Here is a 135,351-nt window from a genome sequence, read left to right as displayed (position 1 = left end):
TGTGCCTGGGTGCAAATCAGTGTGTTAGCCCTGGGACAAACAGATTTACACCGTTAAGGGAGCAAATAACGTATATTTGAAAAAATCGTAGACAACGGGCGAAGAAAGGTACAAACACAAAACGTCTCAAACTCAGCTACTAAACTTTATTGACACAACCGTTTATATACCGTCTCTCACAAACACATCTTCCGGAATTCGCACACGTCTTTGTGATTTCCTCCACGGTACAACACGTCGTGACCTCAATTCAAGGAGCGACCTCAAGCCCCACGCAACACAACACACAAATCTCCCGGAGCAAGTCAGTTTGCGTGGTGCTTATATACACTTGTTGCTTAGTAATCGATATATCTAGGAGGCTGCTACAATCGCCAGAACCCTATTTTAGGGTGTTAAAAATGTTTGGCCATGGGGCAAAACTGATTTGCACCCTTAACGGTGTAAGTCAATCTGGCGATTGTAGCAGCATTTTAGAGGGATTGTTTTACGAGCCACAAATGTATAGCATGCCTTTCATGCACTTGCACACGCATAGAAATCATAAATACAGATGTAAAGAAGAACGCACGCGGAACAGAAAGAGATCAGAATAGCGACTCGCTATTCCGATACCGTTCCGTTCTGCTAAACCCGTTAACAGGTTCTGTTAAAAGAGTAGTGATTCCCGACTCTGTACCACCGTATATACTCGACAACTGAAAATACTCATTCGCAGATGACACCGCCTTCACAATTAAGAAGATCACAAGTATGCTGATTTGTCAACGTCGACATTTCACAGAAAGCGTAATATATTGAAGTTCAAGAAAGGAATCTTCAAGTTAAAAGTATAGGGAATATTGTTTTCGATATAACCTTTAAAACAACATTCCCTAAAGATGTTTAAACCAGGTACGTAAGCTCGCTCAGCGGCGTAGACTTTCCATTTCCCGGGGGGGGGGGGGGGGGGGGGGGGGTGCTGCTGAGCGTTACCTTTTCGCCAGAACTGGACATTGAAGCTAACGAAAGCATGCTGGGATTCTATTTCTCATGTATTTTGTCGATAAAGGCAACGTGGGCGTTATTTTGTTTACATGCCACTACTAGAAGCTCGTTACATGGCACGTAAACAGCGTCTCGGTAAGGATCATGGCCCAAATCCGGAGGGGGGGGGGGTAGGAAAGCAGAGCCCCCCCCCCCCCCCCCCGGATCTTATTAGGGGGGGGGGGCACTAACCCCGATGCCCCCCCCCCCGAAGTCTACGCCTATGAGCTGCCTTACACCCTTTTTTGTAGCAGCATCTTTTTTCACTCCCTTTTTATACTGGTGTGTTCAATGCAACAGCTTCCTATTTTGAAATATAAAAGGGTGTACTATTGCTCAAAATAAGGGTGCTGAAAGGGTGCAGTCATAGGTGTAAGCCTATGGAATATAAGGGAGTAAAATTGTTAGTGTGCATTACACAGAATATTACAATTCATTTATAAGTCACTCGTTCAAATGTTGGTTTTGAATGTCAATAGGCACAATCTCGTATGAGTGTGCCTATGAACTTGTATACTTTTTTTTTATTCCTCACACCTGTCAAAGCCTGATACGTAAGGATGAGCAACTGTATTCAATTGCATACCTGTCACCGCAACGTTCTTGTCGAAGAAGCTGTCCTCGCTCCGCTGTGACACATCTGCTTTCTTCCCTGCATCGAAATAAAGCGGAAATCAAAGCGGTAGATTTAGCATGCCGTGACCAACTGACAAAAATGCACCATCGCCTTACCGCCCTCCTTCTTTCCAGGGCTTTCTTTGTCGGAAGACGACGAGGAAGAGCTTGAGCTGGAAGAGCTTGAACTACTCGAGCTACGGTCCTGCGGGACGGCACTTGCTTTTTCCGCGGCACCCTTTACCGACTGCGGATTCTCTTCAGCGTTTTCTTGTCTCTCTTCACTCCTCTGCGGAACGACCCACTCTTTGGCCTTGAGACTGTCACGCCTCTCCCGCTGCTCTTTCCTCTTTTCGGAGGCACGCCTGTCAAGCGTCCTTGGTTCGTCATCTTCACCCCACAGCACGGTGCGTTTTTCGACGGCGTGTCGGTCGGCCAACGGCACGCTGTGTCTGGGTCGTTGCAGCGGTGCTTTGGGCTCAGGAACCTCGATGGCACTCCTCACCTGTCGCTCCTGGGTTCGGACGTCTTGGAAAGTCTGACCGTGCTGCGGTCCGCCTGGTACGTCCAACGTCTGCTGCTGCCTCCGCTCCGAGCGATCCTGTGGACTGTGCGCTCCCTCCTCTTCGGACGATGCATTTTTATCGCCCTTAAACGGGCCTCCGTGCGACGTGCTTCTCTGGTCGTCGCCTGCTGCCTTGTCCGAGCTCTCTGTGGATTCCTGCTTGTCATCATCGCTTCTATCTCTTGTAGCGGGATGCCGGCTGTCTTCCACGCCCTTCTGCGTCAAGTCACGCTCGTCGTCGACCCTATCTTTGTCTCTCTTCCGGAGGATGCCAGGTTTGGTGTCTCCGGTGATGGTGGGGCGGCGAGCGGCATTTCTAGGAGGACGGACTGGAGGCTCTTGTTGCTTCACTGCTTGCTTGGGGGCACCTTGCCGTCGCGGCGGCTGCCGCTGAACGTCCTCCCGCGTTCGTCCTCCTTTTCCCGCTCTCTTGGGACGTGCCGGAGGGCCCTCCTGGTTACCTGGAGGCCTCATCTTCTTATAGTGCGTGACGTCCCTCTCGTCGGTTACCCTGAACGCGTCGTCGTCATATCTTCCGTGACCCCCGGCGCCCGACATGAGGACCTCGGTCGTGTGGTTGATGAAGACGTTGTCGAAGTCCGGCAACCTCGTAGACTGTCCGTCTTTCCTCCGCACTGCCGGTGGTGACAAGTTACTAGGGATGTAGTCGGAGAAGTGACTCATCACCGCAGACGGGCGCTGCGGTCTTGGATCGTTTTCAGACGCGGCGGGTCTTGAAGCTGGTTGCCGGTCTAGCGCACTCGTTGTGCGGAAGAACTCGCCGCCGTCTGCCAGCCACGAGACAGAGGGTTCCAGGAGCGAAACGCTGCCTCGCTTGGCGAAGTGGTTCGACCAAGGAGCTCTGTCGTCTGCTGCGCCTTCATCGGCGTGGTGCTTGTCGGGGCTGGGCGGCTCATCGTAATGGTCTTCGTCGGAAGGTGGTCCGTTGGAGGGTTCGTCGTCGGATCCGTTGCCTTCGTGCCGGTAGGGCCGTGGTGCGGCCAAGTTCGGTTTCGTGATGGGAGGAGGGGCCCAGGATTCTGGAGTCTGTCCCCTCGATAACAGTAGCATCCTGCTGTCGCCTCGGGCGACCCAAGGGGGTGTGGAGAGTCCGAAGAGAATCGGGTCGGGGATGTACTCCGGTGGACTGTATTCTGTTGCCTACAAGAGGAAAAATAATTGCCTGTCTCTTTTGCATTTTTCAAAAGCGTTCTGAATGTGCATGGCATTTATACAGGCTCTTCTTACCGCTCCTTTTGTGGACACAGTAAAAAAGCTACTACGTAGTACATTGCGAGCGTTTTGTGAATTTATAAAAGCGTCAATGTCACGTGAAACTCCGAAGCCAAGGTGTCAAGGCACGTCACAGTACCACGTGACACGGTGACGTCACCAAGGCTATATCAGGATACGCGGAAACCCGAAGAGCTGGCCCTGTAAGTACTATGCACTTAATAAGCGTTCTTGGATGGTACTGGCAAGGCGAATCGTCTATGTAGTAAGGATGGTATACTTTAATGAGCCGGATCTCAGCTAGGTCCGTTGAAAAGGTCCGCGATTTTGTTATAACAATCTGTGATGCATAATATATACAAAACATATTCAATTAATAATGTTTTATTTACCTTGGGAGGATGGCCGTGCGGGTCGTTAGAATTCATCTCGTCCGGTGTGAGGTAGCGTTGCCTGATCAGTTCTGAAAAGTTCTCCTGCAGTATCATAAAACGTTGAACGTGTTAAAACAGTATATTAATAAAAATAGCAGGGTATTTAATAAGTATTTATAATTTCTATAGTTTAGTCTCGCATGGAATTTGTTGTTGTTTGTTTCTTTATGAAGAAAAGAAAAAAATAAACTAGAATATAGTAAAAAAAAAAAAAGATCGCAAAGGAATTTTTTAAGACTGAAACGAGCCAGGTAGAAAGTTAAACTGTTAAAAGGTTTCGATGAGCCTAGTCTTCGGATTGCGGGTTCCTGTGGGCGCATGCTCAGTCCATGCTCAAACCGACGGCACACGCTCCTGGCAGCAACAACGGTCCACCCACTCCAACTTAGACAAATTAGCTTGAACAAGCAATGCACAACTGCACATTGAATGCGACCGCCGACACCCAGTTTTGCATTAAAATATCTATAAAAAACGTAATCATAAAAAAGTTAACGCGCTCGTCACGGTTCTGGCCCTGCGGCAATTTATACCGCAATGGCACTTCTCCGCAATGCACCAGCGCGTTAGGAGAAGCACCCTTGGCAGGGGGCGTTGACGCGCAAGCTTTTCTGTTCTACCGCTACAATTTCCCCTCTTGAAAGTCCGCACACGTACATTTAATAAAATTAAAAAAATGGTTATCATCGCCTGATGATGATGTGGAAATCATTTTCATCGCGCATTCGGAATTTTAAACGGGAGTAATAAAACGGTGCTGCATTATGGATTAAGATTTCGCAACAGCTCGGCGATCCATCGCCTTCGTCATAGGCGACCTTTTAATAGTGGTGACGTCACGTTTTTCCGAGCAACTGCTCTCTTTCGTTACCAAGAAGAGAGAGAGAGAGAGATGGAGAGTGCGCGCATTGTCCGCCTTCCCACAGACGATGTTAAAGGGCGCCACGAGGATAGGTGATGCACAAAACGTCAAAACGTTTTAAAAAAAGCGAAAAAAAAACAAAAAACGGTGACATTTTAAGAAACAATTTTATTGGCACTGTTACTGAAACACAAAAAGAAAATATTTATTGTTTTAGTTTTTCTTTTCTTTTTTTTCTCGACATGAGCGGGGCTTAAAGAACGAAGCGCTCTTCTTCTTAACGTATTAGACAATTGAACGAGTTGGTATGTATTCATGTGCGGGCAGAAACTGAGGCAAAGGAGGAAACGAGAACACCCCAGAGCGGCGGGCGAACTCTGAATGGAACGATGAAAGGGTAGAGGCAAAGCTAGCTGACTTTGTCTCCACTGCACTCGCATAGTGGTTCATACACCTATTAAACTACTATTAAAGGCGTTTGCACAGTTGTGTTCCGTTCCCTGTAACTCTCAGATCCTCAGTTTTTTATTATTATTTTTTGTTGCAAACAATCATTAGCGCGGCGGGAAAAGTCGTTAACTCGAAAATAAGCGAAATGTGTACACAAAAGGCAAGCAAAATTTCTACGGCGACAGAAATGAAAAAAAAAGAAAAAAAGAAAAAGAAAACCGTTTCGAAAGGACTGTTTTGTTTGAAGGGACATGCGCCGCGCTTGCCGTACGTGCGAATTACGAAGCGATTCTGCGGTTCCGGTGGAGGGTGGCGACAACGTTACGCTACGACGTAAGTGCAAAAAAAAAAAAAAAAAAAAAAAGAGGATAGGGGAAAAAGAAAAGGGGGGGAGGGGAGGGGTGAGCGTGTACTGCACGGTTAAATTCCACACGAAGAGGCTGGGTGGCGTTTCGTGTGGCCGTTAAATGCACCGATGTGATTTGGTCCGCCGTGCTGATGGCGTATCGTCTGCGAACGTTCCCTCCAAAGTGTTCTTTTTCTACAGTAGCAACGACATTATAAAACAACGCACGAGTAGAAGTGAGCACCAGCACTGCGAAATGACGCCACACGTGCATACCGTGACGCCATTTTGCTGCGTATTTCACGGTAAAGCCAGAAAACCCTAGAGTAATGGAAATTACGTTTCGTAGTTAAATTAGTAGCGCGTTTAATATTTTACGAATAAGCTAATATTATAATGAAAATAAATTAAAATACTGACTGTAATTTATTGTTTCATGGCAAACAGTTCATTCGTGTTGCTGTGCGTTACACTTTACCCTATTACTTTTAACGATAAATTTTTCTAACGCACTGAACTAATGAACTAGTGATTCGATCGCAGCTCAATAAGTTATTTAAAAAGAAACTGAAGAACTTTCTAAGAAGTTACCCCGTGAATTGGATTGTCGCTTTTAAATTGAACAATACGAAACGTAAACAACCGCTTTTACTTAAAAAAAAAAAAAAAAAACTGAAAAAAAATAAAAAAGTGCAGCGATTGACGCAGGGCACGTTACGAGCCTCTCTGCCGCCTGTTATCTGTCCAAAGCGTCTCGTCGTCATCGGATGAAGGAAGGATGAATCCGGCTGAGCCCTTTGGATCGGGCGATAGCTTACGCCACCTAGCCATTTTGTTTTACCATTTAAGCCTATTGTCATATTTGAGCGCCAGCTTAGTGGCGAGCAACGTTGCTATAAAACTATCTCAGTTCTGGAGCCACACGAAAGGAGGTACAGCCCCCCTCTTTTCAGTCCGCCTCCCGTCGTTTAAAACTCCATCTAGATTTACGTTTCGAAACTGTTTGTTCCATAGAGTTCTGTGAAACGCCACCCAGACGCTGTGCTTTGAAACATACATATTCCGTGGAACATGCTGCAGTTGCCATAGCAGCCGTCCCCCAAAACGATGGCGCTTCAAACGACGGGAGGCGAGCCGTGGGGAAAGGGGGGGGGGGGGGGGGGGGGGGGGGGGGTTACTGCTCGTGCAAGCAGCGTTGATTGGCAGTTCCGTTGAGCTAATCGAGTTACGTTGGTGGCCAATGACGTCAATGTCGCTAGTTTTCCCATCCGCTCTAATGCTCTGTTTGTACTCGGCTCACGGTAGCGGGCAAACTTACGTTAATTCTTTTTTTTTTTTTCACTTTCTTTCCTTTTTTTTTTTTTTTTTTTTTTACGACGCTTCTATGAAAGAATTTATGAGGAAACTTTACTTACATAGTATTTAAGTTGACAACATTCAAACTTTCAGAGCTTTTTCAAAAACCGCTTCAGTTTGCCTTTAAAGAGACCGTGAAACGTTTTAGTAACATTCTTTGTAATGTGTAACTTACACATTTTTAGGCAATACCGTCTCGAAATTTTGTTATCTCTCTAATAAAATTTTTAGTAAAAAAAGAAAGAAAAAAAAAGAAGTTGCTATCAGTCAGTTGGTTTAATCGGTATCTGTATTTGTCTTTTAGCGCGTGTAGTGCCACAAATATCTATCCCTTTTTTCGGCAGCGGTTGTAGTGATTCTAATGTAACTAAATGATTTAAAGTCCGAGGCACTGGAGCAATTACTTAAGTTTAAACAAGAAGGCGGAAGAGTGATATCTCGGCGAGCTCACCCTGAGTTGCTTGAGTCTCTCCGAGCGCTCGTTGAGGAGACTGGTGCGCTGCTCGATCTCGTCCAGTTTCCGAAGGAGTCGGTTGTTGCGTTCCTCGTTGTGCTGCTCTTCCATGAGCAGGCTACGCCAGTAGTCGTACAGCGAGGCATGCTCGTTCATCCTAAGCGTTAAATAGCGCCAATCAACCTTTCTACTAGTAAAGAAATGTCGTTACAATTGGAATCACGTTTGGTTGTCATCGAAAACCGCGAAAGGAGCCCATTTTAGAAACACTTTCTGGCGTTTTACCGCGTCTCAGAAAGAACATTAATTTAAACGGTCTGCCGAGGTTTCGAATTCCTGCTGATGCTTCACCGAATTGCCAGCAACGCAAGAAGAGTAGCGAAATCTCCAAAACATCTTCTAATGGTTTCATCGGGCCATATATGCCTACATATATATTTGAAATGCGTTAAAACGAACGAGCAGTGCCTTGAATCTCTGACAGCTTACTGAATGGTTCTCAATTATGCAAATCAAGTTTGATTAACGCAATAAGACCTTTACATTTTCGAATTAATCTATTAAAATAAATCACCCGTTATTGACATTTTGGTTGTGACCCGTAAACTACACTCAAAGAATTCTGGAGCGCGTGCTTTCCCTCAAAGTAATTGGGTGAGCCAATCGCTGCAATCTGCGGAGGGGGCGCGGCGAGCTACGAGATTATGAATTTCGGAGATGATTGTTCCAGTCCTTTCACGATATCTGTCTATCTAATTCGCTCGTATTTTTAAAGAGGAGTCTACGAGTAGACTCCACCGTTCATCGCACGAGATCACGATACTCTAATAAAATAACAGTAATATAACTTTCTCGGTACACCGCGAGACCATAATCTACAACGTAGAAAACGGGTCAGGGGTGAGCGGGGCTGACAGACAAAGCAAGCTCGTCTACTATTCAGTTCACTGTAATACAAATGCCCCCTTTTTTAAGTTCTTCGTTTTGATGAGTATACAAGCACCTTTCTTTTTCGTTTTTAAACTAAACCGAAGCATGCCAAATATATAGTAATATAGAAAAGTGCCCCGAAAAAAGTCTGTACGAACCGAATGTATTGACGGATGGAACCGCGGAGAGAGCTCTAAATTTACTCTAAGGGATGTAGCATTTTTCATAATATGTTCGTTTTTTTATAAAATATATAATGCGTTCTTTTAGATTTCTTCCACTCGCTTAGAACCCGTTTCGCAACTATGGAAGCACGTCACCACGAAAATGGGACGTCAGGTTTCATCGAGGAAAAAAATAACGGGACAGCAGAAATGCACCTCTAAAACGAAACATCTTGTTACCCTATCTATGAGCCATATGTCATCTGTTATCTGGACGGTCAGCAGATGTTAAATACAATCACAGAGTAACGCGTGCTGAGAGACGCAGACTTTCGGAAGAGATGGCATCACAAAAATGCCAGCATCAACCGATTTGTTGTGGTCCTGGTTGAAACATGTTCAGAAGTGTACATATAACATCTCTTACCTGACTCTCCGATGGCTGCAGTACTCTCCAGACCGGGCAGTCCAAAGAAAAAACCCGGACTCAAAGAGTCCGACTTCCCTTTACACTTTACCGTGCCCCCAAACACGCGAGCCGCGGGTCGCGGCGCCGGGTGCTATGCCCTAAAAACCGCCGTCCAATACGCTCGGACTGACCCACATATGCATCGAACGGGAGCGCAGCATCGGTATTCATCGCACGAGATCACGATACTCGAATAAAATAACAGTAATATAACTTTCTCGGTACACCGCGAGCGAACCTTAAAAAAGAAAAAAGAAACTCGACACCGTTGGACGCGTGCTCGTATTTACAACCCCGAGCGCGTCGTCTAAAATCATTGCCTGGATCGTAAAGCTCACACATGTAAACAAACTTTTTTTTTTTTTTTGAAGATATCAAACGTACGGCGCGTAGGGTGGGAAGATCACGTGATAGAGAACAAAGAGCGCTGGGAACGTAGACATTAAAAACGGCGAGTATTAGAATGGAGTACAGTTCGTACCGTTTCCGAAGGTATCCGTTTCATTTTGTGGACGCGCGTCCAGCCAGCCGCGGGAGCTTGCGCGGGGTGAACTGTGTAAAAACGAATCTTGGTCCGTTGTGGCGCCAAGCTCTCACCTTTTTTTGTTGTTGGCGGTAACAAATAATAAAGCGAAGAAGCGTAGGCAGTCCAGCGTAGGTCGAGCGTAGCACTCAACGCTTGCATGCGGGCGCGGGAATCGATACAAAAAATCGCGGTAAAAAAAAAAGGATTTCAGCTAAACTTTGCGGTTATGGCTTCGTTCTTTTTGGCGGGAACCTTACTACGTGCTTGCCTCGGGCCATAGCGCGCCGCGTTGTGTTGTGGTAATTACGGCGCGATTCATCAGGGTACTCAACCATTTCAGTTTACCGCTGTTGCCCGGGGCAACGTAGAGATCATAAGATTTAGGAGAGCGAGCAACTCAAACGATGTAGAGCGTTTGCAATTTCATGACGGACACCTCTTGCGCTAGTAGGTTGATTCTGCGCATGCGTAGATTACCGAGTTTCGAGGAGGATAACGGGGGAGATGCCGAGCAAAGCTCATAGACGCTCGCCTTCTCCTTACAGCTTGAGGCCCCAAAACCACGTGACCTAGACGGAACAGTTGGAAACACTCTCAAAACTGGGCATACCGGGGCAACGGCTGGGTCATCCCCCCTGGACCAGAAACCAGCGGCGAAATAAGTTTTTATTGCCATTTGACGTGCGCTTTATTTCAGTTTATGTTTGCATTTTGATGTAACGGTGTACCCGCCGTTTGTTCAATGTCTTGTCGTACAAAGGTCGCCCTTTAATTCTCTCTCTCTCTTTTTTTTTTTTTTTCGCGCGCGTGCGACCTTTGATTTTCGTCCTTGCAATAAAAAAGTGAACATATAACCTGGGAGTAGGGCTACAACGCACTTATGCGACGGTACGTCGGCTCCAGTTTCAATTTTTTGAGGTTCCCGATTTTTTAATTTCTTTTTTTTTTTAGATATGGGATTTAAAGTCTGATGATTGACATGTAACATGACAGCAGGTGTGGAACCCTAATACTTTAACGAAGGTATGTTCATAACTTATAAGGGAGGCACGGTTTAGGGTGATATGGTAAGTGCTTTGAGCGCGTAAAAGCTAAAGCTTTTTTTTAGTTTTAAAGTTTGATTTATTTACGCCTGGTTATCGACATTTAGTTAATGAGCACGTCTACTAAAACGGTGTCTCATTGTAGACAGTATACCCGCACGACGCGAACGTTCATTTAATGGAAGGAAAATTAATTTCGCTAATGGGATTTTCTTTTCTTTGGCTATAATCCGATATGGTTCGGAGCCGAAGTAATTGATTGACTTCAGAAAAGAAGACCTCGCTAATGAATTGCTTGTCAAAGCGCTCTATGAATTCACAATTTGTGACCCGATTGCAAGTGGTGACAACTGGTAAAGGGTATATGGGTCCACCAAGCCCACTGCACGTCGTAAAGTTATTTTTTGATGCAATGTTGTTGTGGAAATTTTTTTCCCGTTACATTTGATTCTATTTTATGTATTGATTGGAACGATTAGTGGGTAGATCTAGACCTAGCTGCCTTTGTATTCCACTGCACTTGTCGGACGCGTTCGAATGCCACAGCCGGACGCCAGACGCCGGCGTTCCGAGTTCTAACTCGTTCGTGGAGTGCAGAGGATACAAAGGCCAGCTAGGTTTAGATCTACCCACTAATCACTCCAACCAGAGTTTGACGTTCTTATGTCACCGTGCGCTATCGTTTCCTGCCTCTTCATCAGTTTCCCGGCGTACATCTTCAAGTTTTTAGAGCGCAGCTCTTAGGGGCCCGTTCCCGGCTTGAGCAGCGTCGCCGTCGGCGTCGGCGTAACCAAGGTCATCCCAAGGTCACGTGACCCCAAGGTCACGTGACACCCAAGGTCACGTGACCCCTCCCCAGGGTCACGTGACACCCAAAGTCACGTGGCTCCCCAAGTCACGTGACCCCCGGGGTCACGTGACCGCCGATGACGTCATCAGTGACGTCACTGATGACGTCATCGGCATCCGCATCGTCAGCGTCATCATCACTGATGACGTCATCAGTGACGTCACTGATGACGTCACCGGCATCGTCATCGTCATCATCACTGATGACGTCACCGGCATCCGCATCGTCATCATCACTGATGACCTCACCGGCATCCGCATCGTCATTGTAATCATCACTGTTGACGTCATCAGTGACGTCAGTGATGACGTCGCCGGCATCCGCATCGTCATCATCACTGATGATGTCACCGGCATCCGCATCGTCATCGTCATCATCGCTGATGACGTCATCAGTGACGTCACTGATGATGTCACCGGCATCCGCATCGTCATCATCGCTGATGACGTCATCAGTGACGTCACTGATGACGTCATCGGTATCCGCATCGTCATCGTTACTGATGACGTCATCGGCATCGGCATCGTCACGTGACCCCCCTGGTCACGTGACCCCCACCCAAGGTCACTTGACCCCCCCCGTACCCTTCCCTCCTCCTCCTCCTCAAGAGCTGCGCTCTAATTCGGCGTTGCAGGGAGTTGTAAACGGCTTTCACTTTTTTGCAATCCCCTCCCCTTTTTTCTTTGTTTTGTTGTTGTGGGAGGGGGGGGGATATTGAATTTAAAAGTCGGGAGTTTAGGCACGTTAGGCGGGTCTAGACTCCCGACTGGCCTAGCCTAGAGACTCTAGCCTGCATCCAGTGACGTCAGAAGTGTTCGGGAAATGCGGGCGTAGCGATTGGAGGAGGATTTGCATTCCTTTCTTTCGCACTCCTTTTTTTTTATTTTTTTTATTTTTGCTGAAATTTGGAAGGTAATGAGAACATCAATGTGCAGAGTAGTAACAGGGTGGAGAATAAAAATCAAGTTGATTTTAATCGTGAGTTAACTCAACTTGATTCAATCATGGCGATTTGAATAAAAGCTTTTCCGAAAGAAATAATCCCAAAAATACCTTTTTATTTACTCTTTGTTTATCACTTGATGCTTTCTATCTGCCCTCGTCTTGTATAAAAAAATAATCAAGCAAAAAAAAAAAGAAAAGCAGGTTGAGCGCGAACAATGTTTCTGAACAAATCAGAGCGTTGTGCTTTCTTTCTTCTTTTATTTTCTAAGTGTTAGTTACGTAATGGAGCTACAGCAAGCGAGTCAAAACGCTCAAGAAAGAAACCAAAACAAGGAATGTAATTTCCTATGCAAACCAATCAGAACGAAAAAGAGAGTAATTACAAGTTTTTCTCAAACTTTAAAAAAAAAAAAAAAAAAAGTGTCTTTTGTTTTAGTATGGCGGGTTTACATCAATAAAAAGTTGTAAATTAAACTGTGCTTAAAAAGTTTAAATGTACAGTAAATCTACCCTCTGTTTTGTTTTTAGTGATCGAACGAATTGATCAATCAATTTATAGTGTTTAAAAATACTTATAGTGATAAACAAACGCTATTTTTCTATCACTGTGATTTAAATCAAAATAATCTGATTTAAGTCAAATAAACCTGGTTTACTTAATTTTTTCAAGAAAATTCTGATTTTTTTTTCACCCTGGTATTTAGCAGTGTTGGGTAAAGTACATCTAAAAGGTATTTCAAGTAAAACACAAAGTAAATGAGACCGGATGTACTTCAAATAAAGTAGTAAGTACACTGGGTGCAATGTACTCGTACTATAAATACAATGTACTTTCGAAGTGTAAAGTGCCCTTTCATTCTCCTATACAGTAATTTTTTAACTGGTATGCATTGTCCAGGTGTACTAGGGTGCATGACTTATTTTTAAAAACAGCGGCGAATATTTGAAAACGTCAAGTGGCCACAGAGCAGTTATTTTCAGGAATGGAGCCAAATCTTCGGAATTTGGCGCCGATTGCACTGGATATTGTTGCACCCAAAGGGGTTAAATGACGCATGACGTCAGCCCCGTAGCTTCCGCAAGCTGGTGATAATTAATCATTATGTGACTCCTGTGATTGGGGTGCAAAAAAATTAGGGAACTTTGAAGTCGAAGGAGAAGACAAAAGAGGATGTCTCAAAACCACGAGACGTTCTCCTTTGTTGTCTTCTTCGTCGACTTAAAAGTTTCTTACATTTTCTGCACTACAGTCTCGGGTGCTACATTATAATTATTTTGCGCTTCTACTAGTTTAAACATGTTTGCTTGCGCTGACCGACCGAGAAGTAGCGGGAGTTCAAAAAGCCACTGGAAAGCCGCCCCCAGAACACATGGAGCCAGGGCCGTAACCAGGGGGGGGGGTTCTGACCCCCCCCCCCCCCCCCGAAATTTTTTTCTGGGTATGGCCCTGGTCGGTGCACTTGCAGCCAGCCGATTTTAATCTCCACCTCTGCGCACGCGCAATGGCACCGGTCGGCTACCGGGTACCAAACCGGGACCGGTTCTTCAGTTTGCTATAACTCGCCATTATATGCCACTGATGCACATGATTCATAGGCAAAAATAAGACAATAGACATTTTCAAAATGGCCGCCGTTGCCCCTGAAACCCCCCCCCCCCCCCCCCCCCCCCACCGAAATTTTTTTCTGGGTACGGCCCTGCATGGAGCGATGCGTCGTCTGCTTGCGTTTCTGGTGAGAGTAGAATATCCGTCCCAGTATTTCTTTGGAGTTGACAAAGCATTATTTCGTGATACAAATTTAACAAAATCAAATGTGGGGAATGTACTTTGAAGTCAGGAATTGTACTTTCCTCGGAAAGTACCAGAAAAAAAAAAAAAAAAGATACATTAAGTAAAGTGCAAGGACATGCTCAGAGAATTTGTACTTCAAATAAAGTACAAATTTCCTAAACCTACTTGAAGTAGTTCATTAAGTACAATGTACTTAAAGTACTTCCCAACATTGATATTTAGTAGCACCAATGTGCACAACAAAGCGCTTGCTCATTTGTGGTCTGATAAGGGTCTGTGCAGAGAAGCTGTCAGCTGAGAAAAGAAGCAGATTAAGGATTGAGGTGAAGCCAACTTTTGGGATAAAACTTTATGAGCACCACTATACATACAACACTTATACATGCACAGCTGATTTGTGTTAATGCGTGTGCATTGGAAACACTGAAAATAAATTAAAATCCCGGGAAAGGGGTAGTTTTTAATGCGGGTGAAGGCAGCTTTAGGGAGATCTCAAACCATCCGCATTATGGCAACTTTTTGGAGATTCGGTGTTGAATATCATTTTCATAATCCACAAAATCACCGAGAAATTTGATTTAAATCGTTAAAAAAAACACAGATTAAAAATATTGGTAACTTAGTGGCGCCCACGATATATATTTTTCTTTCCAAGATGAAGGCAATTACTTTTTTTTTTTTTGATTTGCATAGCTATTCATATTGCCTGGGCCGTCAGATATCAAGCAGAAAACATCGTATACATATAAGGCGTTTAGAAGAGACGTTTTCTGCCAAGCGAATTACTATACTGCCATTTTGTTCTGCCCATTTGTACTCATTGCATGTTTCTCAAAAGGAACACACCTAAATAACACCTTTTCTTTTTTACTTTCTCAATTTGTTTAGCGAATTTTTGGTAACTTTTCTTATTAAAGTTTAATTGAATTACAAACTTTTGCACATTATACATCATTTTGCACATTAAAAACCAATTTACAAGTTCTCAGCCCAGCCTGCAATAGCCCAGCACGCGCGTGTTCGTCGCTTCGGAAAGCGAGCAAATCACGCGCCATACACACGAACACTGAAAATGGTACCGGCCAGGAGCCCCTTTTTAGAAAGGTCTATGTATGCGAAGCGCAAGTTCGTCTGCTTCTTGCACAGAAGTGCAGAAAGTGCAAGAAGTGAAAAAAAATAAAAAATAAAAAATGGTGGGTAAACTGAGACATTTATCGATGAGACCCACACACCATCCTTTCAATCAAATTCAGTCACAGCTCGGCGTCGTTCTGACGTCAAACCAACAGCTGCGCAAGAGACAGACGACTTGCTCTAGCTAGCTGCGCATAGTCCCTAACAGAATGAGAATAACAGGGCATTTCGTTCGAACGCCCGGCCTCTAACACGCGCTCCATGTTACGCCTTTCCGCCTTGCTTTGGCTGGATACACGTGCAACAGGGGCAAAACGCAAGGGACACCGAAGAGTTGTCGAAGGTAGGAAACTGGTGCTGGAGGCTCTTCCCTGCCGTTCTCACCTTGCCAGTGACTATAATTTATATATCACAATGAATTAGAGTTTTGCTATTTTCTTCCCTGTTTTGACGCCATCGCCTACAACGTCTCTAGCCTAGGTGCAACTTTTTTAATGCGAATTCATTAACTGTCAAATGAAGCTAACCGGCGTTATCAGCTTTTGAAGCCGCGCCGAACGGCACCTAAACTCCCATGTCCCAATGGAGCGAACCTGACGTCTGTAGCAGCGATCTGATGGATAGGCTCCCATTGGCTGGCGCGCGTCAGTTTCAAGGAATGAAACTCCCATTAATTCTCGCGCAGCGTAGTTACAATAAACGCCACCAAAGAAGCCCTCTCCATGGCGGCGAAGCGGCCCAGCAAACGGTAAGAGCTGGCCGCCGAGCCAGCAGGGCAAGCAGGGCGGCAGGGCCCGCACGGGCAGACTCCGGAGTGGCTGCACGGCCGAGCTCTGCGCAGCGCGGCCACTTCACGAGAGCGCGCGTTCGGCCGCTACCTCAGCAGTAGCGAAACGTGGCCGTCCACGCCAGGACGCCGCAGACAAACTGAGGAGCGGAAGAACGACATTCATGCTTTCGCATTCACAACTCATAAAAAGTGCTTAAATGTCTTTTTTTTTTTCTTCTTTTTTTTTTTTTTTTTTAATGTAAACATCTTGCATGGAACAAAACGAAAACCTGAGCCGTCTGCAGCGCCGTGCTGGTTTCGTTTTTGTATCCTATTGGATCGCGTTGGCTTGTAGCCGCTCAGCCATAGCCATAGCCGTTATGACAGATCCCAATGTTTGCCACGTGTAGCGTCGTGTGGCCAAGATTTCACCGGCTTTGAAGTGGGCGATAACTGCAAACGCCGGCGGCCGGCGAGCATGCAACGAGCGCTTCACACATTTTCAACTGTGCCTCGCTTTCTGTAGATGAAGTGCATCCTAGACATCGCTCGTTCCGTAGGTGCTTCCATTCCACTGACAGAACCGGTCATTTCGGCTTGATCGGTCGCAGTTTCCCGGCGCTCGCGCTGCCAACTTAATATCTTAGGCCTAGGTGAGCATCTCATTCGCCTTTTAAACTTGTTCGTTGAGTGTTGACGCTTGTTTTGGGGGTATTTCTTGGTTTTATTGACTTCCTGAAAAGGGCTGTGCACAAGAACGACCTTGCACGAGGGCTATTTGTCGTGTAATGATGACGCCAAAAAATGAGTAAGTGAGTCCGCTCGCCCCGGCGAAGTGACTCGCTGAGTGTTATCGTGTAGTCTGCATCAAATATCGTTACACGTAAGCGTCTATGTTGCGCTGGCGGGAGCTTTGCTAGCTTGGTGCGTAGCTTTGACCTAGCAGTGCCTTAAAGGAAATGATCATTTTGTGCTATGGGCACGCGTGATGTATGATCAATAAGCTGTATATGACATATGACACGCAAATAAACCCCATCTATCCATGAAAAAAAAGAAAAAAAAAAAGTCCGTATGATATCTTTATTTTTGTTTCCGAATATATGGGGCACGTGCCACGCGACGAATGAAAAAAAAAAATGTTTTTAAGGATATACGAACATGGACATGTGTTTAAGGTTGTGGGCGCAGTCAAGCAGGAAAAAAAAAAACGAGAAATCGACTCACCTATGACTGCTAGATCTTGTTTGGTGTGAGAAACTAGAAGTTGGAATGCTTTATTGCCCGGGGTGGCCAGAGTGGCATAGCGCAGGAGTGGCACATAAAAATGATTCCCCGGAGAAATAGTAACTATAATTTTTTATATTCACATTTCGTCCAATATCCCGGTGACAGGTGCCTACGGTAACTTTTTTCTTTTCTTTTTTGTTGCAATGCAGGTCAGGCAGTAATTGCTCAAGATGAGTTCAACAGGCTCCGTGCTCTACAAGCGCTCGTCATGGTGGGTACGGATGAACCCCGACAAGCAGGAGACGCTGCTCAAGATGTCCATCCTCTCCATGGCTGCCGTCCTGTGTAAGTGTCCCTCTTCCGCTTGCACCGGTCTGCTGTGACTCTAGAACAGCATTGAAAGGAAACCCAGCCATAGATCTCGCAGACTCCTAAATCAAGTGATAGAGAAATATTTGCTCTAATCTAGAATTGACAAGTTGAATTTCCTAGGTTGCAGGTTTAGAGTAACAGAATAAGCCCCTCCCACAAAGCTGTCTGCTTGCCGTGATTGGTGGCTTCCTCCTGTCCACCCGTCCCCCTCTGCACCTTTCGCCCTGCTAAAGTGGAAAGGGCAGAGGGCTCTAAGGAGGAGTTTGTCCCGCTATTCTAAACCTGCAACAGGCTATGGCGGAAGTACGAAAGGTGCCACAAAACTTTGACTTCAGTGGTTGCACAGGCCTCGCACGAGATGTTTGTTTCACCTTTTGTTGCTGCATGCTCATCAATGAAGTGACTCATCACCTGAGGTGTAAACAAGCGTCACATGGTGCAGTCGAACCAATGGCATATGGTGGTCACTCTCGGGATGAGAACGACAGGGAGCTCCCTCGATCGTCCTGGCTCTAGCACGAGCCGTAGCCAGAATTCTACAAAATACAAGGAACGCGTTCTAGAGGCCGAGAGTCTAAAAGAGATGCCCGCCGTTCTCGTCCTGTTGGTAACCGTAGTAACCCTTCAGCCGACTCTAGACGAAAGCCCGCTTTGAGAAAAATGTCCTCCGGCCTTGCAGCATTCGTGTGCCGGCTGTTCTCGGTGCTGCGCTTCGAGAGCGTCATCCACGAGTTCGACCCCTACTTCAACTACCGGACGACGCGGTACCTGGCCGAGGAGGGCTTTTACAGCTTCCACAACTGGTTCGACGACCGGGCCTGGTACCCGCTGGGCAGGATCATTGGCGGCACCATCTACCCTGGTGAGACCGCCGCCGGGATTTGATACGTCCCTGCACTCGTTGCGGTCAGACTTCATTTCATCAGAAGTGCAAGCACAACTGAAGCTTTGGAGGCCGGTTCGCCAATTTGCGTTTGAGTGCAACTGAGTGTGTACTCGACCACGTCGTAAGCACTTGAAATGGCTCACGACAGAGCGTGTTTGCGATTTAATGGTAGACGCCTCCTGCGCAGGTTGGGTGCACGTCTGCATGCAGATAGAGCAAGGCATCCTCGCTACGTCGGCACTTGCTGCAGTGTTTCCCAAACTCTGCTACCCTGCAACCCACCAGAAAAAATATATTGTGTAGTGTCCCCCCCCCTATAAAGATTATTGTGACGCCACCCGACTTCTCTAGTTCAGCGCATAAACAGTAATACAAAAAATTAATACTGAAATTTTATTTGACAGTTAAATATAGGCTGAGTGACCAGCTAAGCTAAAAACCGTCGCAGAAAAGGACACTTGCTATCAGGAGTGACTGTTTCTAATGACTAAAGCGAGCTTGCTTGTTAAAGCACATTAATTGGAAATGAAGGTAGTGTATGATCACTGCGACTCTCAGTTTGGGCTCGATGTCGAGCTGCGACCTGTACTTTGTTTTCGCGGATACCACCCCAGTGAAGCCAAGTTTGCATTTGTTTTTCCGAGCCGCTTCGTAACCCCCCACTGAATCCGTCGCAACCCACGGTTTGGGAAACACTGCATTACCAGTATTACAAGCATACTTCGACTTTGCTTCACCCTATTCTTATTTTTGACATATCAGTCTTTAGTATTGGGCCTTGGTAGGTCCTACAGTGGATAGTAGCTAAACCTTCATTGCCGGACAATCAAAGAGAAAACCAATGTGCTTCTTTAAATTATGCGTCCTCACGTTTCCACGTCTCTCTGCAATGCCTTCACTGTTGCCCAGGTTTCTTATTACCATTGTTTCCTGTTTTTCCCACCTCATATCACGGAAGCTGTGATTGGGTCCAATGGGAATTGTCCGTTTTTTTTCTGCTCAGGTTTGATGGTCACGTCAGCAGCACTGTACCACGCACTCCAGTTCCTCCACATTACGGTGGACATCCGTAATGTGTGTGTTTTCCTGGCACCTTTCTTCTCCAGCCTGACCACCCTGGTCACTTTCCTGCTTACCAAAGAGCTCAGGGTGAGTGGTGAGGGTCAGCGCCGAAGGCCTGTCACCCCCGAGAAAAAAATTGCCCATTCAGGTCACTCTTGTGCGTTCATAATCTTAAAAATGCGACTAAACAAGGAGCTCGACTAAATGAAGCTATGTTTGATTAATTCTACGTGTGCATTGTGCAATGCTACACAGGTGTGTCAACATCAATTTGCATTTGGAAGCCTCTTTTCCGTTGGGTACTCTTTGAAGTAAATGATAATTAAGGTCTTTCTATCTCAAAGTGCCTTTAGATTCCTGTGGCAGTTTGTTTAGACCAGATTATAATTTCTCGTGCCAACTAATCCGCAAGTGTGGTGACAACAAAAAAAAAAAACAGAAAATGCAAAATAATGTATTCTGGCGAGCCAGTTCCTTTAAAATCAAACGAGCCAGCTGCACTCATGTTTGAATTCAATTTTGTCAACCAGTATAGCTACAGTTTTTGTGTCAAAAGCATGAAGGTAGGAAGAAGAGGAGGGCCGTGTACTGGCTCAAGCCAGCCAAACAAGAATATCCCAAGTGAAGCCGGAAGTAGAGGACGCGGTCGGTGGGAATGCCCCCAAGGGTGACCAAAAGCCTAGCCAAAACTGCTGTCCTTTCCATCCAATAACGTCTTTTGGTTTTGGTCATCGTTGGGGGCGTGTCCCGCCAAACTGAAAGTCTCCCCCGGCTTCACCTCTGATGGCGTCATGTCGCCTCCAGAAGCTTCCCACCTCCATGGTCAGAAGCCTCGTGCAAGCTTTCTGTTACTGTCTAAATAAATAGATAAAAAAAAAAAGGCATCTGGAAATCAGATTGTAATGTTGCCTGTTTTCTATACAGTGTATATCCCAAGTTCCATAGCATTGTTTTGCATCCCTTCAGCTTTGCTTAGTCTTGTTTTTATTGTAAAACTTCTGAATTTACTATCTTCTTTCTTTTTTTGTGCAGGACACATCCTCCGGCCTGGTGGCAGCCGCCATGATCTCCATTGTTCCTGGCTACATTTCTCGGTCGGTGGCCGGCTCGTATGACAATGAGGGCATTGCCATCTTCTGCATGCTGCTCACCTACTACATGTGGATCAAGGCAGTAAAGACTGGAGCCATCTCGTGGGCCGCCCTTTGTGGACTGGCTTATTTCTACATGGTGAGAATGTCTGTACTATGTGGAGATGTAACATGGGCAACATTGGTGCGGTGGTAGCACAATGTCAGTGATAGGTTGGCAACATTGGCACGATGTTGGCATAATTTGTCATCCCGGTGATATCCCACACCACCTGGTGATAGTTACGAGATTGCAGAGGGTAAACAAATTGGCAAAGGAAAGAAATCATACTTTTGGTTCTTAATTTCTTGGCTAGGTGGTGCAAGCTACCGTCCGATATAAAGGGCACAGCCGTTAGCATCTATCCATGCATCCATAATCTTGGTGATAAATTGTCAGCATTTGCCGGGTGACTGCCTTCTGTCGGTAATAGGTCGTGAGCATTAACCTGATGGTGGCAACAGGATGGCAGCATTGACCAAATATTGGCATAGTGGTGGCAATATGTTGGCAAGAGCTTGGCAAGAGGTGAAGCTCCAGGCAAAGAGCAGGAGAGGCCGTGGAATCGCTACGGTCAAGGCCCTCTGGGGGATACAACCGGTACAAAATGACCCGTGCAGCGTAGAAGATGGTCGCGGTGCCGGGGCTTGCGTTTGGAAATGGCATGCTGCATCATTCGTCATGAATCCGGGAATGCCTTGAGGCGCGACAGATAGAAGTTAGGCGGGCAACTCTGGGGGCCGGCAGAGGAGCACGAAACGAGGCCGTACAAGGTGACATGGGGTGGGCCAGTTTCGATGCCAGGGAGGCCCGAGCAAGTCTATGTATTGAGCGGTGCCCTAGTAGTATGAGGAAGTGCGCTGGGTGGGACAAGTGTACAAATATGTACACCTGAAGAGCATCTCGACCTAATGGGTGCATCGAGCGCGCCAGCTGTCCCCAAGGTATGGCGTGAGCGACCCCCTCCTCTACCCGGCCGAAGAACAGCAAGAAGGACAACAGGAAGACGTACGGGCCAGGGTGAACAAAAGAGAGACTCAGCGGTGGGCTGAGACACCGGCACAAAAGTCGGTGATTACCCTGTACGCTAGAGAGAAGCATCCAGGAAAGTGGACTCGCACTCCCGCTATTGTCTGAGACGCGCCCCCTCCACTTTCTTTCTCCTCCTTTTCTCAGTTTGCGCGCCTATGAAACGGTCGTCTTCTCCTTCTTGTCAACTGCCGGCTCGTCTGCTTTGTTCCTTAAGTAGAGCGCACGTTTTTAGTTCCCATTTTGCTCACTTAAATTGAACATAGATTGTTGCCTTGTTTTCTTACAAAGCTGTGGGTGTTTCATTTTGAGTCCTGGAGATGTGTGGGTTGATGCTCAGTTGAAAGTGAGTATGTGGCGAGCTTTCGGAGGAAGAAACATGCCTTGAAAGAGACGCCAAAGGTTTCTCTCGCAATTGCGCCACTGCCATCGGCACCGCCGGAATCGTCGGATATGCCGGGAAGATCGGCCGGGTCGCCTGCCGAAGACATCCCGGGTTCAAGCCTACCACAGGCCGTTTCTTGAGCTCAGGAGGTATGGTGCGAGTCGACTCCACTACCACTCTGTGGCCGAGCAGGCACAATCTGTCCAACGAGAGGAGGAATACAAGCGTGCCTTATTGGAAAAGTCGGCGACTCGGCACAAGTTTAATCTTCTCGGCGTCGATGCAGGAGGCCGGACAAGCAGTGCGGGGGGCAGTTAATTGCCGTGAACACAAAGGTCTGGAACGACCTCTTCGTGCAGACGAAGTGTGGAAGCTGCAGTGCGGGAACACCGACGATGACCGAGGCTACAAACAAGGAGTGTAGCTTAGCAGTCAGACTTTCACTCGTCTGCACCACATGCGAGTTCGAGAAAACAAAGTTCTTTTCTCAAAGAGTATCCATAACAGCAAAGATCGCTCCTTTCGAAGTGAACGTGCGGGCCACGAATTGGGATTCGGTCCCGTGCACAAACTCGTCCTACCGTGCGTGGCCTACACCACAAGACCTTCAACGGACACTCAAAACTTTTGTGCCTGCCTGCAAAAACTGCAAGTGCAAGTAAAGCTGCCAGTGTAACGGTTGTGAAGAAGCTGCATGCTTCTTTACAACTGCCTCAGTGTATGCAGACTTCTCGAACCCTGTTGCCAACATCGACGTTGTCTTTGATGGATCCTAGATTACCAGGGTACGCAGCTCCTACCTTGACATGCGCTGCATCGTCGAACTGTATTCGGGCCTGGCCCTCGGTAACATGTGGTCTACACAAACTTTTGCCTCGGTTGTGCCCTGGGACCAAACCCGGAGGAAGAGGGGTACGGGGACTGGTACACAGCCTCCGAATGTCGAAGGAACATCGACTGTAAAGCTGGTCGCACGGAGGTTGAAGCTGCATTGACCATGTTTCAAAGGTCCCTGGCGAAGCAGGGAATGTGCTACACCGCCGTTCTCTCGGATGGCGGCAGTCAAACCTTTCGTGCGTTGACAGAGGCAGAAGTGTATGGCTTTGTCGAAGTTGAGAAGAAGTTCTGTATCAATCATCTCTACAAGCAGATGGAGGCTGGCTTGCGCAACCTCGTGGACAAGAATAAAGCTCTAGGCAAAGCACTTGGTGGAAGGGGCAAGCTGGCTCGGGAGAAGCTAGAGATCCAGGACTACTATGGCTATGCTCTCAGGAACAACAGCAACCACGCATGTTCCGGGGATGCAGAAGGCAGTTGAGACGGCCCTCCTGCACATGGTGTCCACGGACAGCACCCCAGACCACAGCAAGTATCCCAATGGAGCCGAGTCCCGGTGCAGGTTCAACAGGGCCTTGGCAAACAGTGAGTCTCCTCCACCGCACAAGAATCCGCTTCCGGATTGTGTTCGGGCTGCACTTGAGCCCGTGTCGGCAACGAAGATCCACTGGCATGGTGCAGTGAGGGCAAGACCCAGAATGCCGGCGAGAGCCTACATTCGGTCATCGAGATGCAGACGTCCAAAAATGCGAAGGCCTCCCTGGACAGCGTGAAGAGGGCTACAGCTGAGGCTGTTGCCGCCTACAACCGGAGAAGGAGGTTGACCAGTGAGTTCATTGCCGTGAGCCTGGGCTATGCAACCGGTAACTGCCTCGAATGCCAAAGTGTGGAAGAGGACAGTCTCCGTTTGCATAAGGCAAATGCTGCACACCAGAGCAGCAGCAGCGCAAAGGAGAGTACGCCAAGTGACACGAGGCAGGAGCAGCTCAGGATTTTAGCCCCGGACAGTTGTAAAGGCACTACACAGACCAAAGGCCCTTTTTAGGGCCCAACAAAATTGTGTTTGGGGTCTCTAACCTTTTGCTGACCCCTTCCGTTGTCTCTCGTAAAATCAACTCATTGATTCGGCAAATTTTTTTTTATTGTATTTTTTTTATTAGTTAATTCAAGCACGTTATAATAAATACTTAAAATCGAAATAATAAAAACGTAAAAGACATGAACAAAAACAAGATCATCAAGGCTTTCCTCACTGAGAATGCAAGAAACAATGTGTCATCGGCTTCTCTAACATTATCAAGACAGGAAATAGGATTTCTTAAATCAGAGCTGTAAAAATCATGGAACTCAACTTAGAAGGAACAGACATTACTACGACACATTGCTTTGCTTGCTTCCCCCACCCCTTTCCTTTGGTTTCCCAATCCCATTCCCCCTCTCCTCTCCTCCCCCCCTTATCTGCATAAAAGTTTAGAGTAAAACATGAAGTTTTGTCACCAGAATTAAACATTGTTGCTATTTGAAAGAAAGTGGTCATCCATGTGCGTCTTTTGTGTTTTTATTCTTTCATATTTAAGTTTCTTTTTAAGTCTCTTAGAGGTTCCCATGTATAGATACAGTCGATTTTATCTCAATTTTTTTCAGAAAGAACTACTCCAGATATTGAGAAAACTTATTGCATAGGATCCGTCATACAATTTTCTGCAATCACTTTCAAAACTTCAGCTACGATTTACTCAGCTTCTCATTTTATGTCTTTATTCTTAGCCTTATGGAGGTTTTGAAAGGTTTTTTTTTGAAGGATTTCTATAAACATTATGGCATTTAATTCAGAAAGAGTGAACTGTGAAGCTATGCTATATTTGTATGGCTGGATGCACTTGAACAAGTTTTGTTAGGGATAATGTGACCTCGTTATATTTTATAAATAGGGTACTTGACATAGTTAGACTAGGTAATCTTTTTGACAAAAAGTATAGATAGCATAGGTCTGCTTGGCGTGTCTTTAGCTTCCAATCCACATTACTTATAAACACAAATTTCTTATTAAAAAGGACCTTAAGGGGATGCTGAACCGAAATCTGGATTCCCCAAAACGTGCGGCAAAAGCATGCAACGGGATGCTACAAGCACCAAAACATCACTCATACAGCGATATCTCGAACGGATGACCGTATTTTTTTAAAGAAAGAGGCGCATTTGGAAGGAATATTGACGTCATGTTTTTCCGAGAAGGAGAGGGAACGGCCTCGCGTCTTCTCCGCCTCGCGGCCTTGAGGGAGCGAAGCGAAGAGAGGAGGAAACTAAGTGTCTTGACGTCATGCGCCTCGTCGGCCTGGTTCAACCTCGAGCTCTTTTTCCAAAAATACGGCCGTCCATTTGAGATATTGCCTTACTAGTAGTGTTGTAGGGTTGGTAGCATCCCGCCTACATCTCCAGCATTGTTTTTTTTAAATCCAAATTTCGGTTCACCATCCCTTTAAAGCCCCATAACAAATTAACTAATTAGGCTTCATAATTCTTTATGTAACTCGAAAAGTAATTCAGACGTCAAATCCAATTGCACACTTGAAAAGAGGGTGACAAAACACATAGACAGTAATTTTCATTACAAGATGTGCCTAAATAGAAAAGTTAATTTTACAACTTTTTTTTTTTACCCGTTCGTCATTGCAATTGTTCAGTGCTGCCCCGGCCCCCAGTGGATGGGTTCCCCCATCACTTCCGCCGATTCAAAAGGGGTCTTCTAAATATCTGTGGTTGAGAACCACTGATCTATTGAACTAAGCTGCCGTTGTTCGTAGTCGGAGAATTCCAGCTCCGGGCCGATTGCCTGACCGACCTCCCTCTGCAGGTGTCGTCGTGGGGAGGCTACGTCTTCCTCATCAACTTGATCCCTCTGCACGTGCTGGCCCTGATGGCTACCGGACGTTTCTCCCACCGCATCTACACTGCGTACAGCACGGTGAGAATTTCGTCTTGTGCAGGCTCTGCGCTTGTGTGACCTGTGTGTGTGTGTGTTGTTCCCCTTTCTGTTCCTTGGTCTCGTGTTTACTTGACTGTGAAAGTTCACCAATTCGTGTGCATGTTCTCTGTTACTGTTACCGTTCATACAGTGTTGGATAAAGTACATCTAGAAAGTACTTGAAGTAAAGTACAGAGTCAACCTATAAAGCACTTATTTGTTGAAAAATCATAATTTGGTGATACAAATTTAAGAAGACCGAATTTGGGGAATGCAGTTTGAAGTTGATGTGCTTTCCTCGGAAAGTACCAGAAAAAATAAAAAAGTAAAGTACAAGTACATACTCAGAGAATGTACTTCAAGTAAAGTACAAGTTTTCTAATCCTACTCGAAGTAGTACTTTAAGTACAATGTATTTGAAGTACTTCCCAACTCTGCTTTTATAACACTAATTCACAGTTATGCTTTATGACTTGTTTGTGCGGTGGAGTTGTTGCTGTTGGCTTTTTTCTATCAAAGTTTGCAATTTCTGCCGTCTGGTGAAGTGAAACTGCAGAAACTTTTGTGAAAGTGTAGGACAAGTAAGAAATCTGTGACATCACTGACCACTCCTCTGGGTTGTAGAAGAGCACATATTTTTGAAAACTATCATTTCTTCATGCTTTATTTTTTTAAGACTAAGGTGAAATATTTTCTTAACATGTTAGTGACATCCTTTAGGAGTATAATGCAGTGATGTCTCGTTAATATGGACACCTGTGTTCCCCCCATAACGTGCCCGTAATGTGTGTTGTCCGTAATAAAGACGAAAATGTATGCATTTACCTTTACCCAATCCGTCCCTGAAAATGGTGCCTACAAAGCGGGGCATCTATAATAATGAGGCTTGCATTACCGAGATACGAGCGTATGCACACTTCTGACTGGGTTTGCATCGAAGGTACATGTTGTAATCTAGTGTTCTGATTTCTCTCTGTTTTGTTTCTGTTGCAGTTGTATGTGCTGGGGACACTGCTGTCAATGCAGATCTCTTTTGTGGGCTTCCAGCCCGTCCAGTCCTCTGAGCACATGGCTGTGAGTGCAAGCTTTGCTCTTTTCTTTTAGAACTTAAGAGTTCCCAGCGGTTTACGCTTTCATTTGTTATTTGAGTATGCTTCGTTGCCAGACCAATGATTGCTCAGTTGGTCGAAATTGCGTAGCAAGCCGTCACGTACCAAGCCACTTAGGAATTTTACGGGATATGAAACGTGCGCCACCTGAGACGGGTGCTTAGTATTTTATAGTGTGTGCTCGATGCTACCTTCTAAAAATTTTCAGCAGAAAAATGGTGCAGGGCATTTTCTACCATTTGTTTTCTCTGCAAAAGTTGTGCTTGTTAAGGTTGCCAGACACCGTTCTGTTGTTGGGAAGGGAGTTCACCGTAACGAGCCTTGTATGTGCTAACCAGTGCAATGCATTCTTTTACAAAGCGACATTATTACATGTAGTGATTTTTTTAACGCAGAATGTGTTTTATGGGTCGTTTTTTACGAGAAAATTGCCATGAACGGGCGTCATAGCGAGTGCCGTGAACGAGTGACACACTGGGAACATTGCAGATGTTAAAATTATGTATGAATAGAATCTTTCGTTTTTGAGCTTATATTTTAAAAAAAACGGGGGTAACAATCGGGTGCTCTGTTCCAAAATGGTACTAATCGGGTTTTTCAATAAATTATTTTGAAATCCGGGCTTTACAGGTAATCTTTAATAATACATGTGTACTGAACAATAAAAGGCATTCATATTCAATATATAGATTTTTTTTTTAGAGCGCAGCTCTTAGGGGCCCGTTTCCGGCTTGAGCGGCGTCGCCGTCGCCGTCAACGTAACCGCGCGGTGCATTATGGGAAGTGTCCCATAATGCACCGCGCGAGCCCCCCCACCGGGGTCACGTGACCTCGTGGGGGGCACGTGACCCCCCCCCCCCCCCCGAGGTCACGTGACCTCGAGGGGGGTCACGTGACCCCCGCCGATGTCGGGTCACCGATGACGTCATCGTCACTGATGACGTCACCGGCATCCACATCGTCATCGTCATCATCACTGATGACGTCACCGGCATCCACATTGTCATCGTCATCATCACTGATGACGTTACTGACATCCGCATCGTCATCGTCATCAGTGACGTCACTGATGTCGTCACCGGCATCCGCATCGTCATCGTCATCATCACTGATGCCGTCATCAGTGACGTCACTGATGACGTCACCGACTTTCGCATCGTCATCATCACTGGTGAAGTCATCAGTGACGTCACTAATGACGTCATCGGTATCCGCATCGTCATCGTCACTGATGACGTCATCAGTGACGTCAGTGTTGACATCTTCGTCATTGGGGGGGGTCACGTGACCCCCCAAGGTCACGTGACCCCCCTGGTTAGTTGAACCCCCCTTCCCCCAGTACCCTTCCCTCCTCCTCCTCAAGAGCTGCGCTCTAATTCGGCGTTACATGGAGTTGTAAGCGGCTTTCACTTTTTAGAGCGCAGCTCTTAGGGGCCCGTTTCCAGCCTGAGCGGCGTCGCCGTTGGCGTCGGCGTCGCCGTCGCCGTCGGCGTCGGCGTCGGCGTAACCGCGCCCCTCCCTCTCCTCCTCCTCCCTCTCTTTCTCCCCCTCCTCCTCCCCCTCCTCCTCCTCCCCCTTCTCCTCCTCCCCTCCTCCGCCCTTCCTCCTCCTCCTCCCCCTCCTCCTCCTCCTCCCCTCATTGTCCGGCTTGAGCGGCAAGGAGGAAAGCAGTACGAAGGTGGAGGAGGGGGGGAGGAGAGACGAGGAGGCGGAGGCGAGGGGAGGGGAGGAGCTTGAAGGACGAGGAGGTGGTAAAGGAGAGGGAGGGGGAGCAGGAGGGGAGGAGGACTAGCAGGCATGATCACGAGGGAGGAGGAGGAATATACCCTCCACTCCTCCTCCTCAAGAGCTGCGCTCCAATTCGGCGTTACAGGAAGTTGTAAACGGCTTTCACTTTTTTATTGCCCAGTTATTGAAGTATTTAAGATAGCATTGAAACATGGTACAAGAGCTCACTTGGGCTTTTCAGTTTTTAATAATCCGTGTCGCTCACATACTCTTCTGCACGCACAGCACCTCTGTGTCTGTCCTTGGCCTGTCTGGCCTTTGGACAAATATGAATTGAGAGAACATTCTCTCAACATCATAGCTTACGCGTAGAATTGCAATGCACAACAATATCACTTCAGTTAGACAGGAACAAAATATCTGCTGTTCGGGGCAGGGTTTTCGTAGCAGAGTAATTTAGAAAATGGTGAAATTCAATTTCTGAGTTGGGGGAAAAATCTAGTTGAACCCGATTTTCAAGAAACATGTTCGGGGTGCAAATAATCGGGAAATATAGGGTTTAAGCCGAAAATGAAGGACCCTATATATAAATTCCAAGCCCTGGTAGAGCTTGGACCTGGGTCGATGTGGCGGCAATCGGATGCTGTAGCCACCGACCTTTTGGCGCAGCTGGTCTGGATGGGGATTTAATTTAAATGCAAACACACTGGCTAGAGTGGCAGGTTCTGGAGCAAAACAGTGGAATAGATAAAAAGGAATGAAATATGAAAATAAAATAATAAAAATATATAAAACGTAAAGAAAAATAATGAAATGAAAAAGGGATAATAAAAAGAATGAAAAAGGTAGCACCGAGGGCACACGGAGCATGATTTGTGCGGGACACATCCTGTGCTCCTGGTCTTTGTCAGCACGATTGAGCCTGTACAGTTGAACCTCGATGTAACGAAGTCGGTAAAATTCGCAATTTACTTCGTTACATCGAAATTTCGCTAAATCGAAATTTGGCTTTAGCATGCGAAAAAAAAAAAAATTCCGAAACATTTTACGGGTATGAAAACTCACCGAAAATGACATTTATTTAGGGGCAAAGTAGTCCGCGAGTTTTGCTTGCGCCTTGTCCGACAGTAGCAGCGGCGTCGGCGGCGTCATACGGCGTTCGAGCGCCCAGAGCGCTTGCACGGCATCTTGCTGCCCATGCGACGCCGTGTATCTCCTCAGTACGTCCATTGCGTCGAGCACTTCCCGAGTGCTCGTGATCTCGGCAGTTTCTTCAGGATGGCGTCCAAAACGTTTGCTTTCTCATCCAAAGAAAGAACTTTACGTTTCCTTATGGCAGCAAGCACGTAAGTGAACCACCCGGTTAAAAAATAAAGCTGTTTAGTTTAGGCGTTTAGGCGGTGCCAATGTTTCCAACCTACACAGCACTCTTGACCGCACAGTTTACTTGCCCCCTTGCGCCCACAGTGTGCTTGCGCCTTTGCTTTTAATCGGTCTTTTCGGTCTTCTCCTAGATGGCACTGCCCGTGCCGTCGCGCGGATCGCGCGGTCGCGCCATCACGTCGCTCCCCCGCTGAAGTTGGCTCCCGCGCTACCCGCGGTACAGTGGACTATGATGATCAGTGAATGTCAGTGGTGATGCTGTTATGCCGTGTTAACTTTTTGCTCGGCATTTTCTGGCCAGCCTCGCGGAATCCGCTTTGCCGCATGCCTCGCCGGCGCTACCGGCGCCGCATCCTCGGGCAGCCTAGGAACGTTGGAAGGCCTGTCCCCGTGAAGTAACCTATCAAGCGCTCGCGTTTGCGCATAATTTTTTTTTTTAACCACAATTTTTTTGCGAAGTTGTTTTTTAGAGTTGATTTATTTATTGCCTTCTATGGCAATGGCGCTTCGTTATATTGAAATAGCAGCAAAATAGAGTTCGTTATATAGGGGCTAAAAATACATGGGGTCTACGGGCAAGAAATTATGAAAAATAAAATACTTCGTTAAATCGAGGATTTCGTTACATTGAAGTTCGTTATATCGAGGTTCGACTGTATGACTTTTTTCTGACTTGGCTGCTAGTGGGGCTTTTGGCACCTTTTCGTTCAACCCTCGGGTACTGTCACCGACCGTATCGTTTTTTGCCGGGAGATGAATCCCCATTGTTTGTTTTGTCAGGAGGTAAGACCGTCCGGGAACCTCGTGAATGCATTTTTCGAGGGAACCAGCGCGTGTAAACGAAAACCGGTATTTCTGTCCCATTCATTGTGAATGTGAAGTGTTTATTCCGAGTAGTATAGTTTGGTTTCATGGTCCCGTTAATAGTAATAATGAAAACGACCTTTACTGGCTCGGGAGAGCCGCGGCATCGCAGAAAGGCAGCAAGCCCTCATTACAAAGGCCTGCGGTGCCGCTTGTTTGGTCGGCGACAGGATGACAGCCCTTTAGATGCTCCGCCCCAAGCGTGAGCTTTCTGCCTTCGGTAGCGTCGCACGTGCAGCCAAAGCTTGGCGGAAAGGCAACGGGCATGCGCTGAAGACGGAGCGTCTACCGGCTTCTTAGTGTGTCACCGATCACAGTGAAGAGGTGATTACGATACGTAACCTCGTGGCCTATGTCGCGTCGCTGTTGTTGCAGGCCCTGGGCGTGTTCGGGCTGTGCCAGCTGCACGCCTTTGTGGACTATGTGCGCTCGAAGCTGCCCCGGGAGCAGTTTGAGCTGCTCTTCCGCACCGTGGTGCTGGCCACGGCGGGGGTCACCCTGGCCGTGGGTGGAGTCCTCACCGTCCTCGGCAGTATCCTTTCGCTCGTCCTCGGAGCCGGGTTGCAAGGCGTTAGGAGCTTGACACTATTTTTCCCTGGGTTAAAGAGAATGAAACTTGCGAGGGAATTTCGAGACATCCAAGGTGCGATACGAAATCCCTCCGTAATAATGAATAGAGAAATGCGTCGGTGCCCATGGAGAATTCTTCGGTGATGTGAAAAACCTTTGAGGTAAGTGGAGGTTTAAGGTAATTAGACTCATAGCTAACAAGCTGCTATTACCAGTAGGTCACCACCTTGTTCTGAACTATTTGCACAAACCTGACAGTTGCGTCGGCAGACTCCCTTCCCATTACTTTTCTCACGTCTTTCCCAGATTGATTTTTCTTGTTTCTAATCCACAGCACGTACACTCGCGTTACAAGCCCACTCTTGACGGACCGCAAAAATCAATTTCTTGACGTGTCGTGCTGCGATTCACTACGGAGGAGCAGCTAGGTGGTGGAAATATAGAGCGAAAGTGTCGAGGAATGAACTTGCCTCATTCAAAAAAGGAAAACCAAACTGTTTTGGGCAGTGTACTGCGGGCACCCGCCTGACTAAGGTTAGGCGGGTGCTCGCAGTCGCGACTTCGTCCCGTTGCGCCCCGTCTTCCTGAGCTCGCGACGTCCGGCAGAGATCTCGCCATGGACGGGGCGCTTCTACTCGCTGCTGGACCCGTCGTACGCCAAGAACAACATCCCCATCATCGCCTCGGTGTCGGAGCACCAGCCCACCTCGTGGTCCTCCTTCTACTTCGACCTGCAACTGCTCGTCTTCATGTTCCCCGTGGGGCTGTACTTCTGCTTCAGCAAGTTGACCGACGCCAACATCTTCATCATACTCTACGGCATCACCAGCATCTACTTTGCCGTGAGTTTCAGCGCCTCTCGTCGCTACGTAGAGTAACTGTTTAGGCTCTGCTTGCGGAGCCAGAGTATTGCGTTCCTTTTCCTCTCGCCGCCAACTCCGTAGTGGTGGACAAGTGGTCACATGCGCTGAGCTGGATCCAACCTTCACGCGGGAAAGCGACCTTGCAAGCACTGAGTTTCGGATTGAGCACGTTTCTCGCTTTGCGTTTGCGAAATATACATCCTACACTACAATTTAATGAACTGCAAGGTTCCTCGACCATTGAATATTTTGTGTAGCCACTGGGTACGGTATAATCACATTTTTTTATAACCTGAGTGACGTTTTAAAATACGCTTCCAAAGTCTGGGAAGCAGAAAACAAGTATGACGATCTCGTTGCCCACGTCTGCGCAGCTGCGGTTCGCGAAGGAATGACGTTTTCGTCGGCTGCTACATTCTACCAAGGGCACAGAGAGAAACAGGAAAGAAACGACAGCGCACGCACGGCACGTCGCCGTGCTATAATTTTTTTTTGCTCCGCACGCCGCAGTACGCCGCCTCACAGCCATGCCATCTGCGCCTTTTTAAAGCTGGAGTTACGACAAGTCAAATCTAATTTTCTTACTGGTTCGTTGACCTGATATATAGGTAGGTGCAAACAAGGTTTTCTTTAGGCAAGACAAAAAAGAAGTGCCTGTGTCCGTGGCATGTGCGCAGACTGGGAGATCGAAGGCTTACCAAGTGGTTTTATATAAATTTTTCGTTTTTTTTCGAGGTCTGAGTAATTGCCAAGTGCAGTGTGATCAAACACTTTCTTCGAGTGAGTACAGTGAAACGGATTAGGTAGGCTTTGCAGTATTAATTGTAATCATAATAAATTTTTTTTCGAAAGGGTAGAAAGCAGGGTTAGTTGGTACGGCATCAAATGCATGCAAACAGTGTGCAAAACACGAGACAAGAAAAGAAATGCGGGAGACAAACAAATGCTCGTTTGTCTCGCATGCTTCTTCTCTAGTCCCAATTTGTTGCGCACACTTTTTCCAACATATTCAATTTCGTTTTCTTCGCTTAAAGTGGGGCGAACGAGTGTCCTCATTGACGAGTCTGGGCCTGGGGCTTTGCCAATGCGCTTTCAGGGCGTCATGGTGCGTCTAATGCTGGTCCTTGCCCCCGTCATGTGCATCCTGGCCGGCATCGGTGTGTCCGCGATGCTCACCACCTACTCGAAGCAGATGGATGCGGTGCCCGTGGACAAGAAGGGGCGCAAGCACGAGGGGAACTACTTCATGCGCAGCGAGGTGCGTGTCCCCCCTGGTGGAGCTTGAAAACGCCTCGTCTATTTCTAGTCAAGCGTTCTTTACGTTGCTCTTTATAAACCTTCGAAGCGGGAGGGGATCGGCCAATGTTCGGTGCAACGCTGCATGGCTCTCCGCTCTCGTTGCAGCGGCAAAGCCATTTTACACAGTGCAGTTTATTTTGCGAAACCATGTGTGCATCATTATTGTGATATCACCGTCATCATTACCACTGCCATTATTCTCTATCATCAGCACCACCACTGCCATCATCATTATCGCCATCACTGCACTTGCACAGTTTTGTGCAAAAAACACTATATGAAATGGCCCTTGCGAATTTGTATGACGCAAACAAAAGCTTTAGTCTCGCGAACGTTCCTCGAGTACCGAATGTTTTTAGAGTGTAGATGAAAGTGCTGTGTCATTCTTGGGAGTTCATCTTTGACACATGAAAGGTATCCATGCGACTGTAGAAAAAGAGGAAGTCCTTCGCTGGAGTTACTATCTTATTTTCCGGACTATCGTTTGTACCCGGCGCATAGTCTGCAAGGGCAAATTAAGGTCGATAAAACAATTTTCCTTGAGTAGTCTGCACCTTGTGCATGTTCCACACGTAACAGAGTTGCGTGCCGCACATCTTGAAAAATTCACGTTTTATTAGCGCACGGAGGAGCTTGTACCGTACAGAAGTCATCAATAATGCAATCTGTCGCTCATAAAATCCACCACATTTTGTCACAGTGACCAATCTCGTAAAATGAATCCTTGCATAGTCTGCAGCTGTAGATAAAGTGGGCTCGTGATAATTATAACTCTGATATTTCATACTTCTGGGCGCTTGAAACAAATTTCAAAATTTTTTGTTGTTTCGCTATGTATTTAATGTATTCATAAGCCGCTTAATTCGAAAGGCGTTTTCATACAATTCATACTTTACATACATTCATGCATAAGAGGTTCTTTTTGTGTGTGTGTGTGTTCATGAATTTTGAATATGTTCATTATGTGTGTGCACGAATTTTCAATATATTCATTGTGTGTATGCAATCCATGTACCCCCCCGCATAATGCCAGTAGGTAATTTGTGTCAATAAATAAATAAATACTTTGTGTCTTTCTGGCCTCTTTGAGTGCGCTTCTTTCCATGCACCGGTGCACTGCAGAGAGGCAACACCCGCGGAGCTTGCTTCCGCGGGTGTTGCTTTTTCGCAGTGCACCGGGTCTGGGTGAGAAGTGCATTCAACGGGGCTGAGAAGACACAATCAGAGGAAAAATTAATTTTTTTAAACAGCCTAGCTGGAAAAAGAGTGTCATAAAACAAAATTTACATTGAAAAATTTTTTTTTGTGGAGCTATATTTACGGTGCAAAACAAATTTATAGTTGGCGCCTACGGGAGCCCCTGGAAAAGTGGCCGCTATGGTGACGTGATGCTTGCACCCTTTTGGGAGATTCATATGGGCTCTAAAAGTTACTCATTAATCTTCGTTTGAAGTGCAACAAAAAAACGAAGATTATTAAGTAACTTTTGGAGCCCCAAGGGAGCTCCTGAAAGAGTGCAAGCACCATGTGATAGGCCTGTGCCAATCAGAAATTTCTGACCGGCACAGGTCTACCACGTGACCAGTGACAGCTCTCGTGGGTGTCAACTAAAACTTCAATTCGCACCGTAAATATAGTTCTAAATATTTTGTTCGCTTGTCGTAAATTCATTTTATGGCATCCTTTTCTTGTCCAAATTGTTTTAAAAAAATGTTTTTCCCTTTGCATGTGTCTTTTAAACAAAGCACACGGGCACCACGCGGAAATTTCCGCAGCAACTTGCACGGTCGCTGTGACGTGGTTGCATGGCATAGGTCCACGTCACAGGGTCCACGCAAGTTGCTACGAAAACTGCTGCGCGGTGCCTGTTATCATCACTCGTGTTTCCCCCGCTTAATAGTCCATGTTAGACAAGTTTTTGATATTTCAAGCTTCTGACAATTCAAACAATTTCTGGCTTCCTGGAGTTTTCATTAATGAGAGCCTACTGTACTCCGCACCAGATAAAACATGTATAGTCAATGGACCATAGTCCAAAAGTATGGTATAACAAGTTGTAGATTTTGCCCTTTCAAATGCGCGAAGTTGTGCCAGAAGTTGCATGACCGCTGTGTGGGACCTTGTCCTTTCCAGGTTGCGCAGGGCTTTGTGGCCATGATGTCCATCCTGCTGGTGTCGTACACGATGCACTGCACGTGGGTGACCTCGGAGGCCTACTCCTCTCCCTCCATCGTGCTCTCGGCCAGGGGCCACGACGGCTCGCGCATCATCTTCGACGACTTCAGGGAGGCCTACTACTGGCTGCGCCACAACACGCCAGAGGTGCAGGGGGAAGGGAAGGGGCTTTCGTAACGCTCTGTTTCACCCGACGACGGACTGCGGTGGACGCTACGAGCCATCCTGGCAAGTTTAGCGTTTCGGACGGATCACGTCCCACGCGTCACGTAACCCCTGCCGAAGGTTACGTGACTCTTGTACAGCCTAGTATTGGCTTCGCTGATTTACAGCGTCTGCTGCGGTTCGTCATCAGGTTGCAGTTTGGCCTTGCTGGCTGTGCTATGAGGCTTTTCTTTAGGACTGTCTGGTCTCTAGAAATTTTCTAAAGGTCCTCGTAGCCTCTTGGAAAAGGGTGCGACAATCGTTGCAGCAACTTTCATTATGACGAATACTGTTCGGAGTTTGGTAGTCCGGCTTGTTTAGTGGTTTCGTGAGTGCTTGGCAAATTGCATGCCATCAGTGCCCATGAAAAGAGCACTAAAGTTCTTTTAGGGGCGAAGCTCCTTAGGGGCTAGCCATGTCCGTATGTCCGTCCGCCGTCGGGTGCACGTGCTCCTGCTCGTGAGCTCACGTGCTCACGAGCACATGACCACGTGCTCCCGTGCTCGTGTAGGGCAAAAAAAAACCGCATCTCCACGTGGCGAATGATGTTGATTGGGGCGAAGCTCTGGTGGTGCTTGTCTGCGTTGATGGTGAGCCACAGCATGCCGAACCTTTCGTTCGTTTCCATCCATGTCAGAAAGAGAATGTGTGGTGTGGAACGTGGTTATATACGCATTTGAGCATTTGACCGCAGCGTGACATGGATGAAAACGAACGAAAGGCTCAGCATGCTGCGGCTCACCGTCTACGCAGACAAGCACCACCAGAGCTTCGCCCCAATCAACATCATTCACCACGTGGAGATGCGGTTGTTTTTTTGAGGTCCTTGTTTTCTGGTCATAGCTCAAATTACGAGCTCTAAGCATCTTAGAAAGCCCGAAATTACATTCACGCGTGGCCGATTTTGTTTATTAAAAAAGTGATCAAAGCTTCCGACACTTACTGTTGGCGCAGAACGAAAGATAGTGCCACCAAGCTTTGGTGAATATGGTCAAACGACAGACAGTGCTTTCTAGCCACTCACGAGCGATGGGTTCCCGCGTGGACGAGCGGCCGACCAGCCCCTCTCGCCCACGCACGAACCTATCGCTCGCGAGTGGCCGACAAGCGCTGTCTGTCGTTCGACCGTATTCAGCAAGGTTCGGTGGCGCCATCTGTCGTTCTGTGCCAACAGTAAGTGTCGAGATTTTTTATCACTCTTTTAATGTGCAAATTGGCCGCGCATGAATGTAATTTTGGGTTTTTAGGATGCTTAGAGCTCATAGATCGAATTATGGCAATAAAACGAGAATCTCGAAAAGCACTTTAGTGCCCCTTTAAGGAACACTGGCGCATTTCGTCTAGTGGTTTTGCGAGTGCTTGGTAAGCTGCACGCTACTAGCGCAACTGGTGCAACGTTCTCGGCGATGCGTGACTGCAGGACGCCAAGGTGATGTCGTGGTGGGACTATGGCTACCAGATCACGGCCATGGCGAACCGCACGATTTTGGTGGACAACAACACGTGGAACAACACGCACATCTCGAGGGTCGGACAGGCCATGGCCTCGTCGGAGGACCGCGCCTACCAGATCATGCGCGAGCTGGACGTCAACTACGTGCTCGTCATCTTTGGCGGCCTCTCGGGATACTCCTCTGACGGTAGCCATTTATTTTTTCAGCCTCTTTACATTCTTTCACGTACCGTAACATTTCGAGAGATTGCCCACCTAGAATCGTAAGTGAATCGGGTGAAAATAAGAAGTAAGCCGACTTTCGGCATGCCATAAAAAAATGAAGGAAATGCTAGTTTTCGATGTTGTGACCTGCTATAACCAAAGACGACTGTCGTTCCCAGTCGGCGACGTTTGCTTATCCCCTGCCGTGGCGAAGTAACACTATTTCTGCCGAGGTCACCCATGGACAGGGCCTTGCATTTACTAGAAGTGGGCTATCTTTTTGTATTCTTGAAAAAAAAGATAGCAATCATGCCAACCATTGGGGTGGGTTATCTTTTGGGGGTTTGGCGTCTCTGGGAATGTTAAGGTAGTATTTTTTCTTCACGGCTATTGAGCTGCAGATAGTCAAACCCATTTATATCGAACTTGCAATCGACCGTCTACCAGTTCGATGTAGCAAGTAATTCAATATAAAAGTTTTAATGAATTTGACAACAAACAAGCACGACACATTTAGAAAAGTTGTTTACTCTCAAAAGAGCGTCTGTATGTCATGAGGGAGGTGCCATGCGGCTGTTCAGTGGCCTCTTCTTTGTTTTTCAAGGTGTCACCAGCTCACCCTCTCCCCGCTTCCACAAAAAAAAAAAAAAAAAAAATGTTTTTTTTTTTTTTTTGGCAGTTGACGTGGTTAGAGTCCCTCAATCTGTTTCCGCTTGTCTTGCAAGTGGCGTCAAATGAGTCAGTGCACGAGGTCCATGTCTCGAGCGGCCCTTGGAAGCGAATGGCGGCGGAGCACCCGCTCGTGGCACGTGTCTTGCGCGTTCCTACAACAATGGTTGGCGGTACTTGAAAGCGTGAATTTTATAAAAAAAACAAAAACTTAAGACGTGGCTGTCAAAAAGAAAAAAAAAAGCCAGCTTGTTCTGCAAGCTGGTTTTTTCCCAACGCAACCGCTCGCATTGGGGAAAAGCCAGCTTGCAGAGCAAAACGGCGTTCTTGGCAGTTCAATCTATACACCAACTCATGTTTGCAAACAAACCGGAGCGCCCCGAGCGCCCCTAGCGGACGCCACCGGCGCCGCGCATGCGCAAAGGGGGTGTGGGCAAAAAGCTCGCCGTCGCCCATAAACAAACCATTGAAATGCGATGTTGTCGGCGCCGGTGTGAGTCCCCGCACTCTTTTTCGCGTTGGAATTGTTGATTCTACGTCCTCCTAACGATGTCTGACTACTTGAGCAGCGTCAGCGAAATTAACGAGGCTCGTTACACCGCAAAACTTCGCGTGAATATTCTGATATGCGGCGATTCATTCCGCGTGGACGCCGCAGAACGTACGCTAAAGCCTGATTCACATGATGAGATTTCGCTCGCAATTTTCAGTAGCGACGTCGCTCGGACTGCAAAAGCGTGAACCGTAGCTGAGATGGTCGACGTCGATACTGAAAATCGCAAGCAGAATCTAACCAAGTGAATCAGGCATAACAAGTCGGTGATGGCCAGTGGTAGCAAGGATCAACATCTTCTTGTATCTACTGTTTACGTCGAGCCTGCTTACCAACCTTCAAACTTAAGTCTTTTGAGGCCTGCACTTAATTCTTATCGCAAGTACCGGGCCCACGTTTGGTCTACGGGCCGGTGTCCTCTAAAAGAGCAGACGACAAGCAGAAACGTTTGAAAGAGCAGACGACAGTTCGAACGACTAGGCGACCGTTTGAACTTGAAGACGCACTGAACGTAGTTCGCAGGTGGTCCGTACAACTTGACGGTTTTCCGGCGTTCATTTTGGAACAAAACAAATAAGTTTGATGGCCAGTAGTATCCGTGAATTTAACCCAAAATGCTTCACGCCCAAGCAATCGTGGTCCGACGGCTTCTGGTTTTCCCTTTTCACTGGACATATCCGCGTTCTCGGACGAACCGAGCGCATGAAACCTGACCTACAAACCTTTCTCGATACTCTTAGTACAGCCCCAGTCGCAGCATTTTGACGAGAAGGCAAATTTTTGTCTAGTTCCTTTCAAAACAACGCAGGAATACACGTCTCAAATGGGCACTTCCGCCCACAGCCCCGGACCGGAAGTGCGTCCGACGCGCCACCACCACGCCGTGACGTAACAGAGATGAGTTCGTGTATAGGGAGATGCTGCAATTTTCGTTCAATGTAACCGCATTTTACACCAAAGCTGTTTATGGCTAGGGCTACGTGGATTTTTCGTGTGCGTCAACAAAAACTCGGGTCCCGAATTTGATGCAAAATCGCTTCATTCTGTGCAAAAGCTTATACGTCTCATCACTTGGATATGCATTTTCAGTAGATTAGTTATCGATAGACACCATTTTCAAGATCAGTAGACTCTCAGGTAGATAGTAAAGGTTTCTCATAGATTTTTCGCTGTGCGACTCGTGTCGGCCATGTCTACGCTCGCACTGCCCTCTCTTTGTCATCAATCCAAGCGCTTGCGTGCCTAGTTTCCTTTCCTTTCGCCGGGTAACGGTCCCGTCGCACGTGTCTAGTTTCCGCCTGCTTCTCGGGGCGGCAATAGTCCTCGACGTGTGTGCATACCTTTCATCACAATGACCACCGATTAAGACAACAAATGTGTTTGTACCTTTGTTCAAAATTCTGTGTCACATCTGTGTCATGTGATAAACAGCTTCGCTGGTCATCCTCCTTCTCAGAGTGGAATGGCTCATGATTTTTCTATATGCATTTTCATTTCAGCTACTGTTCTGTTCAGAAATAGTTTGATAGAAAGGGTAGTTAGAATTAACTGGGTTCGATATAATTGGGTTTGACTGTAGGGGAACAAAATTAGCCACTGTGCATTGACACTACCAGTCAAAGTGCATGCAAGAAAAAAAATGTGAGTCTTTGGAACAAATTCGGATGAAAATGTGTTTTGGAAGATTTCATAGATGCTCATTACTTGTTTGGTTTTGATAGAAGTGCTTTTGGCGAAATAAGGCATTCAAAACTAGAAGAAATGCAGAACTCTACTGACTTTCTCAGAAACATCTTTTTGTTTTATTACCATTGAAACGCTTGATTGTGGTTTAAAGGCAACACTAAAATCTATGGTGCTCTCAGGAGTAACATTTTGTTACCTTGTTGTTGTCTTTGTCACCTCTAAAATTTTTAGGATCACCTCTAGACTAAAACTTCTTGGTCATAGTACTGTGTTTATGGTGAGAGCTTAAAGGGGCACTAAAATAGATTTTGAAATCATCTTTTTACGGTGCATTTTTGACCTACCTGCCCTAAGCATCCCAGAAAATTTAAAATTGGAGTCATGCGGTGCATTTTCTCTCATTAAAAATGCAACTGAGCATTGCCCCTTTGCCCTAAGCATCCAGAAAAAAACCCAAAATTACAATCATGCATGGCCGTTTTTCCTATTAAAACTGCGACGAAATATCAGTGTGCCCCCTTGTTCCGAGATGCATCTAAAAAAAGGGCGTGTTGCAATGTTCGGCTACGTTTTTTATGTAGAAGGGCCATGCACGACTGTAATTTCGGTTTTCTGGGATGCTTACAGCATGGAGGTCGAATTTGTGTCATAAAAATATGATTTCTGAATCCATTTTAGTGCCCCTTTAATAATTACTGCGGAAGAGGCACTATAAAAACCACTTTTGCTACGACCGATTTTGCTGCTCACAATCGACCATTCTTCCGTTGCGACATGACCTTGCACGTGAGCAGACATCAACAAGTTCCTGTGGATGGTGCGCATTGGAGGCAGCACGGAGCGGGGCCAGCACATCAAGGAGCAGGACTACTACACCTCGTCGGGAGAGTTTAGTGTGGACCGCGAGGGCTCCCCCGTGCTCCTCAACTGCCTCATGTACAAGATGTGCTACTACCGCTTCGGCTCCGTCTACACAGAGGCCGGTGAGTGGGAACACGCCGTGCCAACCATGTGCGCTTGATTTTGGAGCATGCTGGTTACAAGTGAAGCATGTGCATTCACTTCACCAATGTTGATGTGTGAGGGTGATTGGCTCTCTGCAATGACTTGCGTGTCGGCCATTGTGATAGGCACTCCACAGCAACCGGAAAGGCAGTCGTTGTAATTGGCACTCCACATTGATTGGAAAGATGATAGTTGTGACTGGTGCAGAAATGATCAAGCCAATCATTCTGATTGGCTTTCTGAAATAGCACATGGGCATATCATTGTGATTGGCTCTCTGCAATGGCATGTGGGCATATAATTATAACTGGCACTTCATATTGATTGAAGCCCATAATTGTGATTGGCTTTTTGAAGTGATTGGTTAGTAAATCATTGGGATTGGTACTCCACAATGATTGGTGAGTAAATCATTGGGATTGGTTTTGAAATTATTTGAGAGCCGACCACTGCATTTGGTTCCCTGCAGTGATAGAAGAGCCAATCATTCTGGGGAGCTAATTGCAATGGCCTGCTCATCCCCAATGACCTGCTGATTATTGCAATCTATTGAAGGAAGCAGACATAACATACTAACTCGAAAATGGTATCTGCAGTGCGATGAATTAGCATGATGTTTTGCATGTGCAGAGTCCAGCAGATTTTGCCTTTTGAAACAAGCACTTTGTGGATCTTGTCTTTCTCTAAGCACACTCTGTAGATAGTAATCATTGGTTATGTTCTGTTGGAAGATATGTGCAAGGAGCTTTATTCATAAACAGTGCACAGACTCTTTGAATAAATACACTACTTTGCTCCTGAATGGTGGCTAGGTTGAGCAGTGCCTCATATTTGATTGTTGAAATAAGTTGTTTACGTTAATGCCACCTTGTGTCGCAGGTAAGCCACCTGGCTACGACCGGGTGCGCAATGCCGAGATCGGCAACAAGGACTTCGAGCTGGACGTCTTGGAAGAAGCGTACACGACGGAGCACTGGCTGGTTCGAATCTACAAGGTCAAGGATCTACCAAACAGGGGAGTCTGAAGCGCTCAAATCCCGAACCTTTCATCGACGACACGTCACCCCCGTCGCGTCGCATTGACTTCACGTCGTCACGTCATGTTGGACGACGCCTCTTCTCTCGGCCATGTTTCATTCTCCCCCTCGATCGACTCCCTGGTAAAAGTGCTGCCGCTGGGGGGCTGCTCTGGCGGCATTTGTTTGAGCGTCGTCTGAAAGTCTGCCAAGTGTGCGTGTGGGTTTTTCTCTTTTTTTTTTCCACAGTTTTTTTTTTTTACATAATGTACGTTTTCTGGGTGCTATCGTTGGATGTGAGAAAGGGTGGCTGCACATGGAATAAATTTTTTTATGGAAACCAAATACACAATTTGAGTCATGGTGGTTTTGCCGACATCTTGGCCGTTGTTGAATTGTTGCATATTTTTAACCCAAGATACCATTTTACTACATCTTTTTTTTAAATTCAGGTGTTCTAGATTAATCTAAGCTGGATTTGTATTTTTACTATAATGTATAATATGCTGTCGTGTAGAAAATAGAACAAATGTCATATTTGGTGTAGCCTGCAGAGATGATGAGAATTTGCTGGATCATAAAGCTACAAAAGATGTGTGGTTCAGGCCTTCATACGCCTGTACTTCCAGTCCTTGGAAAAGGTTGATGCCATATATTGTGGTTTACCATTAACTCAACACCCATGAAATCAGTAAGTGTGGATGTTCATTTAATGACCATACTTTACCCTTAGGCACTCTCTTCACTGCATGCAAAACAAGTTTGTAAGTATCATGGCAATTTATTTATCAAACTATGAAAGACTGGAGGAGATGATTGTGGAAAAAGTCTAATTTCTAAGTACGTGCAAACAGCAATTTTTATAGAATCGAGTAGTCCTGCCGGTCAAATAATATCAAATCTAATTGCAGAATTCCAGATAATGTGTTACAGTTGCAATGCATTGTAGCGGTCGTGCTAGAAAAAAATGCCAGTCTTAATTTCATTAATATCTAAATATTGTTCACTTTATGGTGTAATGTAATATGGGAAACTTTCATAATTGCCGACATAGTTTACTCTTTGGGGCAAATTTGCAGAAGCAAAACAGGCTTTACCAAAATGCACACACACAAACCCACCTGAAAGAGCTTATTGTTTTTGTGTGCTACTTCACTGCAGGAAAGTGGCACCCACACCTCCACTGCGAAAGTTGTTCGGTCGCATTACCTCTGCCATGGGATAAGTGCATTAGTATTCAAAAGCTGTTCTATTCAAACAATGTTAGGATTACAATTTCTTTTTTATCACTGATCACTACATGGTGAAGATAGAACCAGCTCCATTTATACCTACAAAAGCTATACTTAGTTTCACCATAGGTCAAGGCTAGAACATGCACACACACACAGACTTACAAGCACACCATGGTGCATTCACTGTGCTTGATTGGCATGGAAATATGTCGAATGTTGCGACTTAGCACATTCACACTGCTTGATTTGTCCCATTGGCTCACAACTTCGACTGCGCTGTGGTGAGCATGACATGGATGAAAACGAAAGAAAGGCTCGGCATGGCATATACATAATTTGCATGCCTTCTATGACATAGATCTTACTAAAAAAATTACAGGAAGCTCCATTAGTTGATCCTTAAGGAATGTGTTAGCATAACCCTTGAAAACGCCACACGTCCTCTGGGACCCCTTTCACTTCTCTTTCTTTTGCTTCATTTCGGCCTCATTACGGGGTCAGCATTAGAGTTTCCCAAGGGTCATGCTAACAGGTTCCCTAAGAATCCACCAATGGATGTTCCTGTAATTTTTAGGGGCAAAGCTCGTTGGGGCTAGCCATGTCCGTATGTCCATCCGCTGTAAGGTGCACGTGCTCCTGCTCGTGAGCTCACAAGTACGTGAGCACGTGCTCCCGTGCTCGGGTAAGGCAAAAAAAAAAAAAAACCAACCTCCATGTGGTGAATGATGTTGATTGGGGCGAAGCTCTGGTGGTGCTTGTCTGCGCAGACGCTGAGCCGCAGCATGCCGAGCCTTTAGTTCGTTTTTATCCATGTCAGAAAGAGAATGTGAGGTATGGAACATGGTTATATACGCATTTGAGCATTTGACCGCAGCGCGACATGGGTGAAAATGAACGAAAGACTCGGCATGCTGCGGCTCAGCGTCTACGCAGACAAGCACCGCCAGAGCTTCGCTCCAATCAACATCATTCACCACGTGGAGATGTGTTTTTTTTTTTTTCACCCCTTTTCAGTACGCTGCCAGTCACAGTACGTCAACGCCCTTGGATAGGGGCATTGACGTACTGTGACGGGCAGAGCAACAACTGAGCACACCGGCATTCCACCGTGCTGTGGCACAACAACTAGATCACAAAGCCATAGTGCTCAACGAGATGGCATCATCAGAGAAGGCCTACGCTGGGCACATTGGACACGCGTCAACATTTGGCTCAAGCTCGACTCAAAACCTAGCGCCAATGCAGCACTCTTTCCAATCTGTGCCCAGCGTTGGCCTTCTCCGACGACGCCTTCAGCACTACGGCTTTATCTAGGTGTTGCACGGCGCCTTTCTCTGGCTCCGCTCAAGCTGTGCGTGGGACTTAAATGAAAACGAAAGGGCTTGTTTTGACAAAAACCCGGCGCACCGGCTGACTAAGCCGGTGCTGGCTTCGTCAGCACAGAAGGGGAGATTGACACATGCCGACGTCAGTGCTTCGGACCGAAGGGAGCATCACCCTCTCTTCCCGGCGCTGACAAACGAAAGACGCCATCAGGTTTTTGTAAAAACGGGCATTCTAACGCTAATGCATCAGAATCTATTCCAGCTGAAGGAATGGATCAGGAATGGCAGGATGACCTTTCAGAGCAACTTTTAATGTGCGGGTGCAACCACAGACGACAGCCTTGGGCTGCCAAATGTGGGCGGCCAGCCACTTGGAAGCGCCTAGTCAAAGAGGCCGAATCCCATGTCGTCGTCTTCCTCCTCGGATTCTTCTTTCTTAGCCTCCTCCTTCTTGGCGTCCGGCTTGGCCGCTGCACCACCTCCTGCGGCCGGAGCCGCAGCCGCAGCTGCAGCCACAAACTTCGACGGGTCCTTGAGGTACTCCTTGGCCTGTGGGAAAGTCAGGCAATGCTGGTTAGTCACAGTCCATGCTGACCTACACTCGGTTTCAGATGAAGATGGACCACAACATGTGTCTCGCATGCGGCTGCTCCCGTCCCAAATGCCATGTAACACTTGCACGGCGTTGGATTGGCTTCGATTGCTCTTGGTGTCATCTGCGGTCCGTTGTAGAGTGAAACGAAGTACAACTGCCTGGCGATAGGATACAGCTGTACACTATTTCTGTGTGAGTAAAAATGGCCTCGGGCTTTTCATGCAATATTCACAATGGCAGTCATAAACCTTCAATAGAATTCTCAAAAAGAGCAACCACCTGCTGACACCCACTGCTTCTCATGTCTGCCCAGAAAGCTGAACTAAGAAAACAAGCGTGAAACATAAGTGTAAGGGAAATGGCATGCAGCTGTTGACACAACGGGTTCAAAACTTCCGACTAAAGACAGAAAACTTGAAATGCTGAAAAACAAGTTCAGTATTCTGGAGTTGATGAACCATTATTCCACCAACCCGATCTGTGGACGGTGGAGCTGTATAAAACTCTCACAAAATGAGACGTGCTTTGCCGGACATTACATTTTTCAGCCACTTTCCAAGGTTTTCAAGCACCTGTGAGCAACTAAAGTTTACTTTTTGCAAACTGCTTCTAGAGGCAGATGAAACAAAATCTTGAGAGGCCGAAAAGGCTGAGAAAATGACCAATGTGCCTGAAAACTGCACATCCACATGCTCATGCATATGATGCGTGTCAGTTTGGTCAGCCCCTTCAAAGCCACCTCTGGCAACTCTGGAGTTGAGTGTGGAGAGACACAGACCATCTCTGCCTCTTTGAAGGTGATGTCGGTCTCCAGGGCCACGGCAATAAGGTTCTTGAGTCCGTTCACGATGGAGTGTGGGGCCGAGGCCACCGTGGGGTAGCCAATGGCCAGGGACACAGAGGCCACATTGCGCACGCCCTCCACAAAGGCAGACCTCAGGTCTTCCGGGGTGATATCCAGGATCTCGGGGGAGAACACCGTGCCAGAGTCGTACACCTGCATGGGGGTCAAGCGGTTTGTAGTTGTAGATGCAGTGTCCTTGCCGCACGCTCTGTAAATTTGCGCAACGGTGCTGAACACGATTCAGAGAAATACACACGCTGAATTACATCTATGCATACACTGACAACTGCAAACAGGGTGTTGCCTTGAATCCAGTCATGTGGATTTAAGGGAACACCTTGTTTGCAGTGTGTTGCCTTGAATAATCCAAGTTATCAGAATGCAAAAAGTAAAACCAAATTAGATGTTTATATAGTACATGGGTGGCCAGGCTGACCCCACTTGAGGGCCGCAAACAAAACCAAAAAACCTCCAAAAGCCGGTGGGGGGGGCAATCTCGTGTTTAGAGCAATAAACGAAACTCGAACTACTTTCAAACTATCCGAGTCAAAAACAGTCCAACTCCACGTGAGGTAGCAGTAGCACAAGAGTACCAAACCGCTAACTGTCTTTCGACTTAAAACGGGTTCCATTTTTCTTTTGGAGGAAGTGCTCGTGTGATCGGGAGGGTGGCGCGGGGGGGAGGGGGGGGGTAGGGGGGATCCGCGAGTCGCACTTTGACACGCAAAGAGCCGCATGCGGCTCGGGAGCCGCAGCTTGGCCACCCCTGATATAGTACAGCCTGTCATAAAGTGGTTCACAGTGCAGCAGTAGTGATACTCGACTGCACGCCAGTACTGCCACTTACTTAGATTGAAAAGGGCAGGACACGTGACTTGGTAACAACCCAGTTAACAAATCATTGTAAGAAAGATTTTGAAGCATATCATAGAAAATGCACTCTTTCCTCCTGCACTGTTGGAATCCATTGCCAGCATCGCTTAGCAAAATTACAAGTTTACCTTAAAACCTTCAGAACCAAAAAAAAAAAAAAAACAAAGCACACCATCATTATTGCAGATCCTGAGGCTTTCTTGAAAAAAAAACAAGCCGTACAGAAAAAATTCGAACACGGCAGGTCTCCGATGCTCTCAACACCCACCTGAAGGATCTTGAGCCCGTACGAGAAGGGCGAGATGTTCAGCATGTTGAGCAGCGTTGCCTCGGAAGCTCCCACGCGGTCGTCCTTCTTAATCAGGTGGATCTCATTGAGGATTTCAATGGTACCCTTGGAGATCTTGGTGGGGATCTGCAGCGCCTGGAAGAAGGACGTCTTCTCGGGTCCCAGACCCGTGTTCTGGGCGGGGATCATGACGTCCAGCGGGGCCAGCGCTCCGGCACGGGCCGGGGCCTTGACCTTGTTTTCGATGATCTTCTCACGGACCTCCCCGAGGTCCTCCTTGGTGAAGACGAAGCCCACGTTGCCCTTGATGTGGGGCAGGAGCTTCTCCAGGGCTGGGTTGTTGTCCAGGTGTCCGCGGATGGCCTTGCGGATCATGGTGTTCTTGCCCATGAGGAGGACGGCGTGCTTGCGGAGTGAGACACGGATCGTCTGCATCTGCTTGGAGCCGACATTGTCCACGCCCACGATGAAGCACTTGGGGTACTCGTCGAGCAGCTGCACCAGCCGCAGGAAGTAGTTGCTCTTCCAGGCGGTCTTGTCCTCCCTAACCATCTTGCCAGTTAAGGATGTCTCGCACGGAGTTTAAGGACTGCGAGGAGAAACAAAAGGAAAAGGGTAAGGGAGACAATTTATTACCTTGGAAATAACTGGAGCCACCAGGATTAAAAAATGTGTGCACTAGGAAGGAGAAGGAAGCTCCACGCCTTAGAATGAACTTGGGGGCACATAGGCATGAAATACACTTCGGGGAAGCCCAACCTAGGTCCCTGCAGGTCAATGGAGCCAGCAGGATCTAGCTTCCTTAGCCGAGGCAGTGCTAGCGCTCGCCTGAACACGTGCTCACATATTTTCATACCAGAACTTCTGAATCGGCGATTTCCGAAAATGGTCCACCATGTTTGCTTCAATCACCCGGCAGTATTTTTGTTTCTTTCTTAATACTACATCAATACAACAATACAGAAGACAAGGGAACAGATAATAATATTAAAAATTAACACTTGTTAGCATGGATGGATGATATTGGCTATAACCTTTGTAACGGGCGGTAGTTTGTGCCACCTGGGCAGAGAAAATGCCTTTCTCCCGCACTTAAATACCCAATTTCTTTCCTTCGACATCCCTGCAACTATCACCGGGCTGGGGGGATGAACGTCCAGGCTGACCTTTGGGGAATTGGGCAAACACAAAATAAAAAGGAAAACACACTCCCCCCTTTCCTTCCCGGCGACGAAGTCGCCAATTTTCCTCTGGTTAACCCTGTTGGGGCTTCTTTCCATAACCCAGACCCACTGAGAGTCAGGGCTGAGACTTTGGGCCGGAGCCACGTAGCCTTTAGTAAAACTTTACTGTACTTGTTGCCTCTCTGCTCTCAAAGGATGCCCAACCCATATCTCCCCCTGTACCACTTCATTTGGTGCGTTACCAAGTGCCTCTATTGGGCAAAAGATCGAACTACAGGGGGCGCCTTGACCCGTTTGTTTCCCCACACCTCTGTGTTTACTCAACACAAGGCCTGTGCACATGCCCACAGGCCTTATGGGCATGTCCATGTCATCTTCTACAATAGAGTGCGGGGCACAGTGTAATGTAAAAAATACCAACAATCGACGAAGTGACGTTAAGTGCTTGATCTATCCTGAAAGCAGTCATCAGAGAATGCGAGCTTGACCCCCTTAGGCTTTTGTGCTGAGCTGGGCACCGTGCATGCAGGCCGAAGTGGTTACAAAAGAGCCCCTCCTCCCCCTCACAGGAGAACACAAACTCCAGCCGAATGGTGACGCCGCGTTCGGTTATGTCGGCTGAGCGCCGAGTCATTGTATTCATTGTCCCCATCCGTGTAGTTCTAAAGTTAATTACTTGGGGTGTCACGGTCTGTCCTCCTCCCCAATAGGTAACCTACCTACACACTCTAGTAATTCAGATTTCATACACAAGACTGCATTACTGAAAGTCAACCCTGGTACCATTACTCCTTTTTATACCCCCTCACAACTTCCTATTTATTAAAGTTCCACAGCGCTTTTTGTTTCATAACAGTCGAATTTCTTTTCCCATTCTTTATTACATTATCTTCATGTTCATATTTTCTTCTCTCATTTAATACGCCCAGATATTTGTACTTTTCCACATGTTCTATCAGTGTCTTGCGTCTCCAGAGGTTCCCTCTTCGCGTCGTTATGTAGAATTGTAGAGCATGCCACCAGGTGGCCAACAGGCATAGGAAGCTGTCAAGAGAATCGCTAGGTTATTCGAGCCGACCCGTGCCTGATATGGTTATTGTCCAATATGGTTTGCTGAAACAACTTGATGCAGCGAGATATTTCAACTTAATCAAGTAAGGTGCCACGCACAACGCAATCATCGGTCTAAATGACAAGCTTTCTAATTTCGTACAACTATACTTCCGTCTGTGAAGATGTGTGCTATTCGCCCGGTTTTTTCCGACGCATACTACCAAGCCACGTGTGACGTATACTATGCTTGCCAATTCCACCACAAATCATTCGTGATATAACGTAATTTATGAGTGTGCTTTAGCTGTTACAATCATAATAAATCTTATAAAGTTAATGACTAGAGGCGAGTATCATCGCTTTACGAGTCAACCCGGTACAGTGCTCAGCCTTTTAGGAGATCAACTTTAATAACGAATTCGAATGTTATATCTAAACATGCGAACATATAAAATAGCATTATCACTGTATAGCTTATTATGCTTTTGCGACTTCGTTTCACGTTGTCGGCAATAAAGCGTGCCCAACCGCAGGCTGAACGGGCTGAACATTACAATGCAAGACCAAAGTTTAAAAAAAAAAAATAATAATAATAATAATCAATATCTGCTATAACTGAGGCGGTTAGTCGATCATTCACTTTAATCCTATGCATAAAATACCCATCATCCGCGACAAATTAACACAGATTTATCCGGATTTACGAGGAAGGCCGTACGTACCGTAAATAATGGTGAACACACGGAATGAGAGGAGAAAGCGGAAGTTACGTAGCTAAAAACTCAAAAGCGGAAACCGAAAGCCGACGGTGGCGACGCCACCGATAGTTTGGTTTCGGTTTTAGCCAGATTAAAAAAAAAAAAAAAAAAAAAGCGAGATTTTTACTGTACGCGTTGTTAATCTAAAGGTAGGCAGAAGTACTTCGGTAGAGGTGAATTTTTGCCAGGGAAATACGTAAAATATAAAACCGAAAGGAACAGTAAATATAAAACATGGAAAGTCATAATGCGATTTTCGGGAGCTAGAAATTAGCAACGTCTGCCCACAAGTTTCACGGTATTAAAACAGCGACAGCGAAATTAATCAAATCCACTCTAAATCTATGTTTTTATTCGGAGCTTTCTGATTAACGCAGACATTTTATTCGGAGCTTTCTGACTAACGCAGGCATTTTATTCGGAGCTTTCTGATTAACGCAGGCACCAACGATTGAATCTGCAATTCTTTGAACGCCCTGCACTCTCTACTTCACCACACGACGTAGCCGAGATGCGGAGAAGCTGCCGTGCTGGAAACTTGCGCTATTGGAGTATTTGGTGGAAGAATAAAGCAAACCTGTTTTATACGGAAGTGTTTATTACGAAGTTATGACACTTCGTAATAAACAGTACATTTTACTGTTTCTTACAAGACAGTTATATTTTCTCGACTCGTACGCGTGGTAATCACAAGAAAAAAAAAAAAAAAAGACAAGTATAGTGTGCACATGCTGTAGGAATTGCTGCAAGAGCAGAGCAAATTAAAAGCAGTAAAGATTTAATTTGGATTTTGGCGTTCCTACTCACTTACATCATATTTTTTGCACCGCTGTTCACAAACATTGCTTCCTCAAAGTGATACACAAACAGAGTGGTTTATTTGCAGCAAGTGGTTTCTAACCTCTTCAAAGGGAAGTACTTCGCACAAAAAATGAACATCGTGTATTTCAAACATACTTTCAGATAAAGTATTTAAAAACGCAAAAACAGCCTCCATCAAAATCTAGCGTCACTATAATTCGTTCATCCCCAAGCCGACGTGTGGTAAAAACAATGTGCTTGCTGGACCAAACAATGCACTCCATTTCGTCGCCTGACCCTGCTCTCTGCAGGAATGCGATCGTGTGGCGAAGGGTAGATTTATGACTGACTCAATGAGCACGTAGCTTCTACCGCACTGTCAGCTTAGGGGTAAACATAGTGGGCTACCACGCATCGATAGAAGCCATCGTTCCGTCGAGGAACTCTCTGTATAAAAAAAAAATCATCCAGTCTCAGAAGTCAAACTCAAAGCAGAACACATTCCAAGCCTGTGCTACCGCCCGCGCCTATTGACCGGCGGACACCACATGTTCCCAAACCGGTCGGGCGCCTCCCGGTGCTGACTGTCCCACGTCCAGGGCACGTCGTCCTGTCCGTACGGTGTCAGCGGGACGTCGAATGGCACGAACAGCGGCAGGCAGCCCTTGCCCGCCATGCTGTCGCCCCCCACCGTGAACGTGCGTGCGTCCCCAAACTGCCCCGGAAAGAAGAGCACCCCAAGTTCGTATGACCGTATCATCAGCTGGCTGCCGCTCTTCTCGAAGGCGCCCCACGCCGCCTTGGACAGGTTGGCGCTGGTCACGAGCAGCCAGGCCGTCTGCTTTCCGCTCGGTGACAGCCTCGCGTAGCTCTTGACGTGCGGGGACGCGTGGGTGCGCCCAAAGCGGCCGCTCCGCCACCGGAAGAAGTATGCGTCGAGCCACCGCTGCTTGTTCGCCGTCGAGATGCTGTACGGAATGGACGCGCCGGCGGGGTAGCCCTCAAGGCTGCACCGCACGTCGTCGACCGACGGGAAGACGAGTTTGACGGGTACGGTTGAGGACGGGGTTAAGGGCGGTCCGCCCTTGACGGCTGCGAGGCTCGTAAGGAACTCGGCGCGGAGCCAGTTGTCAGGGCCGGTGCCCAGCGAGCCGATGCTGGAGAACTGGGCAACGGCCGGCCAGTAGCTGGAGACAAGCTCTTTTGGAGGGCCGTGGAGGGAAAGGAGCTTGCGCAGCTTCAGGTGGCCGAAGCTGGACTTGCGGGCGCCGGTATGTCTGCCCGGGACGGACCTGGAGACAAACAATGTGTTTTGCTTGTTCTCCGTTTTAAAAGAAGGGTGAGTAAGTTATTGGAGGACGACCGATATCACATTACGTTTCAAACAAAGGTTAAAAAAAAAAGTCTGACAAAAATAAAAACAGTTGATTCTGGAGCGCAATGAACATGTGCTACTTTATGACATCAGGCATGTTCCTGGGTTACGAAATAAATCTGAAATTATGTTCGTAAGTGTAAACAACATTTATTGACTACTTCTCAAAGGATGTCTACAAAAAACGAGACGTTTTGTATTGTACCAGTCCTTCCTTGTAGTTTTGTTGTTTGCCACTACCACATGTAATATTTTGCAGTCTTGTTTTCTTGTAGTTATGGCGTTTTGTTTTTGCCCCTACTCTTAAATTTGTTTTGGGGCACGAACGAAGGAACTTCGTCACGCCACACTATTGCGGCTTCCTTTCTAGCGTTTTGCAATGCAATGATGGTAAATAAAATTTTATTAAGTTGCAAAAGAACACGGGACAACATGATTTTTTATATCTCTAGATAAGTAGTGAATAAGTGAAAATGTGAGTCTGCTGTTGTGACAAAACTATGTTTCCCTCAAAATTTGGTTCTTACATATGGTAAAATCCCGAATGAACGCCCACCCCCTAAAGACTACCCACTCAATATTTGTCCCCACTTATCTCTTCAACGTGGGTGGGCACTCATTCAAAACTCTATGGTACTCCCTTCTCGCGCAAAGTGTCTAAGGTCGCCGAGAAATTGACGATTCTCACCCGACGAGGAACACCTTGACGGCCGAGAAGTCGTGCGCGCGGAGGTAGTGACACCACTCGTTTATCTTGGGGTCCCCGTACGATCCCAGGTACTCGAGCAAGTCCGCCCTGAACCCTGTCGCCGAGTCGCCGCCTCCGGCGCCACCGCTCGCCTTGGGACACAGCGGACCGATCCATGCGGCCTGCGTCTTCTGCGCCCAGTCGGATTCCACGAGGTTGGAAGTGTGTATGACCACCCTCATGCCTTCCTTGTACAGCAGCAGCATCATCTTGGTGTGGTGGGTGCCGTACACGATTTCAAGTTTCGCCTGCGCGAAGGAGACGTGCTTGAACGACGAGGCGGACGCCTCGAGCTCGCGTTTCGCGTCCCGTTGCTCGCCGTGGACGATCAGGAGGGGCAGGTTTCGGAATTCGGCAGGGTACCTTTCGACCAGCCATGGGATGTCGAAGCAGTAGTTGAACTGGGCCGAGCGCACCAGCTCGCCCATGTTTGGGGATAGGATGTCTTCGATCGAACGCGCGATGGACGGGGCATTGTAGATTGCCGGGATCCCTTTGACGGTCGTGAAGTAGAGACCGAAGAGCTCGTGGTCGTGACTCGCGAGGTTTTGAGGCTTTGGTTTGGCGTCGTGGCGGTATTCGCGCGTGTGCTCCGGGTTTTTGCGGTAGCACCCCGAACCGTACGGACAGAGCGGACGGCCGTCTGGTTTATTAGACTGATCGTTTTTGGCTGGAGTTCTTGCCACGACAACTTGTGGTGCTGGAGGTTTGACGAGTTTAGTAGCCACGAGCGAGGGAGCCGGTTTCTGGGGCGCTTCTAACGGTTTTGCCGGTTTTGACAGGCGCGGGGGTGGTGTTGTCAAAGTGGCTCGTTTATGGGGGTGCAGGCTGGTGAAAGTTTTCTTGGTTTGTTTGTTATTTTTATCGTCGTCGTCGCCGCCGCTGCTGCTACTGTCGGAGTCGGAGACTTCGTGAAGTTTTGTAGATCTCCGTACTTGTTTAGGTGGCGGTTGCTTGAGGCGATCTAGCGATCCACGCTTGCGGGCAATGACATCTTCTAGCTCGTCAGAGTCGATAGTTCGGTCGGAGTCACTCATTTTACCGATGTTTCACCCTACAAATAAATGCTCAAGAATTAATGTCATGCTTGTTTTCCACGTTTTCTCATAGTTTTTCCTCGTCTACATACGCTGCCCGCGCTCCTGTGCAATCTTCAACGTGGGGGCCGCCATTTTGAACTCGGCGTTGACTGATAGTTTTCAAACCGTTTGAAACTAACAATTTGCGAAATAAAGCGGGAAAAAAATAAAATACGCAAATAACTAATATTTGCAAAATGAAAGACAAACACTACGTATAAACCTGACGTCTGAAACAATAAACTAGTTAAAAAGAGGTAATAATACCGGCTTCAATCGGCTTGCATGGGCTCTTCGTACTTCGTGCCAAGCTAAGTCTGGTAGTTGGTTCGCAATTTGTAGATTTAGCGATCTTTTGTACAAATGCTCGTGGCGCATTTCCATGTGCTCGCAGCACAATGTTAGAATGCACCAAAAAGTTCCTTCTGTGGTTCGCTCACGAACATATACCTTTCAGGATGGCGGTAAATTCAACCTGTTTTAATCTCAGCTCCGAACAAAACTATGTCATCGCGCAGGAGATCCCCCATACGAAAACCCACCTTTCATTTCAGGAGATTCAGTCCATTGCGGCTATGTTTGGAATATCCATGGCATTCCTGGCACAGCCCGAAGGCGAGGTAGTTTAAAAATTCTCCATATCTATGCATTGTTTTTGTTCTAACAATATATACTTACATGTATTTCTTGCCTGAAAAGCCGTACGCGATAGCGGAACTCACCGAGGCAGATGCAAGGAAGCTGGCTTCCAGGAGCATGCTCATTCGGTAACATAGTTTTTTTCGTGTTTTCTTTTTATTAATTTACTACACCGAAACACATTTAGATGCCTGCTTGTATCTAAAACCCTAGTTCCTAGCGAGAACAAGACTTTTTGCACTTTACAAATCTTCGAATTGTGAACATATTACTCAACATTTCCGTAGAATTTGTATTTGGCTATGCGCTCCGAAGTTAATAGTTGGGCGATGATAAAGTTGCATAAAATCACATTGTTGGAGTCCGGGAGCGTGTATGGGCCGTGAGCTTCCGAGCCTGGTCAGTGACACATGCAGTGGCCGGATGCCATGGTATGTTGATGTCTCGTATTATATGTTCACCCTACATGCAATAATGAAGTATATCGATCATCTAACGCCACAGATTTGTAATACAAGAAGTAAAATAAATTAGACGAGTGATTCCGAGTGCTTTCAATGCCGTTGCTACGAATGCGGTATGCCATTTGCCCTATCCTCAACTTTCTACCGTGCAATCCTTTCCCATTCATTATATATACCTCCTTCATTTCTTTGCAGGTCTGTTGTAGAGTTGTGGGCACACGGTCCAAAAATAGATGACGTCTGCAACCAACTCAAGCAATTTCCCGCCAACTTTTGGGTAAGTGGTGTGCTGCAGAAGCCGTAAAGTACAGTGCTGTTTCCGTCTGGGCTACAGACCTGCACTGTAAGATCTTCCGAAGCGAATTTTGTGGGCTGGGCCGTTATTTATACGCTAACCGGGAGCTTTACGATTGGTGCGTTAAGTACACAGAGCGGATAGGGATACTACTGGAGACTGGCACTCGAGAGTGCTTCTCGTGTACAGTTTTTTCTGTGAACACGTGTGACTTCTTTGCGCTCCGTGGCGTTACTTCTCCTAAACAAGGTGGCTGCGCCGACAGGACCATTATCGCAATGAAGAGTGCAACTGGAATGCTGTCCCTTTTGAGTTGAATAATGCTAAGCCCAGTGTCTAAAAACATTTTGACCGGAAAGCCGAAATATCAGTTATCCTTCCGGAAAAGGTTTGCTTATGTATCTTGCCTGAAAATGAATTAGCATGCTGCAAGATGGAACCCTTCTGAACAAACTTGATAAATTTTCCAGTTTCTCGAGTTGACAAGCCAGTCCAAGAATGACATCTATTTTTAAATTCGAGCAGGATAGGCAATAAATAGACCAGTCACGGCAACATACTGCCTCTGTGCTAAACCTTGCACGAGTACTAAAATGACACTGCATAGCTTCATTTGTTTGTTTTTTTACGCTGTCTTATGGGCTGTCTCGATTTATTTGCGGAAGAATTAGAACGTCCGTTGCTGACATCCTTGACGTTTTGTGCTTGCATCATAACCTTACAGCCGGAAATGGCGTGCGACTCAGTGTTGATTTTGGTGTGTCGCTCTCTGTTTAGTTACTGCACTCAGAGTATGAAACTCTGAGCGTTGAAATAGGAGTAAAGGAGCACAAACTTAACACGCTCAATCTATGCAGGACCCATACTCTGGGGAGGACCAGTCCTTCAAGGTTAACGTGGAGATTTTCGGCAAACGGAAAGTTCCGCGTGAGGTCAAGGTCGAGAAGATTGAGGTAGGTTTGATTTGTCCGGAATCGTTCGATCTAGGGCCGAGTAAGCTATGCTTTCGAGTAATGGCACTTCAGCCACGGATGGATGGATAATAATGGCCGTACCCTTTATAACGGGTGGTGGTAGCTTGTGCCACCTAGCCTAAGAACTAGTGATGGGCCGAACTTTTAACGAATCGAAAATTCGGCGCCAAATCTTAGGATTTGGCAAAGCCGAAGTTCTGCTCGGCATGTGCCAAACTTTGCCGAATCTGAAGTTCGGCAGATTCGGTCCATCACTACTAAAACCACATCGGTGCGTGGAATCAATGTTTCCAGTTGTCGCCGTCTTTTGCCGACGTGCCCGACGTAAAGATACAAATGCTGCTTTCTGTCGTCCCACTTGCCAAAACAGTTCACAACAGAACAAAACCATACCGCGACGGTCTCCGAACTCTGTATCTATTTCTCAAAAGGTTGCATTTCAGAACCGTAGCTGTCGCAAACGGCGCTCGTGCGGCTCCTAGTGCCAAGATGGCAGTGCCGACTAGCCGTTGGCATGTAATCAAATGTTAAGTGACAGAAATGCACGAATGACCGTCTCAATGGCATCAGACAGTGGGGCAAAAGAGTGCCGATACTATGAGCATAGCCTTCAAGTCACTCTAGTTCGGTCAATTTAATCCTTATATCTGCCAGAAAAGGCAAGTAATTTTTTTTCCACTATTTTTTGACATAAAATGGCACATGCCAGCTCTTTGGAATCAGTATTGTGTAAGCCGACGGATGGTGAAAAGGTATGCGGCTCGAATTTATAAATAAGAAGCAAAGAACAGAAGACAAAACAAGAATGGTACATGAACCGGGTAAATGTGATTCCACGTGAGGTGCAAAAATCGGAAAGAAGCCGCATGGAAACAAAGCGAACGCTTTTGTGTTTTTGGGGGTGGGAAGAAATCTTTTTGCCGAGGGATGCAAAGGTGAACGACCCGGCGTTCTTGGTTTCAACGCACGTCCTTCCTATGGTGTGTCGTAATTCTTGCATTTATTGGTTCTAACATTTTTGACTCTCATTCTGCAGAAATTTGACTTCCTACCTTTGAACGGGCCGATCAAGATGAACAACCCGGACCACACGTACCACCTGATCGAGTACTATGGCGTCGTTCCCAACTCCATGCCCGAAAATCCGCTGATGGTCTTTTTTGGCCGCTGGGTAAGCTCTCGCTTTGACTCATGTTTGATTCTCTCTCATCTGTAGCTAGGAGGAAGACATTTTAGTATTTTCTGCAGAGTAGCCAATGTCGTAGTGTTTTTGTACTCAAAACTTTTCACCGAACAGTGTAATATGTTACGAAACAAACTGGTCCTATATAGAGAGATGGCAAAATTACTTTCATTCGTTGAGATTCCTGCCACTGCTAAACACATTTTCCAGCTCATACTTTCAGGTGCCTTTTCCTAACTGGTTTTAAGACTGAGCGGTTTGTGCCTTCTGAGCTAAATCAAATTATGGCGACAAAAGCTGTAGTACTTTGTTTCTAACATAGCGTATAATGCTACCAAAGCTGTTGGCGCGGGCGAGTATGGCTTTACAAGCACTCTCGTGCAAACAAGATGCCAGATGAAGTCATGCACCTGTGCCCAGTAGCTTTGACAGCATTGTACACTATGTTTGGTATGCACACGTTCCCCCAAAATTGTTTATAGTAATGCAAGTTGACTAGAATAATTAGACAAACATGCACATATTTACCCATCCCTCAAAATGTGGTCTATAAAGCAGGATATGCATATTAACGAAACATTACGGTAGTAATGAACTTGTCTCCCATCCTTGTCACCGGGACACTTGTTGCTCAGGTGTCAACCATGTTTCGGTTAAAGGACATATCCCTGTTCCGCAGGTCTGTGACGGCCAGAGGTTTCTGAAGTTCCAGCTGTCGCTCAAAACACGCAAGTTCATTGCCAACACGTCCATGGACCCGACGCTGTCCGTAATCATGGCCAACATGGCACAGGTTCAGAAGAATCATCTGGTGCTTGACCCGTTCGTTGGCTCCGGTGAGTCCAAGTTTTTTTTTTTTTTCTTCATGTTGTGCTGCTCAGGAATTTTTTTCTCTCGAGTTTGTCGGCTTAATTTGGGGTTTATCTTTTAATTGCAACTCCGTCATCCTTATCCCCGCTTTCTTCATTTCATATATTTTTCGCCGTGCACTGACAGTTTTTACTATAGTTTTTAGTAGGTGCAACATACACTACGAAGTGGTGTAGAAAAGTGTGAGTAGGATTTCTGTGGGCTATGTAACCTTGTATCGGTGGGAATTTTTGCTCTGGTCAAGCCAAGATATTTTGTTTTCGGAGTCAAGTTCTCTTTGTCAAGTCGGTGGAAATAATTTTGACGGTGATTTATGAAAGTTCCAGCTTACTTCCAACATTTTTTTTTATTGACATTTGTGGCCACATTGTCATGACAGTTGCAAAGAAAGGCACTAGGAGAAGCCCAGAAAGAAAGTAGAACGACAGGAGTTGAAAGATTCTTTTGAAATGTGTTATTGGGAGATTATTGTCATTAATGATATCTTATAATAATTATTTTTCTCTTTGTGTTTTAACGTGCCACTACTGCTTTCAGTCAGGAGCAGTGGTAGATAAATAAAGATGAGTTATATATTTTGTTTCTCATTTTATGGGATGTTCAAGGCAGCCTGTTGGTTCCTGCAGCACACTTTGGAGCATACGTTGCGGGTACAGACCTCGATTATTTGTTGCTGCACGGTAAAGGTGAGCTGTGGGTCCATTCTTGACTTAAACAGCCGTACTCCATCTCACGAAGGCCTGCAGTGCCGAGAGAGGTACCGGCGTGCGAGCCCAGCTCGGCAGAACACTTTGTATGTGTGAGAAACGTGCACAGAAGGAATTTTTCAAAAAGTCACACGGTTGTACCTCTTGCCAGCATTGCAGACGTTTCTGTGACAGAGTACAGCAACAGCCTGGCATCCTGCAGTGTGCGTAATATTTAAGTCTCTTTGCAGCACTTGCGGATGTGCCCTCATCTGGACTTAGATAGTGGTTGGCTCTGGTGCGAAACAAAAGAATTGCGTGCATTGCATGTTTTCTTGTTTACATTGGGCGTTTATGGTTTAGACACCGTGGTGTCTTTAAGTACACATGTTTTGTCACTGTTTTTTTTTTTTTTTTTTTTTCAGTCATTACCAACTTTGTTTTGGTGTGAGTCATTAACAGAGGTTAAGCTTCACATTATGTCTGTGTATTTCTTTACCCAGCCAAATGCCAAACAAAGCTTAGTATTGCTTGACCTGTTTCTTTAAGAGAGACACCCACTATACTCGTTAGCAGGGTTGTAAAAGTTACTTAGAAAATGTACCTAAGATACAGTTACTCATACGAAAAGGTACTTAGGTACGCACCTAGGTACTTGCTTAAAATGTATCTAGGTACAGGTACAGTTACTTTAAAGATACTGTCCTTATTTATTTTCCCCAAATTTGTCAAAATATATTGGAAGTAGAGCTTTTTATACTAAGGATACACTCAAAAGCGAGTTTGATAAATGTGCTTTATTGGTGTCAATGCGATGTCCACATCGGTGTTGAGTCTTCATGTGCCTTGTCCCCACGCTCCAATTGGTTCACTGAGGCCACAGCTTCCACTGTTTACCATGTTACACCGAACCGCCGAAACTCGCTTATTGACGTTCTTGCCCTCAGAGCCGGTGCTGACGGGCCCAGAAGACGTTGGCCGCATGAAGAAACGCATGAGTCGAGTGCATATGCACTTAACCTTCGTGGCGACGAGCGAAAAACTTTAAGCTTCCTCGTTTTGTTTTTTCTTTCGTTAGTCACAAGAAAAATTAGTTGTTTTTTTTCTTTCGCAACTTTTTCACTTCTGATAACTGCAAAATTTGAGTCAGATTTATTGTATGGAAACTGTATCATATACGCGATGTTACATTGCTTTACGATTGTAATTATAATTTATTTGCAATTATATTTTATATTGTATTTATGGCAAAACAGTGCCACCACCAGGACAAGACGGGCAACAGAAACTGCGCACATCGTTAAAGTTATCTCCTTCTTTGTGTAGCTGTCAGAGGAACTTCAAACACGCAATGAAGTCGATTTTGGTTTGAGATGAAGGAAGCAGGTCGCTATTTTCCCTAAACAGAGTTCCGAAGCGATTAAATAAATTGGTGTCGCTAGAACAGCATCGCTAATTCACCGTTCGCTCAATTGAACACCTACATTCACTAAAGTGTGTCGTTCAATGAAACATCGTAGACGGGGCTTCGTTTGCTAGAACGTCGTTCGATCAAGTCAGTGCCTCCGATGTCATACCCAACTCAACGTTAATCACGGCGCATGTTAGTGTGTTAATACTTCAAGATTTATAGTTTCTACCATTTTGACGAAGTGAATAGAAAAGTACCTGTAATTCACTTAGTTACAAGTTATTGGAAAATGTACCTAAGATACAAATACAGATGCTACAGTGGCTTAAAGGGGGTAGTGTAGTTACCGTGTAGCCTCCACCACGCATCGGGAACGGCCGCTCCTTGGAAGACGGTGTAGGTGGCTCTTCGATCCGCAGCTCCGTTGGGTGCCTCAATTGGCCGGCAGATAGAGGCACCCTAACACGCTTCATAACTAATATAAATACCTCAAAAACAATGATTTGTTTCCAGTGAACCTTTAACGACATGATTTGTGTTTGAAGGTGAATGAAAATGTGAAACTAGCAGACGACAGTGTAGTCGACAGCTGCGAATCAGCCGGAGCCAAGCCGACCAAGCGGCCAAGCCGGAGCCATAGCCGGAACGACGGTGCTGCAAGCGCCAGCGCCACCCGCGGCCGTCTTCCAACGCTGTGCCGCTTCTCCGGTTTCGTTCGTTACACTGCCCCATTTAAGCCACCGTACAGATACCGAGAAATTAAAGTACCTAAGTTTGTACCCCAGGTACAACAAAAGTACCTAGATACCGATTTCCAGTTACCTGTACCTAGGTACTTTACAACCCTGCTCGTTAGCAAGGTTAGAAGCTGGGAAAATTATTGCACGGGGATATCTGTCTACACCAGGTGTTTCAGCAAAGACTCAAAAATCGCTAAGAATAGTAGTGCGACTGAGAAAAAGAAAACTCTTCAGAAACAAGCTGCCAGCCACAGCAGACGTCGGGGATAGCAAAAAGCATTCTAATTCAATAAATAATCACCTAAAATTTACTAGCTACAGTACGCTCGCAATAATTGAAACTGATATTTTATATTTCTGGTTAATTCAAACAAATTTCAGAATTTTGGTTGTCCAGCTATGTTTTTAATGTATTCGTAAACCGCTTAACCCCTTATTTTTTTTTTCGTAAAGAGATGGTTAACCGTAATTTGGATTTAAAAAAAAACAATGCTGGAGATGTAGGCGGGACGCTGCAATCCCTACAACACTACTAGTAAGGCGATATCTCAAATGGACAGCCGTATTTTTAGAAAAAAGAAGTCGAGATTGAACCAGGCCGACGAGGCGCGTGACCGTCAAGATACCTAGTTTCCTCCTCTTCGCTGCCGCGAGGCCGTTCCCTCTCCTTCGCGGAGAAACATGACGTCAACATTCCTGCCAACTGCGCCTCTTTTTTTTAAAAATACGGTCATCCGTTCGAGATATCGCTGTATGAGTGATGTTTTGGTGTTTGTAGCATCCCGTTGCACGCTTTTGCCACGTATTTTGGGGAATCCAGATTTCGGTTCAGCATCCCTTTAAAGTAACCTAAAAGTGCCATTTTTTTTATTTACAAGTTTTATTCCTTTAGTATTACAGATAAAATTTCAGAAGTTTATTACGGAAATGCAGCGGCGGCGAAAGAAAATGTGCTGCCATCTATGATCAGCGCCGCAAACTACTCGGACAAGCCTAGCTTGTTCGTGAAATTGAGGGCTACCAAATTAACCTCTGGACGAGCCGAGCTCACCTCTGGACGAGCCGAGCTCGTCCATGGCATTTTTAGCCAGAAAGTGGCCGACAAGCTCAGCTCGTCCAAGGCACTTATAGGGTTAATTTGGACGGAATTTTCGTGTACTTCATACTTTTTGTTCTCGCTGCCCCATTGAGTGCGCTTCTTTTCGAGCACCGGTGCGCTGCAGGGAGGCAACACCCACTGAGCTTGCTTCCGCAAGTGTTGCTTCTCTGCGGTGCACTGGTGCTCGGTGAGAAGCGCACTCGACGGTGCTCAAGGAGAGCACACATGAGCTAATGAAAACGGGCACCACGCAATCATTTCCATAGCAACTTGCGCGGACGCTGCGACGTGGCAGCATAGCATAGGTCCACGTCATTGCAATGAAAACTGCCGCGCAATGCCCGTTTTCATTGCTCACGTGTCCCCTTGCTTAACTCTTTCATTACCACGTCTATTCAGATTGATCACCGGTGATTTCAGCGTGTTAAAGTTATTTCTCAGGCCGCTGATGTCACCTAGTGGTTAGCCTAGAAAATAGGTTTTCAGAATCAGTTTTGATTTCGTTGCTCTGGCAGAAAATTCTTTTTGACGAAAACTTTTGCGAACTGAAGTGTGTGCATTCAGGTGAAAAGGGGGGTGGCCGTCACACTCCACTACGTACAAAAAAGAAAAAGACTGCCGCTTCTGGTTATGCTGCACTAACATGAACTTTTTGTGATCAAAAGACTCTAAATCAAAGGATGAAATCATGATTCAACCTTTGGCTTACATCATCATAAAATCACTTGTTGAAACTCTTTGTTTTGTTTAGGAATGTCGTTATATATTTCCAAAACAAATTGATTTACTGGTTTACGGTGATGCTCAGCAGATTTCTAATCAGACCCATCTGTTTATCGTCACTAATTTAAAATAGTTAATTAGTAACTTTTAGTTAATTATTTAATTGGTATGGTTTTCGCAATCTTTGCTGTGGCTGGCAGTTTATTCCAAGAAAGAGGTGTTTCTTTACATCAACAGCCTATTTTAAGGGATTTCGAAAGTCTTCGCCAAAACGCCCAATGTACACTAAGACAATTATTTGGCAAGATATCCGACTCTCCATTGGATACGGAAAGTGTGTTTGGTTTTCTGGCATCCACATTTCAGCCAAGCCAAGCCGCTGCAATGAGAAGCTGCGAGCGGAGGATGAGAGCATCTTGGCCAACCTCCGGCAGTACGGATGTGAAAAACAGTTTGTCGACGTCGTCATCGCAGACGCATCGATGCCTTTGTGGAGAGACGGAGCACGCTTTGATGCCATCATCACAGATCGTAAGCACCTCAGTTTCTCACATCTTCGTTAGTGAGTCGTGGGTAAGGTCTAAGAATAGAACTACCACACACTTCACTCAAAAGTTGTGACAACATTTGTCCCTATCCACTCTGTGTAGGTGCTAACAAACTACATAACATTGGTCAGGTACCATGAAGTATACAGTGGTGCACGAAAGGGGAAAAATTTGGTGAAAATTAATAATCAAGTCGCTTTCTCTTTGTTCCTTGAGCCCTTCTGAGTGTGTGGGAGCAGGAAGGCAGAGCTTTAGTGTAACCAAGTAAGCTAACGTCAGTATTGTTTACATTCAACATACCAGGAACAAAGAGGCATAAAGAACAAAGCTCCTGTCGAATTATTTTCGACGACTATTTTTTCTCAGCGGTCCACCTATACAACTCTTAGCACACATCTACAACTGTTTTCTATCTACAAATGCTGAAAAACTGCAACCCTAGTTATGGGTCTTGCCACAGCAGCAAGTGTAATGGTGTGTTTGTGTGTTCTATGTTTTTTTCAAAAAGTACATTCTACTTTTTTCTGGAAACTAGTCTCCATCTTGCAACCTTCCCACGTCATCAAACGTGGACAAATGCTCGTGCACGTGTTGCTCGCGGTGCTCATGTGATGCGTATGCCTCGCAGCACCCTACGGCATTCGGGAGGCGACAGAGAGGATTGGCTCCCACAAGCGGTACACCATCCCGGGACACCTGTAAGCAAGATTTAGGCCTACCTCTTTCATGCCTCGCTGACGAGTCCAACCCTGCTGCACCCGTGGTTTCGGAGTGCATCTTGGCTGTGTAAACACAACCCCCACACAGCGATAGCATCTAATGGGAACGCACGCCATGCTTCGTTTCACCTCGTCTGAACGCAGCCGACAGTACAAACCGAAAGAGCTAGTCGAGCAGCGTCCAAAGCGCAATCTTGCGGCGTTCCTTATTCTTACGTTCTTGCGTCATCATTGGATAAACGAATTGAGTACGGGGAATGTGCCGTGACCTTGCAGTTTTTGTTTGTTCGGTCGCGCTTACGCGTGTTGAAACCCACGACCGCTCGGACTTACGACGAAACGAAATACAGTGGGTCTGTTAGGCCTACCGTAGCTCTTGAATAAGAGCAGATAACTTTTTAATCTGGGCACAGACGATAAAAATGAAGACCCCTTAGCTGTAGATTTGTTTTTCCACCAATTTAAAGACATCTCTTTACTTTGTGTGCACTTCGCTGCTCCACTCGAGGGAGAAGTCCGGAGACAAAATGCGAACGCGACTGAAGCTGGTAGGCAGAATTTCGAAAAGAGCCTGCTGGAAGGGCAGCCGTCGTTTTGCCGAGACAACTTCTTGAGAAGCCAAGTCTTTTGGCAAAACGTAAGCTGACACTCCTAGGCTCCTTTTTAAGCCCAAAGAAGGATCTAGTTTTAACGGTTACCAAATTAATGAATGGACGGCGTGCCATGTGATAGTATGTATTCTTTACAGTAAGGCTACACAACATTTGCTGAGATGCGAGTTTGGGCACGAGATGCGGTGCGACGGCAACTCTCGTCTCTCGCTCGTGCGCAGGGCAGCTCAACACGTCCCGTCCAAGGTCACCTACGGGCTGAAGGACGTCCTCTCGGACTTGCTCAACTTCGGCGCCCACCACCTGAACCTGGGCGGCAGGCTGGTCTTCTGGATGCCCTTCTACAACGATGAGTGAGTGTGCTTCCCTTTAGCAGCACGGTAGCACACGTTTTTGGGAAGCTCGCAATCTCGACGCCTCGCTCCGCACGTTTCCCATGTCGGAAACTCGACTCGCGTCAAGATGTCTGCTTCGCTCTTATCCCCAGCTTCAGAGAAGACAGTCTTCCAGAGCACCCTTGCCTGAAGCGCATCGACTGCAGCCAGCAGCCACTGTCCAAGCACTCTTCTCGTCTTCTGCTCACGATGGAGAAGACGACGGAGCCGGACGTACGTAGCGTTCTCACGTCGCATTTTAAAAGAAAGCATTTTTTTTTTTTGTCGGCGTGTTTATGCAGCAATTATGAGCCGCAGGTTAGCCGTACATTGAGCGACACCGTTGGCGCAAACATGACATTGGCACTTTTTCAAATTTTACGTTTGAAAGGTGTTTTGCAGGCACTAATCTTCGTTTGTTAGTGCTCCAAATGAGCACTTTCCATCACACTTGCAGTTTTGTGATGACCTCACAATTCTACGAGAGAAAAGGAAAAAAAAAAAATGACGATTCACTTCTGAGTCGGTGAAGAATGGAAGCTTACGGTTTTTAGACTTGCAGCTATTGAATTGTGGAGGGCGTCGCTGGTCGTATGGGAAGGAAGCTGCTTAGGAGGGTTCTGTCCAGGTGGAGTGGAGCTCAGTCGAAGCTCGTAAAAGTGGGAGTAGTGAGGCCACTAATTGGTAATGGACTGAAGAAATCTTGCTTTCATTGTGTTGGAAATGACCTTTGCATTCAAATCAAACACCTATAATTGACTGGGTATAGTGTGGAGTTTATTGGCTCAAGTGTGTGTGGACAACTCCTAGGTGCCTTTGAGAGCATTGAACAGGTTAAAAAGTAAATTATTGCGGTAGCTCATTATTTCTCTGGCCTCTTGCATTGCTTAAAGGCTCTAGGTGTGAAATTCAATGTAAATGTGGTTTTTCGGTTGGACTCTCAATTAAACAAACTCGCACCTTTTACTTTCTAGCCTGAAAGGTGTTGCGGCGAAAAACATAGAGACCCTTCGGTGAGCTATGCCACAAAGGTGGTGTACAGGGTTGCCTTGGACTGCGGGTTGCGTTATTTTCGGCAGACGGGGCGTTGTGTCAGTGACCGCCTCACTGAACACAAAAGAAATGTAGAAAATAAGTCGCAGAATTTGGAACTTGCTAACCATGTGGGCTCGTATATTCATGTCACCCTCTTTATGATAAAACTTGTTTTTTGCAACGAGAACACTGTGTTTAGAAGACTAATTCAAGCAGACTTTATGTGTAGGCGAGCACGGGTAAGTGTGTGAGCCAACCACCTCTAGTTACAAGTGATTGGATGAAGGAGTTTTTGCTTTTGTGATGTGGAGTGCTGTCTTTGGTTGGGGCAAAAGCGAATTGCTGTACGAAGATTGGGGAGGTAAGGTTTTGAGGGCTTTCGAGCTTGACCCGAATGGTTGACCTTGCGAGAGGAGGTTCTGTTCAGGAGAAGGTGCATTTCCTGTCCAGGTGTTTAGCCTTGGGAGTGGCTTAGTCTGTCCGCCAGAGGTCGGTGGGCATCCCATTTATGCATTTTGGGTCCCTTTTTGCTTTTTTTCTCCTCTGTTTGAAAGTCTATTTATCGGTAGGATTGATCAGTCGAGGCTCTGCATTGTTTTGTCCGTTTTCTTTCGTCTTCCCCATCTCGGGGTCCACAAGCGCGACGATTGCTCGTTCGGGCCAACGGCATCGCATGGCGTACTTTCCCTCGGTACTTGCGGCACCTTGAATCGGTCGACTGTTCCGTTTCAGGAAACTGCGAGCGCCCAGATATCTTCTGCAGCGGACAGCTTCCGAGACCGCTACTTCACCGGAGGGAAAGGGAGGTCCGGCCAGAGCAGATGACGCTCGGATGCCGGTTAAAGTCACGTCGGAGACGGTTACGGGCGACTTTCGAGGGAATGCACGGGTGCTGTTGCGGCCTGTTTTTGTTGTTGTGCACAGAAGAAGCGGTCTTCTTTGTAGCCACTTTGTTGTCGGTGCTATGGTCACCGACGAGAATGACCCTCGAGTTGTACCTCCTCCCGCACGAGCGTGCACACGTAGCCAGAGCACGGCGAAAGACAACGAGCAGGGGCCGGAAGCGGGGCATTCGAGAGAGAAGCCGTTCTCGTCCCGTCGGTGACCGTAGCACGACGCGACGTTTTTTTTTACGACATTTCAGATTCAGCGGCAGTCGGCGTCAGCAGAGTATTTCGACGCGCTACTGGTAACGAAATTTCTCCGCAACGCTACAGCAGAGCTTGGTACGCGGCCGTACGTGGCAATGTCGGTGACAAGGGGTCTAAGTGCTGCTGGTCTAGCCAGCTTAGCCGGGAGTTCAAAGCCGCCCTGAACGAGCCACCAATAAATCGCTGCGACACATCATCGCACCAAGAGCATTTCTCGTTAAAGCAAGCGTCTTCAACTCCGCACACTCAGTCAACTGATCAAACTTACTTTTCTAGAATGTTCTCCAAAATATTGCTCATTCTTCTTCGTGCCTCAAAACGAACTGTCGAAGCCGCCATTGCTGTCAAGGTTCGGTGCCATCAAGTAGGGGCGCCGCGAACCTGTAGGCTCGACTGTCTGGCTCTTTTTCACCTGCAAAAACACCTTTTTTTGTCTGAAAACGAACGAGGTAAGCTCATTTCCAATTTTTGTTATTAAAGATATCTAAAGAATGACCGATGCTCGCATACGGGAATTAATTAGACGTCAAAAATTGTTGGAGTACGAGAAATTGTTTAAAAACTACCTGTAATCGCAAATTAGAGGTGGCTCGCCGAAAGTGGGGGTGGTCAAACGGTGATGCCCCCTCCGTGACTGTGGCGCTCCTAGCAGCAGTTTTTGATCCTGTACCAAACTTTGGCCGAAGTTTCGTGACGGCAGTAGTCCACCGAAGGACTCTGGCGCTGGGGACAGCAGTTGTCTCAAATTGTTGTTTCGGGGGGTCTTCGTTGAGTTGTTGTCCTCTCATTACTGCCGAAACATCTGAGGCATTGTTGCATTGAAGCATCTACCGTAGAATACAGTGTATCCACCCATTCCACATTAAGAGGATACTACAACGAAATTTCCGCACTCATTTTTTGGTTACATTTTTGGTTTTTGGTTAACAAGACGTACCAATATCTTGTTAAAAAAGTTTTAAAAAGGAATTTTAAAACAAAAACGATTAGCAAAGAGCACCTGGTGGATGTCACTAACGCCTCGCTTGTAATGCCCGTCTAGGAACCTTGACAGCTAGTGACGGAGGTTGTCTCGCCTCCGGCCATTACGAGAGAAGAGGGGCAGGAGGAACTCCCCTCTTCCCGAGAATGCTTTTTGTGTGTCGCAGAAGTCGCTATTGTCCCCCTACAAGATTATAGAAGATTAACCCAACACTCAAAATTCGTACAAAAGCAGCCGCTTCGGTGGCTGGAACGACTAGGCCATCCTCTCAACGTCAGCCTCGCCATAGCTTTGCTCGTCCCGAGACGACCTGCGCCACGATTGCGTTGGATGTCACGTAGTCTCCGCTGGGCCTTCTCCGAGCACTTGCCAGAGGGGGGCCGTTTATAACGAAAAATACAGCCACCAGGCTCAAAATACTACAAACGTCCGATTGTCATTTACGGATATTGTGGATCATATTCAACTTATTTTTGAACACGACGGGAATATTTCAAATTTCGTTGAAGTATCCCTTTAAGCGCCCATTACCACATTTCTAAGATCTGAGTGAATACGCACGGTACATTTATATGTAAAATTGATGACTGGACAAGCGCCCATCCCCCATTTTTTTGCGATCATCTGCAAAGTTTGAGTGGGCGCTTGCCCGGTATTTTACGGTTCATTCGGCCGGGGTTCCCGGAGCTTGATCGAAGCCAACATTCAATATTGAAAGAATGTTTTGCAGCACGGTGTTTTATTCTCAGTATTATTAGTCATGTTCTCCCAGTTTTAGTTTGTATTAGTATGTTGAGTTAAATTCAAACGAAATCAATGTACTACAACCTTTCACAAAATGAGTGTCCCTCAACCGTTGTATCCAAAGCACACTGTAGCCATTTTTGGATGACGTACAAAGGAATGTTAACGCTTATTATAATATATTATTGACAGTATTGGACAACTGGGCCACTTGCTCGCAATCTAAAACTTGGCTGTTAAGTGTACTGAATGCAAATAAAGTATTAGCAGTACTTCATGGTGATACTAGCTGAAGCTGGCTATAAAACAGGCACGAATTTGATTGAATAAAGACCAAATTCTGCCAACCAGTAAGATTACTTTAGTTTGTGACAGGCTAAGAATTCAGGAGAAGCTCATTTCACCCTTTTCCACATTAGCGGAGCAAATGCTGGAAAGAAGGTTGCCTCCTTTCCACCATTCGCTCCGCTAAAGTAAAAAGAGGCGGGAGGATTTTCCTCTGAACTCTTAACCAAACCATACTGTCACAGTCCCATAATGAACTCTGTCACAGAAATACTAGGGGTAAAAAAAAAAAAGGTAGATATCTGTACATCAACCAAAGGTGAATGCCACACGCGACATCGGAATCACAGAAGCAGCACCTCGCCAGGCAACGAAATGTTGCGTCGTTTTGTTTTCGTATAAATACAAAGTTACAAGCCACTTGGGGCGGACACCTAGGGTGCTGCTGTCAGTTTATCTGGAGGGAGGTTAGCATGCCCTCCAGAAGCTTTACTTGAGAGTCTTCACACTGCCGTTCCTGCAACGACAAAACGGAGGGTTTGACAACGGCTGGTGTACCCTCAAGGTGCAGTCTACACAGTCTCCACCGTTATGAAAGACCCACTCGTAGCGCGTGGCCGAGTGTCGCATTCCACGGCCGAGCTAAAGAAGAGAGAAGCGGGCAAGAGGCACAAGGAGAAGCATCATTCGAAGTAGCGGAGCCCAGATTTCGGCGACGACCCGAAGATGGACGCAAGGGTGCCGATGAAGCTTTGAGCGACAGATTCGGCGATGACCTAAACCAGTGGCAGCAACTCCACGCAGTGGCTCGAAACGAGCCCACAACCGAGTAGTTCGAGACGTGGACTGTACCGACCATCAACAGCAGAGACCGAGCGTCAGATCGTCACGTGCAAACGAACGTTCGAGACTATCGATAACTTTTGTACATTTGTATGTTAGTTTCTTAGCACTCTTCTTTCTTCTCCCTTTGTGTAATATAGCTTCATTTCTCCCAACACCGTGCACCCTTTTTCTTCTCCAACGGTTAGACCCTGAAACGTGGCATTTGGCAAGTCTGCCAGGATCTCTTGATCAGATGTCGATAACATCTGATCAAATTGGCCGGGGCGCACATAAATTGGTGGAGATGAGAATAACAATATGGATACTGAGAGATTGTTCACGACGTGGAAGAACTTCGGTAAATGTTGGTGGATAGGTGTACTGTCCGCACAAATTTTGTTTCTATAGTCCGTTGCAACCTAAGAACAAAGGGCGAGGGTAAGACGGGCCGGGGAGGAGGAAGCAGACGGAACGCTAATGAGAGAAGGAGGTTTCCTCCTCTCTTCTCCAGCGTTCCGTCTGCTTCCTCCTCCCCGGCCCGTCTTACCCTCGCCCTTCGTTCTTAGGTTGCAACGGACTATAAGTGCATTGGCATTCTGCACTGGATATTCTTGTCGTGACAACTCGGGCTCATTCTTCCTTCGCAAATGATACTACCCTGCAATGACTAGCTTAGCGCTTGGTAACGAATTGAAACTTAGTGAAGTATTTAAAATGGGTAAAGCCGTTGGACTCGAGGGTTTAGGTTTGAAGGACTGGTGATAAGCCTTGCTGAGTTAGCAAAGACGGAGCTAACAGAAGAGCAAAACCTCGGCGCCGTTGAGTCGGTGCCGAGGTCAGCTTTCCCCTTCGGTGGTCGGGAGCCTTCCCCGGGTCATTGCCGGGTTCCTTTCAATGACTTCGGGGCACCACCCCAAAGCTGCGACCCTCTTCGGGCCGTCGCTGAGACAGTGGCTGGCAGAGTGTGTTGTCGACAATTCTATATCGCTCCAAGGGGAGCGAAACTTGATGCAGCCAAACCGAATAGGTACACACTGACGAAACAACTTCCCTTCTCTCCGAGCGACATGAAATCGGCTGAAGTGCTCTAACCATCCGCCATCTCGGCCATTTGCTTCGATTGGGTCTTTCGTACTGGCAAAGACTGTACATACTCTGACGCAACAGAATCCACTTCAACCATCTTTGCTCGTCAACAGTCCAGACGGGCAACAAAATCGTTACGACTTTCTTTTAAACTTTCTCGCGACAATATAAATTCATGTAGGCTCGTTTCATTTTAATTGTGGCACCTGCAACGCGTCTTGAACACTGGTGTGTTTAGAACAGGGTAGAAAATAAAAATCAATGATACAATCTAACTCGTGATTTAGATTGTGGTTTAAATCTGACCAGTTTTATTATGATGATTTAAATCTGACCAGTTTTATTTTGATGATTTAAATTGAATCTTTCCCTCAAGAATATTCCCCGAAACATACTTTTTGTTTACTGTTTGTCTATCACTCGATGCTTTCGACGTGCATTTGTTTTATATTTAAATCAAAATCATTGAAGGTTTATACAGGGCTGAACATGAACAAAAAGAAACACTCTTTACAGCGTCGAGCTTGATATCTCCCTTCCATTCCGTTCGTCATTATGTAATGTCCCATTGCAACCAAATCAGAACGCAAAAGAAACAAAAACCAGGACAATATTGTCCTATTGCAATAAACTCAAACCTCAAAAGAAAAAGAAAAAAGTTTTTTCACTAAATTAAAAAAAAGGGGTTGTTTTTTGTTTTAGTATGACATTACAGAAATAAAAAGTCAAAGGAACTTTACAGAAATCCTTTCTTCCGCATTGTTATTAGTGGTGGGACGGATTCATCAGTCAATTTGCCAAGTCGAAAAATACATCTGGTGGTAAAAAATAATTTGTTTCTAGCTATAGTGAGTTAAATCAAAATAATCTGATTTAAGTCAAATAAATCTAATGGACCATTTGCAATATTCCCAAGCGCCCTGGCCCGCACTCAAGGAATCATGGGAATCGTGTTCCTTGAGCTCCCTAGTGATTGGTAATTTCGACAAATTCTATGGTTCCCGAGTTTTTAGCGTAATTCAGTCACCCTGAACAAGCGCTTTATAGCCCAAGGACTTGTCATATCACTTTTAAAATTTCTCGCCAATGTCAGCATTTTTGACACTGTGCATGTGATCCACCTTTCAACCTGGCTGAGCTGCAGAAATCTTACACTATTATCATTCTCGTGATTGTAGTTTTAGCAGAAATTGCTTAAAAAAGCCGAGAATTCACAACAACAAAAACCAGGATTTAGCTCGGAGTCAGCGGGGCTGTTTATAGTATTTTTAGTGTTTCTAACTTAATATCGGCGTCTTTGAAGCTGCGTGAGAATGATAATAATGTAAGAGAATAATGTAAGGGATTTCTGCAGCTCATCCAGGTTGAAGGGTGGACAGCATGTACAGTATCGAAAACGCTGACACTGACGAGAAATTTTAAAAGCGATATGACTGGTCGAATTACACTCAAAACTGTTTAAGGGGGGACACTACCCAAAAAAGTAAATTTTCGAACCACTTGTCCGATTTAAATTATATTAACAGGGCTTGTTTCTGTTGATGTTGAGAACATTTCTGCCAATTTTTGTTAACCTGGGTGAAGTACAAAAAAAATTACAAACGTTCAAAGACGAAAGTGGGCACGTCTGCGTAGGAAAACTATTGTTTTGAAATCACTTATAAATTTGTCGTTTTCATATGTTATATTGCATTAGGACAGTTCAGAGCAGATAACTATGGAGCTATATTTCTATGTTATACCATCTTTCATGACAAAAAAGCCACATAAACACAAATACAGTTTTTTAGATTTCCATCCTTTGTCCAAACCTTTAGTTCTTGAACATGAAAAATGACAAAAATAAAAAATACAAGCTCATAGTTATCTTCCCCTTAAAATTTCACCCCAGAAAAACTCATAAAAATGAATCCAAGTTGCATAATAACAAAACGATAGTTTTCCTAAAGTGAAATTTATGCCAAAAAGTGGAATAGAGAAAATTGCGTTCAAAATGCTCCAACCTCTACCTTTTCTTTAGCATTGGTGGACCGAAAATAATTTATAAAAAATTAACTATGCAGTGTAAACTAATGAAACTTTCTGGGAATACACTTTATATGTTGGTGGATGTAAATATGACATTTTTCAAAATCAACTTTTTTTTGCAGAAATTGTTTTTTCTGGGTAGTGTCCCCCCTTAACCATAGAATTGGTTGAAATTACCAATCACCAGGGAGCTGAAGGAACATCGCTCCCATGATTCCTCGAGTGTGGGCCGGGGCACTTGGGGGATTCAGCAAATGGTCTGTACTTACTATTTAAAAAAAAATAAAAAATTTATACCCTGCTTAAGCGTCTTATATCGGCCACGCACTGAAAACGTTGGAGAAGCGGAGCACGCGCCACATCTCCAACGAGGTGCGGCACAAAATCAGTCTTGTTCGCGAGGGGCAATACGGATGAGGCTTGTAATGGCTAAAGGAGAACGAGCGAGCTTGGCGGTAAACAAGCGATAGAAATCAAACTGAAGGCAACGGTGCGCACCTGGTATTTTCGGGTGATCTGCTGAGAGGCCCAAGCCGCATACCGCTGGTTGTCTTTCTTCTTTTGTACGCTGCACTTGGGCAGGGAGGCAATGTGGCTGGACGCCTGGAACGAGCGATGTGCATAGTGTCGTAGGTGCCGACGACCGCCTCTTGTTTTGCATCTTTACGAGCTCCCTAGGCCCGAGAAGCGACAACCTTTTATTGCTAGACAGTCGCTAGAAGTGTCTTCCGCTGGTTTTGAAGACACGTTGACTAGAAGTACAGTGGGACCCTCCTTCCTAACCGGCATCTCTGTTTTGTGACTTTCGCTGAGTTTTTTGTTGCGAACTAAAATAATTTGTTTACACGTGGTGGGGCATGTTTTGTTCTAAACTAAAAAAATTTGTTTATAAATGGTGGGGCTTGTTACAGCTTGTAACAAGAGTTTACAACAAATCATAACCTTGTCAGGCACTGCGCTACTTGTGAATCAAAGCACACAGTGACATGTCCTACAAACACCAGGTATTAAGCATGAGCTAGGAGTGTTTAGGTTCCTTCTTAAATTTAAAATTCCTGCTTGTGCAGAGGCAATGCAACTGTAATCTAGCATCTTTTTTCTTTTCTTTCTTCTAATCATGCGAACATCACTGTAAAACCCAAGAATTACATGAATTGTTAGGCTTTCCTCAGAAAAAATGTGTTGGAAAGTTCTTGTACAGTGGTCAGGACCCATGAAATTTACTTACCAGGAAAAGTCCGTAGAGTGCTCGGATGTTGTTGGGGTTGAGTTTCACGGCCTGTGCAAAGTATGCCCTTGCCAGTTCCATCGTTTCAAAGTTGCCTATTGTGTACTGGACCTGCAATGCATGTGTGCAGGCAGTAAGCTCCTGTTAGAGTACTAATCCTTGTCTAGGTTTTGGGGTCAGTCAAGTGTGACAAAAACCGAAATATTTCTACCAGTTTGTATATTTGACCTGAATACGAGCACTGAGAGTAGGTCTACATATGCAGGTAGTGCCACAATGTATCTCGCTTGTCGTCCTCGCTCTAGATAAAGAATTCAATGCCCCTATCAACTGCTGAAGCCATCAACTTGCAGACGTGTCAACTAACAGGCCCTTCAACCACAGACCCTTTAACTTGTAAAACCATCAACTTAGACTCAATTAACTTAAAACCCCATTAGTTGGTAAGGCCGTAAGTTGGTGCTCTCAGGTTAATAGTTTGCCTACATCGTAGCCCTTCTTCCTGTGTATCAAGGCGGCAGTGCGGGCAAGCTGGTTCATCACAAAAACAAAACAAACAAGAATACAGGCAGAGAATAAAAAAACTAAAGAGGACAAGTGCCATTGTCTTGTTTAAACAGGACAGCACTTTTCTTGTTTAGTTCTTCATACTGAAAACAGGATAAAGAGCTAAACAGGCAAGCTCCGTCTTGTTTAACTTATTCTCCGTCCTCAATCTTTGCACGCTGTTTTTGCCTTTTCTCCGTCGCTTACGAGGAAACCGACTGTGCGTTGCAAGAAAGTAGAGGAGCAGCAATACAATTCCCCTCTCGCCTTGTGCTCCTCCCCACACATCTTGAGAGAGAGGGGCGCACCTCGGCATAGCGCTGGTAGTAGAGGTGGTTGTGGGGGTTGCACAGGATGAGCTCCTCGAGGCAGAAGGCGGCCCGGGGCAGGTCCTGCTCGCGCAGGTAGAGCCCGCTCAGCTGCAGCCAGGCCTCCTGGTCGCCCATGAAGCGCTTGAGGTAGTCACTCAACTCCCGGATGGCCTCCGCCACCTGGTTCTGGGACAGCAGCAGGGCCACCCGCCGCTTGTGCACCACTGCATTGGCCTCCTCCTGCCCCAGCAGGGACTCGTAGCACTGTGCAGCCTCCTCGTACCTGCGCATTTGGAGAAAACAGATGCGACCTGTTGTAATCAAACATTGGTGGATTTAGCAGATGCTATCAACCCGTAAACTTGCAGACCTGTCAACTGATAAGTCCATCGGTTGATCTATCGGGTGACTGGGTAGCTTAGTTGATGGGTATACTAGTTATTGGCTCCATCACTGACGGGTCCATCAGATAACTAGTGAATCAGTTGACGGGTCTATCAGTCAGTGGGTCCATTAGTTGACGGGTCCATCGCTAGTATACTGAACTTATGCCATCAATGTGCAAGCTAAGCGATCAAATTGACATGAGCCATCTTGCAAGTTGGCACATCACTTCGGAGTCTTCAATGTCCAATATTTACGACTCATGAGTTGTGCCTCAGTATCGGGTGGTTTGCAGCAGAGACAGGTGTACAGTTTTCATCACGGCTTTTCCAGCTTTCCCATGGTGCTCTTACTTTTCCAAGGCCTCCAGCTGCATTGCTTCCAGCTTCTTCACCCGTAAGCTTCCCGGGAACTCCTCGTTGAGTTTGGACAGGCACTCCTGCACGAAGCAAGATGGAGCAAAAGCACATAGATGTCAAAATGCACATATATACTTGGTGGTAAATTATGGCCGTAGCTGGTCACTAGAGTTCATAAAAAATTGCCCGAGTGAAGGAGGGGCATCCTGTTATTAGCAGAACATTTTTAGTGTCCGACAACATGGGTTGCTAATGTAACCTAGAAGCCAGAAAATGTGAGGTTTTTTTTTTCTGTTGTCCTCCAACACATTGCTCGCACAGTTTCAGCAAGTTAAGAACATAGATAAAGATTTGGAGCTAAACACTAGAAGATGATAACGAGCAACGTTCTGCGACATCGCTGATCGAAGACCCGGTCAGAACGGACTGCGACCAGTCTCGATGATATACAAAGCGCAAGTTTTTCTGTTTCTTGCACAGGGGTTGCGGTGACATCAGAACACCGAGCTCTCATTGGCTCCGATTGGAGGGATAGTGGGTAGACCTCGAGGCTAGCTGCCTCGAGGACCACCCACTATCTTTTCAACCTGTGCACCTGGATCAAACCCTTCAAAGTAGGAATAAAGTAAGTATTATTCTTATTAGCCAATCAGAGCTCGGCATTCTGACGTTACCGCAACCCCTGCGCAAGAAGCAGACATACTTTCACTCCACACAGCTACTGGCAGGGTGAGAGTGGCAGGGCATCCCTTTTGGATGACCCGCTGCCAGCGGGCGCTTATTGCCCTTCCTCATGCTAAGGCTGCGCATGCGCGCTGGAGGCTTGGGAGACGCCAGAGCTTAAAGTTGGAGACTCTGGCATCTGAGAGGACAAAATGTGAGGTTTGAACAAATCGGTCACCTTCGCAAGTTTCATTTCATGGCAGTCCAGCGCCGCCGTGCATACTTGTTCATAGACCACCCACTCTGCAAAAGGGGGGATGCAAGCAATGAGCACGGTTCAGTGACCACCCGTGTTGGGACTGCATATGTGGATGTAGTATGCGCGTGTGTGGGTGGAGGTAGCTTACTTTCGTCGCCAAGCTTGTTGACGTGTTTCGCGATTACGTTGTACCAGATCTCGACGGTTTCTTCCGATCGGCGGTCATTCTCGTCCCTCCACTGGCGCAGAGTCTCCCGAGCACCTGGAATCCCGTAAATTGCATGGAACCAATGTAAAAAGGGGAGCGAAGCCGGCAGAAGAACGCGAAGAGGTAAACCTCGGAACGGCGTGCCGACGCTTCACGAGGAGACCTAGCTTCTCCAGGCTGAAGAAACTTTAGTGAAACGTCGACACGTCGTTCTGAATTTTAACGGAAGCTCCCTCTTTACATGGAACCAATGTCATAAACATGCATACAAACGCCAGTCACACCACGTCATAAAAACCGCCGCAGGCTCGAGTTTACGGTGCAGCGTGTAAAAGGTAGTACGTGCAGCCGTGGTGTATATAGACCGTACTTACGTTCAAGTTCATCTGGAAGCGCAGAATATTTTCCAAGCGTTATTCAATGATTCGCGATTGATACCAGAATCAACTCGGCATTATGGCAGTAGTACGATGTGGACCGTGATGTTCTGATTTTGTTGTGGCTATCCGGAGACCGCCCCGAGTCGACGACAGTTTCCGCGACGCTCAAACAACGGAAATTAATTTTACCGGTGAGGACATATTTAATTTTTGTCGCGTTTTTTTCCCGTTCAAGGCTGAGTAGGGAAATACGCTGTTGTACCGTACTGCATGAACCAGGAGTCGGAGATGCTCCGGATTTTTACAGAATGTTTAGGTCTATCGATATTTCCAAGGAATTGCGAAAGAAGATAAATAGTTCTGAATTAACGGGCACGAACCTTCCCAATTCATGCGATGTATGTCGATGCTGCCGGTAGCCATGTTGGAAGTGCCGAATACATGAACCAATGGACAACACGACCGGCTGTGATGGATGGAGACACGGGAGATAAGGCTTATCTTGCAATAAACTGTGACAATCAATTACCAGCGCTGGATGGGCGGTAGCCTGCGCCACCTAGAGTCGTACACAATCGTTTTTCTTCGAGAAGGGTCTGCGCGTGCGTGGTATCGGTAATCTTGGAGCCCATAGGTAGTAAGCGGGAAAGTGTGGCCACCGAGTTTGAATTTTAAGAAATCACTGCCAAGAGGCTGGTGCGATGCCTAGCGCATGCGCACAACTTCCCACCGAAGGTAGTTCATACGCTCCCGCTTGGTGCGCCTCCGTGTTGATTGCAGATGGGAGTGTCTGCTCCGACGGCCGTCGCTCGAGCCATGTCCACACGGAGACGGCTCCTTCGACACCGGAAGTAGTAAAACGTCATTTCCGGTGTCAAAGTAGCTTGCCCTGTCTGGGCATAGCTCCTTCGACACCGGTAGTTGAGGGTGACATCACTTCTGGTGTCGCAGCCTCGTGCGACTGTCACCGCTGTCACTGCCCTTCCCGAGTCTGCGACTGGTCAAGTTCTGGGTTGGTTTCACGCAAGCTTTTTGCACTCATTTGAAGCGTTCCATTTGTCATTTGCCTGATTACTTATTTGTTTAACCATATTCATTAGTATTTACTGCCATTTTCTGTATTTTGCGCTTTGAACGCGTTAATTTGGATGTTGTATCGGGTTGTAAACGAGCGTGGTCGCACTCCCCACGTGCCTCGTGTGTTTTGGTAGCCGGTGATCCTTACTCGAACCAGTACTTCTCGTCGATTGACCGGAGGGCTACTGAGGTCGCCGCATCTAGTGGGATTAGGATTGAGAACTTGTTTTCACGGTCTGACAGGCTTGCCGATTTTGACGTTGCCATCGTGCACGTCGGCACTAACACCACCAGCGTTAGTGCTAGCGTGTGCAACAACAAATCTGGTCATTGGAATGTAGTCACGCTGCCGAGATGCAGGTTATGAATGACTACTACCGGGAGGTAAGCTCCCTGCAGCGCGAGTTTTGTCGCGAAGAGGGGTTCGAGTTCCGCGGCGGCTTGGCCAACGAGTAGCAGCAGTGGATTGGTCGCGACTGCTCGGAACGGACGACAGCCAAGTGACAGCAGCCCAGCTCGTGACCACAACCAAAAAAAAGAAAGCCCTTTTTATTTCCACGCGCCGCTCCTTATATAAGCGCTCTATAAATGATGGTGTCCTCTAGCGAGCAATAAGATAAACACCATCACCTTAGTAGTGCCCATACATCTCCCCTTAAGATCTATAAGTCAGTCGCCTTGGCGGTCCATTCACACGATCGCAAAGTCTGCGTCTCAGCCGAAGCCCTTGCTGAGGCTCTGGCGATGATGCTGGTTGACCCTCACCAGGCGTAGACTGCTGTAAGTTTGGTCCTTGATTTTGTTCACTGGCTGGCAGTTCCTTTGTTGACTGGCCTTTTGAGAAGGGTATTAGATGCGGACGGTTTCAATGCAGAGTTCCCCTGGGCGTTTCCACCACATATGACTGTGGTCACTGAGCGGAGCTGAGGATACTGCCTCGGCAATTGACGTCCTTAACCCACACGTCCTGAAGTATGCCGGCGATTGTGGTTGTTTGCCTGTTGTGACATGTTTGCGGCATCTCTTGCCTTGAAGTTCTGATGGCTTGGCAGTGATGGCTGAAGTTGTTCTGGTAGACCAGGAAGTCGAGTTAGTTTTTTCCCATTAACAGCTGGGCAGGAGAAACACCATTGACACCGGGTGTGTCTCGGTACGATAGGAGAGCCAGGTATTGATCGGTGCTCTTTGCAAACAAGTTCTTCACGATACGCACCATGCGTTCTACTTTGCCGTTATTCTAGGGGTATCGCTGGCTCCTAGTCTCGTGGCGAAATCTGCGCCTGAGCAAAGTCTGCAAACTCGTGAGATGCAAACTGCGATCCAATATCTGTCCGCACGACGTTCGGGATTCCATAGCAAGCCATGCAACTCTTGACAGCCGAGATGGCTGCTTGCGCAGATGTAGATCAGAGAGAGATGACCTCAGGAAACCTTGAGTATACTCTGTTTCACCTTATGCTGTACCGCAGCGAAGGCTAGAAGCGTGAGCTATTAGCGTTGGCAGCTGCCCTTGACGCTTGAGAGCTTGTGCCGCCGAGATGTGCCCTAGAGCAAGGAGCTCGCGCTTGTAGCCTTTCCTACGGTACAACACAAGGTGAAACAGAGTATAGTAGTCTACAATCAGAACATAGTCACATCCTTTTAGCAGGAACATTCGGAATGGACGATGACGAAGAGACAGCAGCCCGTGATACCCCCAGAGTAACGGTGAAGTAGAGCGCATGGTGCATACCGTGAAAGACTTGTTTGCAAAGAACTCTGATCCATTGCTGACTGTCCTCGTTGCAATCCAAGTCGGCCATTCCGCCGGGCTGGTGAAAGTGAATGGTGCTAAAGGATGAAGTCTCGACGCTCCGACGCAAACCACTTGGATACGGAGGTCACCTTCCGCCATAGTGACGGTGTTAGCTAGCTTCTGACACCATGTTCGGAACGGACGACGGCCAAGTAACAGCAGCCCAGCTCGTGACCACACCTAAAAAGAAGAAAAAGCCCTTTTACTTCGATGCATCGCGCCGGTTCTTATATAAGCACTTTATAAATGGTGTTCTCTGGCGAGCAACAAGAAAAACACCATCACCCTAGTAGCGCCCACTATTGCGACGGCATCCACCCAAGCCAGATGGGCAATAAGGTATGGCGTCTGTGCCGACGAGCACAAATATAGAGACATCGATCGCAAGGATGGCTACAGTAGTAGCCGTACAAGTAGGCATCTGTGCATATTTACTTGCAATGCACTTAAGAAAAAATGTTGACTGAGGTGTTTACAATGTGAAGGAGGCTTATTGCAGAAAAGGCACCGTGGTAATGTGAGCTTTCGGTTGCTCAACAAAAAATCCCCCGGTGGTCTAAATATTCCTGTGCCCTCCGTTGCGTTTAGCACGTAAACCTAAAAAAAAGTTTTTCAAAAATTTTACTTTTGAGGGTGTATGAAAATTACAATCACCCTTATACTTAGTGTTCACAAGAACTTAACTTGAAGTATTTGTTTTTAGTACTTTGCAAGGAAACTACAACTCCCTACCTCAAGTACATTCTCCAAACCTGGTCTTACTAAATTTGCATCGCTAAACGGTGCTAGGTTAACTCTGGAGAAATACTGCGAGGTATATTTTTACCTAGGGAGGTGCATAAGCAGACGATGCATTGCTTCATATTGTCTTTGAGAACAATGTCTTTTTCATAGTTCTTAGAAGACAACAGAGTTTTAGAGAACCATTTTTCAACTCTGATTTCGATATCATTGGTTCCGCTGGTATTAACTGCACATAGAATGTGTGCATCTGCATGTCATATTGTTACTGGAGCTGGAAAATGGTTCCTTTGAACTCTCTTAACCATACTTCGTCTTGGATGTTTCGTACAGCTCTGGGAAACACACAGGGACAAATGCATTGATCTGGGCACTGGTTTGTTTCGTGAGGGCTCAGGAAAATCTAGGCTCTTTCAAAACTCGTGCCGATGTCCTTGGCTTTCCAAATAGTACCTACGACTTCTGAGGTAGAGTATAATTTTGCACCAACCTAACAACCAAGTGGTAGGTTGTTATCATACAAAAGTGTTGATTTCTTTCAAAACCTCTTCTGGCCATTCCTCTCAGAGGACTGGCAGTTATAAGTGCATGCAATGTCATTCCTACTTGTTCTGGCCAAGAAGTACAAGTTTGAAGGTGTGAAATTTATGCTACAGAAGGTAGGAGCATGGTACGGAGTAATGACTGCTGATGTAACGAAAATGCAAGCCATGTGTAGCTCATCGGGGAAAGAAAAAAAGTACTGGGTGGCCTCTTGGCTATGTCTGATATTTGCCGCTAGTACCGCGAATAATTCCCATATTACAACACACTTGAGTACCTATGCATACCATGATTTGAAAGACACTCAGAGTGGGAATGAAGTGGACCACAGTTTACTTTATTTAAAAAAAAAGACTGCATTTATTGTACTTTACTTCAACTGCATCACGCCTTGTATACTTACTACTCAACTTGATGTACATAATTACTCTAACTTTACTTCAAGTAGTTTTTAGGTATGCTTTACTTTATGAAACACTGCTTAAAATTTTAAATGGACACTAACTCAGACAATTAAGTTAGGCTGACAGTCAGGTTTGGTGCTCTAGTGTAGAGGTTAATAGTTGGGCACTCTCAACTATGTGGGCAGGTTCTTGCCAAGTTCATGGACCAGCAGGTGCAGAACATCGTGCAGAAGGTGGCCAGGGCCAGGATTCAGCAGGAGTACTAGGGGATGCAATGAAGGCTTCCTCAAGTGCTGGCTGGACCATCAAAAGTGTTCCACCAGCCATGCTCTGTGAGGTTGAGTTTCCTCCACTTTGCTCTCCTGCTGCTTCCGCACCACCTCTGCCACTTGCTTCTGCTGCTTCCTCCCCTGAGAGTACCTGTGCACCTTGTGAAGCAGCTGCTGATCACGTGCAGAGATGTCAAAATCTGCAGGCTCTCCTGTACCAGGTGCCTGCATGGCCTCTGAGCTCGTTTTGGACAGAAGCCAACCAGTTGTCACATATGGAAAGGCTGAGCGGAGGCACACACGAGGCAAGCCGTCTGATGTGCCAGTGAAGTAGAGCCATGGTGCTGGGTTCAGGCTGGTTGGTGGTGTTTGAGTCCACAGCAAGGATAGTCAGGTAGGGCAAACCTGGGAGAGCATGCCTCTTGCTAGTGTAGAAGAGTGCCTGAAAGCCACATCTTCAAGGAGCACAGCTTTTTTGAGTAGAAAAGCTATACTCCGTTCCACCTTTGTTCCGAGCGCAGTGGACGCCATAAGCCATTCCAGCCGATCCAGCGCCAGGAGAAAATTGCGTGACCTGCCTGTTGGGCAGAGCGACACCTGGAGCTCGAGGTCACATGCCACCCTCTCAACGCTGGATTGGCTGGGATGGCTCCTATAGCGTCCACTGCGCTCGGACTGAAGGTGAAACGGAGTATAGTGCAGAGGAGTGCCCGAAAACCACTCCCTTTGGAAGCACAGCTTTTGGAGGGAATGGTGAGTGTGAAGCTAGTGCAGAGGAGTGCCCAAAAGCCACTTCCTTGGGAAGCACAGCTTCTGTAAAGGCTTGCGAGCAAGCAGCCCTTGTCACTGCTGATGCTTCGGGTAGAAAATCTAGTGCAGAATGCCTAAAACCACTTTCTTGGAAGTCGTAGCTTTTGCAGAGAAAGGTGAGCATGAAGCTAGTGTAGAGGAGTGCCCGAAAGCCTCTTCTTCGGGGAGCACAGCTCCTGTAAAGACATGGGAGCAAGCAGCCGGTGCCACTGGCAATGCTTCAGGTGGGAAAGCTAGTGCAGAGAAGTGCCTACAAGTCACTTCCTCGGGGAGCAAGGTGGTGTGCCCTTTCCGAAGCACGGTGAGAGGAGGGAAGCAGCGTGGGTGAAGTACATTGAGCATGAAGCAAGGGTCTCGCAGGCAGTGTAAGGCACTAAACCATACTGCCACCATTGCATCCCCCACCATTGCTTGGGATGGAGGAGACCTTGCATAGGGTGCCACTGTTCTTTGCATGTGTCTGATAATCCATTTTCTGGCTTGGGGGAGGACAGCCCAGCATGTGCGACAAAGAGCAGGGCCACTGGAGGCAAGCATCCCGCCACAGCTTTGCTGTAGAACCATTTTCCTGCAGGCCAAGTTTAGGAACTATCCAACCTATCTAGCAGCATTTGAAGACGACCAAAAAAGGGTTGCATGTATCTTCGAAAAAAAAAAAAAAGAAGGTCCAGGGATTATTTTTGTCAAAGACATGTTTACTAGTTCAATCTGATGAATTTAAGTACTCCATGGTTGAGTTCATCTAGTCAAACCAACAGCTAACTCCTTGGCTCAATGCGGTGAACGAGAGCTAAATGAAAAATTGGTCGATATTCAGGCATTCCTTAGCAGTCTTACAACCTTCCCTAGCAACCAGGTGCAGCTCTTGCCATAGTCTGTTGCACCCTGTGCAGCTCGAGAGGATGTATCTCAGCAGCAGCTAATAGACAACAATCGGTGGGGCAACTTTTTCCGAAAAACTGTGCATTAGTTTGATTAAACGCAGGAGGCAGACCACGAAATGTGACAGTTATAAGAAAGCATGCACTTTCTGGAATGTTCCACAACAAGGCACTTCACCTTAGTATGATAGGGGCAGACTTAATTCCTCTCTACAAAAGTTATTCACTTACTGAAAAAGAACTGACATGTGTAAGATCCAACAGTTCTCTGTCTGATAGTGTTATGAATATTGTGCGGTACTTAACACGTAAAACATTTCCACATTGGGGTGGTTTTCAAGCTGTTCTGTTAGCTGAGGGACTAAAATTCAAACAGGTGAGAGATGCTTTCATTCAGCTATTGCGTACAAAAGTTCCAGACCATTGGCAGTGATGTGATACTTGTGCCAAAGGGCTACATCTTGCTGCATTTGACCAAAATCTGAGGAACTCTGGCCAACATTGCGCCAAAACTTAATTTTAACAACTCGCAATTTGGCTGGAACAATAGGATTGTGCAAGTTGGCAGATCTTTAGAATATTACGTCATATAACATACTAACTCGGTCTGATTTCGCATCAAACACAGACATTACTCGTGTAAGCGAGTGCCATTGTGTTTTTCCCTTTTTCTTCTATTTTGCCGGGCGCATCCCTGAAGTCGCCTACGAAGCTCAGAGGGCACGAATGTTGTGTTCTTAAAGGCATGTGTTAACACCCACTCTTCGGCATCAGGGGTCTCAAACGTGGGTTCCAGCGCTATGAAGATGCAACTGGCTGGCGTCGGACCGGATGCGGCATCTGCCAGCCAGGCGAGACCAAGCACCGCGAGAGAAGAACTATACAGCAGTCTACCTGCAAGACTCTGAGCAAGAGCATTGTGCGATGGTGGTATGCAACCACCATAGTTCCCAAATTTGTAAATTTGGGAACTATGGCCTAAATTTGTACTTTCGACTATATTAAACCCAGTGTTTTTTTAATTGCCAAAAGCTTAGTTGTCAAGACCTCATTTATTTTCTAGAATATATTTTATTTGAGACTATTTCTAACACTCGGAAGTTCCGCAATAATTTTCGCATTCTGTTCTGGCGGGTTAGTTTCGTGGAGTGCGCTTCTCACCGCTCACTGGTGTACTGCAGTGAAGCGACAACCGCGGAGTAGGCATCGCGATTTTGTGTCTTGCTTTGCTGCAGCGCACCTGTGTGCTAAGGGGAAAGCATGCCTCCAGAGCGAGACTGGACGATTTTTGAATAAAATTTGGCTTGTATGTATGATAGACTGACTGCAGTATCGTGGAGGTATCTTTTTCCAATTCTAGATTTAGCAAGGATACTTCAGTATAGCAAATATATTTATGTGGACTCTTCTTTAAGTTAATGTTTTATGCCAACTTTTTTTGTTTAGTTGTCACTCTTATCTAGGTGTGAGTGAATTAGCAGTTAAATTACCAGAAGTAGAGAATGCAAGCTTGAGAAGAACCTTAACGAGTTCGGCGGAGTTGTTTATAAGAAGGCATATTTATCATTTACAGGCCCATTTTAGGGGCGAAACTCCTGAGGGTCCAGCCTTGTCCGGCGTCCGTGCTCACATCAATTGCCATTCCATGTCTTCTTAAAAAAAAAGAAAAGATGTTTGTGCAGTCAACAGGATTCAAACCTGTGCGGGGAGACCCAATGGATTTCTAGTCCATCGCCTCAACCACTCGGCCACGACTGCGGGACGAGTAGGGAGCTCTGAGATGTGGTAGTAACTCAAGAGCTGGGGATGTCATGGATGAAACGTTGCATGTAGCTGCTCAACGTCTATACAGGAGAGGGCGCTGCTGTCAAATGCATATATAACCACGTTCCCTACCACATATTCCATACCAACGCAACCCAAAGCCCAGCACTACCTATGAATAAAATTAGTATCATCAGCACCACCGAGAGCTTCGCCCCAATCAACATCATTCACCACGTGGAGATGCGGTCATTTTGTTTTGTTATGAAGTTCTAGGTATAAAATATAATTGATGTTTCATAATCAAATGACAAGTGCTTTTTTTTTTCTGTATTAAGAACTGCAGTTTCATTACAATCTCTAGAACTTGAAGGAAACAAATTTAGGCACTCAAAATTGTTGTATTCTAGCATTATGTCACTGGGATTCCATACCTAAATTTACAATTCACCACAATTCATGCTGTCCTTCATCTGTCATCTTCTTGTCACCGTGTCTGGTGCGTCTGCACGCAAGTAAACTGCTAGTTTTGTGCTTGAGGAAATCAATCCTGCTGTGCAATCGATGATAACAAAAGGTTGCTCATAAGTGAGAAGGTAAAGTAGACTCTGCCTAGTTGGACAGGTCAACACATGAATCTTAATGTATATTTGCAGTGCTATGAATGAAAATGGAATGTGCGCTTGTGCTCCAAAAGTTCTTTTGGCTGGTCCAAGAGCTGCTCCAAAACGACTGAGCGATCACGTCACTGCATTGGCTCTCAGTATCAAACATTGGGTCACCTCCAAACTCTGTCTTTGCATATGGTTATATTGACGATGTTCTTCCTGATTTTGTCAAGCAACCGTGCAGCATTCTGAAGTTACAATTGGCCACTATAATTGTTTTTTATAAAACCTGCACAAAGTCGAGGCTAAGTCATAGCTAAATTTGGGGGTTTTAAGTGCCATACCAACGACGGGCATCTGGCACGCCCCAGCGGAGGACTGAGGATTAATTTGGACCACCTGGGGATCTTCTGACGTGCAACCGAAAGCTCGGTTACACGGCGCCTCCTCCGCAATAAGCCTCCGTCAGATTGCGGGCACCTCAGCCGGGATTCGAATCCGCCACATGGGGATCCGTAGGCCAGCGGTCTTGCCTCGGAGCAACCAAGGCGGCTCACAAAGTCAAGGCGGCACTCTAGATTGTGGCTTATTCACAGTAGCTAACATGCAATACATAGCATCCGGCAAAGACCTTACCTCTGTAAGCTTCTGACAACAGTCAATGAGGACCCACTTACTAAACTGCATTCTAAAGAGAATGACGAGACTTTCCCATAATAAATTTTATTGTTTCTCAAGTGCGACCAAAAGACTTCGCTTATGCTGTTCATTGCTTGTGCAGGCAGCCTCTGCTTTGTGCCGGTGCTGTTGGCATTATTCAATGTGCAGGTTGTCCATCCCTCTTTCACGAGGAGTGTCTAGCCAGAAAACCTAATTGTGGCATACAGTTTTCATGCAGTCGAGGATGTATTGTCACTGGAATGCAGAAAAATAGGCAGAGGTTATCCTAAATGACTTTCAAGACCTTGAACTTTTTTTACCATACCCGCCAAGTTCGGAAAAGCCAAATCCGAGAGAATTTCTAAGGGTGGGGGGGGGTAAAGGATTTTTAAAAAGACATTGATAACAAATGTAAATGAAGACAACTTCATTATATTTACATTGCACTGCTCATGCTAGCGAAGGACTGCTGCGCCTCGCTATCGTAGCAGCCGTTTGTTACGACGGCAAAAACTACTTATTTAAGTGCAAGGAGGGAAGGGGGGGTTTCTTGGGAGATTTTTCTGGCAATCATACAAATTGGTCGAAATTCGGGAATCTCCCGGGTAATACGGGTAACTTGGCAGGTATGATTTACCCTTGTTATGTTTATTGTTATTCTTTACCTTTGTTATGTTTCCACCTGCGTATTTCTTTCTTTTCATTATTAGAGTTTGATATGAAAAAAACTGACTGATATATTTAAAAAGGCATGTGACCCTGTAATTAGTTGCAAATTATTATTATAATTCGGTACAAACACTCATCGTCGCCAACAATTTCAATAACAATTGTTGTAAAAAAAAAAAAAAACTTGCTCTCGAGACTAATATATGGATAATAACAGCTGTACCCTTTATAATGGGTGGCAGCTTCCACCACCTAGCCTAAAACATTAACAAAAACTAAAAGCATCATCCACTGCCTCCTCCCTCTGGCGAGGGAGTCACCAATTTTCCTCTGGTCAAACCTTGTCAGCGTCTGCTGATTCCTCACAACACCGCAATAAATGTTGGGACACAAGTTTAATGAAATAATTTGCAACTGGTTATCAGGTCACACCTTTTCATCTGCAACAGTGTGCTTTTCCATTTCAAATACTCTCTTTTTTCACTTATATTTAGCATAAGAAAAGTACTATGTACAGCTGCTTATTCCTATGGGGGACAAGACAAAAACAGCTTAGTAATTTACATTTCGCTGTGGCTAGCGTTACGTCCGAACGGAGCTCTGAAACGCGTACACCTAACCCTCTCCCCGCCCTCCTCTCTCTCCCCCGTGAACTTAGGGAAGGCGGAGGTTTGTACGTAACTAGGGGTTACGTCGGACGTAACGCTAGACACTTCGTTTTAATTTTTATGCTTTGGTGTATGCTGCTTTTAATGTCTTTCTTTTCTTTAATTTAGGTCTTTTGGAGCAGCCAGACTGCTAGAGAGTGCATGCTCTCAGGTGGTGTATAGAGAAATGTCTTCTGTTAGGAAGTTGTGAAAACAACTTCCTTCTACAAGATAGGCACTCATGCCCATGGATCAACAAGCTTCTTATTTTTTTTTTTGTTAATGTTCTTTTTTCTTTTTAGTTTGCATTTAGTTCATTTCTTATTTTGTGCTTGTGGTAGGTCTTATTTTGCTGAAATAAACTTTTTGCATCCATTTCATTCATGCTATTCTTGTTGCAAAAACACCGGCAGCAACATTCGTTCAAGATAATGCTGCAGAACAGGTTACATTGAAGCAAAGCAAATGTGTCAAAGGGACCGACAATTGAAACAGTTAGCATATTAAACTTCATGCTTCTTGGAAGGCTCACTGATGCGACTGTTGCACCAAAGGCCTCAACCTGCTATATGCCGTTAAAATTAACCAAAATACTCTGATGAATTTGTGCCAACACTGCACGAAAAGCTCGACTTTTGCTCGCTATTTGAGATTTACTCGGAGCTTAGTACCTTGCTGGATCATTATGGTAGGATGGTGCCTGTTCTCAAAAATACAGACTTGATTGGACTAACACACTATTTGATTTTACCTTCGTATCGAACAGGGACAGTACACTTAGGTTCCCTAATAGTCCTCATTATTTTAAGTTTGTTGAGGTGGCCACACTAGCTTTAGTGAGTGCACTTCTCGATAGGCTTTGGTGCACTGTGGAGAAGACACTCGTACTGTAAACGGCAGTTTTGTTTTTGTCAGGTTTGCTTCCCTGCAACACACTTTCGTACTAGGGGAAGACTTACCTAATGAGCAGGGTATTAAGAAATTAAACATCTGGGATATGATGGTACATGTTGATCTGACAATAAAACCTTGCAGCAAAATTGCAAAAATTAACTGCAGCTATTATGTAGGTGTGCATGTGACAGGGCTGGGCAGAGATACTACAAAAAGTATTTGGGAATACAAATACTGTGATACTTCCGTTTTGAGGCCCAAAATACAGGTACTGAGATAAATTTGCCTTTTATGTAACGGGATATCCCTGAGATACTTCTGCAAAACGGCGAAAAAGTATTCCGGAATGCAGATACTTATAGAAATACATTTGTTCCCGAATGGTGCTACATGAGGAGGGTATAATTCGTGGTGAATATGAATGGTGATTTATGCTTGTGCTCCTCTTTTTGTGTCATTTTAAGCACTACCCCTTTGCTCAAACTCTTTATTTATCATTATGCCGCTAGAAAAACACGTCACCCCCCTTGAACCACTTAGTTATAGAACAATAAAGACTATGTATCATGCCCAACAAAACGCGTGTGCCCAAAATGAACATTGTTTTGCCATGAGGGCGCAGAACCAGTGCAGCCGCCGCGTTAGGACTGGCGCTATGATCGGCTTTCGGAGCGGAAGCACAGGGTGTCGCCTGCATCTGTTAGCTCTTGTTTCACCGCATCATGTTGTATGCTACATGTAATTATTCGCAGTTTCAAGAGACCATTCGCATTTCCTTAGTTTTAATGTATAAAAACGAAGTCTTTTCTGTGGATGTTTCCTTGCTCCAGTCTACTAAAAAGTTTCATGGATGAAATGCATTTGTCCAGATTCCTTCACATTCATTTAGCAATAGTAGATTCAGGCCAAGTCTCTAGAATTTTGCATTTAGATGATAGATGCGCAGCATCAGGATGATTTCACGTCTGGAGTTACTGGCGGCTGTGCACGGCCAGGAGCGGTCACTTCGAAGACGAAGGCCTGACGAGAGCGTTTTGGCAAAAACAGTTATCAACCGTCACTTTGGTGTCAAGTTGAAGCATTTATTCCGATTCTCAAGAAAGATTGGCGTGGAACTAGCATGCCAATGCCGATTCTCTGCGTTTTTCCCAGGCCCACTAGTGGGCGTCCACAAATACCAGCGGACAAAGCATGTAGTATTATGCTCAGCTATGGGGCATGCAAGTGCCCTTGTATTTAATCCCAGACCTCTGCAATGTATTGGGATCGTCAGTCTGCATCCAAGAGCTACTCAAGGTGGGGGCTATCAAGAGTGTGATACTTTTCCTGTGTCTTTTAAGAAGAATATGAACATAGCACCACATAGCATCAAAAAGGAACAATTTACTTGAGTCAATGTTTCAACGCTTACCACAGGGAGCCAAACCGGTGCAAGCAGGTGCGTAAAACGCTTTCAGAATATCATAATTGAGCACATTCCTCCCCTAGGTTAGGATCTTGATTCTGTGTCCACCATGGGTGCATTATTTTCATAAGTGAAAGGAAATGTAACCTCTCACTAGGCGTTATTGTTAAACATTGCAGACATTTGAGCAAGAGCTCCGAGAAATGGCACCACAAGCAGAGATGGGCGAGGAGTGTCATCTGCTCTTGTCTGCTTCTGCACAGATGCTGAACTGACTCTGGAGCTAATGCAAGCTTTTAAGGAACTGGGTCTGAACTCGTTTACAACTGGGATGAATCGAATGTGCCAGTGCAGCGGCTGTGCAACTTCAGAGTGAATCGAATGCGCCAGTTCCTGCACTGCTGAACTAGTTCAGCCACTTCAGGCAAATCAAACAGACCTCTTACGATGTTGTACACCCTCACTATAATAGTACCCTTAAATGTCAGTAGCAGATTTTCATCAGGCAACCACCGAAACAGCACCTTGTGTCAGATGCTGGGACGACCGGCGTGTCGCAGAAGAGCACGAGAGCACGCATGCCAGTGAGCACAACAAGAATGTCTAAACCACCGTCTGGAAACAAAAGGTAGCAACCTGAAATTACATGTACCACCCATTTCGATGCATGGCACGCCTGTCAAGAAAGCCGGTTTGGGCACGACGTCACATAGATAAGAAGTGCAAGACATCCTCTTATCAAGTTTTAAGCTAAGACACTGTGTGAAAAAATTGTCGAACTCTATGCATTTTTCATGAAAGGAATTTCTTGCTTTGAAACTCACAATGGCACATTTAAAATCTTATATTGTGACCCATACAAACGTATTTAATATTACTGATGCGACACTTTTTCTAAGCATCAGAACTGTCTACTTAAGTAAAGGTGTCAAATGCTGTCCAGCTTCACCTCATTTATTCACGCAAGACAACTAAACAGCTTGAACAAACATTCACTATATCAAAGCAGAAAAAATATGTAACTTCACATGTAAAAAAAAAAAAAAAAACGTGTTTCCCCGTGAATTGCAGTTTGATACTAATCAATGTTGCAGGCCTTATCAGCAAAAAGCGGCGAAAGTGCTTAGCGAAGAAAAAGAAAAAACTTTGTATCGGGATTTGCCCTTACAAGGTGCTTCATTTGCATTGCATGCCCTAGTTAAGTGCCTGAACATTACATGCCCCACACACTAAAACTATAAATACCTCGTTGCCTGAAAAGCACGTTTTAGCTTCGATCCGCAATTACAGTTTTGCGAATTCGCCAAGCTTAGTAAATTCTAAATAGTTTTCTTCTGCACTTGAATGCTTTAGGGAAAAGGATGGCATTAGAGTTCGATTTAAACAGTTAAATTTTTGTAGGGATCGTTGACTTTGCCAAGTGTTAGCTACGAAATAATGCATTCGTCAAAAAAGCATAACACTTCAAATGTAACTATTTCGCGGATTGAAAACAGCAGCCCAGGTTCGACACATACGAGCGGTCAAAAATACACGGCATGAGAACGACGCAGCAACCGGCAACATCACAGGAATTTCATAACAGCAGAGAAAAAAAATTTCATTACACCCCTTCGCTCGGTACAACTATGATTTTATTATGTATAAAGCAACACAAGAGTTTCAACTCACCAACGCAGGTTCGATGTAACGTTCTGCGTGCTTGGGCCGCTGGGTGAAAGCAAGGAAGTTTCGTCTAGTAGAGTATAGTTATGACATTTATTTCATTCCTGATGCGCTTATCGATCTTTCAAAGAACCAATTGGAATGTCACCATTGATAATGTTTGCAGAAGAGCCAAAAAGTAAAATATCTCACACATCCTGCACCTTGTACCTTGTGTACCTTGTGCACAGGACTGGTGAGCGCCATGACACAACAGATCCGCAGAAATTGAAACACGTTTGAATGTAAACATAACAAATTTGTTTTGTATTTGCAAAGTTAATAGATCTTGTTTAATTAACAACATTAGTTTTTATTTTATTGTATATTTTTATGGACATGCGGTAAGAAACAAAAATTGGAAAATCATTCTGTGCGGTGGTATCGTGCTCTTCTCTATGCCGCGAAACACAAACAACATGGCGGTAGAGTCATGGCGGTAGAGTCATGGCGGCCCGTTGTCTTTTTTGAGGATGTACTGGGTGTACGCCCACTGCAGAAATACAGTGGGTGCGATTTTCGGACGTAAGGAAACGGTGGTGGTGGTGGTGGCAGTGGTGGTGGTGGGGGGGGGGGGGGGGGGGGGGGAAGGAAAGGGGAGCAAGGGCACAAACAACGGGCCGGCATACTTTTTGTTTTTTTTTAAGCGTTTTTTAATGAACAGTTGGGGGCGGTCGTTTGTTTGCTGAAACGTTCGACCAACTGAATGCAATCCCGTTGTGTTGTGCTCTTTCAGAAGAGAGTATACGGTACTATTTCTGCTCTTAACTGGACACAGAACGGAAGAGGTTGATACGACTATTTATTATTGTAAAGAATAGACACAGCACAATAAAAAATGCAGACTGAGAGGCACGTAGAACGAGCGCTGTGTTTACATGGTCGGACAGGACGGTGTGTGTAATGTCATTCATGTGATGCATCACAAAAGGTGCATAGGATCCTAGAACAGATACTACATACTACTGAAAGCCAGAGCCGAACTTCAGACACTCTTGGAGAACACGGAACATACCGCGGTGTTTGTGATCAATGTATCTGATGGAACGTTGGGCTGTTCTGAAGTTCTCTCGGTGCGTGAATTTTGTGTATTAAACTGAGTGCAATGTGCACTTGCCCCTTTTTTCTTCTTCTCCCCTGGACCCTTACAAATTATTTTCCTAACCACCGTCTTTTTTCTCCTCTCCTAGCTGTCATGAATTCTTCATGTCGTGCCATATTCCTTGGGGCCATAATGACATCTCACTGTATAAACATGCACAACATCCGACTTGCATTGCTTTTGGGGAATCGGTGGGCTAGCGCACACCAGCTCGGAGCGCGTGGAGCGAAAGTTCGCGCTGCAGAACCCAGGGCTTGGGTTCAATCCGTGCCCGCTTCGATCTGGATGAGCATCGTACCGGCGTGCGGATGCGTATCACTACTCCGTGGTGCACGTTAAAGACCCCATGCTAGAGGTTGTTCTGCACTGGCTAAGTTGCTCATCTACAGCGAGTGACTCGTCGCAACTCTAAAATGGCTGACTAAATACACGTTGTATAAATATTCACACAACCATTTATTTTAGATGCTGATGACCTGTGCAACACGCGTTCGTTTTTCACCACACGCAAAAAAAAAAATGGCAGAAAAAAAGCAGCGTTTATTTTCTTAGCCAGAACAAGCGGCCACCTGATCTGGAGCCGAAGCACATGACACGCGCTGAGTTCTAGATATTATTATGGTTCGGCTACTGTCGTCATTGCAGCGATTGGACACGGGCCACTACCCGAATGCTTCTCCAGCTAGTTATTATCACGAGCCCAAATCGAGTGCTCACGCAATGCTCGGGTCCAATCTATGAGCCACATTAAAATATCGGCATTGGGGGATACTGCGATCCCCCAGCTACGTCATCAAGTTTTGCGAAGGAGAGATTGAAAGAAAACGCTCGCTTTTGTCCTTGAAATGACATCGCAACAAAGGAGTTTCTTGGTCAGTGGCGTTGCGTGCGAGTATCCTTGAGTCCCACTAGTGCCAGTAAGCGCGTGTAAAGTGAAAAAAAACAAAAAAAAAAAAACATTCTTCATGACAATGAACATTCCACATGACAATGAAATGTGTGGGCTCCGGGGAAAAAGAGAATAAAGACAAGCTTTTTATCTCCACAGTTGGTAGTAAAAGGTAAACGAAAGTGAAAGCTACGTAATTCCATGGTCTAACAATCACGTAGCTTTTACTTGTGGGGGTGAAAAGTCTGTCTCTATTCTCCTTTGGCCCGAAGCCCATACATTTCACTGACATCCTAAGCGCGAATGGGGGACTATGACGTCAATTTAGCTGCGTGTGCTCGCTCACAACGGCGGCTGCTGGCTCATGGAAAGAACGTGCGCCAATTATTAATGCTAAAGCATTATCTGTCCCATGGAGCGAGCCAACGTCATCAGCTTTGAAGCCGTGCCAAACGGCACCTTAAATTCTTTCTCCAAGTGAAGCCAGCAGCAGCTATGAAACCACGCGAAAAGCCTAGCCAAACGACAACGACGAGTCACTTACTGTAGATGAGCAATTTAGCAGTACAACCTCTAGCCGCAGTAGTGATACTGCGGATACATCCAGATCGGAACGGGCAGGGGTGGGGATTGAGCCCAGGATCCCTGGGTTCTGCAGGGCGAGCTTTCGCTCCACGTGCTCCGAGCTGGTGTGCGCTAGCCCACTCGGCCATGGATCCCCCTGTTTCCCCGATCCCAAAGGAGCGGAGATGAGCGACCTCTAGGGCCGGAGGTAAAGGTGACCTCTCCCCGAAGACCCCTAAGATGACAGTGCGGTGGGAGCAACGCTCTCGCGAAGCCAATCGACCGCTTCCTTTTGATCACCTGACCCCTCTCTCTGCGGGTGGGTATACGGGGCGGGAGAGTGATCACGTGGCGAAAGAAAGACGTACAACTGGTCAAAGTGAGCAGGCAACTCGCACTGTCACCTTATGAGTGAACGGAGTTTCAAGAGAAAGTGAAAAGTATGCAAGCTATGCCAGTAAAGACATCCGACTCCTGATGAAAAGCGAAGTGTTTGCCCTGGCCAGTGGCGGCTGTTTCAGGGGGGAGCGGGGGGGTCAAAACACATGCTTTGCCCCCCCACTCTGAAAACTGGGGGGGGGGGGGGGGGGGGGGGGGGGGCAAGCGCCCCTTCCCTCCACCCCCCGGTTGGTACGCCCTTGCAACTCTCTGGGGCAAGTCCTTTAATAAAGTGAAGGGAGCGAAACTATGATATGGGCCAAGGTATGCGAACACACTCCGTAGCTTCGACCACGGGCTTCGACCCAAATTGCTTAGGCAAAATAATAATAATAAATAATCAGAAAACATCGTCCCAGCAAAAGCTTATATTCGAAACAAGCTTACACTTAATTGACGCAAAAAGTGTTTGCAAATGTATGTTATGAGAGTCATACTTAACCATAAATTGGTCGCTGCTTATTAAAGAATAATACCAATTTTTTACATATTTCGAAATTTTCTTCGAGCTTTTCGGCATTTTCAGCGCTTCCTTGTACACGAGACAAGAACTATACCACCATAAACCACTAAATCAGTGACAGATGTATGATCGCAGAAGTATACCACGGGTGCGGCACTTCTACGCACCGAATGTGGTTATCAAGGAATAAGATAATATAAATTAATTTACTTATACATTAATGTTGTCTCATCCACAGGCAATTCAGTGTCTAATACAATATGCATGATAAGTGCGACTTATACCGTGAATTATTTATTATGAAGGTAACAACCAGGGCATACATGCCGAGGGCAGAAAAATTGTCCGGAGCGTGGTTCTCAAGCATTGATGATTCGCGGACCTCTTGTGAATCGGCGGATATGATGGAGGACCCTGTTCGTGGTGAGGGGAAGGAAAAGTTATGGTTTAATTACAAAAAATGATTTAATAATGGATATAACTAAGGGCTAATGTGGAGTAGACTTTCTTTTAGTGACATATATACGAGAAAACTCACTCGAAAATTGTTAAGTGTCTTCTGAATCTCAGACAAGACATTTTTTATTGCTGGGCTTGACTGATGAGGCTGGGCTTCGCGGACCCCTAGAATACCTCCGCGGACCCCCATTTGAGAACCACTGGTCTGTAATAAAGGATAAATTCAGCGCAAAATCCTGCTGGTAAACATCTGTGATCGGTCGAAAAGAGCTTCACACTGTCGCACATGACGCCATTCCGCGCTTGCACGCGTTAAACGATACCAAGAGAAGCGCGTTCCGACATCGTTTTATATCGGATGAATTGGGGTGAAAAAGCGACCAGAGCTATAAAATGTACAACAAACTAACTATGGCATAAAAGGACGTCTGAGACATACTGGGATAAAGGGAGATTCAAAGACGGTGGCCCGTGGTCTGCAACATGATTATCAAGTGTGCTCTAACGTTGTAACAACTTATCTAAAGGTTGTAGCAAGATCAGTGGCGTAGACAGGAATTAATTGTTTTCGGGGCGGGGGTGGAGAGAGAGAGAGAAGAATGAAATGCTTTTGCGAAGGGGGGCTGAAGCACAGGGGTGAAGTGAAGCCCCATAAGCCTCCCCCTGTCCCATACCAATTTAGCTTTGTCCTAGTATACACCTTTCCAATGTTCTCAAGTCCACAGCCCAACGTACAACTCCAAAGCCTAGCAGGCGCCATACGTACAAACAATGAAAACGGCGCCTGCCAGGGGCTCTTAGAAGGAGGGAAGGAACGAGAAATTAAAAGAAAGGAACAGACCAGGGTTCAAGGATTAAGACAAGTGACAAGTAGATATGGTAATTTGGAGCTGTGTATCTTATAAAGGACGATTACAAAAATTGTTTGTTGCTGGCTAATAAAGCGTTTTAGTTGTGATTTCTTCTTAGTAACTCATGTACGTACTGTGACGCTTGAAGAGAACACGGGAGCGCATGGGCCCCGCACCCGCCCTAGGCTAGTAGTGGCCGGCTGCGGAACCGCTGCGCAGCCGCAAAGTGGAAGGGGCGTGGCGTCCCGCGCGTCGTCTGCTACGGACGGAGCCACGCGCTGCCAGGTTTGCCGTCAATGGAAATTCACTCACGCACTTCGTAAAAGTAGGAGTGTGCGATCACTGCTTCCATTCGAATTGTGCACTGTCATTCCTAACTTCAACACTACACAGAGCCGATATATCGTGAATCATGCTGCGCTATTCGACAGCCCTGTTTAACAGGAAACGACAGTGTCTTGCTTTAAATAAGGCGATGGACCTGTTGGTGCCGCCTTTTGGCGTTTATTTTTATCGTAAAGTCACGAAACAGAAAACAATAACAACGAAGAAACACAGCGTGGCTGTATGAAAATACTTTTGCCCAGATAACGTTGCGCGAGAACCATAATCAGCAGCAGCTACGTGATTGTTGGTATGTGCCCGAACAATTGTAGACAGTTCTCGATAATCGATTCAGATATGGTAAGCCGAGCGACCTTCGAAGTGCGGGAGTAAATTTCCTGTGGCGGCAAATCAGACAGCGTGCGGCTCCGGGTCCACACCAGACGACGCGCTGGACGACACGCCCGTCCACGGCTGCGCAGGCATTGCGCAGTGCTCTGCAAGTGACAGCCACCAGTTGAGGTAGACTACCTTCAGGCTGTAGAAACATACACACAAACACAATTTTTAGCGGTGGACCACCCACTCGTGGGAGTCGTGGGGTCGTGGCACGTGTCTTGCGCGTTTCCACAACAATGGTTGGTGGTAGTAGAAACGACTTTATCAAGGTATACTACATGAAGGTTATTAAGGGGCCGCGTGGCGCCATCTCCTGCAGAGTTTCTGAAGCCATTGGCCGCTGCCTTCCTTTGCTTTTCATAAAAAGCAACACAATACGTTACAAAAAAAAAAAAAAAGGGGGGGGGGGGGGCTTGGTTCCATGATTGCACGTCGCTGAGAAAGCATGGCTACCTTATTTCCCAATGCTTTCGCGTGTCTGCATAATTTCAGTGAAAAGGAGATGTTTTTCCATCAGGTGAAGAAGTCAACTCTGACTTAGCGATGAGGGCGAAGACACTGAAGGAGATGGCAGTTGTGGAGATACTCCACCAAACGTGCCCCTTCCTAGGGGCCATACACCCAAGATCTTCCAGATTTTCTTGATGTTCCTTTCACTGTCACCTACCTGCCAAGTCTACAGGCACATCTTCAGGAAAACGCTAACTCCTCCCCCCCTCCCTCCCCGCACTTAAACAAGGAGTTTTTGCCGTAGGGCAGCAATGATGGCGAGGCCCAGCTGTATCTCGCTAGCATGAACATGTGCAGTACAAATGTGATGAAGTTGTCTTCATGTAACTCATTGTCAATATTGCTTTTAAAAAAAAAAAAATGTTAGTTTTTTTTCAAAGTCCCGTTAAGTGCGCTTCTTGTCGAGCGTGGTTGCACTGCGGAGAAGCAACACACACACACAAAAACGACCTCCGCTGATGTTTCTTCTCTGCAGTGCACCGGTGCTCGGTGAGAAGCGCACTCAACGGCCAACCCGCTGCAATCAACACTTGGGAAATTATGAATATCGCAATGGCGTGCTTGGGAAAGAAAAGCACACTTTCTACACCCGCGCGCCTGGTGTTTAAAACTAAACTAAAATTTTGTGAATGTTTATATGTACGTGTAGTAAAGTATTCAAAATAGCTCTGGCTCTAATGCAAGATTATATGATAGGTAGATATGCCCAGACAACCTGCATTAACGTTCGTGATACATATCTTTTTAATTAATTTGAGATTGAAAAAAGAATATTCGCATATAGCGAGGCTTGTAAATCCACTCAATTTCAATCAGGTATAGATGCAGCTCTATACTATAGCTTTCATTTTATGTTAAATACGTAATTTAGTTGTCATCCCAAGGCATGGAACTTTCTGAGGTCACAGTCTGTAAATATAGTTAGATTAAAACTAGCTTATAAATGGACAAGTGGAAGCTTGGGTACAACCTTCACGAGTTTAGCTGGATTTTTGTTTAAACATGGTGCAACAGTCTGGGCTTTGAGAAACCATTCAATATTTGATTTGAAAGTATTTGGCCAAAACCACTATTTGCTTCAAACTCAAAATCTGCTATTGGCACATGACTAATAGATTCCCTACACCCACCCATTTAATGAATGCATAAAAATTAGTACTATCAGCCAGGGAAAAAATTGCAAAGCTCAAGTTTCTATATGAATTAGCTAACAGCAACTTCAACATTCCCACAGGAAATCATCTTACCCCTACTGGTAAACGGCTAACAAGATATAACCATGGTAAACTTTATGAAGAACTTCCAACCCACAATAAGTGCTTCCAATATTTCTTTTCCCCCCAAGTTATGAACGAATGGAATCGCTTGCCGTGAAACATTGTACATTCCACTAGTGTAGAGCATTTTCTCAGTAACTTGGATGCGCACCTGTCGATATAGGCTTGCATACCACTATCTTCAAATGCGTACCAAAAAAAAACAAAAATCTTTTTGTATGATGTACCACCCTAAAACAATCCCAAATGGGATTAGTAGTATTGGAAATAAATAAATAAATAAATAACCCTTATAGGCCTTCTTGATGCTTCAACCTTTAAGACCAACTTCATTCCAGCGCTTCATTGCACTGCAGACAACTGCACTTGTAGTGCAATGGTGATCCACTATTCTGATTCCATAGCAAAAAAGTTGAATGGCTAAAAATTTGAGAAAGGTTGCCGTACCAAGACACTTTTTGTTTACTTTGCATGAGAAATAAAGTCAAGCTTATCATGAAATTAAAGGCACCACCTAGAAATTTATGCCCCTTCCTGATGCAGATACAGGCTCTATATAATTTTAAGGATGAATTCAACGATAGCCCACGACACGGCAAAACAATTTACACAAACTGTTTTCTTGAGTGAGAACTTTGATTCATTTCTGTCTTCCTTTTTAGCAAGTTTATTTTTGGCAAGCAGTAGCCAGGGGCGACAGTGAAATGAGGATAAAAGTGGCAGGCATCTCCCCCAAAATTCACTCCAGTGAATTGTTTCTTGTTGAAGACCATGAGGAAAAGTTGTTGGGCAGGTGAAAATTGCCTGTTTCGATAAACAAGGTAAAACACCTTGTTTATCGAAACAGGCAACTTTCACCTTTGACACACAATGTTGGGTTCGCTTCAACATAGGCTGTTTGAGGCGGTCTGTGGAAACTAGTTCTGGTCCATTAACTTTGTTTGTAAAATGTTTCTTATTCCTCATAAAGACAAGTTTTGCAGTGAATGATTTGGTGGTTGCTCCGGTGGGGGTCGGTACTGGCATGCTGTCTTCAAAGATCCTCTCTCGTCTTTCAACGTAGGTCCCAGTCTTGGCGAGTGTTGCTGCAGGGTGTCAGGGAGGTGCCAACTCAACTGGCAAATGAAGCTAAGTGTCATAGACAAGTTGAGCTAAGGAACAGGCACAGTCTTCTTCGACAGTTGCTTAAAGAACAAGAAAGATGACAGGGGGGATCCAATGAATGATTTGGATTTTGATTGGTCATAATTGAAGCCTTTAGTTGGCAGTGAAAATTTTCAACGAGACCATTAGCTTGCAGATGACAGGCAGTCTCATGTGTCTGGTTCCCAGCAGCACAGAGAGGCGTCAGAAAAAAACCGCCTCAAACTGTTGCTCATTCTGTTGCAACCTCAATGGGCGTGCCGGAATCGTGTGAACCAGGTGTTAATGAAAGCTGATGTAATGGTCTCGGCTGCATACGATGTCTTATATAGGTGTCGCCTGCAGCCAGCAGGTAAGCCGATCCACAATAGTGAGGAGGTATCGATAGCCTTCGCAGGGTAGTAGACGTCCAACAAGGCCGATATGAACATTTTCAAAACAGCTGGCATGAGGCAAAAGTTTCTCAAGTAGTTATGGTATGCCAGTGCATTTTCACCTACTATCACTGTAAACATGCTCCTAGCTGTAGAACTTGGCATAGGCTTCAGCTCGACACCTCTGTGCCCCACGAACAGATTTTAGGCACCATGCTGAATGTAGCCTGCCTTTAAAGTTCCAAGGAATGTGGTGGAATGAGATGCGCCCTCTCTAGCTGGAAAGACCCTAGACCAGCTATGTGTCTACTGAGTCAAACACGTAATCCTCAGAAATAAACCCTCGGAACAATTCTAGGGTGACGGGTACTAACTTTAGCATGGAAGGAGAGGGGGGCACCGGGTAAAACTAACTTTACCATGGAAGGAGAGGGGGCACCAGAGTGGGGCTTTGTGTCAAGCTCAACAAGGAGTTCGCCCTACGCCAACTTTTTCATTTGAGTTTCGTTCATAAATAGTCAAGAAAGGGCCATGTAGTACATCACCAATAGTAAAATACGAACGTCTCAAGCACCTAAGTTACCGTCAGCCCATATCGAGCTACTTCACTTACCGGGGCACCCCCCCCCCCCCCTCTCCCTTCTTGCCCCTCCCCCCCTCCCCCCCCCCCCCCCCCCTCGCTCCACCCCCCCCTCCGTTCACCGCCCGACCAGCAGCACCAGTACCCTTCACTCAGGGGCGCGGTCATACACGTCGTAGTTGAACGCAGTCAAGAGGGTGACGGCGAGGCAGGCGAAACGAACGACCCAGTCGACGCACAGCCTTCACGTGCACGCGAGCTGCAAACTCATATGCTTGAGCTCAGCCCACCCACTCTACGCCACACCAGCTGGAGGTATCGAACGACCTGCGCACCGCTCGAGTTCCACCACCTCACCGACGCGTCTGGCCGCAGACACCGCGCTGCACCAGCACCAGCTGCACTCGACGAATTGACGCTCGACGGACTTTGCCAACGCCACGAACGCACCGACGCCAGACCGGCGCCCGGCGCGCAGAGCCCGCAGAGCCGCAGGCGCGGCTCGCCCAGCTTCCGCCAAGCGACGTCATAGGATATTGATATAATGAGACAAACTAATTTACAGTATGTCTACAATGCCTTAGACTTTATAGCACCGCTTCTTTACATAAAATAATAGCTCAATAGCCTTATTTTATTTATACCACGTGACCTTTTAATTTCAAAAGTGCATAAAAATACATTATAAATATATTTGTGGGCTATATAAGTTTATGATATTGCTGAATATATAATATTAAAGTAATTTTATATTAGTTTTAAGAGTCACGTGGTTTTATACGTCACTTCCGGTGTCGAAGGAGCCTTGTCTGTGTGGATGTGGCTCCAGCGACGGCCGTCCGAGGAGCCACTGCCATTGCAGATTATTGCAGATAGGGGTGTCGCGAACCGGCCGAGGTTCGAGTTCGACCAGGTTCGACTTTTTCGACCTTTTGGTAGAAAATTCGACGAACCTTGTATTAAGGTTCGACTCATGTGCGCATGCGCGACAGGCTGGCCAGTTGGCTTCGGATTGGATGGTGGTGGCTAAGAAATAAATTAAGGGCAGCGCTGATTGGTTATTTCACTTAATACAGTACAAAACAATTAAGTTATTAACCTCTTCAGTGATTAGAATTAGTTTCTTTAAATTGCAACTGTTTATAAAATAAAATAACCCTTTTCTTAAAAAAAAAATTCTGCAAACCTAGACATGCTTGTATCAAGGTCTGGCCACACTGTCCACAAAGTCGAACCGGTCGAATTTGGTGAAAAGTTCGAAGGTTCGTCGAACCGGTTCGACCCAGTCGAACCCCGAAAGTTCGATCTAAAAATCTGGTTCGACAAAAGTTCGCGACACCCCTAGTCGTCGCTAGGGGTGTCGCGAACCGGCCGAGGTTCGAGTTCGACCTGGTTCGACTTTTTCGAACTTTTCGTGGAAATTTCGACGAACCTTGTATTGAGGTTCGACTCGTGTGCGCATGCGCGACAGGCTGGCCAGTTGGCTTCGGATTGGATGGTAATGGCTAATGGATGAATTAAGGGCACCGCTGGTTGGTTATTTCAGTTAATACAGTACAAAAAAATTAAGTTATTAACGTCTTTAGTGAATAGAAGTGGTTTCTTTTAATTCCAACTGTTCATAAAATAAAATAACCATTTGCATAAAAATAAATTCTCCAAACCTAGACATGCATCTATCAAGGTCTGGCCACACTGTCCGCAAAGTCGAACCGGTCGAATCTGATGAAAAGTTTCGAAGGTTCGTCGAACCGGTTCGACCCAGTCGAACCCCGAAAGTTCGACCTAAAAATCCGGTTCGACAAAAGTTCGCGACACCCCTAGTCGTCGCCCTGCTGGTCGCCCGTGGAGTGCGTTCGTTTCAGTGGTTTGTTTCTTCGACAGTGTTGCCAGATGGTCCCACCGAAAACCGCCAAACGACTGGGAGGTAGCCCAAAAATAGCCAAAGCTGCAAAAAAACTATAGCCCAAAATAGCCAAGATTAAAAACAATGATTTTTAAGCCTTATATTCACAATTTCTCACACTCATACAATACACGTTACAAACTGTTTCAGCCCTCAGATGCACCAACTTTTGTGTACAATATGTTACTTATGAATTTTTCAAGAAAAAAAAAAAAGCTTCGGAAGGATGAAAATCCATACAAAAGTGGCCCTTCCTTTGTAGGTTTTCAGAAGTACAAAACACACGAAGACAGCTTTATTGTGAAGCCCGGGAGATGTGATCATACAGAAGAAAACGAAAATACAGAAACACAACAGTCAGAACACGGGGTGTTTCAAACCAGAACCCCGATATCTCAGGTCCTTACCAATATCCCACCCGTCTCTTTTTCTTTGTGAAGAATATTAGTGTCACCCATTCATGTTCACGTTATTTCTGATTGACGACTGGAAGGTAGTCCTGTGTTTAGCGGTGAAACTGCGGACTTGTCATTTTTACAAACTTGGGTGCCTAAGGATTCTCACAATGGGCACCAAAGCAGCATTTTGAGAGTTCAGTCTACGTCCGGGCCGAGCCATATGCGTCCAAGTTGAAGGCGCGCTACCGTGCCCGTGATAACAGTGCATTCTAATTGGATTGCTCCACTGTGCATTGTGAAAACACCGAACTTGTAGAAGTTTAAAGCATTTTCTCCTTCCTCTCTCTCCTCTCAACTAGCTAAATGAGAAACATTTTTTTTCCGAAACTGATTCAAAGTTCGAAAATTAACTAGCCGAACCTCAAAGTTTGGCGTCGAACCCGATGTTCGACAAAAGTTCGCCGCATTCTTAGAAATAGCCCAAAATAGCCACATAGCCAACCACTAAATTTTGACGCCAAATGAAGAAACGCGTAGCCCAATTTGGCTATATATAGCCCAATCTGGCAACACTGTTCTTCGATTGTCGCATTCTTGCGCTACTGTACTTGCGCTCTAATGACGTCATAGAAGCCGCATAAATCGATGGTAATCACCAGTAATTGCTGTGCGTTATGTAATGGGGGGTAGCTTGCGCCATCTAGCCAAAAATTATTGTTACATGTGATCTCTATGGTAGCAGCTGTGGTTGCCGCTCATACGTTGCCGCTCATGCTTTTGATACAGTAGGTACCACAATAGGTATACCAACATGAGGCTCGTTCGATTTACCCGGCGAGGAATTCGCCTGTCAGGCCACCACTCGACTCACATGCGTGCTCCAATGGGCGCGTTCAGTAGCGCCTCCCTTGCCTCCAAACGGAGTGACTCGAGTCGGAGTCATCGGAGCGCCTACTGAACGGCAAAATAACCCGCGGCTCCAAACCTGCTTCTACGCAATTTCCGCTTCCTCTCCTGTGCCAGACAGTCCCGAATAAACTGGAAGCAGACGATGGCGAGCACGATCGCTTTTATTTTACGCCGGTATTGAAAAAGTTTTTACAAGGTCGTTGAAGAAAACGCAGGTGACTGTACACATCAGCGCTGCTCGAAGCGATGCAACGCGATCGAGCCTTTCGCTTGGCGGTGCAAAGGCAGCTACTGTTATAAAAGCCGACAAAAAACGTCGTCAACACATGCCGGTTGCGATACTTTTATACGGCAATACGTTTGTTCTGCCCTTCGTAACGAACTTCCTATAAAATGTATCGGCCGCGCTCGGCAATCAAGGTTTCGTCGGCCGAAGTGAGCCTCAGCTAACGTGCAGCTACGCAAACGAAACATTAATCGGCATCATGCTCTGCGCGAGTGTCCAACCGGCTTACAAAGTCGCGTTCATACCCTGCCTTGCTCTGTTGAGCACGGACAGGACTATCGTTAATATTACCGAGTTTTCGTGCAACGGAGATCTAGACACGGCGTCAAATGAACGCTTACGTTACGTTCATTTGACGCCGTATAAAAGTATCGCAATCGGCGTGCGTTGACGTTTTTTGTCGGCTTTTATAACAGTCGCTATCTTTTGGGTATACGCACTAACTCTTGCTACATATGCTGGATAACTACCACATATACAGAATTAAAACAAAATCAGCTTACCTCCTATCTTTAGACGGCTAGCGCAACAGAGGTAGGTGCTGCTCGGCCTGCGTACTCGTTGAACGAGAACGATCCTGACGTCACATTCACATAGTGGCTGATTTCCAGTGTTGCCGGGGCCTCGAGCGGCTAGTTTCGGTTTTGTTGGCCGCGCCCAAAACAAAACTTTAAAGGGTTGATATCTTTAAAACTACGCACAATAACGAGAAAAAAATTACACCTTGCAATTCAGGGATGCTGACGGCACTAAAAACAGTCATAATCCCAAAATCGAAAGTATAAACCGGAGTTGCCCTTTCTGGTCAGGAACTATTTTAGACGCATGGGCCCCGAAAAAGTAAAATTTTTTGGACGTACAAAGGTAACGTCTCGCACTGAACATAAGAACAGGAAAGTCCGGGAGATTGTTTATGTACAAACTCCCGAACAATGTTTGTGCCGGAGCGGCTCCGCGGCCGCTGTCTTGCGCAGTCGTTTCATATACATCACTTCTTTCACTCAAGTCAAAGACATTGCCTTTCCATCATCTGATGGAGGGATATAGTCTTCTTCACTGAAATCGTCGTCACTTTCAGTTACATCACGCAGAGAGTTACATTAAACGAGCGTGGCTGGAATGTGGCTATAACCGTCGTGCCAGCGAAGTTGAAACTTGCGCACTCCTCCGTTGCGCAAAAAAAACATGTGACGTAGAACATGTATTTTTTCTTTTTTTTTTTTATGACAAATCCTGTCCTCCATGAGAAGAAACTCAAACCCTTTCAAAAGTGATGTGATTGAAGTGTTTTCCAAGAGATGGTGCCACCAATCCAGCAAAAAGAGCGAAGGAGCATGTTTAAAAGGAAGCGGGAACGCATGTCAGGCGACGCCCGACTCCTAACCGGAAGCGCTTTTCTTCGATGTCAGGCCGACCCATGACCGCAAAGGGTTACAAAAAACAAGCACAACGTTTTTGTGAGTGATGTTTTTAAAAAATAACTGTGGCTCAAAGTTGCCTTTTATATTAAAAAAAACAAAAAACTAAAATATTCAAAAACAAGTTTGGAGCTTCACATTACAGCTTGGGCGGCGTGCATCAGGGCTGTTCACCACCTCTCCGATTCCTTTCTTTTTTTCTCCGGATCTTTAGAGGCTGCCGCAGAAAAAGGTTCTGCGTTCACCAAAGTAAATGTCGTGCTGTCTTGGCTGTGCAGGCATGCAACATTGTGTTCCAAAGCGCCGCACACTTAATTTAGCTACACTGAGCTCGCCACTACCGACGCTTCTATCCAAGTGTGACTCGACAGTTGCTGACGAGCAAATGCTCTTCAGCAACTGTCGAGTCAAACTTGGATAAAAACGTCGGTATCAACAAGCTCAATGCATCAGTTGCTGACGCATTAGCTCCTCCCGCATGGAATACGCGGCAAAGAAGTTTGTCCCATCGCGGCAAATTCAGGCAATTGATTAATTGGTTCTATCCAATTTTTACTAAGAATTGTTTACAAATGTAAAATTGCTCGCTGAAAAGTGCATCACACATTATGCACAATTGGGACCGAAAAATTAAACATACCAACAGTAGGAATTCATAGCAGGTGTATACCTAATTTTCTGCGAAAGAGAATTTGCTGCGACTGGTTTTGCTCGCGAAAACCTGGTGTGCAAGGTGGTGCTTCGAAACACTGAGGTCTAAGCCACTGCATCAGGATGGATACACTGAGGTTCGAGGACTGACCAATGTAAGACCGCTCGCCACGAAGTAGGACATGACGTTTTGGCAAGCCACTCCGGAAGACGGGAAACTTGTCATCACGTTTTGCGATAATCGGGATGCCGTATTATTCCCCATAAGACGCCTTGGATATGAAGTTACAAACATCCTCAAAATCGGCATAAAATTTCGTGGTGCTCACCTAGAATTCCTCGAACGACCCAAAAAAAAGGAACGATTTGAGAATTCTAAGTTCGAAAAATGTTTAATGTTGATTGTCATGACTGTTTGCGGAAAGTTGCCAATGGCAAATGAAGACTAGATGAAGCTTTAATCAAGAAATAGAGCAATCGTCTCCACTTTCACCGTGTTTATCTCCACGTTTTACGCTCAAAGAGCAAAGCACGAAAAGTGTTTCGTTGACAACTCCAGTGCCACTAGGAAACAAGCTTCCTTGTCCCCATGTTCTGCGTCGTGTCCGCCAGTTGGGACGGCGGACTCTGACAAACAGGCTGTCTCTCGTTGTCAAGTGTCGCTGTCGTTTGTTGCTGTTTTGTCGCTCTAGTGGGACGTGGCTATTAGGTTAGGTGGCGCAAGCTACGACTTGTTACAAAGGGTACAGCCATTTACACCCATCCATCCATTCAGGGGGAATTCCTCTAGCTACCTCGCTTTCATTGCCCTCGTGGACAATGAAAGCGAGGCCCATAGCTTTCAGTTACAAAATAATAGTACAAATCCAACTCCAACTCCAAGTACAAATAATACGGTCCAGACTAGAAACCTGAAGTGTTTTTTATCCCGACTCAGAAGTACAATGACTTGCCCTGATTGAATGCTGATGAGTTAAACGGTAAGACATTGATTGTGAATGACCCGAGATTTGCAAGGAAACTGGGATGGCATTTTAGAGGCGAAGCTCCTTAGGGTCTAGCCTTGTCCGGCGTCCGTGCTCACATCGATTGCACTGCCTCCGGGATCGGCCTACTTTAAGAAAAAAAACGTACGCCCGCACGGGGTTCCAACTCGGGACCGCTTGCTTAAGAGGCAGACGTCTTAACCACTATGCTACACTCCAACGTTGCACGTAGCCGCTCAACGTCTGTACAGGAGAGGGTGCTACGGTCGAATGCTCAACTGCATATATAACCACGATCCATACCACACATTCTCTTTCTGACGTGGACCGTTGACTGAAACGTTGGAGATGCGTTCCCAAAGCTTCCAGCAGATCCAAGCTGATCCACTAGAGCCACTGGCTCTGCATGTCACTGACCATAAAGCAGCAATAATGAAGTCGAAACGCTACCCGGAGCTCGGCACTACCTATGAGCAATAAAAAAAATATCAGCACCATCAGCAGTACCTATGAACAATAAAATCAGTATCATCAGCACCACAAGAGCTTCGCCCCAATCAACATCATTCACCACGTAGAGATCTGGCCACTTTTTTTAGGACTATTGACCTTCAACAATTACCAAACTTATAGTTGTATATTACATTCTTTTTTATATTTTTTGCATTGGGTGATTGAAATATAGTTTAGTGAATAAATCCAAATTGACAAAAATTTTATGGGTGGACGTTTTTCTGGGTTTATTAAAAAACACAGAATCCTAGTATACTTAGGCATTCAGTTCACTGCTATCAGACGTCAAACTTCCTGATCATTATCCAATTCAACTGAAAACAAAAAAACAAAAAAAAGTCATTTTTAAATTACTTGAAACCCTTAAAGGAGCAATGCAACAGTTTTTGTACTTTGCGCAAATACTGCTTAAAACGGATCCCTAACGTTAATGACCTATGAAACACGCGTTCGTTTTTCAACCCACGGATTAGAAGTGACAGAAAAAAATTAAAGAAAAACGAGCACCGTTCACCCCCTCAACTCGCAGCCAGAACAAGCGGCCACGTGATCTGGAGCCGATTATATGCCGCCAGTGTTGATCATAGCCACGCGCTGGGGTTGGCAAAGCGCAGGACACGCGCTGAGTTCCAGACATTGTTATGGCTCGCCTGTTGTCGTCGTTGCACCGATTGGACACGGGTCACAACCAGAATGCTTCTCGAGCTAGCAATTGTCACGAGCCCAAGTCGAGTGCCCACGCAATGCTCGGGTCCAATCTATTAACCGCATTCAAATATCGTCACTTGGGTGTACTGCGATCCCCGAGTTACGTCATCAAATTTTGCAAAGGAGAGATTGAATGAAAATGATCGCTTTTGTCCTTGAAATTACACCACAACAAAGGAGTTTCTTGGCCAATGGCGTTGCGTGTGAGTATCCTTGAGTCCGAGGTGTGCCAGTAAGCTCGTGTAGAGAGAAAAACATTCCAATTGAACATCGTTGCACAGCTCCTTTAAAGGGTGAGCACTAAGCCGCTTGGAATGATTTCATATTGCGACTAACTTAAACATTTTCAAGATTTTGCATCATGACCCCTGAACTAAAGCAGAAACGTGCCGAGTGTTCTTCAGATACACAAAAAAAAAAAAAAGTCTCAAAATACTACGCAAACATGTCTCATCTGGTGTCAAATTGCTCGATCACAGTGCTTGCACGCAACCTACTGTCTCATGAAAGCAGTTCACCAAATGACAAGGCCTAAAACCCCTCCCTTTCTTGATACCGTGACCTCCGTTCGAAATCGGGATGCCGATTCAAACACCTTAGCCCTAATCTCTAAAATGACAAACTTTATTGAAAATAAAAACAAACAAACATTAAAAGTGATATGCTGAAAGACTCAAAAAAAAAAAAAAGGCAAAAGTGCTTGAACTTTAGGCGCAATACGAAAACGGACAAATAATAATAATAATATATTTTATTTCCATCACACTCGATGGCGGCGACCAAGGGAAAAAGCTGCATACACAGCTTGACGAGCCCTTGACTATTTACGGTGCACGGCGAAGGAACACAACAGGAAAAACAGAAAAAGAGAGGAGAAAAAAACACACACACACACAGAGGATGCAATACGTAAAAATTCACCATGACAGATAAAGCAATATAATCAAATAAAATACGAAAACAGTGATTTTAACTAATTATCATGACTACCCATAATATATAATAAACGGATTTCCCCTATTGACATTTTATTCCAGTCCAAGTTTTTCGATTCATGAAGATTTAGTAAATTAGGAATATTGTACCTCAGCATTTAAGTGCCATAATTTGTTCTTGGCGTGACCACCCCCCAACATTCAGCGCCACGAGTAGGATGAATAATATTTTTGGAGAGGCGGCCAAGGGTTACTATACTCGGCGACAACTTTTCTTGGCAATGCAGTGGAAGGTACGTCCCGCGTCCCCTCTCCCATTTTGAGTGTATGCAGGCTCTCCTCCTCTCCCATTTCCGGGGAGGGGAGGAGAGCCTGCATACACTCAAAATGGGAGAGGGGACGCGGGCCTGTACCTTCCACTGCATTGCCAAGAAAAGTTGTCGCTGAGTGTAGGAAGCTTGTGTTCCTAATTAGCTCTATCTTAAGGCTTGTACTGAGCCTGTAAGAATACAAAATGTGCACATTGATAATGCGGAACTTTTTGAATAGGTCGGATGTATGCGATTGAAATGGGACATCGGCTATACCTCTTATTGCTTTTTTTTGTTGTAACAAATGAACCCTTTCAAGATTCGTTGAAGTGGTGGTACCCCAAACTAAATTACAATAATTTAAGTGCGAGTAGAACAAGGAATTATAAACTAGTAACTTGACGTGTATCGGTAAGGTATAACAATGGCGGTTTAACATGCCGACAGTTCTAGACAGCTTTGTAATAAGGTAGTTAACATGTTCATCCCATGACATATCCGAAAAAATGACGCCTAGAATTTTAAAGGAATTTACAATCTCAATCTCGGCTGAGTCTAAACTAAGATCTCTCATAATGTTGATTATTTCATTTTTAGGGCGAAAAAGCACTGCTTTTGATTTTTCTGTGTTTATTTGAAGTGCATTATATGTACTCCACAAATTCAACCCGGAAAGCATTCGGTTTGCCTTATCAATTAATAAGTCGGTATTTTCTGCAGAGAAAAATATACTTGTGTCGTCAGCATAATTTACAAATTTCGCTTCTGAATCTTTGTTGATTATGTCATTTATGTATATGTTAAAGAGAAAGGGACCCAGTATACTACCTTGCAGTACACCAAAGTAAACGTATTGCAATCAATACTCCAGGTATGACTTTATTAGCTGCAAGGCATGCCCTCGGAAACCGTAAGTGTCCAATTTTGCTAGAAGTATTTTATGATTAAGGCAGTCAAATGCCTTTGAGAAGTCGACAAACACACCGAGAACCAGTTTTTTTTTTCTCGAAGTTTTGGAGAATAAATTTGTTTATAGATAATAAGGCAGCCTCGGTAGACCTATTTTTCATAAATCCAAACCGTGAGGTATTTATTAAGTTATATTTGTTTGAAAACGTCATAATTCGAGTATAAAGTATTTTTTCGAGAGCTTTAGAGAAAACTGGGAGTATAGAAACAGGCCGATAATTCCCCATTTCGTTTACGCTTCCTTTTTTATGCAATACTAACACCTTAGCTATCTGCATTTTCTTTGGAAATACGCTCGTGGATAAAGAGAGGTTAAAAACATGAAATAACGCCGGCGCTATCAAGCGAACAACGTACTTGACGGGTCTTATCTGAATACCATCCGCGTCACAGCTTCCACTATTGTTTAATTGTAAAATTATGGAATTTACTTCTGGTTCAACCACCGGCTCTAAAAATATGGAGTCATTGTTTCTTTTGTCGCTAAAAGCAGAAGAATGTAGAGTCTCATCATTACTTGCAATATTGATAAAATGCTCGTTAAAGGCATTTGCTAAAGAATATCCGGTAAGTTCAGTACCATTGAAAAAAATGTTGTCGATAGAGCTTGAGGGCTGTTTACGATTGAGAATATGACACCAGTCCGCAGGTGGAGCAGGTCGCATGCTTCCGAATGCGGGTTGCGTGTCCGGTAAAAACGCAAACGCAACATTGTCGTCGAAAAACAAAAAGCACGAGTTGACAGTTAAAACACTAAAAAGGCGCGAGGAAGAGAATGAGAATATCGATGAGTGAACGACTTCATCCACACACAACCGCGGACACAACAAACCGGAACGCGATCGAACCTGCGAGGCGACGCTTCCGAACGCTCGTCCTCCGCAAAGGAACATTACGCGTTGGCGAACGCGGGTCGCATGTCCGGTAACATCGCAAACGCAACTTTGTCGTCGAAAAGCAAAAAGCACGAGTTGACAGTTAAAACACTAAAAAGATAGGAGGAAGAGAGTGAGATTGTCGACGAGTGAATGTATTCGTCCGCACATGGCCACGGACGCAAAAAACTGAAATGCGATCGAACCTGCGAGGCGGCGCTTTCCTGCCTCTTGGGCCCGCGACCGCACATTCGTCCCCGAGCCGACAGTGCGGCGACAAGCTTCCACCGCACTGTCAGCTTGGGGGCGAACAAAGTGTTGGAAATGCAACGATGAAAAGCAAACTATCTACAATGTCGGAGAAATGAAGCTATGTACAGAGCACCGTCGGCGTCTGAAGGAAGTGGGCGGCTTCAGAAGGATGTGGCGAGGGAGGCGCCGAAGGCCTTGAGGAGGTTCTGGAGGAAAATCATGTCTTGCTTCATCAGGGTCTTTCTCTTGGCGTGGAGGGAACACTGGTAACTCGCAGACAGGAAATTCATCACGAAGACCTCCGACGCCTCCTGGAAAAGAGGTGACGCCCGTTAAACGCCGACGAATCGAGTCGACACGTTAGAACCGGGACAGTCTCACAATTTTAATGTCGAAAAATTTACGGCCCGCATTTTTTATATTGTTTCTATTGACACAAGAGAAGAAAATGTGCCACCTTCGTTCAAAATGCTGCAAATTTGCTGCATACGGTAGAATCTCGATGATACGACAACGGTTCGTCCGAATTTCGGTACGATACAAATTTTTCGAAATTCCCGGCCGAAGTTCGTTAAGACTTATCTATTACGTTTCGGGATAGTCTCCGAATGCTTTCTCGGCCGCGGTGGATCATGTGAACGATCATCAACATTTACACATCCTGTGGGGTGCCATCACTTGGCTCCTACAACTGTAGCAGGCTTTTTGAGTCATTTCTCTCGCCGTTCTTTCTACATACGCACCATGCAATCTCGATAACCGTAGGTGCGTTCCAAAACTCGAAAACATACCCACGTCCGGCGCTGCTCTGTGTTGTCGCGTGATGAGAATTTGGCTCGCTGGAGTAACTCGCGTTCGCTTACTCCAGGGTTGCTGCTTTATATTTATTGTCATGCGATAAATGGGTTTCAGTAACTCTGACTGACTCGAGTGAACGTGAGAAATGACATACAGAAGTGACGTTGATCATGGAATCAACGCTTATCTAACGGCTTTTGCAAGTGTGAATTCACAAATCCTACAGTGGCTGCTCCTCCGGAACCAGAGGAAAACTTGAGAATTGAGGACTGAGACCTGCTTTGGCTGAGAAATCGGCCTTTGATTTCATTACTGCAGATGACAGCCTCGCTTGCCGAGGCAATTGCTGACGAAGTGACGGCACCGCAAGGACGGTGAAGTAGCGGAGATAATGACGGCGACGTAAACTAATAACAAACAGCAACCGACGACTGCTGAAACACTGCATGCACTCAATGTGCTGCGCCGCATAGTGAGGCCGAGACCAACGTCAGCGACAACAGGTACGCTCGTTCTTTCGTGTTCTAAAAGTGCCGTTTGGGTGACATCGAAAAAAAGAAGACTCGGAAGAACAGTACCGACTTCCTTAGATGGGGGTGTGACCAATAAATTGCACGTATAGCCGCCCCTTTGCTTTAACGTAGTTATGCGACTTGTTTTTTGTTAGTATAAATATTGGACGACACATATATTTCCTGCAATCCCTCGAGATTCATATCACCGATATTCTACTGCAATTGCAAAAAACAAAACCATACTTTTTTTAATTTGCAGTTTTGTGTGGTTGTCATCGGAACTATGCTGTGACCTTTTTTGCGGTACGCGGGTTTTTGCGGCGCTATCTATCCATCTATCAGAAATAAGGGAAACCGTTTCCTCTCCTTCGGTACCTTTAACGTCTTTCCCTGCGGCAAGCCGTCCCCCCTCGATCCCTCGCCGCAACCTTCGACGATGGCAAGCGTGACCTTGAAAAGTTGACCAACGTGCAGGGAAGGCTGCTGGTCCCAAAGACGACACCGAACCTCACTCGAAACACTTCTACTTGTTCAATCTCTCTGTAGATTAAAAACTAGCGCACGCAAGAAAGAAAGGGTTCCCGCTCCTCGTATTATGGGTGGCCTCGACTAATTCCCACAAATAATTGGCCAAAGTTAGAAAATCGTTGCACCGCATCTTTAAAGGGAAGACACCGCTCTTTCATGTAATGGAGGACCGGCGGTCGGGTCTGTTAGTGCACTGCGGCTCGGAGAGTGAGAGCGCAAGCTCACACAGCAAGACCCAAGGTTCCTGGTTCTTGCGATCCTCCCCACTCCTGCCCGTTTCGATCTGGACAAGCATCCTACCGGCGTGCGGTCGTGTTTCACCAAGCGGCGTATGCCGAAGACCCAAGGCTAGCAGTGGTACTGACCAAATAGGCCACGTAAATCGATTCAGTCACAGGCCTACCTGGCCTACGACTGAATAGGCATGTACTGACGAAAAAAAGGACTACCGTAAAATCCGAAGACATGCCCCACCCGAGAAGAGTAACCCATTCCTATTTCTGGCTCGAAGTGCTATTTCATTTGAAACACCGAAAGATAGCCCACTGATAGTAATCATAGTTTCGGATCAATGATGACCGTGGCGTAAATGCGTCTAGTTAGCTATGGCGAGATGTAAGCGAACACTGCTGATTGGAAAGTACAGTCATCTTCGCTTCATTGCCCCTTGCCGCGACAATAACTTTGCCAGGGACGCACAATAAAAAAATAGCATTTTTTCAACTTGCCTCGACTGCACACCAAAAGTTAGCCCACCCCTCAATTTCACCCAATTTTCTAACTATTTTAGGTCGGCTATCTCTCAGGACTTTACGGTATGTGGGCCAACGTCGACGGACAGACGACGCGGGTCGTTGCCGACGGGGCGCCACGACAGCGACCGAAAGACGAGGCAGGCCCACCTGTAGCGCCTGCAAGGCGAGCCCCTGCATGTAGTAGCAGTCGGAGCGACTGGGGGCCAAACCCTGCAGTATTTCCCTCACCACCCGCGCAAACGACAGCCGCGGAATGAGGAGGTGCGTAGTCCTCTGGAGGTGACGGATGTTCTTCAGCCAGGGTGGGGTGCGATGCTTCGACTTTTGATTGCCCTGGGCAGAAGAGGAGTGGCAACCGCGCTGATTAGCTCCTGCCGATTGACCTCCACCGGGCTAAAGTGTCAACCGCCATTTTTAAAAAGAAAGCTGATGGCGACTTTTTTTCTTCTAAAGTCTTACGCTCCATGAAATGCGGTATTTCAGGAGCGGTCATCTAAATTTGCTTAGAAGACACTTAATGGTTTTCTCGGAAAGAAGCTATACATTTATTAATTTTACCGCTAAACCTGGCGGGAAATGCACCGATGGGCAGACGGATGGGCGAAATCTTGCAATTGGTGGAGCTCCGTTGAAAAGCATTTGGCACCTTCAAAAAAAAGAACTCTAGCGATTTCTGCAGTTAGGCAAATCAATACCAATAAACAAAAAAAAAGCTCTTCTTGCATTGTTGTGCCATAGGTAGACTTAACACAGAATGCATTGCATACTGCTTTGCACTGACACTGCCGGGAGGAACTCTCCACAAGTCTTGCGCCTCGACGGCATGAATGTTGTCGTGCGCTACATCTCTGCAAGAAAGCCCCGCCAAAAGCGGAGCAAGCCTTGCCCGCGCACCGAAAGTGGTCTTTAAGTGGCAATGAACACACCGCGTCTAAGACACCGCCCTTCTGTGATGCCATCGGGTGGAAATCGAGGGACCATTTTTCTTGTGACGCGGTAAATGCGCCGATTGGTGAACTGTTTTACTCCCATCAGGGCGGTGGGAGTAAATGCGAAGTTCGTGCACGCAATCGACAACTACAAGTTACCTGTCTGCTACAATTTCTTAAAATTATGCGATTTCTCGTTTGTTTGAGCAGTATTTATGGTCCGTGGCAGGCCGTGGCTGAAAACAGTTCCGAGATACCGTAATAAAATTAACTTCTTAGGGGAGAGGGGATTCTTAAAAACCCTTACATTTAATGCTTTTTAGAGAACATCGAGACAATGTCTACAGGGCGTCCCAGATTACTTGCACCAAACTTTAAAAAAAGCAAACGGAGTCCTCCAGGGAAGTAAAACCAACTGTACGTCGTTAGCAAGCGTCTTAACATAGTTGCCACATTTTTCTCGATCTGCCCAATTATTCGGTCGATTAAGACCAATTAGCAAACTTCAGTTATTCCTTTAAGGGCTGAGTTGTGAATTGGAAAGCGCCCCATTTCTTTCTTTTACGATTTGGTCCCAGACGCCTGAAATATATATCTTCTAACCTGTTTACAATCCACGCACTAAATACTTTCAAATGGCGCTCATTTACACCTACGCAACGACGCGTTTGATTGCACGGTGCCCCACACACCGTACAAAAATCGCAGGAAGTTGCATCTCTCCATTGTAACCATTACACCCGCTGTTGCCGGGTGCCATTAATGATGCCCGCGAGACAGCCGGGGAAACGTCGCTACTCATGAGCGACGCTCCTTCGGCGGCTTTGGCGCCCGCGTCGCACAGTTTCAAGATGGCGGCACCCATGCAACCGGGTGGGTAAAGATGGGAGCAGAGCACGAAAAATCGTGAGCGCCGACTCTGCCGGTTCCGAGAAAAGGGACGATAAAGACGGCGGCAAAGAAGAGGGGAGAGAAAGCAGACGGAGGGTTAGCCGTGCGCTTTTTTCTGCAGCGACTGGAGGTCGTTGGAGCTCTGGTCGACTTTGTTTTCATGGCATAAACAACGCTGACTTTTTTTTTTTGCATGGCAGGTTTGAAAAGAGGGCAGCTTCGACCTCACCGGCGACGTTCTGGCGCTTCTCCGCGTACATTAAGGAGCTGCCGGCTACACGGGCTTGTCGGCACCTTCCTCCGGTACCTCCGACGTCCGCGTCTGCGCCGCCCCGCCATACCGAAGTGGCCGGGATGCGTGGGTCCTTTTCCTCCTACTCTTGGCACATCTAGTTGAGCGGCTTTAGTGGCCGTATTTTGCAAGATGGCGGCACCCACGCAAAGGCTGCGAGGAAAGGGCCACTTACCTTCCTGGGAGAGGTAGACTTTCGCCTCCTGCCGGGTCCCTTTGATGCCGAAGGCTCCGGTGCCGGTGGATTTGGAGCTCGGCGTGCCGCCGCCGATGGCTGTGCGGGAGCTTGGTGCGCCGGGGTCGGCGGACGTCTTTCTGGCGTGGGTTTGGCCCCTAAAGAGAGGTTAAGGTAAGTAAGAAAAACCCAAAAAACGTAAAAAAAAAATAAATAAATAATAATAAATAAATAAAGAAAGAGTTTTTTCTTTTAGTGTTTTGTTTGAGGTAAGGCAGTCTCGCAAATCCACGTTTGGGAACTGTTTCGGCATGAATTGACAAACGACATAAGCTAAGGCCCCGGCGAGCCAACTAGGGCCTTAAAGGGGTTATGACACGCCAAAAATAAAATATGAGATAATTATACTGCTAGGACCCATTGTATGTTCCTATAATCCTGCTGAATTTGTGTTGAAAATGGCGCGATAGTTTCGTGGATAAATCAATTTATATGCGGGCCCCTGGGAGGGGCAGATCCGGGCAAAGCTGGAGGCTGGCTACGCAGCCAGCCTCCAGCGCGGTGTCTCCTTGCACGCACTTACAGACTTGGCTCTCTTGGCGCATCGAGCCTCAGCTTCCTCGTTTACCTTCCACGTTTCGAGCATGCGGTCCGTGACGATTACGTCTACTGCATCGCTCGCCTTGTCGAAGTGTTCGACATCGATTGCAGCAGCGATGAGAGTGATTGCTATCAAGAGGTGTTGGAAGCTGTTCCTTTTTGACTGCGACCCGCTGGCGACCAGCTTCAGCAACGACGAGTTACGGACGAACTCGCCGTAATCACAGTCGTCCGGAAATATCTCGCAGGCGCATGCAGGGTGGAAGGTCGACGGGCTGGGAGCGAGAGTGAGAATAGCTTTCGGGTTACCGAGTTGCGTGAGCGGTTTTGATTGTACTGCAACGAGTAGAGCTTCGGCGATCATGGGGGCGCCTAGAATGAGAGAGTGTTCATGGTCACGTGGTTTAAGGACACCATGGTGTGACTAACTTGGGCAGTGTTGCCAGGTCGCCAGAGGGAAATGATAAAAATTCGTAAATTGAATGTTGCAGTTACCAGAGCTCTAAAATTCGCGTAACTTGGTGTATATACTAGGCAGACTATGAGCATTTCAAGAATAATCTATTCGTTCAATTTTCGTGTCATAACCCCTTTAACCTGGACACTTGGAGAAAGAGACGACGAGAAATCCTGCGGCCGTTATCGGTCAACGTCGCACTTGACCTTGGGACCGTTCAATCACAGCCGCCAGATTTCTTGCGGACTTTTTCGCCGAGTGTCCAGATCAGGGCCCCTGGAATGTCTGACCGAGGCACGTGACAACGCCCTGTCGATGCACACTCGCTCCGACCTCGCTTGTGGCTCGGTGGCCGCGGAGAGTCAGATGCAGTCGCCGAAGGCTACGAAAAAAAAAGGTGCTTTGCTGTGTAAAAGTGCGCTGTCGTCTTATGTGGCACGATTTGGTCATTTCTCTAAGTAATGGTAGCTAGAAGACAGACAAGGTATAAGTGCCTTACAAGTTGATTCTGTTAAATAGTTTGTCAGCGAGAGTAAATTAACTACCCTGTGGCTACTTGACTTCGTCCAATGTTTGCCACCACCGCTGAAATCAACTGATGCATCTCTGATTACCCCTGGGGCAATGCATACCAGTTTAAAAATAAGTGAACATAAAGGCATCGTGAAAGGCTGGAGGGATTGTCCGGTCAAATTTTGTATTCGAGAAAACAATTGAATATCGTTGTTACTGCCTCGAGATGCATCGTACGTGCAATATCTGAATTTTATATGCCCCTCTGCGTGAGTAATTGAATTTATACTGCTTCAATCGCATTCTAACGTAAACGCTGCTTTCATTGGCAACATTGAAGCTCTGATGTCACAAAACACAAAGCAAGCATTTCTGCCTCGTCGTTTCCCTGCGAGTGAACGCCTAAACGAGCTTCGTTTTTGTTGTTCTGCTCAACTTGTTTCGTGGTTGGGCGAAATTTTTGTTGCGCAATTGGGTGCCACAATCACTGGGCAGCACCTGCGAGCCAAGACATGACATTCCACTCTTTTCCGCGAGACGTACAGTGACGAGCAAAGTGGATCGTTGCCGTGCGTAGGGACTAGGTTCCCGTCAAAATCGAGATCCCGTTTACGCAACAATCATCTCGCAGAAGACAGCTACGAGCTAAACTCTGAGCGGACAAAAGGCTTGTAAGCTGAGGTGCGACGTTGTGCCAACGACATCAAACTACGTCCGTTCAATCCTCGGCCAAATCGGGTCAATTTGATTATGCAGCGAAACCGAAAGCAGCAGCTAGGCCACCTGGAAACGATACCAGAGGTTGTATTTAGAACGCGTGCAGCCCGATTCTGTTTGACCCGCGTGTGAAAATGGAGCGTGACTATGATTCATTAAGCTTGTCGAAGTCAAGTGACGACATGCATTTGAACGATTCGCCATTTGCCTTCAAACCGCGGACGTCGCCTCTAAGGAAATGACCCGCAGCCTCATCATTGCTCCAGCGGATCCGCCGACATGTGTACCCAGATGCCGCTTCAGAGGCGAAATCTGCAGCCTTTGATTTGCAAGCGCCCCTAGTTCGATCGGTGGCCGTCGCAGTTGTGTTTCAGCAAAACGGCATACGTTTGCTCGAAACCTATGGCTGTTTGCGAGTAATATCCTGCTAAAAGGCGTGACTTTTCTTGCACATGCTTGGGAACTGCATTAAAAGAACCGTATTTCAGTAGAGTACAGCCCAGGAGAATATTATTCGAAACAAAATCCAAGACATCCATCGACCAACTCATGAAAGGCTTAATTAACAAAGGGAGATCATATATCAAAATAAAAATGACGTTTGTTACATGAAAGCTTCCTCGATGTAACGAGCGCAAAAGCTTAAGTACTTCCGGTTTCGACCGGACAATACCTTTAACAAGCGCTTGTGTTCTACTTTGAAAGTACAATTTATTTATATTACAGGGAGTTTTGAGAAACGAGCACCATGTTTTTGGTTCGGGTAACTAAACTATGCGTCGAAGAAAGCTCAAACTCCGTGAGAACATGATGCTGGCAGTTGGGATAGAATGTGAAAGCTTGAGAACATGACGTTACCTTCATCAAAAGATAATTGAGAAACAAAATTTCTCTGAGCCAACGTCTACGTAAGCATGATGTTGTTAGAACAAGAAATGACACTCATGTAACATCTATTTCAGTGAAAAAAAGAAAAACTTCTCAGCAAGAAAGAAGATATTGTTTTCTTTCTTGCTGACAAGTTTTTTTCACTAAAATAGATACTACAGGTACCCAGTGTCATTTCTCTTTTTGACAACATAAAGCTTAGCTGGACTTTGGCTCCTAGAGAAATTTTTGTTTTTTTCAATAATCTTTTGATCCAGGCGATGTCCCGGTGTCAAACTTTTGCATTCTATCCCAAAAGCCACCGTCACATTGTCACGAAGTTTGAGCTTTCAGCGATGCTTAGTTTTTGTCTACCCAAGCCGAAAAACATGGTTCTCGTTTCTAGGGAACTTCCTGTACTTTACTTCAAGCACGCTGTGCTTGGTGTACTTCTTGCTTTACCTGAAGTACATAACATCCAACTTACTTTTTTACGTAAAGTACTTTTCAGATGTACTTTACCAAACACTGATTATCTATTAGAAATGGCCGCATATAACAGAGTCAAAACTTTTCAAAGCCAGTGTAGAACGAACAATGTGAAAAACAAGTAGGAAACACAGATGTCAGGAGCATTCCGGGGCCACCCCATAGACGTCGCCATTGCCTTCTCTCGTCGTCAGAGCCATGATGCTGAGAGTTTAGGCATTAATTGGCAAGAATAGGGCTAGAATGAAAGCACGTCATTGGTTGAAATTGGTTCGATGACCTTGGACGCGTTGATTGACAGCATTTGTGACCAACCACCACTCACGAATATTCCTCTAGCAGGGGCAATGAGCTTAACCTATATCCTTCAATCACAATTTCTGGGTAAGGATGTATTCGAGTATTTCATTTCAGCATGCTAGACTTGAAGTTTGCAACTCTTCGCAACCGAAAAGGCAATGCATGCGACGTTCAGAATGCACTTCATCTTTCTTTTGGTTGCAGACACAGCCGCGGCCGAGTGGACGGAAGGGACCGCAGACACAGCTCCGTGGCAATTTGGACCCTAACCCCGAACACGCACCCCACATTCGCAGCTACGCCTCCTGTTTCAGAGAACTTTTCTCGTCAATGTCACCTTCTCTGGCTCAATTAACGGCACTCAGCACCCTGAAACTCCCTACCTCCATCAATCTCTTACCATTATTCATTCATGCACTCTCAGCATCATCCAGAAACTAACAAATACCTGTGCCACGATCGCGCCTCCTTCAAGGTTAACTCCGGTTCTTTTTATTTTGCAGAATCATCACAGGGCGCAGCTTTCGCCGCTCCGCCCTGGTTTCCATCAGGTCCTCCCATTGACCAAACTCTTTCTATGTACAGCCCTGCTCGTTGTAAGAGATCACAAGAACTCATTCGTAAACAAATGCAAGTGTGCAAACCAGCCTTAAAGGGGCCACTAAAGTGGATTTCGAGACTGTCGTTTAATGCTGCGAACCCAACACATGCGCACTATGGGCATCTTACAAAACCCAAAATTGTCATTGTGTGGAACAATTCTTTTTTTACCATTAAAAGAGCAACCAAATGTCTCGACACGCCCCACTTACGAGACATCTTGGAAAAGGGGCGCGCCGCAATGCCCATTCGCGTTTTCAACGAAGAAAAAGGCCACGCATGGCTGTACTTTTGTGTTTTGCGACAAACCTTAGTGTCCCCCTTTAGGGCTGCAAGCCGACCTGTCCTAACCCGCGACGACCCACCTGCGGAACGGCGCTGGACGCTGGGCGCAGACACTGCGGGCCCCTCGTCGTCCCCGGAAGACGGCGAAGACGGTTCTTGTCCCGCCTGCGGAGGTCGTTCCGCCGACGACCTTGCGCCGAAACTCCTCGGGGTCGAGGGACGGCGACCAACGCCCGAAGTCGACGCCTCAGGAACGTCTGCCCTCTTTGAAGACTCCGAGTGCTCGCGCTCTGCGTGGACGGAACGTGCCTCGGATGACTTTGCGGCAGAGCCCCTCGGAGTTGCGGGCTTGCGGCTGCTCGGCGTGCTCCTGCGGAAACGGGGACCGAAGACAATGGTTGGGACTTCACGCGCTGTGTCGAACACAAATGGTTATCACTCCGGTTTGGGGAATCTTAGGGTAAAGTTGGTTTGCAAAGAACAGATTCCTGTGGCATTCTTTGTAACTTGTAACAAACTTTGCAGTTATTAAAAAAAAAAATTTTTTTTCGGCAGTTTGATATTTTAAGTTCCAGGGAATGAAACCAGCCGTCGGATGGCCAACACAACAAGCTTTTCATCTATACTCCATCTGACTAAAACCGTGCAGTACAGCCAAGGCTACACAGAAGAGAGTATTCCTACCTGTTGAAGAGGAGGGAAAGGAGGAAAGGGGGAATCCCAGCTCTTCTCTGCCGTTCCTCCTTTCCCTCCTCTTGAACAGGTTGGCATACACTCTCTTCCTTTTAGCCGTGGCTGTATTGCACGGTTTTAGTGAGACAGAGTATAGGGCACGTCAAAATGTTAGGCGCTGGAGAAAATCGGCCATCTGCCGCAAGTCCTGGTTTTACTCTTTTCATTCACATTCACAAGTTGTCACAAGTTCTGCGAATAACTTATTTTTTTTCTTTTGTATAATGCTGTTAGAAGTTGAATGCATGAAGTGATTACTCAGCGTATCTTTGCATGCAATATCTTTTTGTGTTCTGAATGGATGTCCTGCTGACACATTTTAGACGGGCCCCAGACCTCGTCAAGCTGCCACTGGCAGCTTTTTGTCTAGGGTCTCCGTTGGCTTAAAGGCCATAAATAAAATGATTGATTGATTGATTGATTCAGTTCATTGAAAAGCATGGCTAGAGGGCCCAGGTATGCACCATATATCGCCACGCCACCGTCCACACAATGAAGTCCGTCTGCTGTAGTCACCGGACGTCAATAGACGGGCACTTGAACGCAGCGTCTGAAGTTGGCTACAGCTGCGCCATTTTCCGAATGCCGCCTGCTACCAATGCGGCAATGCTAGCTTGGGCTTCAAGCTAGGCGGACAAACATACCGTGTGGTGTGCAGGGTCCGATCCTGCATCAAGCCTCGTCGAAACCGCCAAGAGTTCGCTAGGCAACCGCTTTACGCAGTCGGCATCGATCTACACACCAGCGCGTCCGACTTTGGCCAGCGTTTCGGCATTCACATTAGAAGACAACATCTGGAAGATGGCGTCTCCCATTGCTGGCTTCAGACGTTGCATTCGCACATTCTTCCATAATGAAGACACTGCGTTGCCACGGTGACAGAGTAGGACTTTATTGTGCGGAAGGAGGTAGCAGGGTGGCTAGATTGGACGCATACTTCGGCTCTTTTGCTGTGCTTTTCGGTGGATGGAACATGAACACAAAAAAATTAGTTGTTTGTTCATGTTCACAAATCGTTTAAAACGTTTAGAAATCTTAGAGTGCAGCTCTTAAGGAAGAGGAGGGAAGGGTATGCCCCTGCTCCTCCTCCTCCCGCTAAATTTGTTAATGGGTCACTTGACACAAAGTCATGTGACGTCATTTTCGCCGCTAGATTAATAATAACGTTATCGAAGCCTTTATTCGAGTAAGACGTTATTGACAGGGAACTAGCTCAACCATTGAAGCTAGCTGTGTTATCGTGTTGCCGGCCCGAAATTCGCTCAGCCAGCAATCAGGGCAACACATGTTGTCCAACACAAGTTGTGGCTGTTTTTGTTGCCGAAAGCTGTCATACCAAGGCAACATTTTCTCTGCCGCCCATGTTGTCCTGCTGTTGCCGCGATGTGACAGGTTTGTCAGACAACATGGAGAGCGAGCAACAAGTTGCCCAATTCTTTGGGGTTAAGATATTCGCATAGTTTGGGGCCATTTGCGAATATCTTCATGGGCAATCTAGAATCTAATTTTCTTTCAAGCTGCCCCCTTCAACCAATGTTTTATAAGAGATTCATGGATGATATATTTATAATCTGGCCACACAAAGAGGACGCGCTGCTTAGCTTCATCGAAGTTTTTAATTTTGTGGACCCTTCTAATTAGTTTTTCTCAATTATTCCAAAACCGAAGTTAATTTTCTAGACGTCAGGGTAATAGTTGAGGGCACAAAACTAGTCGCTCGACTCTATCAAAAGCCGACTGACCGTCAAAAATACTTGCACTTCGACAGTGGCCACCCACATCCTTGCAAAACCAGTATACATGGCTTGCACATGACGTCATTCAAAAAGCGGTTCGATGACCACCAGAGAAGAGGGGAAGAAGGAGCTCCCCTCTTAGCAGGATCCAGGCACGTAGCCAGAAGTTTGTTTCGGGGGGGGGGGGGGGGGGGGGGGGGGGGGCGCCCATGACAAAATGCTGTATGAGGGGGAGGGGGGGAGAGAAGTTCCCAGCAAAATGGAAGATTTTGGGGGGGGGGGGGGGCCGGGCCCCATGGGCCCTCCCCTGGCTACATGCCTGGCACGATCCTCTTTTGTGCCTCCCGGATTTGCACCGACGTCGCTATTTTCCTCCCAAAATTAACCCGTTACTCAAAGTTCTTACAAAAGCAGCTTCCCTCTCCTCATCTTACATGGTAGTCAAAAGTATGCAATGTGACGTCAGTGCAAGCCATGCATAACTTATAGTCAGGCACATAGGTTCAAAAGCGTGCGTTCATACCACGGTTCAAACAACGACGGCTCCAACGCTAACCAACTACGAGAAGTATTAACAGAACAGAAGTACCCTGAACTAACTATAGACAATGTTCCAAGAGCAAAAAAAATCATTTTTTAAGTATCGCAGTGGGTTGCAGAGAGCGTTGAGAGAGGGCTAAACTCTCCTACGAAAACTCAGAATTCTCCCGGGTCCCAGCAGAATAGACACTGCCTATGTTTTATGTCCGCACCCACCTCCGTAGAATATGCAAGCTGCGTAAAGGTCCGCCACGAGGGGGGCTTACCAGAAAGATGCTGCTTTGGGCTGTGAAGGCCGTCGCGAAGCGTCTTCTGCTTCCGAGCTTGCCTCAGACAACAACGACGGACTGTCTTGCTCCTGGTACTGCCATCGCTTCGGAGGGTGGGCCTCTCGCGGAGGAAGTTGGGGAAAGATGTCGTATTCATAACAGTCCGGCTCCCGTCGCCTTCGGGCGTCCCCCGGTTCGCTGCCTAGCAGCCGGTCACCCGGTTGGTACCGGCGTGAAGCCATCGAACTCCTCGGGGTCGAGGGACGGCGACTAACGCCCGAAGTCAGCGCCTCGGGAACGTCTGCCCTCTTTGAAGATTCTGAGGGCTCGCGCTCTGCGTGGACGGAACGCGCCTCGAACGACCTTGCGGCAGAGCTTCTCGGAGTTGGGGGCTTGCGGCTGCTCGGCGTGCTCCTGCGGAAACAGGGATCAAAGACGATGGTTGGGACTTCACGCGGTGCGTCGAACACAAATGGTCATCGCTCCGGTTCGGGGAATCTTAGGGTAAAGTTGGTTTGCAAAGAACAGATTCCCGTGGCATTCTAGGTAACTTGTAACAAACTTTGCAGTTATTCAAAAAAAAAATTTTTTTTCGGCAGTTTGATATTTTAAGTTTCAGGAAATGAAGTCAGCTGTCGGATGGCCAACACAACAAGCTTTTCATCTATATTCCATCTGACTAAAACTGTGCAGTGCAGCCAAGGCTACACTGTATCCCTACCTGTTGAAGAGGAGGGAAAGGAGCAAAGGGGGAATCCCAGCCCTTCTCTACCGTTCCTCCTTTCCCTCCTCTTGAACAGGTTGGCATACACTCTCTTCCTTTTAGCCTTGGCTGTACTGCACGTTTTTAGTGAGACAGAGTGTAGGGCACGTCAAAATGTTAGGCGCTGGAGAAAATCGGCCATCTGCCGCAAGTACTGGTTTTACTCCTTTCATTCACGTTCAGTCCATTGAAAAGCATGGCTAGAGGGCCCAGGTATGCACCATATGTCGCCACACCACCGTCTACACAATGAAGTCCGTCTGCTGTAGTCACCGGACGTCAATAGACGGGCGCTTGAATGCAGCGTCTGAAGTTGGCTACAGCTGCGCCATTTTCCGAATGCCGCCTGCTACCAATGCGGCAATGCTAGCTTGGGCTTCAAGCTAGGCGGACAAACATACCGTGTGGTGTGCAGGGTCCGATCCTGCATCAAGCCTCGTCGAAACTGCCAAGAGTTCGCTAGGCAACCGCTTTACGCAGTCGGCATCGATCTACGCACCAGCGCGTCCGACTTTGGCCACCGCCTCGGCATTCACGTTAAATGGCGTCTCCCATTGCTGGCTTCAGACGCTGCATTCGCACATTCTTCCACAATGAAGACACAACTTTGCCACGGTAACAGAGTAGGACTTTATTGTGTGGAAAGAGATAGCAGGGTGGCTAGATTGGATGCATACTTCGGCTCTTTTGCTGTGCTTTTCGGTGGATGGAACATGAACACAAAAAACATTAGTTGTATGTTCATGTTCACAAATCGTTTACAAATCTTAGAGTGCAGTTCTTGAGGAAGTTCTTACAAAAGCAGCTTCCCTGTCCTCTTCTTACATGGCGGTCAAAAGCATGCGATGTGACGTCAGTGTAAGCCATGCATATCTTATAGTCAGGCCCACAGTTTCAAAAGCGTGCGTTCAAACCACGGTTCAAACGACGACGGCGCCAACGCCAACCAACTACGAGAAGTATTAAAAGAACAGAAGTACCCTGCAAGAAAAATAATTTTGTACGTATCGCAGCGGGTTGCGGAGAGCGTGGAGAGAGGTCTAAACTCACCTACGAAAACTCCGAATTCTCCCGGGTCCCGGCAGAATAGACACTGCCTATGTTTTACGTCCGCACCCACTTCGGTAGAAGATGCAAGCTGCGTAAAGGTCCGCCACGAGGGGGGGCTTACCAGAAAGATGTTTGTTTGGGCTGTGAAGGCCGTCGCGAAGCGTCTTCTGCTTCCCAGCCTGCCTCAGACAACGTCGACGGACTGTCTTGCTCCTGGTACCGCCATCGCTTCGGAGGGTGGGCCTCTCGCGGAGGGAGTTGGGGAAAGATGTCGTATTCATACCCGTCCGACTCCCATCGCCTCCGGGCGTCTCCCGGTTCCCTGCCTAGCAGCCGGTCCCCCGGTTGGTATCGGCGTGAAGCCATCACCGCGCGACCGATGTGACTACGTCAACTACGTCAACTACGTCTGCCACAATCGGCGAAAATCCCGCCAGACGCCTGGATTTTGGATTGGATTGGATTGGTCCGTTATAGACCCTTCCCCTGGCAAATGCCGAGCCTGATCTCTATTAGACCTATTAGACCTGTGCGCCGGTCAGAAATCGCCGGCGGCGGCGCGCCGGTGTTTGTACCTCCGGCGGCGGCGTGTTGACGGCGCGGGGATCAACGGACCGGCGGCGGCGTGGCGTGGAAGAGGGAGGGGAGGAGGGGGGTGTAAATTAGAGAGTGAGGAGGAGAGAGAAAGGAGTCGTTTGAATTCGGAAAACAAGATGAAAATAACCATAAAAAGGAACACGCTTTTTTTTTTTTTTTTTGAGGAGTGCGTTTGTTAGATTGTAAGAGAATATGTCACCGGCTGGCAGCCGCGGCGCAAGATATTTCGCAAGATGATGACCGACGACAACAGGTATTTTATCACCGCGTTCCACCCCACCACGCGCTTGTCGCACGCCCCGTGCCTAACAAGTCGACCGAGCACGTTTTTCGATTTATAGAACTCGTACTCTCATTTGATACGCCGCAAGCAGTCATCACCGACAACGACAGGGTCCTAACCTCTCGTTCGGCTTCGCGGTACTTCGTCGACAGGCACATTCAGAGCATCCCTAACAGTACTTTACGTCCCCGAAGCTAACGGCTTTGTCGAACGCGTCAACGGAAAAATCCTTCCATGTCTGCGCGAAAGAACGTCAACGGCGACATCGACCATTGGAGCGATTATCTCCAGGCAACCAGCTTTCAAGTGAACCAGCAGCCGTACGCCGGACTCCAGACATCACCGTTCGAACTCCTGTTCAACTTTGTCCCACGTCGAGCAATGGAATTTTCCCCGCTTCCCGACGAGGTCGGCGACGTCCCGCGCGAACTGCGACGCTGCAAACGCGAACCTCGCTTACCTTCACAGCATGAAGCGTTCCTACGATGCAAAATATCGACCATGCTCCATACAGGGTCAGGGACAGGGTATGGTACACGAACGGCGTTCCTTCCTCGAAACTTGGCCTGCTTTTCCATGGACACTTAATTCATCACCAACGTGAACAATCAAACCTACACCATTTCCGGGTTTACCCCGCAAGGCACACCGGATTGCCGCCAAGCTGCCGCACGATAGCTCTTTTCTTTCTTTTTTTTATTTTTTTGTTTCACGAACAACCTGCAGCGATTGACGTCGATTTCAACCAACTCGCCTTGCTCCGCAGCAGATCTTCCGATTACAAGCGCATCACGCCGACGCTGCCCTCCACGATGGATAGACGCATAACAGAGGATCATGACAACATCTACAAAATGTGCGAGGGTGCAAGGATTTTGAGCTCGGGAGTGTAAGCAAATACTTTGGCGGCAAAGACCGGTAAGGAGAGCCTCCCCGACTCGACCGGATGAGGGCTCGACTTCGACCCCCGATGCTGGATCCCGGCGTGGAAACGAGAAAGAAGGACCCCCAGAAACACGATGTGACAGGAACAAGCCAGGCGTGTGGATCAAAATAAAATACGTTTGAAAGAAGCCTGAAAAACGGACGCGAATATAGCCCTTTTGTATCAAATTATTTCACAAAAATTTCATTTAAATCGTTTTGCGGTCTACAAAACCGTTCATTCCGTTATAACACTTTAAAAACACAGGCGAGCTGGTGAAGAACTTCCATAGTAACGGGAGACACGAAACGATAAAAATAACGCACAAGACAACAAGTCTCAAACACAGGTTTTATACCCGTTTTCACATCAAGAACTCTAGTAAAGAGAGTCCGACTCCTTGCGAACCATTACTAATTTCCACCTTTATGTGGAGAATTAAGATATATGTAGCTGGATTCTACTATATATATGTTATCAAGACGTACACGTTCCAGTGCCAAAATCATCGCTTTTTTCTCCGACAACCAAATCTCGTAAGACTTCGCGTCGCGTATACGAACATCTTTGTTTCATGTATGTGCGCTCCCCCTCTGTAATGCCTTCGGGCCCTGAGGGTACTTTGATAAATAAATAAAATAATAAACAGTTTATTTGAATAAGGAATTAACGCTCTTATATATACGTCAAGGCCCTCACAACCAAAAAAGAACTCTTTAAAAAAAAGGGTATCACCATACACCCTTTTGTCCCATATAACGCACCCCAAAACTTTAGTTTGACGCACAGCGCACAGACGGCGACACGTTTTACAAGGGGCTTGATAACGGAGCGATATAACTGATTAAATAGCTAAAGTACGTATCAAAGACCACAGAAAGAAAACACTGATGTTTCGCAGCCCCGATTATTATTATTATTTTTTTTTTTTTTTGTAGTCAGTAAAACGTACATTAGCTATTTTAATAAGTTGTACCACACGGCTATCAAGCCTCTCGTGAAAGTTAGTACCGTCATATCGACGTCTGAAGTTTTGGGGTGTCTTATATGGGACAAAAGGTGTAAGAATACACCCTTTTTTTAGAGTGTAGGTCACTGAAAGCCGGACATTCAGGCAGATCCAAAAGATTCATGGTCACACTAACCTGCCACCCAGACGACCCCGCTTGATGACTGACCAGCCATATATGCGATAACAGGCAACTCCATCAGAACCCTTACTAATATATGATACACGCGTGACGAGATGTCCCTACAGCGTGCAATTCGCCAAAACGTGCGTCCGTGAAACGTGTGCCCATGAAATGTTGTCTGCGATAATTAATTCCACGAAACGAGTTTCGACAAAATGAGAGGGTCCCTACACCACTCCTGCCTGAAAAGTTACATCTGGGTTCTTATGTTTTTTTTTCTGGCGCCCCTGAAGACCACCAGAAAGGGGGTTGACCTTTCTAATTTGTGCTGAGCTTTGAAAACTAAATTTACACCGATCGCCACTGATATAAAGTTATGAGAGATTCCATGGTAGTAAGGCACACACACGACATTCTTCACAGCCGGTTTTTCCACGGGAGCCGGATTAAACCTTCAGCACCTTGAGCACAACTCTGACAATTACATCATTGTGATGGCCCGCTTCCAAACGACGCATCTTTTGCAACTCAACTACCTCACCAACCCAAAACATACGGGATTCTTTACAAGCGTTATCCATCGCAGACGCAATTACACCACTCTTAACTATTTTCAAGTGACAGCTCTCAGCTGCCAACAGAAGCTTGGCTGATTCCTTGCCGTACATCCAGCACAGGCCCTTTTCCGTGTGCAACAGTAGGTCTATAAGTATTTAATTTGACTGTTGCGATGGCAGGGTTTTGCGGTCCAATCGACAAGGACCGCACAACCGTGTCAACGTGTACATAAGTCTCGTTTAAAAAAAATCTCGGACAACACTGGAGCAATTCACGACCCGATACACACACCCTGTTTTTGAATAAAAAGAGAACCATCAAAGTCTACGGCAGTGGACTCTAAATGAAACTCCAGAATGCTGATAAAACTATCTACATCAATCCCATTGGCAGACTGCAGCTTCACTAGATTATCATCACACCACCTCCTGACCCTTATTAACAGCTTCGACTTATCCATAGAGTAACGTAAGTCCTTGATGTCTACAGTTGTCACATCGCACCTTCTCCCATGATGCGGATTCAATATTTCAATCAATTGCTCAGAGTTTTTGAGTGACAATGGGCTGTTGCTCCACTCCTGTCAGGCATTTCTAGATAAAAACCGACAACACCTTCTGCCAAACTCAATTTTCGTTCACAACCATTTGAACAATTACACCAGGATGGGATTGTTACAGTTGTGCTCAAGGACCTTGAGCACAACTGTAACAATCCCATCCTGGTGTAATTGTTCAAATGGTTGTGAACAAAAATTGAGTTTGGCAGAAGGTGTTGACGGTTTTTATCTAGGTGTAAGGAACGTACGTTTAATCCGGCTCCTGTGGAAAAAACCGGTTGTAAGGAATGTTGTGTGTGTGTGCCTTACTACCTTGGAATCTCTCATATCTTGATATCAATGGCAGAGAGGTTCGGTGTAAATTTAGGTTTTAAAGCTCAGCAGAAATTAGAAAGGTTAACCTCCTTTTCGGGGTAGTCCTCAGGGGTGCCAGAATAAAACACGTGCACAACACGTGCCGGAACTATTGATGGCGTCCGCCTCAATTATCTCTCTGACAGTCTTATCTGTGTGCCTAGCGAGAACAGTGGAGGAAGCAAATAATGGTTTGCACCTGCAGTCATGCGTGGTTTCAATTGACTTTGCAGAAAAAGAGATAGCTTATTTGCAGTCCGCGGCGGGGCCACGGATTGGTTGCGATGTGGTGTGGTGACGCAGTGTGTATCTACGCTGAGGCGCTTGGATTAAATCAGTTGAAAGTAAGCGCTCTGTGGTGTTCTTCCTCTGTCTATGTCTTAAAGCGCAATCATGTTTTCTCACGCACAATACACACTCGCCCAACAATCAGCAATGGTAGGAGAGTTCTGAGGGAGACCATGCGTATTTTGACCTCTGGTAATTGAGCAAGCACACTGTCCTTGGCATTGGACAGTGATATGAAGCGTTTTTTTGTGTCTGTTTTCTCAGAATTGTAAGGGCTGTGCTGGAGCTGGAGTTGCCTGTTATCGCATGTGGCTGGTCAGCCCTCAAGCGAGGTCATCAAGGTGGTGTAAATCATTTAGATATGTCTGAATCATGAATCATATGGGTTCTGTCTGAGTGTCCGGCTCTCGGTGACCTAGTGAAGGGGAGGTGTCTCTTTTTTGGTGGTGAGGGTTTTGAGGGATATGTAACAACGTTCGTTGTTCAAATAAACTACAGACGGTGTTTGAGACTTGTTGTTTTGTCCGTTTTTTTTTTTTTTTGTTCTGTGTCTTCGTTTTTTATGGAACTTCTACATCTATTGATATATTTACAGGAGTAAAAATGAAAGGCAAAACAATCTATTCATTTTTTATGCATAATATAGTACGTAAACCCCATATAGAAGCAGCAAAAAAAAAAAAAAACGCCAATACCACCCCCCCCCCATAAAAAAAAAAAAAAAAAAAAAAAAAAAAAGATGGCGGCGCCGGCGGCGCGCCGGATTTATTGTGCGGCGGCGGCGGCGGCGTGCTGGATCTGGGGAACCCGGCGGCGGCGCAGGGCGGCGAGAGCAAAACAGGCGGCGCACAGGTCTAATCTCTATGTGCCGAGCGCTCCGCGCTAGCGCCCTATCCCGCCCATACATCAAAAGTGCTCCCAATGTGGCAACAAATGACGCGATTGTCATGCTGTTGCCTGTCGCGATCCTGGCGGTTGGCCGTAGAATTGCTGGCGAAAAGCACGAGCGAACGCGAGTGTCGCTGTCGTCATGGCGTCGCTTTAGGCGTCCCAACTTCCGGCTGCTCTACCTTCCGTGAACTGTCACAATGGAACGCGACCTGCAGCAGAACAGGCGTCTGGCATTTATACCACAACTGTTGGGACGCCGCCAGGGTCGCGACCGGCGACAGCATGACACTTTTATGACGTCATCAGGCGGAAATCGAGGGACCACTTTTTTGGCCGCGGTAAACACACCAGTCGGAGACGCGTAAAGGGGTGTCCAAACAGGACACTACAAAACCCGCGACTCCGACAAATCGTGAAAATTGAAGCGGACGCTTCTATTTTTACGGTCTGTCGGAGTCGTGAAAATGTTTGCAGGAGTCGTGAAAATTTTTACGATCACGACTGCTCTCCTCTTCAGATTGACGTCACACGCCACATGCGTCTGGCTCACCTCGCCAACGCCCTCGCGTACCGCCGTCGCCTCGGCAGCCTCGGCTCGAAGGCCAAGGAGGTCCGGCTTTGGGTGGATTTGGGACATTCCTGCGTCGAAGGGTGCGTTTCGCCCGCCTCGGATCTGCTTTCTTTGTCGAGATTCACTTTCGTCGTGATGGCGTCCGATGCGGTTCCGTATTGTGAGCGGAGGCCTTGAGCAATTGACCGACAGCCAACAGAGCGTGTGAGTGGCTCTCCGGACCCACGTGATGAGCAGAGCAAGGCCGCCGTGGAGGAAGCGAGGGGGAGATTTGACGGAGGGAAGTTTCCCCCCGTGAAGAATTGACGGAGGGAAATTTCCCTCCGACGGCCGGAAGCGGATCGCGGCAGAGCGCGGCACGATTTGCCGGAGTCGCGGGTTTTGTAGTGTCCTGTTTGGACACCCCTGAAAGGGGCCCTG

The 135,351-nt window shown here is 46.3% G+C and overlaps 7 protein-coding genes and 2 long non-coding RNA genes across 9 annotated transcripts in view; 3 read left to right on the top strand and 6 right to left on the bottom strand.

The window, feature by feature from the left end:
- The window catches only part of LOC8030276, a 14,853-nt gene extending 7,356 nt beyond the window's left edge, over positions 1–7,497 (bottom strand). The window contains exons 1-4 of the mRNA XM_042293173.1: positions 7,339–7,497; positions 3,832–3,915; positions 1,759–3,367; positions 1,613–1,669 (exon numbers count right to left, since the gene is read on the bottom strand). Of these exons, the coding sequence (XP_042149107.1) occupies positions 1,613–1,669; positions 1,759–3,367; positions 3,832–3,915; positions 7,339–7,497 (1,909 nt within the window). The remainder of the gene's footprint in view (positions 1–1,612; positions 1,670–1,758; positions 3,368–3,831; positions 3,916–7,338) is intronic.
- Positions 7,498–16,327: 8,830 nt separating this feature from the next.
- LOC115319911 (dolichyl-diphosphooligosaccharide--protein glycosyltransferase subunit STT3A) lies at positions 16,328–42,988 on the top strand. The gene is made up of 14 exons (XM_029979947.3): positions 16,328–16,616; positions 17,403–17,538; positions 18,245–18,427; positions 19,455–19,600; positions 20,546–20,743; positions 25,750–25,860; positions 26,854–26,934; positions 31,320–31,476; positions 32,121–32,356; positions 33,474–33,635; positions 35,810–35,998; positions 37,476–37,695; positions 41,415–41,603; positions 42,505–42,988. Exons 2-14 carry the CDS (start codon positions 17,424–17,426, stop codon positions 42,648–42,650), a joined length of 2,133 nt encoding a protein of 710 aa, XP_029835807.1. The 5' UTR covers positions 16,328–16,616; positions 17,403–17,423; the 3' UTR covers positions 42,651–42,988.
- A 2,503-nt stretch (positions 42,989–45,491) lies between these two features.
- On the bottom strand, positions 45,492–50,847 carry LOC8030270 (60S acidic ribosomal protein P0). Its single transcript, XM_002399569.3, has 4 exons — positions 50,762–50,847; positions 47,782–48,391; positions 46,575–46,793; positions 45,492–45,750 (listed from the first exon to the last, which is right to left on the bottom strand). The coding sequence occupies exons 2-4, from the start codon at positions 48,352–48,354 to the stop codon at positions 45,583–45,585; spliced, it is 960 nt and encodes a 319-aa protein (XP_002399611.1). The 5' UTR covers positions 48,355–48,391; positions 50,762–50,847; the 3' UTR covers positions 45,492–45,582.
- A 711-nt stretch (positions 50,848–51,558) lies between these two features.
- Positions 51,559–54,912, bottom strand: LOC8030271 (tyrosyl-DNA phosphodiesterase 1). Its single transcript, XM_002399570.4, has 2 exons — positions 53,662–54,912; positions 51,559–52,890 (listed from the first exon to the last, which is right to left on the bottom strand). Exons 1-2 carry the CDS (start codon positions 54,756–54,758, stop codon positions 52,113–52,115), a joined length of 1,875 nt encoding a protein of 624 aa, XP_002399612.3. The 5' UTR covers positions 54,759–54,912; the 3' UTR covers positions 51,559–52,112.
- A 192-nt stretch (positions 54,913–55,104) lies between these two features.
- LOC120838116 (tRNA (guanine(10)-N2)-methyltransferase homolog) lies at positions 55,105–69,206 on the top strand. The gene is made up of 13 exons (XM_040207875.3): positions 55,105–55,264; positions 55,355–55,420; positions 55,500–55,567; positions 56,099–56,180; positions 57,056–57,151; positions 58,209–58,343; positions 59,035–59,191; positions 59,831–59,911; positions 64,251–64,415; positions 65,061–65,130; positions 65,984–66,115; positions 66,250–66,370; positions 67,904–69,206. Exons 1-13 carry the CDS (start codon positions 55,199–55,201, stop codon positions 67,994–67,996), a joined length of 1,332 nt encoding a protein of 443 aa, XP_040063809.2. The 5' UTR covers positions 55,105–55,198; the 3' UTR covers positions 67,997–69,206.
- Positions 69,207–70,026: 820 nt separating this feature from the next.
- Positions 70,027–79,089, bottom strand: LOC8030273 (ER membrane protein complex subunit 2). The gene is made up of 8 exons (XM_002399572.4): positions 78,991–79,089; positions 78,171–78,284; positions 78,002–78,066; positions 77,095–77,180; positions 76,355–76,640; positions 75,501–75,611; positions 74,771–74,875; positions 70,027–70,850 (listed from the first exon to the last, which is right to left on the bottom strand). The coding sequence occupies exons 1-8, from the start codon at positions 79,031–79,033 to the stop codon at positions 70,782–70,784; spliced, it is 879 nt and encodes a 292-aa protein (XP_002399614.1). The 5' UTR covers positions 79,034–79,089; the 3' UTR covers positions 70,027–70,781.
- Positions 79,090–79,419: 330 nt separating this feature from the next.
- Positions 79,420–86,161, top strand: LOC115332590. Its single transcript, XR_005718191.3, has 2 exons — positions 79,420–79,622; positions 83,356–86,161. It is a non-coding gene; the product is annotated as an uncharacterized LOC115332590 (long non-coding RNA).
- A 2,057-nt stretch (positions 86,162–88,218) lies between these two features.
- On the bottom strand, positions 88,219–93,688 carry LOC120850616. Its single transcript, XR_005718193.2, has 3 exons — positions 93,449–93,688; positions 92,302–92,392; positions 88,219–88,417 (listed from the first exon to the last, which is right to left on the bottom strand). It is a non-coding gene; the product is annotated as an uncharacterized LOC120850616 (long non-coding RNA).
- Positions 93,689–111,935: 18,247 nt separating this feature from the next.
- On the bottom strand, positions 111,936–129,303 carry LOC115317274 (serine/arginine repetitive matrix protein 1-like). The gene is made up of 6 exons (XM_029976874.3): positions 128,894–129,303; positions 126,957–127,373; positions 123,763–124,052; positions 118,855–119,012; positions 116,715–116,900; positions 111,936–114,282 (listed from the first exon to the last, which is right to left on the bottom strand). Exons 1-6 carry the CDS (start codon positions 129,136–129,138, stop codon positions 114,133–114,135), a joined length of 1,446 nt encoding a protein of 481 aa, XP_029832734.2. The 5' UTR covers positions 129,139–129,303; the 3' UTR covers positions 111,936–114,132.
- Positions 129,304–135,351: the final 6,048 nt, after the last annotated feature.

The sequence above is a fragment of the Ixodes scapularis genome, unplaced genomic scaffold (assembly GCF_016920785.2).
Source record: "Ixodes scapularis isolate PalLabHiFi unplaced genomic scaffold, ASM1692078v2 PGA_scaffold49__6_contigs__length_1374808, whole genome shotgun sequence".
NCBI lineage: Eukaryota > Metazoa > Arthropoda > Arachnida > Ixodida > Ixodidae > Ixodes > Ixodes scapularis.
Note: the sequence above shows the minus strand (reverse complement) of the source record. Positions and strands in the feature narration are given on the sequence as shown.

What these genes read in the sequence shown, in the direction of transcription:
- LOC115317274 (XM_029976874.3), bottom strand. Translation starts at nt 129,138, where the DNA reads ATGGCTTCACGCCGATACCAACCGGGGGACCGGCTGCTAGGCAGGGAA. An exon ending in CCCAAAGCAGCATCTTTCTG is followed by an intron (nt 124,053 to 126,956) that starts GTAAGCCCCCCT and finishes CCGTTTCCGCAG; the next exon opens with GAGCACGCCGAGCAGCCGCA. An exon ending in TCGCCTTGCAGGCGCTACAG is followed by an intron (nt 114,283 to 116,714) that starts GTGGGCCTGCCT and finishes CCTCTTTTCCAG; the next exon opens with GAGGCGTCGGAGGTCTTCGT.
- LOC120838116 (XM_040207875.3), top strand. Translation starts at nt 55,199, where the DNA reads ATGTTAGAATGCACCAAAAAGTTCCTTCTGTGGTTCGCTCACGAACAT. An exon ending in ATATACCTTTCAGGATGGCG is followed by an intron (nt 55,265 to 55,354) that starts GTAAATTCAACC and finishes CTTTCATTTCAG; the next exon opens with GAGATTCAGTCCATTGCGGC. An exon ending in ATGCCCTTCTACAACGATGA is followed by an intron (nt 66,116 to 66,249) that starts GTGAGTGTGCTT and finishes TCTTATCCCCAG; the next exon opens with CTTCAGAGAAGACAGTCTTC.
- LOC115319911 (XM_029979947.3), top strand. Translation starts at nt 17,424, where the DNA reads ATGAGTTCAACAGGCTCCGTGCTCTACAAGCGCTCGTCATGGTGGGTA. An exon ending in TGCTTACCAAAGAGCTCAGG is followed by an intron (nt 19,601 to 20,545) that starts GTGAGTGGTGAG and finishes TTTTTTGTGCAG; the next exon opens with GACACATCCTCCGGCCTGGT. An exon ending in TCACCAGCATCTACTTTGCC is followed by an intron (nt 32,357 to 33,473) that starts GTGAGTTTCAGC and finishes ATGCGCTTTCAG; the next exon opens with GGCGTCATGGTGCGTCTAAT.
- LOC8030270 (XM_002399569.3), bottom strand. Translation starts at nt 48,354, where the DNA reads ATGGTTAGGGAGGACAAGACCGCCTGGAAGAGCAACTACTTCCTGCGG. An exon ending in ACGGGCTCAAGATCCTTCAG is followed by an intron (nt 46,794 to 47,781) that starts GTGGGTGTTGAG and finishes ACCCCCATGCAG; the next exon opens with GTGTACGACTCTGGCACGGT. An exon ending in CCTTCAAAGAGGCAGAGATG is followed by an intron (nt 45,751 to 46,574) that starts GTCTGTGTCTCT and finishes ACTTTCCCACAG; the next exon opens with GCCAAGGAGTACCTCAAGGA.
- LOC8030273 (XM_002399572.4), bottom strand. Translation starts at nt 79,033, where the DNA reads ATGGCTACCGGCAGCATCGACATACATCGCATGAATTGGGAAG. An exon ending in ACATCGCATGAATTGGGAAG is followed by an intron (nt 78,285 to 78,990) that starts GTTCGTGCCCGT and finishes ACGGGATTCCAG; the next exon opens with GTGCTCGGGAGACTCTGCGC. An exon ending in CAACAAGCTTGGCGACGAAA is followed by an intron (nt 78,067 to 78,170) that starts GTAAGCTACCTC and finishes CCCCTTTTGCAG; the next exon opens with AGTGGGTGGTCTATGAACAA.
- LOC8030271 (XM_002399570.4), bottom strand. Translation starts at nt 54,758, where the DNA reads ATGAGTGACTCCGACCGAACTATCGACTCTGACGAGCTAGAAGATGTC. An exon ending in GTCAAGGTGTTCCTCGTCGG is followed by an intron (nt 52,891 to 53,661) that starts GTGAGAATCGTC and finishes GTTTGTCTCCAG; the next exon opens with GTCCGTCCCGGGCAGACATA.